General features: G+C 38.0%; 12 protein-coding genes across 15 annotated transcripts; 3 read left to right on the forward strand and 9 right to left on the reverse strand.

Annotated features, from left to right (window-relative positions):
- Positions 1 to 7,630: 7,630 nt before the first annotated feature.
- On the reverse strand, positions 7,631 to 10,165 carry LOC137183639 (tripartite motif-containing protein 16-like). The gene has a single exon (XM_067590832.1). It carries the CDS (start codon positions 9,995 to 9,997, stop codon positions 8,336 to 8,338), a length of 1,662 nt encoding a protein of 553 aa, XP_067446933.1. The 5' UTR covers positions 9,998 to 10,165; the 3' UTR covers positions 7,631 to 8,335.
- A 3,890-nt stretch (positions 10,166 to 14,055) lies between these two features.
- Positions 14,056 to 31,538, reverse strand: LOC137183645 (mixed lineage kinase domain-like protein). The gene is made up of 11 exons (XM_067590839.1): positions 31,423 to 31,538; positions 27,722 to 28,172; positions 26,449 to 26,547; positions 23,620 to 23,797; positions 21,712 to 21,812; positions 20,627 to 20,762; positions 18,417 to 18,501; positions 18,179 to 18,321; positions 16,050 to 16,099; positions 15,195 to 15,335; positions 14,056 to 14,301 (listed from the first exon to the last, which is right to left on the reverse strand). The coding sequence occupies exons 2-11, from the start codon at positions 28,164 to 28,166 to the stop codon at positions 14,252 to 14,254; spliced, it is 1,428 nt and encodes a 475-aa protein (XP_067446940.1). The 5' UTR covers positions 28,167 to 28,172; positions 31,423 to 31,538; the 3' UTR covers positions 14,056 to 14,251.
- A 10,058-nt stretch (positions 31,539 to 41,596) lies between these two features.
- LOC137183654 (E3 ubiquitin-protein ligase TRIM39-like) lies at positions 41,597 to 44,232 on the reverse strand. Its single transcript, XM_067590846.1, has 2 exons — positions 44,176 to 44,232; positions 41,597 to 43,950 (listed from the first exon to the last, which is right to left on the reverse strand). The coding sequence occupies exon 2, from the start codon at positions 43,939 to 43,941 to the stop codon at positions 42,346 to 42,348; it is 1,596 nt and encodes a 531-aa protein (XP_067446947.1). The 5' UTR covers positions 43,942 to 43,950; positions 44,176 to 44,232; the 3' UTR covers positions 41,597 to 42,345.
- A 2,169-nt stretch (positions 44,233 to 46,401) lies between these two features.
- Positions 46,402 to 49,338, reverse strand: LOC137183655 (E3 ubiquitin-protein ligase TRIM39-like). The gene has a single exon (XM_067590848.1). The coding sequence runs from the start codon at positions 49,332 to 49,334 to the stop codon at positions 47,670 to 47,672; it is 1,665 nt and encodes a 554-aa protein (XP_067446949.1). The 5' UTR covers positions 49,335 to 49,338; the 3' UTR covers positions 46,402 to 47,669.
- A 3,011-nt stretch (positions 49,339 to 52,349) lies between these two features.
- LOC137183855 (E3 ubiquitin-protein ligase TRIM39-like) lies at positions 52,350 to 55,867 on the reverse strand. The gene is made up of 2 exons (XM_067591137.1): positions 55,650 to 55,867; positions 52,350 to 54,248 (listed from the first exon to the last, which is right to left on the reverse strand). Exon 2 carries the CDS (start codon positions 54,237 to 54,239, stop codon positions 52,572 to 52,574), a length of 1,668 nt encoding a protein of 555 aa, XP_067447238.1. The 5' UTR covers positions 54,240 to 54,248; positions 55,650 to 55,867; the 3' UTR covers positions 52,350 to 52,571.
- Positions 55,868 to 57,223: 1,356 nt separating this feature from the next.
- LOC137183656 (E3 ubiquitin-protein ligase TRIM39-like) lies at positions 57,224 to 60,661 on the reverse strand. The gene is made up of 2 exons (XM_067590849.1): positions 60,563 to 60,661; positions 57,224 to 60,097 (listed from the first exon to the last, which is right to left on the reverse strand). Exon 2 carries the CDS (start codon positions 60,086 to 60,088, stop codon positions 58,430 to 58,432), a length of 1,659 nt encoding a protein of 552 aa, XP_067446950.1. The 5' UTR covers positions 60,089 to 60,097; positions 60,563 to 60,661; the 3' UTR covers positions 57,224 to 58,429.
- Positions 60,662 to 61,671: 1,010 nt separating this feature from the next.
- Positions 61,672 to 66,472, reverse strand: LOC137183856 (E3 ubiquitin-protein ligase TRIM39-like). Of its 2 annotated transcripts, XR_010928558.1 has the most exons (3): positions 66,378 to 66,472; positions 62,877 to 65,050; positions 61,672 to 62,391 (listed from the first exon to the last, which is right to left on the reverse strand). XR_010928558.1 is itself a non-coding variant. In XM_067591138.1 (2 exons), exon 2 carries the CDS (start codon positions 65,039 to 65,041, stop codon positions 63,431 to 63,433), a length of 1,611 nt encoding a protein of 536 aa, XP_067447239.1. In that variant the 5' UTR covers positions 65,042 to 65,050; positions 66,378 to 66,472; the 3' UTR covers positions 62,421 to 63,430. The 2 variants fall into 2 exon arrangements, 1 of the variants encoding a protein (XP_067447239.1); XM_067591138.1 differs by lacking the exon at positions 61,672 to 62,391 and having other exon boundaries at positions 62,421 to 65,050.
- A 5,503-nt stretch (positions 66,473 to 71,975) lies between these two features.
- On the forward strand, positions 71,976 to 74,352 carry LOC137183657 (uncharacterized). Its single transcript, XM_067590850.1, has 4 exons — positions 71,976 to 72,295; positions 72,616 to 72,765; positions 72,896 to 72,988; positions 73,279 to 74,352. The coding sequence occupies exons 1-4, from the start codon at positions 72,152 to 72,154 to the stop codon at positions 73,582 to 73,584; spliced, it is 693 nt and encodes a 230-aa protein (XP_067446951.1). The 5' UTR covers positions 71,976 to 72,151; the 3' UTR covers positions 73,585 to 74,352.
- Positions 74,353 to 75,167: 815 nt separating this feature from the next.
- LOC137183784 (ribonuclease inhibitor-like) lies at positions 75,168 to 80,978 on the reverse strand. The gene is made up of 3 exons (XM_067591086.1): positions 80,759 to 80,978; positions 77,022 to 77,180; positions 75,168 to 75,174 (listed from the first exon to the last, which is right to left on the reverse strand). The coding sequence occupies exons 1-3, from the start codon at positions 80,971 to 80,973 to the stop codon at positions 75,168 to 75,170; spliced, it is 381 nt and encodes a 126-aa protein (XP_067447187.1). The 5' UTR covers positions 80,974 to 80,978.
- Positions 80,979 to 81,731: 753 nt separating this feature from the next.
- Positions 81,732 to 96,205, forward strand: LOC137183658 (peroxisomal succinyl-coenzyme A thioesterase-like). 2 transcript variants are annotated; one of them, XM_067590851.1, is made up of 11 exons: positions 81,732 to 81,935; positions 83,439 to 83,640; positions 85,129 to 85,228; positions 85,322 to 85,512; positions 88,114 to 88,283; positions 90,109 to 90,228; positions 91,022 to 91,104; positions 92,566 to 92,659; positions 92,861 to 92,941; positions 94,640 to 94,781; positions 94,884 to 96,205. In XM_067590851.1, exons 2-11 carry the CDS (start codon positions 83,445 to 83,447, stop codon positions 95,018 to 95,020), a joined length of 1,314 nt encoding a protein of 437 aa, XP_067446952.1. In that variant the 5' UTR covers positions 81,732 to 81,935; positions 83,439 to 83,444; the 3' UTR covers positions 95,021 to 96,205. The 2 variants fall into 2 exon arrangements, with proteins under 2 accessions (XP_067446952.1, XP_067446953.1); XM_067590852.1 differs by having other exon boundaries at positions 81,732 to 81,900.
- A 1,243-nt stretch (positions 96,206 to 97,448) lies between these two features.
- On the reverse strand, positions 97,449 to 100,895 carry LOC137183660 (acyl-coenzyme A thioesterase 5-like). The gene is made up of 4 exons (XM_067590854.1): positions 100,809 to 100,895; positions 98,526 to 98,625; positions 98,165 to 98,432; positions 97,449 to 97,958 (listed from the first exon to the last, which is right to left on the reverse strand). The coding sequence occupies exons 2-3, from the start codon at positions 98,576 to 98,578 to the stop codon at positions 98,201 to 98,203; spliced, it is 285 nt and encodes a 94-aa protein (XP_067446955.1). The 5' UTR covers positions 98,579 to 98,625; positions 100,809 to 100,895; the 3' UTR covers positions 97,449 to 97,958; positions 98,165 to 98,200.
- Positions 100,546 to 115,161, forward strand: LOC137183659 (peroxisomal succinyl-coenzyme A thioesterase-like). Of its 2 annotated transcripts, XR_010928513.1 has the most exons (12): positions 100,546 to 101,031; positions 103,022 to 103,223; positions 105,205 to 105,304; positions 105,398 to 105,588; positions 106,365 to 106,534; positions 109,312 to 109,431; positions 109,684 to 109,766; positions 110,447 to 110,540; positions 111,356 to 111,436; positions 112,281 to 112,422; positions 112,532 to 112,721; positions 113,334 to 115,161. XR_010928513.1 is itself a non-coding variant. In XM_067590853.1 (11 exons), exons 2-11 carry the CDS (start codon positions 103,028 to 103,030, stop codon positions 112,666 to 112,668), a joined length of 1,314 nt encoding a protein of 437 aa, XP_067446954.1. In that variant the 5' UTR covers positions 100,547 to 101,031; positions 103,022 to 103,027; the 3' UTR covers positions 112,669 to 115,161. The 2 variants fall into 2 exon arrangements, 1 of the variants encoding a protein (XP_067446954.1); XM_067590853.1 differs by having other exon boundaries at positions 100,547 to 101,031; positions 112,532 to 115,161.
- Positions 115,162 to 115,929: the final 768 nt, after the last annotated feature.

Raw genomic sequence — 115,929 nt, forward strand, 5'->3', positions numbered from 1 at the left:
GTCATGTGGGTCAAAAGTCTTTACTTTTCTAAAAATAGACTTGATGAAAATTAGGAAATTAATTTGTTTTACACACAAACTCATCAAGGATTTTCAATTTACTAATTGAAATTCAAGTGAATGGGCCCAAAACTTGCATGATTTTGATGACACAGGTGTGAGCGAGACAGACATGTCTCACCCTGCAGAAAATTCTCATCCTCACACCGTTGAGATTTGATGTTTCACCATGACAGAGGAAGTTGCTATAACTTTATTGTAAATGCTCCAGCCTGCACCAAACTTTATATGTTTGATAAGAGTCCCGGCCTGAACACGTCTACATGACAATATTCCATCAGTGATGCAAACTGGCTGAATAGCGCCCCCTACGAAATTTCAGCAAAGCAGCCCCAGCAGCAGGCAAAATAGTGGAAGTTTTTACAGCATGTTTGTCTTGTTTTAAGGAATAAAAGAATCACTGACCACATAACTTGTTACCGTGGATTATTTTGTAGTGAAAAAGGCATGGAGGTGATAGACCTGGTGACAGACATGGTGGCCACATTGACAGGCAGACATATGGGAGCCACAGCGCTGACACGGACTGGAGAAATGATGCAAAGGACAGGCATGGGAGTGACGGGGCTACAGAGAGGCCTGGAGGTCATGAAGCAGCAGACAGGCATGGGAGTTACGGGGCTACAGAGAGATGCAGAGGGTATCATGCAGGTGACAGGCGTGGGAGTTATGGGGCTACAGACAGATGCAGAGGGTATCATGCAGGTGACAGGCGTGGGACTTACGGGGCTACAGACAGATGCAGAGGGTGTCATGCAGGTGACAGGTGTGGAAGGTATAGGGCTACAGGGAGGTGCAGAGGGCAACATGCAGGGGGCAGGCACAGGGTCTGTGGGGCCACTGCAGTACTCTTCACCCCGTCTCCTCCCTGAAACATTGTCATACAATTCGTACAAAATGTTCCCGTGCTCGATCTGCAGAGCGCCAGACAGGAGCTGGAAGGTATCAGTCAGTCTTTCATTCACCTTGCAGAATTTGTCTTCATGAGACATGGACTTCAGGAAACTCTTAAAACGAGTAGTTTGGGAATATTTCCTCATCAGTTCCCTGGCTGATTCCAGAGTGATGCAGAGTTGCTTCAGAGCGTTGGTTACAGTGTCAGACATTTGACCCGGCCGCCTTTGTTTGATGGTCAGAACCAGTTCCTCCAGGTCTTTGACTCTCTGCGCAAGTCGTTGGCAGCGCTCCTTATTGGTCTTCGTCTTCTCAACCAAGTCGAGGATAGTTTTACAAAGGCCCAATATCGGTTCTATTGTATCCATGATTAGCTGTAGAGACAGACAGATAGTTAGCTTGAAATGAAATCAAATGAAGTCACAGTCAAGTGAACCAGATTGAGTTCAACTGAAACTGAAATGAAGAAAACCTTGACCTACACATATCTAACTGAATTGTGCTGAAGTGAATTTATCAGAAACCAAGTGAATTCAGAATGAACAAAATCTTGTGAACTGAAACTGAAGAGGTGCATTTGATCTCTGGAGGATATTTCCCATTAAAACATCTTTTCAAATCTCACCAGAGAGCCCAAAAATGCTGAGCCAGGTCATCCACGCTCGTCGCCATTTTGGTGGGAATTTCAATTTTAATGGCCTTTTTAATCCAGCCTACAAACTTGGCTTCAGAACTCACCACTAACTTCAGTTGACATTGGTTTTTCTTGCCATAATCATTCCTCCTGTTCATACTGACCATTAGAAGATCCCTTCATAATGCACTTACAATGGAAGTGATGGGAGACAAAATCCACAGTCCTCTTTCTGTGTGAAAATGTATTTAAAAGTTTATCTGAAGCTAATATGAAGCTTTAGCGTCCAAATGAGTCAAATCAAGTAGATATCTTTCAACATCACTGTTGTGAGTTCTCTCATGCCGTCTAAATGGCGGACTCTGGTGGACAGAATATTCACTACATTAGACCCCAATCATTCCCCTGCTCCTCCTCCAGAGCGTCACACTTGCTCTGCCAAGTTTTAGTGTGACACTAAAAAAGGACCTGGCTGAGACAGAACAGACCTGGGAGGCCAAGAATAAACAGTTGGAGGAGGAGAACAAGAAACTCCAGGAACTATCTTTGAAAAAGAAGAAGAAGAAGATATTCAGACGTTTCTGGTTGCGGAGGAGGAGGGCAAACACCGAAACAGGTCTGGATAGCTGAACAGACAGAGGAGGAAAAAGCAAAGAGGGAAAAGAAAGAAAAGAAGACGGAGAATAAACAGATGGAAAAGGAGGAGAAGGCCGAGAAGAAAAAAGGTTTTTGGATTTGGATACAAAAGAGGAAGTGTGACAGCGACAGCGAGGTGTAGGAAGCTGCTGGCTGTTCAGCACAGTAGCAACCTCTTCCTCCCCCTTCACCTCCCCACCTTCCCTCCATCTCCCCTTCTCTACCCTCCCCTCCTTTCCTCCAACTCTCTTACCCCCACCCTCCCTCCTTCCTCCTGTCTCCTCCTCCACCCCCACCCTCTCTCCTGCCCCCCTCTATCTTTCCTCACCTCCTTCCTCCCCTCTTCAGGGCGGCACACTGGCTCAGTGATCAGCACTGCAGCCTCACAGAAACACCTTCACCTGCCTGGCTGCTTGTTTCTGTGTGGAGTTTGCATTTTCTCCTCGTGTCTGCGTGGGTTTTCTCCCGGCACTCTGGTTTCCTCTCACAACACAAATACATGCAGGTTAGACTGATTGGAAACTCTAAATTACCCCTGAATTGTACATAAATATACCTCATTAAAAGTCAAATAAAAAAATTCAAATAAAAAAATTAAAAAGTGTCTCTCTGAGTAAAGACATATCAGTACAACTGTATGACTTAATACTGTAAATGTTAGAAAGTAGAAGGTGTCTTAACAAATGTTTCTAAGTAATGATTTAAAGAATTAAATATTTTCTGTGCTTCTCTTTAATCGAGCTAATGGTTCCTGACGGCATTTTAACTGTGGAGAAATGACTGTTTCAGTAATGTTTCAGTAATGTTTCAGTAATGTTTCAGTAATGTTTCAGTAATGTTTCAGACATAAACGTGTATTGATATCATTCAGTGTGACTTCTTCTGCCCTCACTATGGGTGTAGGAGCACAGCTCTGCAGCGAGTTAAACACACTTCCAATAAAGGTTGAATACAGCAGGTTGTGTCAGAAATCCACTTGATATGACTAACTCAGACTGCTGAAGCCTCACATAAGCTTAAGATAAACTTTTAAATGCATTTTCACACAAAATGACTGTGTGGACTTACCATGAAAGTTGAGACAATTTGTTCTGCTGTCCCCTAAGGGCCAAAAAAATGAATGCAGTTTTATGTTGACTTGTATTCATTGCAGCGAATAAGAATCAAATTAAACCAGCTATTCAGTACAAGTTTAATTACCTCACAACTTTAAGGCAGCAAGGTTACATTTTTATGGTAAAGAACGTCATGTAATTTGCCAATGTAACTTAACCGTAATGTAGTTGCTACACATGAATAGTAAAGGAACAGATACCTTCCCCCTAAAAATTTTTTGGTGCAATGACATTTAAACGATTCATTTAGGATTTTGTCCTATAGCTCTTTAACTATTCAGCTGTCTGTTCCTGCAGTTATCTGCTGGTATAATGTTTTTTTAAATGTTAAATCATGGTGTAACCGGAGACCTTACTAAACCTGTCAAACCGCAGCTTTGCAGCTCTGCAGCTCTGCAAGATTTTTCCAGCTGATAGCTGTAGGAACAGACAGCCAGAGAGCTGAAGAGCTGCATGGTGAGAAGCGAGGAGGATTTATATTCATTATAAGGATTTATAAGTGAGGAGCATATATATGAAAATGAGTGCAGGTCCTGGTGGGAGGTGGCCATTATCATTCTACCATTTCTGTAAATTTCATACGTAGAGAACTCCCAAACTGTCGACATCAGCATTGGCACCGCCTTTTCTGGGCTGATTTTAAACAGCCGATAACAGGTTGAACCATTTTCAACCCATGAAATACAGATTTTTATAAATTTGGTTTCAATGTCAATATTATTAACACCAGCATTGATGTGATTCATCATAGTACAGTCATATAACTTAGTTTACAGCTCAAACATGTTTTAGTGTGCAGTACCTCTTTAATTTATTAAGTCCATGTCATTTTAATTGATGTGATTGTCAGTTGATGCATCTATATATGCAGTTGCTTCCACAGTTCATCCTCAGTTTAGTCTCACTGGTGAATTATCTTCCTGGATTAAAACCATTTAATTTAGTAAATCTCTATTGTTTTAATTGATACGTTTGTCAATTTATACATATATATGCGGTTCTTGAGAAATAATAAGATATCGGCCTGTTCCAAACAGGCACGTTTTGAACGGGCACTGCAGTATCAGTAAGTCAGCCAATTGGACATGCTCACTGCACTTTCTTCACAGCTGAGATTCTTTGACTACAGGATTTATCTGAATCTGATATCAGTGTGTGTGTGTGAAGTCCGTCGCCACCTTTACAGTGAAAGAATGCTGAGTGTCACAGAGACAACCACCTTCGTGAGGGTGTGTGAGGTTAGAATGTTATCTGCATGAATTCCCAGAAGTCTCATAGTCATGAACACTTTCCGCATGCTTAGGTTCATGAAAGTGGAGTTTGAAATGCTCCAGGGCATCAATTACTGCCACTGTAATTTTATTCAGTGCTTACAAACTTTACATTCAAAGCTTAGTAAAGGAAACTCTTTTCTTACCACCATGTTTTATCCCACGTAGAGTTATTTTAGTTAAAGCCGACACAGTCTTCCTACACTGTTGTGTTAAGCTGTGTTGACAGATAAATACACTTTTGTGCACAACAAACACTTGCCACCGTCATCTGCCTGTAACATCTGGTACACATTACTTCATCTGGTACATATGTATAATATCTGTCTACCTGCTTATAAAATGTGTAAAGGTGTCTGTAAAAGAGTCTTTTACATATATTTTCACTATCCAGTGAAAACCATGTATCTCCAAAGATGGACATTTTAAAATTTTGTGATTAAATGTTTGGTAACACTTTATTGTAAGTCCCCTTTTTTTTAGCAATTATAAACAGTATATAAACATTTAATAAATGGGTTATAACACACCATAATGCAGTTGTACATAGATATAAGAACCTTTTTAAGTGTTTATTAATGTGCAGTATTTGTCAACCTTTATAACTTCTCTTATGAAAACATTTTTTAAATATTATCATAACTGTGTTTTACCATATTGTCATTTATTATCTGTTTATACACCAGAATCCAGTTATGGGTGACCACATAAAAATACATTTATTAACTATTATATCTGTTTACAACTACATTATAATAGTGTGTTAAAAACCATTTATATTGATTGTTTATTTACTGTTTATCAATGTTTTACATGTTCCTTTATGTGTTGAGAAAACTGTCCTCCTTCTAAGCAAAACAAGCCATTTAAAAATGCATTGGTTTATCTGAAAAATCCACTGTCACAAAGCTGAAAGCAGCCTTTTCTCAGCCCATAAATAGTGGACATTTTGGAGATGCATCATTTTCACAGAACTGTAATGAAACATGTAAGATCTCATAAAGAAGCAAAGTTTTGAAATGAGTTCAGTTAGTCAGAAACAATCAAAAAACTTAAAAGATTATTCACCTGTGACTGGATGTTGACTGGAAGCAGCCTTTCTGGATCCGAGTGTGCCACCTGAAGAAATGAAAGTAAATTTGTGCCATCACACTCTCATGCACCTTTCTTATTCTTCTCAGGTATTTATCTGAGACATCTGAAGCATCTGACGTCATGCCAATGCATTGCGATAGACAGAACAATAACAATAATCATCCATTTGTTCAACCTGCTCACCCTGTTCAGGGGGTTCAGACAATACAAATATTTGTTTGACTGCTTTAGTTACTTTTCAGATTACAGTTTTACATAAAACACATTTGATCAGATTATAAGATACAACACATTATTAAATATTAAATCAGTTGTTTCCAACCTTTTAGTCTTGTGAGCTCTTGTATAAAATCAGTGTGTAGTTGTGGCTCCTTGTCACATTTCACATGTCTATGAGTTGTTAACAGCTCCACCAAATAGTGATTTTTCCCTCTAAACTTCTCACATGCTTTCATTTCAATAAATGCTCAAAAAATCCAATATTTCACCAAAAATCAAAGATTAGAGAAAAAGTCCAAAAAATAAAAACAGATTTGTGTATCACAACTTTGTTTTTTCCTCTTTCCTCTCCCATTAATCATACACACGCAATACTTGTTAGTAGATCAGTTCATTGTTGTTTTGACTCGAAACATGAGATTTGATGACAATAAGAAAAACATCGACAATCTCCAGCTGTATTCTATATAGCTGATCTCAGACGGCCAGGGCTTGAATCCAGAACCTTCTCGCTGTGAGGCAACTGTGCTAACCACTGAGCCACCATGTCGCCCTAAATCAAACATTTTATAAAGATTTTGTTGAAAAGAAGAAAGTTATTTTCCCTGTTACATTTTGTCTAAGTGAGAAAGACTAACTGAGACTGACTACTGTATTGGTGTGTTTATTATTTGTGTATATTTGTCAGTGGTGGAAGAAGTACATCATTAGATTATTAATAGTGAAGCATCAGTGTTAGAGCAGCATGTTACTGTGGTAGCTGCTGGAGGTGGAGCTAGTTTACACTACTTTATATACAGTTAGCTAGTTTAGTCCAGTGGTTCCCAACCTAGGGGTCGGGCCCCTCCAAAAGGTCACCAGATAAATCTGAGGGGTCATGAGATGATTAATGGGAGAGGAAAGAAGAAAAAACAAAGTTCTGATACACAATTATGCAATCTTAAGTAGCATCAAATGGAAATACTCAAGTAAAGTACAAGAACTTTAAAATTGTACATAAGTATAGCATTTGACTAAATGTATTTAGTTACTTTCCAAGAATTATATTTGTGTCTTTACATATTTTAGCATTTAAACATCACCACTCATGTTGTATCAGTCACCTCTTTTAATCACAGAGAGAATCAGTAATCAAAATAAACATAAAGGCTAAAAGATTAAAAGAAAGTAACAACAACAACAACAAAAATACAGACTTGTTTCAGTTTGCTTGTTGTTATAACCAGTAACCACTAGATGGAGCACATTTCAGTTTGAGATGGAGTTACAACAGCCAGTGTTAAATCTCCTGAGTAACAAGCAGTGATGGAAAGTAACTAAGTACATTTACTGAAGTACTGTACTTAAGTACAATTTTGAGGTACTTATACCTTACTTGAGTATTTCCATGTGATGCTACTTTATACTTCCACTCCACTATATTTCTGAGGGAAATATTTTACTTTCTACTCCACTACATTTATTTGACAACTTTAATTACTTTTCAGATCAATATTTTACATATAAAACATTTGATCAGTTTGTTATGTATATATTGCTATTGATTAGCCTATTCAACAGTATAATGTGTTGAAAGCATTAAAATGTTTTAGTGAAGAAAGCTGAAAGTACAGAGACTGACTGACAAACGTTTGTCTGCTCTGAACATGAACTCTGTACTTTGTGGTGTTTCAGGAGGAAAATTGCCTCAAATAAACTCTCATTTTAGTTTCACATTTTCTCCAGAAGCTTTGAATGAGACCCTGAGATGAAGACAGAAGAAAACACTTTGTTCAATGTTGAAATAATAACTTTATTGATTATGTAAAGCTTCAGATTGTTCACACATCCGATTAGTAAAGTCTGTTAAATGACTCTTGTTCAATGATTTCATGTACGGATTCACTTCATCCACACAATCAGTTAGTTTAACCCACAATGTACAAGAACATAATAAATGATCTGCTCATTGATTATTATCATGATAATTACAGTTTATGAATCTACAAAGTGATGAGAACAAAATATCTATGATGAGGGAAGTTCTGCTGTTTTCTCTGTTTAAGACACTGAAGTGGAAGAGAAACAACAGCACACAAATACATCAATACAAACATGAAACTAACATTTAGAACAAAGAGAAGTTCACATTTTCATCTGAAGAAACATCAGTGAAGGTTAAAAACATCATCATGAGCAGTGATAGCCTCCATGGATAAAAAAACACAGCAAAAAGTGATATTTAAAGAAACTCAAAACATTAAAAGAACAACAAATGAAAAGAAAATAAGTGTTGACAATCCCAGTTTGATTAACAGCTGATCTCTGTGCAGTTCAGAAACACCACAGCAACGAGCTCTCAGAAACAATGGAGACAAAAACATGAAGAATTACAACAGAATCTGACACATGAAGTCTGAAATGACTTCTGTCTATTTGAGTTTACACAACTCAGCTGTGGCTTCATAATAAAGCCAAAATCCAGCATAGAGAGGCTGAGTGAATGTGGTCTGGACTCTGTGGAGGAGAGTCATGGTTTCAGAGATGCTGTAGAAGGACAGAATACCTGCTCTGTGATCCAGGTACACTCCTACTCTGGAGGAACCAGGACCTGAGACGGGAGTTCTGATGTTGTTGAACCAAAATGTATAACTGTTAGTGTTACAATCTAACATCCAAGATTTGTCATTAAATCCAAATCCACATTCATTCGAGTTTCCTGCTCTGCTGATATTCTTGTACGCGACTGCTACACGAACTCCTCCCCCTCTCCACTCCACCTCCCAGTAACAACGTCCAGTCAGACTCTCTCTACTCAGGACCTGACACCATCCAGTGAATCTGTCTGGGTGGCAAGAAGACTGTGGTTGACTCATGTATGTTGCTTTTCTGTTCCCCTCAGATAATAACACATATGTGTATGCTGTGTTTGGATCCAGTGTGATTTCACATGAATATTTTAAGAATTCAGCTCTGGTCTTGGGCTCTGCTTCTGACAGTAAAGCTTCAGTCACTGCCTGTGAGATGTTTGTCCTTTTCTCCCTCAGGATGTCCTGTAGTTTAACTCTGAGCTCTGACACAGCTGCTGTCACATCCTCAAAGTATCTCAGAGGACGGATATTGATGCTGGATGAGTCTGTAGATGCACTGAGTTGTGACAGTGAGGGGTAGTTGTGTAGAAACTGGTTGTGATCCTCTGTGTGTGAGAGCTGCTTCAGTTCAGCATCTTTCCTCTTCAGCTCAGTGATCTCCTGCTTCAGCTTCTCCTGAAGCTCTTTGACTCGACTCACTTCAGTTTCCTGCTGGGATCTGATCTGCTGCTTCACATCAGAACTTCTTTTCTGGATGAGACGGATCAGCTCAGTGAAGATCTTCTCACTGTCCTTCACTGCTTTATTAGCAGAGTGATTGACGACCTTCATCTGCTGTTGAAGCATCTTCACATCTTTCTCTCTGTCCTGGATTCTCTGCTGGATGTTTTGTCGACTCACCTCGAGCTCTCTCTGCCTCTCAGTCCTTTCTGCTGCAGCAGAGACTGTGTTGTGGCCTTTATGTTCATCCACAGAGCAGAGATAACAAATACTCTGCTGATCAGTACGGCAGAACATCTTCATCACCTCATTATGACGAGAGCAGATGTTCTCCTGGAGCTTCTCTGAGGGGTCGACCAGCTTGTGTTTTTTAAATGTAGTTGATTTAAAGTGAGGCTGCAGATGTTTCTCACAGTAAGAGGCCAGACACACCAGACAGGACGTGAGGGCTTTCAGCTTCCTCCCAGTGCAGACATCACAGGCCACATCTTCAGGTCCAGCATAGCAGTGATCAGCAGGAGCAGCTTGGAGTCCAGTCTTCTTCAGCTGCTCCACTAAAGCTGCTAACATGGTGTTTTTCACCAGGACAGGCCTCGGTGCGAAGGTTTGTCTGCACTGAGGGCAGCTGTAGATCTTCCTCTGATTCTCTTCATTCCAGTGTTTTTTAATACAGCTCATGCAGTAGCTGTGTCCACAGGGAATAGCCACTGGATCCTTCAGTAGATCCAGACAGATGGAACAAGAGAAGGTTTCTCGGTCGAGCTGATCTCCTTTCTGTGCCATTTCAGCTCTCAGTGGCAACGACTGTCTGAGTTTCACTTCCTGAGAAGTGAAACACGTTTGACACCTCTTGTGCTACATTACATGTTGGTTACGCCCATCTTCAAACTGTAGATCTGAAGGGGAGGGAACAAGGAAATATGAGCACAGAGTGGAGCTTTTTGTGTTTGAAAGCAGGAAGAAGAGGGAGGGTTTATCAAGCGCTGATTCATTCAAAGTAGAGGAGCAGTTTTAAAAGGATACTGGCTGCTTTTCATTTGGCTGATGTGGCTCCTTGCTTCCTTCACTCATGTCTCACCTCCTCCCAGCGAGGATGGAGGAATTTAATTCACCTAAAGGGACGTCCTCACTCACTACAGCCTTATTCTGAGGAGACGACAATGACGCACAGCATCTCCACTGTCAAATATGTAGAAGTCAGCTATCAGTATGTAGAAATGATTAAGTAACAGTTTAAACCCTAAAGTTTAAACTTAAAATTCATGTACAATTAATTAACAGTTTCAACTGTTACTCAATATTTTCTACATATTGATAGTTGGAAGGAAAACACCTGATCACTGCTCCAATGTTTTATCATTTGATTATAGATCTACAGCATCGTCTGGCTGTCACAGAATAAGACACAAATAGGCAATTTAAACCTGTTAATTACTGTAATTACTGAGGTGTTCTCAGGAACTGAAATGACTCCCCAGGTTTTAAAATTACTGAGTTCTCCTGATATTCAGTTTAATCAAACTTTCTAGTGATTACAAAAATATACTAGATGAACAATCCCACAGAACATGAATGCGTCAGATTATTTGGTTTTGTTGTTCACAGTCCTACTGCTCCTACCAGTCCCAACAGATTGGTGCCCCGTGTGAGGCTAATGTGATATCAGCCTTTTTTTGCGCAATTATCAATAATTAATAAATAATCATTTTTGAATTATTAATACTTTTTTTCCGAAGATTTCAATTTTTGAAATTTTGACTTCTTTAGTGCTCTGCCAAGCATATACAGTGTGGTTGTGTATCGTATTCAGTGTGCACTGGTGGTTGTGTTAGCAGAGAGTTGTTAGCATTTTGCATGCTAGTTGTTTAGCCCCCAACACAGTAACCAGCTATTACTCACCAGAGGTGCTGAAGCCATCTCATTAACATCCTAATAGGATAGGCTGTAGAGTAATTAGCACACACACTCCTTTCACTGCTCACGTCTTTACAAATGTCCGCAATTTATTTTGTCCAGCATGATTTTGTTGGAGCGATATATGACATATAGATCAAATCAGATTTCAGATTTTACTCAACCTTAACAGTCTAGTTCATGAAGATTGTTTTAAAGGATCTGACTACTTCTTCCACCTCTGGTAAGACTGTATATGACAGCGTCATACTGCTCTTGTATGAACGAAGATATACAAGGTAGTGAAGACTTGTGCTATAGAATACAACTTACCTTGTTTTTCTGGAAAGTACACTAAAATACTGTAGTACTAGTAGCTCCAAAGTGACACCACAATACCAGCTCATCCTGCAGGTGTTTGGACTCCTTAATATACAATCATTAAAAAAACATTTTAAGTTATGATGCTGTTCAAAGAACACACTATAATTGTAAGAAGATCCATAAGAAGGTTGATTTTGGGAAACAGGTCCCTATAGTTTAAAGACATGCTTATCCAAGAGTCACCGTAAACTGAGATAACAACTTATGGCTTTTAGTGACTTGTTGTCATTTATTGTCTATAAGGGCTGAAACTAATGATAATTTTCATTATTGATTAATCTGCTAATAATTATCCTATTTAATCAGTTAGTTGTTTAGTTTATAAAATGTCAGAAAATGGTGAAAAACGGTGATCACTGTTTCCCAAAGCTCAAGGTGACGTCTTCAAATGTCTTGTTTTGTACTGACCAACAGTCCACAGCCTAAAGATATTCAGTTTACTTTCACAGAGGACTAAAGTAACCAGTTGAGAGCTGGAATCAGAAAATTTGGATATTTTTTTATTACTCAAAACTATTAATTGATTATAAAATATTGTTGGTGACTAATCGATAAATCAACTAATCATTGCAGCTCAAAATCATACCTAAGTACAGTACTTGAGTAAATGCACTATCCAACACTGGCTTTAGATTACAGCCCACAACGTAGAGAGTAATTACTCCGTAGTTACAGTATTATCTATCTACCAACGATGTACCAGTACAGTACGTATAAATACATATATGTAGGTACTGGGGAACAAGATGTGAAGTTATGGAATATGGGGCAACAATTTACGAACTTATAAAGAACTTATACTGTATACTGTTATTTTTAACTACTGGGTACCTATTTTATTATTACAGTATGTATGAGCTACTGAGCAATAATCTGGAAATTAGGGACAAATTTAGAGAGAATTAACTCTTTAGTTATTTGTTTAACTACTAGGTACCTATTCTGTTATTACAGGGTATAGTATGATCATAAAACTGAGCAAAAATCTGGATGTTTCAGGGAAGATGAAGTGTTGACTTCTGCAGCACTTAATAAATGTAATGTGATTTTATTTTAAAATGACCTTATGAACAATCACTGTGTTCCTTTTTCATTTTGGGATAAGCTACTTAAATAGCCAAGGGGTACATCTGTGCATTTGCTTCGCAACAAAAGTCCAGGGGACAATGTGTTGTCATGGATGCTGTCAGCTTCTGGAGACTGTAGTTCACCTCACCAGCAAACTTCATCACTTGGCGCTCGTTTATGGCCTGGTGGCTTCACCCGCCATCGCTGGTCAGAACTCACCCATCAAAGATGTCACTCACTTGTTGACAATTCTGAAGTCATTAAAATGTTGAAAGTCTTCTCCCTGGTATTTTAATATGGCATTACGGCTCCTCAAGGTGAAAGATTACCCTTTTTCAGCTCTGTGCAAGGTCTCCTTTCATCCCAGGAAATAACTATACAGCTATACTTAATATAAATATAGCTAAAGATAAAACATGAGGTATGAATCAGAACGCATATATACGGTTCATATAGTCTTCTGATTGCAAACTGTGTAGTTAATTTAGTTTGTTCTTGTTTTGAGGCAAGTAAAATTGAAATAAATTGTTCTCACATTGTCTTCTGTAGTTACAGAATGAGTTAAGTTGATTGTTCCCCCTTTGTTATGTGTAGTTACAGGGTAAGTACAGAGCATGCTGGCTGTAATCTAAAGCACTGTTAGTTCCACCCTTGTTATATGTGATATTTGTGTGTATTTTAGCATTTAAACATCACCACTCATGTTGCATCAGTCACCTCTTTTAATCACAGAAAGAATCAGTAATCAAAATAAAACACAGACTTGTTTCAGTTTGCTTGTTGCTACAACCAGCCACCACTAGATAGAGCCCTTTTCAGTTTGAGATGGAGTTACAAGAGTCTACAGAGCCAGTGTTAAATCTCCTGAGTAACAAGTTTGTACATGACAGCGACATACTGCTCTTGTATGAAATGAAGATATACAAGGTAGTGAAGACTTGTTGTGCTATAGAATACAACTTACCTAGTTATTCTGGAAAGTACACTAAAATACTGTAGTACTACCAGCCCGAAAATGACACCACAATACCAGTTCATCCTGCAAGTGTTTGGAGTCCTTAATATACAATCATTAAAAAAAACATTTTAAGTTATGATGCTCTTTAAACAACACACTATAATTGTAAGAAGATCCATAAGAAGGTTGATTTTGGGAAACAGGTTGCTGTAGTTTGAAGGCGTGCTTATCCAAGAGTCACCGTAAACTGAGGTAATTACTTATGACTTTTAGTGACTTGTCGTTATTGATTAATCTGCTAATAATTGTCTCATTTAATCAGTTACTTGTTTGGTTTATAAAATGTCAGAAAATGGTGAAGAATGGTGATCACTGTTTCCCAAAGCTCAAGGTGACGTCTTCAAACTTCATGTTTTGTCCTGACCAACAGTCCACAGCCCAAAGATATTCAGTTACTGTCATAGAGGACTAAAGAAACTAGAAAATATTCACATTTGAGAAGCTGGAACCAGAGAATTTAGATATTTTTTCTCAAAAAATTACTCAAAACTACTCATCGATTATAAAATATTGTTGGTGACTAATTGATAAATCAGCTAATCATTGCAGCTCTAAATTATATCACAGTTTTGTTAGTTACAGGCCAGTTTTTAGGCTTGACAACATTCTTCTGAGAACGATCACAAGCAGAATCCCTGAGGACAGCTGACGAGGAGGAAGAGGGATGAAATGTTTCATTCTTCCTCCATCTGTGCCACCACGCTGCGCAGTTTATCCACCAGCACTGTAGAAGAGAAAGATAGACATAGTATTAGTATTATTATTATAGATGCTTGCTAACAGTGTAAACAATCTTTTAGAACGGGGTATTACAGTGGTGGAGAGTAACTACATACATTTACTTAAGTATTGTATTTAAGTACAATTTTGAGGTACTTGTAATTTACTTGAGAATACTCTATTTGATGCTACTTTATACTTCCACTCCACCACATTTCAGAGTGAAATATTGTACTTTCTACTCCACTACATTTATTTGACAGCTTTAGTTACTTTTCAGATTAAAATTTTACATAAAATAACATATTATGAGCTCATAAATTACACTACATTGTTAAAGATCTAATCAAAGATTAGAGAAAAAGTCCAAAAACTGAAAACAGATTTGTGTATCAGAACTTTGTTTTTTCTTCTTTCCTCTCCCATTAATCATCTCACGACCCCTCAGATTTATCTGGTGACCCTTTGGAGGGGCCCGACCCCTAGGTTGGGAACCACTGGACTAAACTAGCTAACTGTATATAAAGTAGTGTAAACTAGCTCCACCTCCAGCAGCTACAACAGTAACATGCTGCTCTAACACTGATGCTTCACTATTAATAATCTAATGATGTCATATATAATAATATATCAGTCAGAGGGACCAAACCACTACTTTTACTGCAATACTTTAACTACATCTAGCTTGTAATGGAGTATTTGTACATTTCTGTACTTTTACTGAAATAAAGGATCTGAATACTTCTTCCATCACTGATTATAATCCAATAAAATAATGTCTCTATATACAGTATCAAATCATGCACTGAAACCTGTCCACTCATTGTAAGTCATTCTAGCAGCTACAGCACCTTTAACGTGACCGTGTGTATGATGATGACAGTGATTGTAATTTACCTCCAGCTGATGGTCTATGGAAGCTATCATAGGTCCGACAGTCATTGATCAGACATCCCAGTGGTTCAGGACAGTCGTCCGGGAGCGGCTCTTGATATTTCTCATTGCATACTTTCTGATAGATTTCTTTACTTGAACAACCTGGAAGAAATACAGTATAACATAATAGTAACATACAGCACAATGCAGCATACAGCAGTTTATTCAGGAGCGATAAATCTAAAATTATTAGAAATGAACATATCTAAAGATCTGATTGTGTGTAATATTTAAATTCTTTAAAAAGCTCAAATTTACTTTTACAAGTGTTGCAGCTGTGCAGGAGGGATTAGGGCTGCAACTAACAATTATTTTCATTATCAATTAATCTGCAGAATATTATTCTCATTTAATCCATTTATAGTTTTGTCTATAAAATGTCACAAAGTAGTGATAAAAATGCCCTTTACAAATTCCCACAGCCCAAATTGATGAAGGAAGATAAAGACAAAGAAAACCATCAAATCCTCACATCTGAGAAGCTGTTTTGCAAAATAACAATGATTCGATTATTAAAATAGCTCATTGTTGCAGCTCTAGGAGGGATTATAACAAATTTCATGCCTAAAATTGTTTGTTTCTACATTCATTAATGACCTATTAATAACTATAAATCGCTGTCAAACAGGACACCAAGATATCTTGCAAAGAGGTTTTAACAGGGAACTGGTCGATGGAAGATTAACTACTGTAGGCTTGACATGCAGCTGTTAAAAGTTGAATGTTTCCTCTTTTCACAGAGAGCAGTGGCTGTGGTCAGCATTAAGTTGTGTTGGTTTGGGGTTGGATGTTGATGTCCGCTCTGCACATACACACCTTCAAAAGGTCTCTGACGGGTCACAACTTCCCACAGGACGATCCCAAAGCTGAAAGACAACATTTACAAGATAGTGAGAAATGATTTATTGCTTGATTTGAGAATCTTCACTCAATCATTGGTCCATCTCATCCATAGACAGAGAACCAGAGAGCAGTGGGAAGTCATCAGCTGATATCTGCAGATTGAGCAAAGCAGTGGCCTTTTTCAGTGTTTTATGACTTTAACATTATCAGATCAAATCAAATTCCCTCTTTGTGTTTCCTTGGACAGTGTTTCCCTGTTGAGCTGCAGGTGGAAGTATAGTAACAAAAAGAGGGACTCTGGCACTAAAAAGACTGTAATGTTGAAAGATATCTACTTGATTTGACTCATTTGGACGCTGAAGCTTCATATTAGCTTCAGATAAACTTTGAAATACATTTTTGCACAGAGGGAGGACTGTGGATTTTGTTGCCCATCACTTCCATTGTAAGTGCATTATGAAGGGATCTTCTAATGGTCAGTATGAACAGGAGGAATGATTACAGCAAGAAAAACATGTTTCAATGTTCATTTGGGCTCCTGACTGTTGTTTTAAGACAGACTTGGAAAAATTGTGAACCTGCCCTTTAAGTGTTTTGACTTTAAATTTCTTTTTCTTTTAACTTTGTCATTAGATTTTTTGTACTCTGAACACATATCCTGATAAAATCAGCAACGTCTGGAGCAATCTTTTGTACAAACTTTTTCTTGTCCTTCAAAAGAAATTTTGCATCTTGAAGTAGAGAGTTTTTTTTTATTTTTTTTTTTATCATTTCTATGACATGAGCTAAACACAAAGTACATCTGAACCTGATAGGAATGTCATTACTTTTGCAGGTATTATGTAAGTATTGGAGAAAATTAAATTCTGACCAGATGATGGCACTAATTGAAAAGTCAGAGGATCACCAAAGTCATTAGAATTAATCATCCAGGGACCATGAATATCTGCAGTAAATGTCATGGCAATGGATCACACAGTTGTCAAGATATTTCACTTTGAACCACAAAATGTCAACCTCCTGGTGGCGCTAGTGGAAAGTCAGGAGATCACAAAAGTCAGCAGGATTCATCCTCTGGGAACCATGAATATCTGCTCATTAGAAAATGAGAAAGTCATGAGCCTTTATTAATCTCTACTAAAGGAAGGAATCACTGTCTGTATGTCTGTTTGTCCTTCGTGTATATCTTGAACTGTTCATCTGATCGACTCTAGATTTTACGGGTGTATGGCTGGGAGCCAAAGGGGGTACCGTGTCAAATTTGATGCAATTTGGACACACGATAGTCAAGGAGTCAGGGAGAGACCAGAGACGAGGCGTGACATAAGTCAGAGAAAAGTGCTCAGAGAAAAGTGCTCTAAAAAGAGAAAAGTATACAGTGAAAACAGAGCCTTCAAGGAGGCGTTCAGGTACATTGTTGTGCGTAGGTCACCTGTATTTTGGAAGCGCTCAGAGCCCGATACACAATGACTGTAGTTACACATGTAAAACGGCGCAAACACTTTCCATGGGCAGTTCAAAACCAGTTTGTCTCATATGTTCCGAAACCATGAAGTGCCACTACAGACAAAGCACAAATCTTTGGAGAAACATACCCACTAAAATCTGAATGTGATCGATCCACTTTATTTTAGGCTGCTTGAAATGAGAAAAGAAAATTTATATACTATTAGAGTACTTGTTATTTATATCATCTGTGTATAATATACTGTTAGTTTCTTTCATGTCGTATGTGTATATACTCATTCACACCTCACATCAACTATATTAAATTTTCTATGTATTGAAGTCATGGCTGGAGGCAAAGCAATCGGTCCGAAAAGGCACATTTTGAACAGGCACTGCACTAGTGACTTATTAATTTATATAACTGGAGACTTGCTGGTTTATTACAACATTTATGAATGAATTACCAACATTGATGATGAATTCTGACCAGATGGAAATGATAAAAGGATTCTTCACATCCTGGCTAACCTAAATTTGCACTTATTAACGGCTTACATCTGATCTATAAAGCATTAGTAAAGCACTCATAAATCTGTCAGCAACAACTTAACATAGTTTAACATCTCTGCGGATGTAATTCCTGGTTGTCTGACCTGTACATCTCACACTCCTTGCTGTAGATGTGGTTGATGTTGTTGAGCATCTGAGGAGAGGAGTAGCACAGCGACCTGATGTGTTTGTCCTTCGTCATCTTTCTTAGTGACGTCTCAGTTTTCGCCAGCTCAAAACCTCCCAACTGTACCAAAAACCACAAACAACAACATCAAGACTTCATTTGTTTTCACCAACCAATGGGCCAGAAGCAATCCCAGCATGCACTGGCTGCAGTACCTTGACTCTGTAGCCTTCAGCCACCAGGAACTTGCTGCTGTTGATGCATCCATGAACCTTACATTTCTCTTCTGTCTGGTGCAGTCTAAGACACAACAGTGATAATCATTAGAACTTTTTATTATAAACAAGAAATCATGAACATTGAATTTAATTTGAAGCTGGAGTAATCAATATTTCTTTTTACTAACACTGAAACAGAAACGACTGCTTGTCTGAACCACAGAGCATCTTTCAACTACTAGTTTTGTTTTTACAGCACCTTTACTGTATGGTTCCAGCAACAGCAGCTGTTTTCTGTTAAAAAACCCACCTGCCCACCTGACCAAACTGCAGACAGACAAAGTTAGAAACTAACTGGTGAATAAAGTGGAACATCTAGAAGCTAAAGAGCCAGATATTTTTATCAGGATTTGGTGGAGATCAAACAAAAGCTAAAAGGAGAGTGAATATTGGACTTATGGTGGCTTCAGGAGCTGATAGTTTGCAGGAGGTAGTGTGGAGAATGAAGAGCAGCACATAAATGTACAAAGACAGCGAACGGGGAAACTGTGGACAATCACAATATTCATTTCACCATCCTCTGATATTTTCTGCCATGTTTTTATGCAGTTCCTGGTGGGACTGGACAAAGATAATTTGTCCTCCATTTATCTCTGCAGTAAAATCGTCGCTGTCATAACCTCAGTTTCCTGTCAGTGCCATCAGAGTCCCATTGGCCACAAGTTATGGACGTCAGGTTATTTGGGGTCAAAGTTTGATTCAGTAGAACTTTGTCTGCGAAACCTGGAGGAAAATCTACATGGTGCTGCCTGAGAGAGAGCAGCCTCCGTGTTTATTAGAAATAATGTCCTTTCTCTGTGCAATGTCACCAAGTGGCAGCTACTGCAGCTTGAGGCTGAAGTAACTTAAAGTACCACCGACAGCCACTAGCTGCTCCAACTGACTCCCATTCAAAAAGCCTCAACTTCTCTCTACAAATACTAAGTCAATCATTGATTTCAACAAGTCATTATGGTCTCAATCTCTAAATTCAGGCCCTCTAATAAGTGTGCTGGTGGTCATTTTGTAAATAATTGATCCCCTAATAAGATTTGTAGCTTTGATGTCTGCTGTGCGGGGGTTGATTGACAACTCACTACATCCATCTTTATATACTGTCACACTTACACATTTGGTGTGAAAGCCATGTTACATTCATCACATGGATACAAATAAAAGTTCATTGGGATGATCATGTTGTTGTTTGGTCTTGCAAGCTGCAAAATTTATAAGGTAACCATATGATAGTTGTTCTGCCCCCTAGTGGCCAAATGTATTATATTATTAAATTATATGTATTATATTATAATAAATTAGTTTAATATGACACTTACAGTTTTCAGTGCTGTTTGTCTATTTGTCTTGTTAGTTAGTGTAACATCTCAAAAACTTGTGAACAGTGATATTTGGTAGAAATATAGGAACAAACTATATGTTTTTGGATAGCACCACTATGTGGCTATTTGTAAATCAATCAATCATGAATGTTTTGGCTCATAACTCCTGAGTCATAGGTGGATTTATGTTGTGGTCATGTGATCTGTTTACCGCATTTTGGAAATCTCTTCTGTGCATGAAGTATAATATATATCTCTACATCCTAGACTTTGTTTAATTAGGTACTAGTAGACATGACAGGTGGAGTTCACATAACAAAATATATATTGATCTTGCACTATTGGAAGTTAGGAAATGCATTGCTATTGCCAACTCCTTCACAGCAGATGAAGACTGCTCTTTCAAGTTATTTGATGCTTGATAAAGCTTATTATAACATTATTATTATATCATAATTCATTATTATAACATTAAAAAGAAACCCAGAAATCTTACAAAATTTGGTATTTTCATGAATTTTGACTTTTGGACAAATTTAGAAACTATTCAAATTTAAAAAGCAAAACAAAACCAGATGAAATTATTTGAACCTTGATATATAGACCTTTATAGCAATATGTATTATTATTTGTGTATGCATTTGCATATTTGTATGATTTTCTAAAAACATAACCTCCTGCCTCTGAAAATGTTACAGATAAGATGGTGTTTTTTAATCTCGCCTGCACAAATAAGCGTTTATCTCTCCTTCTTTCTGTGTTTTATCATTTTTTGCACATAATTGAAATTTGTCAATAAATTAGACAAAGAATTATTAGTTGTAATCTGACCGGTAGAGTCCTTGTGCTGCGTCCAGACACATTCGAGCTTTCCTGGTCCAGGACAGTTTGCAGTTTGAGTCCAGAACCTGTCGCAGACTTCCCTTCTCACAGTACTCGGTGATGATGAGGAACTGAGGGCTGGGTCCTTCAGGTAGCCACAAATACATGTCATATTATTGTAATTTATCATTTTAATACAATAATACATTACTGCTTTTATTGTACAACATTAATTAGGACCACCAGGTTGGAGAGAGGTGTCAGGGGCGGTTTCACAAACTGCTCTGTAGTGTTTGGATAGAGGTTTTCTGCTGGAGTGAAGGTAGCTGAGCAGTTTGACACAATTACTCAGTCAGCCATGGTTTTTAGTTTAAAACAAGGCTTAATTTACCCAGAATTCAAGTTAACTTAACTGTTCAGGTCAACTTTGACCCATTTTTACATTTGAGAGCAATAAAAACACCCCAAACACCTTTCTTTTAGCATTACATTTTATGACTTTTCCTAAAGTGACCCAAAATATACAAAAATATCTCAACTTTTTTCATTTTTGTGCAGCTGAAATGCATTTCAGTACATAGAGAGTGGTTCTTATTTATTAAAAAAATCAAAAGCATTCTCTTACATTATATAACATACATTGAAATCATAAAGGCTGTTATTTTCTCCTGTTTTATATAACATAGGACCATAATATAGTGTGATTGTAATGTTTTCGCTCCATAATGAAATACACTCTCTGCCCTCTGCAACTTAACTGAGGATTAATAGTCTTAATAGTATTAATTATGAATGAAAACTAGATTTGTTTTTCAGAAAATGGGAATAGAAACTAATTATGAGGGGACACTGTTAGAATATGAACAGTATTTAAGGGTTAAGATAGTCAAGAACGCAACAGATGAATTTAGACGTCTATCTGAAGACTGACTATAAGTTAGATCCAAGCCATAGTCAAAGTCTTATTTCTGTAAAATTGCCACCCAAATCATTTATGTCCAGTAATGTGACAGTGACAAAGATACAACAGGTTGAGTAACATCACAGCCAGCTTGTGATGCATCTGATATTCTGTGATGCTGTGGTCTACTCACCATCTTCATCCTGGACACAGATGCCAAACATTCGCAGGATGTTGGGTGACTCAAAGCGCCTCATGGTTTCAACTTCCTTCTTGAAAAATGTCTGCACCTCCCTAAACATGGAGAAAATGTTTTTGTTGATATGTGGCAAATACAGTGAGTCACATCCTTGAATAAAAAAGTCTGAGCTCAAAGTGATGACGGTGTGTAACAATTGGTTGGAAGGAATGAATGTCTATTTGACTCGTTGTCATTTTACATCTCTTACTCAGCTAATATTCAAATACCACATTTGTACACTTTTAATTTCCTCATGGTCAAATGCTATAGATTATAGATTTAAGCAAATTGGGTTCACAATGTATCTCAAAATCAGAGCTGCATCTTAGATGGAGTAAGTTTTTTGAGTTACAGTATCTGGGACACATGAGTGGCCACATCTACATTAAGCCAAATAAATTCAAGAGTTTCAGCTCGTTCTGCTCCTACTGTGTTAGGTATTGCCGTGTTTCTTCTTCCTCTTCCAATGAAATGCTGCGCCACTGCCACCATCTGTTTTGTCATCAATATGACAGAGCTTCTACAAAGCTCCATTTTTCCCATACACACTACAATGCCAGGCCGGCGATTTCACATTTACACACTCCGGAGGCCATTTTGGAAAAGCTCCGTTTTCAGAGAAGAAAAACTGTGGATGGAGGGCCAAAACAGAGAAAAGTCGATACATTTACGAATTAAGATGGCTTAGTGTGGACATGTCTATTTCCAAGATGGCCTCAAGAGTGTGTGAATTTGAAAACACCGGCTTGACGTTGTAGTGTTCACAGGGAAAAATTGTACAGTATTTGAGTAAACAATAACAACAATGGTGGACGGCTTCATGCGAGTGTTGGTCTCTTTATTGTCTGCTTTGACAGCTTGTTTAGAGTTAAACATAGCTATCTACCACATTTCTCTGCTCAAACTGTTGTAATCTGCTCGCAATAAACTAAATGTCAGGAAGCCACCAGAGAAACAGAAATAGTATACTGTTTCTTCTTCACTGGTTTTCTGTGGCTGACTTCCCTGTCTATCCTCTGCACATGCTCAGTAGGAGAAGAACTACCAGTTTTGGCATTTTAATGTCGATGGAAGTATTTGCAGAAACAAACTGAAAACAAACTGAAACTCCTGCTTTGGACGTAGGTCGTTCATGCTTGAAAACAGCATTTTAGAATTTAGCGGCTTAATGTAGACGCAGTCTAACCGTAAACAGGGTAAATAGTCCAGTAATTGTTTTAATTCTGCATTTGATTGTGTTATTCAATAGAGAAGTTTGTCTTTTAATGGATTTTTGGAACACCGATAGGTACAACCCTGCCAGTGGTTAAAGAAGTGCTGAGATCTTTTAATTAGAAATACCACAATGAAAAAATACTCCATTACAAGTAAAAGTCCTGCATTTAAAATGAAGTAAAAGTACAGAAGTATTGGCAGCAAAATGTACTTGAAGTATTAAAAGTAAAATTGTTCAACCCCATTTAGAGTGTTATATTTATCATATATAACGGTATACATCATTGGAATATTAATATTCACTGACGTATACATGTTAATTGCATTTTAATGCAGCTACTGTTATTGCCTCTATAACAACACATCATGTAATTTACTTATAAAATATTGATCTGGAAAGCAACTTCAACTGTGAGATAAATGTAGTGGAGTAAATAGAAAGAAAGAAACGCCCAAATAAAGTACAAGTCTCTCAAAATTGTACAGTATTTGAGTAAATGTACTTGGTTACATTCCACCACTGACACATTGCAGAAGAAGAGATAGTTGGAGCTTTCAGCTCTAAAGGAGGCAGAGTTGTCAGCTGAAATACTGGTGTAAATTAAATAGAATTAAAAATAAAGCCACACTGGTATTATTCTCTACCTTGGGGAGGTGTTCACAGGGTCGTTGTATCGCTTGATGGCCACTGTGAATCCACGGTACTGTCCTCTGTAAACCTCTGAGTTTGATGTTTTCATGAAGGGTTGTTTGGGGTACTCGTACTTCAGCTCGTCCATTTTGATCATACGGATGACCTCATCATTGGGGCTGGGCTTATTCACTGTAAAAAAACATAAAGTTATAAGAAAGGCTGGATTATCAAGCAGGCAAAGTGGGCAACTGCCCCAAAAGCCCCACATTGTCTCTGTATCATATGGCTCAGGAGGTAGAGCGGGTTGTCCACTAATCGGAAGATTGGAGGTTCGATTCCCGGCTCCCCCAGTCCACATGCCGATGTGTCCTTGGGCAAGATACTAAACCCCAAATTGCTCCTGATGGCTGTGAATGTGTGTGAATGGTTAGTTTCCTCTGATGGGCAGGTTGGGATCTTGCATGGTAGCCCCTGTACCCATTCAGCGTATAAATATGGGTGAATGGGTGAATGTGATTTGTAGTGTAAAAGCGCTTTGAGTGGTTGGAAGACTAGAAAGGTGCTATACAAGTACAGTCCATTAACCATAATCAGAGTAAATGCAAATTTGTTAGAAATTTGCACCACTGGATAGCTGTAACATCAGCTATTACAGGTCCTCCGTCTTCCATCTTGTGGTCTGGAAGAGGGATTCTGTCTCAAAATCTAGTTTTAAGACTTTAATAGTTTTATTTTATATTGCCACACATCCACAAATATGCCGATGACACAATCATTTATGTATCAGCTAAAACCCCTTCTGTTGCAGCAGAGATATTAACAAATTAAATGGAGGGTATTTCCCAATGGCTCAAAAACAATCATCTAACGCTGAATCTTAAAAAGACTGTGTCAATGTGTTTCTCCATGAGAAGGAAAGCAAAAGACAAGATTATAATCAAAATAGATCAAGAGGAAATAAAGGAAGTCAGTGACTTTAAAATTTCAGGTGTTATTTTGGATTCCCAACTCAAATTTGATAAACATGTTAAAAAGCTAAGACAGTCAAGAAAATCTGAACTGTTTTAGAATGATAAGATATTACATACCCCGTAAGGCAGCTCAACTGTTTATGCATGCCATGATATTTCCACATTTATCTTATTGTGTTACTGTATGGAGCCAGGCCTCACAGTCAACTGTTAAACCCGTTAAATCATTATACAAACAAGCACTGAAAATAATGGATCAAAAACAAATGAAATGACACCACTGTATAATTCTACAAAAGTACAAGTTGCTTAGTTATGACAGTTTTATCAAGTTTTCTTTTATCAAACTGATTTTTAAATGTTTGAATAATCTTGACCCAGCTATACTTTGTCCAAATGTGACAAAAATATACACCAATAGAATAATCACAAGGGGATGAGCAATGGTAACTGCAGGGTAGCACAGTGCAAAACTGCTTTCAGTCATCTTTTTCAGTGAAAGGGATACATCTTTGGATTGCCCTACCAACAGAAATGAAAATACAAACTGATCTGAAAACATTTAATGAAAAGGTGAAACACTGGCTGAAACAAAACCAAACCTGCAATCCATGTGTACATGCACATGGACATGTACACATAGATAGACGAACAGATACATACAGATAAACATACATGCACTGATACAGATTATGCATGTATGTACACGGACACATACACCGCTAAATATTATGCACATAAATACATCATTGCCATGAATTAGGGAACATACACATGTGCACACATATGCAACACATGTAAACTGATTGTTATGTGATGTAAATACTGTTGTTACTGAGAATGTCACTATTTATTATGAGCTTTATTTAATTAATGTATTTCTGGTAGTGATATGTTATGACTATTTTAAGTGGAAAACCCTAACCAGGGACAGGGGTCACAAATTAGCCTTGGCTACAAATCCTATATGCAATACATCTGTTTCATGTTATTTAAACTTATTTATTTAAACCTGTTACAATGTTTTTTTGCATCGTCCCTGACAAATAAACTAAAAAAAAAAAAAAAAAAAAAATCAAACTGACTCACTTTGTCTGCAATCAGCAGCTGAAGCTTGAGGAGGGAAAGAAATTCATTCATTCATTCATTCACTCATTCATCATAATTTATTTACAGATAAATAATAATAATTAGAAATACTAATACTACTCTGACTAATGCTACAGCTTCTATTCCACTTTTGCTGCTTCTACAACTAATTTCATGGCTTCTATTATCTCTAATATGAGAGAAAATCAATTTAAGAATTTATGTATTTTTATTACTAAATTCAATAAAATTATTTGATGTTTCCTTATTTCTTAAAAAATGGTAATGTATTGGTTCTATTCCTATTATTCATTCATAAAAAAAGAAGGGGAAAAAAAGAAATGATGTTAAATCTGCTGTTGCAGTTAAAGGCTCAAGTACTCTGAAAGAGTCTGATGTGCGTTTTGAAGTATATCTATTGTTTCAAATGGCTGAATACGCACCAAAAGCATTATGAAATGTGTCAGACTGCCTTGACGCCCCTACTGCAACCTTGTTTCAGTTTTGGAGCATCAAATGAGGAACCAGAGACATGTATTTGAGAAGTTGACATTTCTAGTAAAGAACGAGAAAAAGTAGTGAAATCCTGCTACTATAGTTTGTTTCATGATTGATTGATGTATCCTCCAAAACTGCCTGTTTCAGACAGAGGCTGAACTGAGGGGCTGCATAAAGAGCCGGTATAAGATAAATAAGGAGTTTTTAACTGAGCCCCAGAATATAAATACAGACCTGGAAATTTGCAGAATATGACCCCTTTAAGAGATTTAATGTACTCACACATCTCCATGAATTTTTCCACATTGACTTTGACCATGTTGAACTCTTTCAGCATGGCGTCTGTTTTCTCCCTCTGCTCCTTCATGTGGTCCAGGAGCACTGAGGAACAGACAAACACTGATTATACAAAGACAACCAGACTTTGAATCCAGTCCAACCTCTCTACTCTGCTTTCCCACAAGATCTTACAAAGGAACATCAATTTAGTAAACACTGAACTCATATCTTTATCTTAGTCAGGTTTGGTTACAGTCAGACACAGACTATGATTTGTTAAATGCTTTTTAGAGTAACGATTCATTAATGGATTAGTAGATTAACAAAAAATTAATTACCAACTATTTGCATAATCAATTTATCGTTCTGAGTCATTAAAAAAAAAAAGCAATATATCTCTGATTCCAGCTTTTCTGGTTTCTTTAGTGACAGTCCACTGAATATCCTCGGGTTGTGGACAAAACAAGACATTTGAGGTTGCATGTGATCGACATTTTTCACCATTTTCTAACATTTGATAGACCAAATGACTAATCAATTGATTGAGAAAATAAATGACAGATTAATCAATAATGAAAATAATTCATTACATTAGTTGCAGTCCTAATTTGAAATGCTCAGTTTTTAAAGGACGGGTTCACAGTTTTTCAAGTCTGCCTTTAAACAACAGTCAGGAGCTCAAATGAACAGTGAAACATGTTTTTCTTGCTGTAATCATTCCTCCTGTTCATAATGACCATTAGAAGATCCCTTCATAATGACCTTACAATGGAAGTGATGGGGGACAAAATTCACAGTCCTCCTTCTGTGCAAAAAATGTATTTAAAAGTTTATCTGAAGCTAATATGAAGCTTCAACGTCCAAATGAGTCAAATCAAGTAGATATCTTTCAATGTTACAGTCTTTTTAGTGCCAAAGTCCCTCTTTTTGTTACTATACTTCCACCTGCAGCTCAACAGGGAAACACTGTCTGAGGAAACACAAAGAGGGAATTTGATGCTAAAAAGACTGTAAATGTGTCAGATATCCACTTGATATGACTAACTCAGACTGCTGAAGCTGAATAGAAGCTTTACATCAACTTTTAAATGACTGTGTGTACACACTGGATTTCAGCCTCCATCACTCACAGACTGTTGTTTTAAGACACACTTGAAAAATTGTGAACCTGTCCTTTAAGATCAAAACTAAAAAAATCTAATTTAGGCTCATATGGACCATCTGACTTTTGCTCAACCTACTCTACAAAGGCAAAGCCAAAACCAGTTTCCCTCACATTTCTTCAGCTCTGCATCGTCCGTCCTCCCGTCCACCTCGTCTTCTTTCTCTCTGGAGGCCAATTCAAACACCTGGTGCAGCATGTTCCCCTGCTCCACCTGCAGAGCTCCAGACAGAACCTGGAAGGCGTCGTTGAGGCGTTCGTTCACAGTGCTGAACTCGTCTCCATGGCTGCTGGAGTTCAGGATGCGCTCCATCCAGTTGGCCAAGGTGTATTTCTTGATGAGCTCCTGTGCTGATTCCAGAGTGATGGCGAGTTCCTTTAGAGCCTTTTCTACAACATAGATATGGACCATCTCTCTCTTTTTGATGGACCTCACCAGCTCGTCCAGGGCTTTGACTCGCTGGGCGACACGGCGGCAGCGCTTCTTATTGGCCTTAACATTGTCAACCAGGGTGTAGATCTGTGATGCAATGGACAGGATGGGATCTATGAAGTCCATGACCAGCTGGAGAGACAGAGAGGACACAAAGAAATTATAAAACAAAGCTGAATGCAAAATAATTCGAGTTTAAACGAGCCCCAGTCAACTCAAATAATCTGAACCAAACTGAATTAAATTGAACTAAGTTAAATTGGCATTTTTTTGTCTGAGAGATTGTTCAAGTTTAATATTAAGACTGACAGCAGGGGGAAACAGCTGCCTGGCTCTGTCCCAAGTGGAAAAATATGCCTCTAAAAGTGTTGGTACCTGCAGGTGTATTTTGTTGGTTTGCGTAATCAAACCATGAAGATGGTTTTCATTTTATTTGCTTTCATCCAGTTGCATGAGAGCAGGATTTGAATGTATCGTTAACAAGCACAGAGTAGGAAAACATATGGAAATCAGCATTCAAATCCTCTAAATGTGTAAGACATAAGATAATTCAGAATAAAACTCTGTGCAGAGCTTATGTTACTCCCATTATACTTTCAAATCAAGGACAATTATCCAAATTATGTCTGATGCCCCAATGTCGGCATGGTTGTGGGATCAGAGGTTCTTTGTTACAACTTTTGTAGAAATGTCCAGAAGTGAAAACTTTTTGGTCCGAGTTTCATTTATGTATCAAATCTTATGTGCCAATTACCGGTTCATCCTGTCGTATGTCTGCTGGGCCAGAAAATGTAATTCCTAGGAATTGTCTTTAACGTTTGGATGTCTCTCAACCACAAACATAAGTTTGATGAACTGGAAAGAGCACAAACCATCTTGCTGTGTAATGAGTCATTGGTTTGTTATATATGGAGAGAAAGACTGTAATAAAGACCTGGGCAGCCACTGTGACATGATCAGGAACTTCATCGAAACACACAATATAACTTAACCTTTGTGGTATTATCCCATCAATATCTCTGAATGGTGATGACAACATTTAATAAATATACTGAAAAACAATTAATGCCTCATCTCTGAGGTCTGCGGCTATAGAGTTAAAGGCTATAGAGACTCATTTCCTGAGACTTTCTCTCACACAGTCCCAGTTACTCTGGATTATCCACAAACCTGTTCAATAGAAAGTTGTATAACAACCCTTTTAAACAACATAACAGGCTCACTATAATTATCAGCAACTGGCTCTGTATTGAACCGGGCTGACATGAATTTAATCAAAGTGACTTTAAGGGCACTCAGGTGAACTGAGCAGATAAAAAATGAGGTGAAATGTTGAGTGGAGTAAAATTTCCCACGGGACTACTCTCCAAATCCAATCAGGGAGGCCTGTAACGCTGAGCTCGGCTCTCAGGTGAGCGAGGAGACAGTCCATCAATAATTCATGATGACGGTGTAAAGTATCACAGCTCGTCACCCCGAGGATGTCAGTCTCAAATCCAACCTAACTGCTTCCTTAAAAACAGTAAAAACAGTTTTGCTGTTTGATCCACACAAACAAAATCCCTCTGCAGCAGGAAGTGAAACTTTTTCAGATGAGTCGGACTTTATAAGCAGATAAAAACTACACAAATTGTTCATAATTTGATTTTGTATTTGAGTTCATTCTTAATATGTTGAATATGAAAAGTTTTGCAGATTTGTTACTGCCAAGAACAAAACTTAATTGAAATAAACATACTTGGATAATAAAGCTGATACTAAAATGCTTTAAAAGAATTAGAAAACCCCTAGCATCATTTTACACCCTATTAGTATTAATATTAGTCTTATTCCACAGTATAGTAAATACAGGTATGAGTGAAATACATACTGGAAAATTGGGCTGTATTTGTACATTTTTGTTATTTTTTATTTATGTTGATGTTACTGTTCCTTTGTTTTCCACTTACTGACTGAATGTCAGTCTGTAGTACAACTTGACCCAAGGTCTCTTTATAAAATGTCTGTATAAATGACGAGCTTCTAAATTGTCCTGAAGTTCAAACGCAAAATGCAGATGATGCAGTTGTGTACGTTCATGGAGCTACAAAACAGGAAGTGGCTGTTATATTATTAGATCCTTGAATGGCTGATGGCCTCCTTATTTTACGCGAAAAGCAGGCCAGTGGTTTTCCACTGCAGCTTAACAGGGAAACGCTGTCTGAGGAAAGAGGACATTTGATGCTAAAAAGACTGTAAATGTGTCAGATATCCACTTGATATGACTAACTCAGACTGCTGAAGCCTCATATAAGCTTCACAGAGACTTTTAAAGGACTGTGTGGACACACTGTGGATTTTGGCCTCCATCACTTACACTGAAAGCACATTTGAAGGGGAACTTTTAATATCCAGTATGAACAGGAGGAATGATTACAGTGAGGAAAACCTCTTTCACTGTTGCTATGGACACCTGACTGTTGTTTTAAGACACACTTGAAAAAATGGTGAACCTGTCCTTTAACAGTGAAGTTTTGATTTGTTTTGATTAATGAACATTTCCCCCTGATAAATAGTAATAAATATCCTGGAGCAAACTGCTCAATAAAAATGTTTGAAATAAAATGCAGTATTCTACAAAACCCAAATCTATAATAACTTTTCAGCATTTCTACTTAAAGCCACAGTATGTAAGATTGATTTCAGACTTATAGAAAATCTTTATTTCCTCATCAGTGACATCTTTTAAATCACTTCTCTATACTTATCTTAAAAATAAAGCCTCTTGTTTTTTGTTTTACTTTAGTTCTAATATGTTTTATCTCTATCTGTCTCTTATCTTTACTAATATCTGTATCTGTATCTCATTCTCTGTACTTTTAGTGGCCTGATTTTATTTCATTAGAGTGTTTTATTCTGATTTCCCCATGTAAAACACATTATATCTGTTTTGCTGCATCAATAAAGTTTAGCATTATTATATATTGGGAGGAGAAATACTTGTCTTTGTTTAATCTGCACAGTTTGTTCCTTTGTCTGTGTCCATTCACTCATACGAGCAGGTACCAAGCATGACTGAGGTAATTATTTCTCCCTCTTTGCCCAGGAGGAAATAACTCGCCTTTGTCTGTGTGTCAGTTTTCACCAGGTTTATCTGGTGACAGATCAAACTTCTGTGGACTGTGTGAACACTGTGTGAAATGTTTCTCTTCCACTAAACCGCAAATCGGTTGTAAGATGAAACTTGTTGTAACATGTAGAGAAATGACTCCCTGCACTACTGATCTACATGCTGACTCTGCAGCACACTAACCTGCTCACAGAATCAACAAGAGGACTCAAGAAGAGCCGTAAGCTGAGGAGTTTAGTTTAGAGATGATGGAAAAACAAAAAGATTATTTACCTGAAAGTGGAAGTCAGTGAAAGCTGTCCGTCTCGACCCAGGTATACAGGTTTTATGCGCGCTAGGACAAAATGAAACTGGCCTCTTTTGCTTTCAGCTCCTCCCTCAGCTCATAACTTCCTGTTTCTCTCTGACAGTTACAGTCCTTCCCCCTCTCTGTGGGTATTATTCACTCTCCTCTGCTCTGACACATAACATGACTGATTAATCTTATCCTTGAAATAGAAGCATAATTCACTGCAAGATGACGGAGGTGAGCAGCAAATGACATCTGGAGGCTTCCTGGGTAACTGTTTTATTGCTGCTGTGTCAGACTGGCTGATTTATGGTGAATGACTCATGGCCAACATGTAGACAACACACTGGAATGATGTAATCTTGGTTGCAAGACTCAGATGTAAAGCCAACACACTGATAATGTAGCCTCTCCCTGACTTTGCTCTCTGATATTTCCATAAGCTCATTCTTTAAAGATCCCCTCCAGATATGTTTTAAGACATAAAAAATACTCTGCTTTATAATAAAATGTGTCTGATTTGTTTTTTTCATTAAAAAAAAAAATGTAATTAGCTTGTTATAAATTTTAAAGGACAAGTGTGTAAAACATGGGGGGATCTACTGGCAGGAATATTGGAAGAAATGGAATATAATATTCATGAGTATATTTTAATTAGTGTTTAATCACCTTAGAATAAGAATCACTGTATTTTCATTACTTTACTTTTGCACCACCATCTTTCTACAGTAGCCCAGAGTGGACAAACCAAACACTGGCTCTAGAGAGGGCCTTTCACGTTTTTCAGTGCCCCCCTATTCATAATTCAGGTCCCATATCATTAAAAAAGCATGTCATTGGATGCCAAACAACAGATTTGATTTAACTGGACAGTTGTAAAATCATTATCATTAGTTTCCCATGCGAGGAGCCAAAAAGCCATGTGAATAGAAATTATATTTATGAGTGTTGAACAAATGCAACAGTGAGAAACAGCAGCCAATCAGAAAGCAATTGTTCCAATGGAAAACAAGAGCAGCGTACTGAGGAAAAAGTCTGAGGCTACTGGAAAAAAGCAGAAGGATATGCATCTATTGCTAAGATATTCAATAGAATAGTGGCAGCATTTTTCTTGTTCTGCACCATTTTGCTGATATGATATGATTGATGTTGTTTTATGATGTTATCCAGTTGATTAAATAACTGGACCTGCAGCGCTGTGGCAGAGAGCTCGAATAAAATCACCCTGTTCAAAGGCCCACAGGGGTTCGGGGGGGTCCTCCCTCAAGGAAATTTTATGTTATTTGGCTAAAAATTGTGCATTTTCACACAATTCTGGACTATTATCATTTCAATTTGTATAAAAAAAACATCCTGTGCCATTAAAAATAATAATCACAAAGCATTGGTAAAACAGGCTTATAGTGAATGGATTTAAACTGATTTTCTCATCCTCCCATAGTCAGGCTGTAGCCACCAGCCAGCTGCAGGGACGCTATGGTTAGAATTTTATCTTTATCTCATCCACAAACAACTTATTTGTCCCATTTTGCACATATCACAGAGATACAACAGACTGCAGTAATGCCATCTCAGCACTTTTTATTTCCTTGTTAGAATAAAAGACACACATCAGACTTTATGATCCAGCTGATAAAGATTCATACTGTCTGTTAATATTTGACTTTTGTTCCAGGTTTTTTATTCCAGAGTTCAGAGCTGCTGTTCTGTGATCAGATTTCCTTAAAGAACACTTCAGGTTAAAGATGAATACAGAGAGTTGAGACTGTTTGTGAATCAGCAGACTTTAAAAACCTGCTGCTGTCAGTTACATGTTTGTTTTGTTCTTCTTCCAGTTGGATTCCTGGTTGAAGCTGCTGATTAATTTCACCTTCACTTATCAGCTTGATTCAGATTATTTTCAGCAAAGGAAACGTAACCAACAGTTTCATCACGTTTGTGTCTGCAGAACTTCATCAGAGAGGACCTGAGCCAGGTGACCTCCATCACCATGGATACCTGGGAAGAGGACAAACTACACAGACACACAGAGCAAGAGAGACAAGAAACCAAACACACAAGGAAGAGAGAAAGATAAGGACCTCTTTCACACAGGAGAAAGAGAGACATGAGGTGAGGCTGAATCTCCTGTAGGACGAAGAACCAGATGCGAAACCTCTGGAAATGGCACCGACAGCCAGGGAAGCAGAGCGGCCAAGGAAGGCCGATGGTCCAAGGGTAAAAAGGAGAAAAAAAGGGAATGAGAGGGAGAAAAGAGAGAGCTCCAACGCTCACGTTGATAATCTCATGATGTCTATAGTCCTTGATAAGGTAAGAGTCTGCACGCATATCCAAGCTGAAGCAGGCAAGTGCTGAGCTGAACATAAGCAACAAGTCAAAAAACAAAGAAATAGCTCACACACCGCAGGGCTCCAATGTCCACTGGGATTTCTTGAACCAAAGTGACATTTCGAGCACACCTGCTCTTCATCAGACTCAAGTGACAATTGCAAGACACCATCTTAGATATATACATGAATACAGGTCACATAATGTGGTCATGTGACCATAAACTCTGATGTGACCCAAATACATCCCAGGGATAACTATATATACATACAAAAATACACACAAAAACCCTTTAAAATTTTCTTAAGTCCTAAAACTAGATATATAGAACCCAACAAATGGGACAGAAACACTAAACTTATTCATTTATTTGTTGAGGAAAATTATCCAATCTTACAAATTTTTGTAAAGCAAAAGTATATGAACCTTTGCTTTCAATAACAGGTGTGACCCCCTTTTGCAGCAATAACTTCAACCAAACATTTCTGGTAATTATTTATCAGCTTAAAGGAAGTTTAGCCCATTCCTGATTACAGAACAGTCTCAGGAATGTTGGTGGGCTTCTTTGCATGAACTGCCTGCTTCAGGTCCTTCCACAGCATTTCTATAAGATTAAAGTCAGGACTTTGACTCGGCCATTTTCAAACATTAACTTTCTTCTGCTCTAACTATACTTTGGTAGAGCAACTTGTGTGTTTAAGGTCTTGCTGCATGACCCACTTTCTGTTGAGCTTGAGTTCACAGACGGATATCTTGACATTTTCCTGTAGAATTTGCTGGTACAACTCAGAACTCATAGCTCCATCAATGATTGTGAGCTGTCCTGATCCAGAAGGAGCAAGGCAGGCCCAAACCACAATACAACCACCATGTTTCACAGGTGGGTTACGTTTCTTATGTTGGAATGTAGTGGTTGCTCATCGCCAAACATAACGCTTCTCATTCAAGCCAGAAAGTTTGATTTTGGTCTCATCCGTTCACAGAACATTTTTCCAACAGTCTTCTGGCTTATCAAAGTGGTCTTGAGCAAACCGTAGATGGGCAGCAATGTTCTTTTTGGAGAGAAGTGGCTTTCTCCTTGCAACTCTGCCACCATTGATGTTCAGTGTTCTCCTGATGGTTGACTTATGAACATTGACATTAGCCTCTGAAAGAGAGGCCTTTAGTTTCCTAGACATTACCGTGGGGTTCCTTGTGGTCTCCTGGACTCTTATACACCTGCTCTTGTTGTGATCTTTGTTGTTCGACCACTCCTGGGGAGAGTAACAATGGTGTTGAATGTCTTCCATTTGTACACGATCTGCCTTACAACCAACTGGTGGAGTCCAAACTCTTTAGAAATGGTTTTGTAACCCTTTCCAGCCTGGTGAGCATCAACAACTCTTCTTCTAAGGTCCTCAGAAATCTCCTTTGTTCAAGCCATGACACACTTCCACAAACCTATGTTGTGAAGCTCAGACTTCGATGGTGAGGACCCAGATTTCTCTTCTTTAAATAAGGCAGGGCCTCCCAGACTCACACTTGATTGTCATCCCATTGATTGAAACACTCTAATTTCGCCTTCAAATGAACTGATAATGCTAGAGGTTCACATACTTTGGCCACACACAAATATGCAACATTGGATCATGTATAACATTTTAGTCTTATTCGTTTAATTGATTTCTCTTTATCTAGTTTTCAGACTTGCATGAAAATCTGATCATGTTTTAGGTCATATTTATGCAGAAATAGAGCAAATTCTAAAGGGTTCACAAACTTTTCAAGCAGCATTGTATACATCGTCCTTGTAGTGTAAATAGTCCTGTGTACCTAAAGTTCAGGATTCGGTGATGTGTGATAACACATAGTAAATAGTCCCATATACAAAAAGTTCAGGAATCAATTGTATCTGACAACACTCATCTGACATATCTGACATATCTTACAATTGGGGTGGAGGTAAGATATCTCAGTAAAATCAGGACTTATCGTGACGGCTAGAGGCTACATGTACTAACAAAGATACTTAATGTGTTTGCTGTGTGTTTGGTTATATATGATTTGTTTTCAGGATCATTTTAGAAAGCGTAGCATATTAAGTTGTTAATCTAGACATATAGGATGTATAAAACTGCAGAATGCACACTGTGTACATAATCCTTAGCGAAGTAGCTAAATAGGTCTGCTGATGATGGTAATGACATATTTTGACGCTGCTGGAATGCCCAGACAGGATGTCTAACTGATGGCCGGTAACATCCTAGATGTCAGCACAACTTTAATTTTGGAAGCATTTCTTAACCATCACAGGATGTCTTCATGGGATGTTCAAACAACTATCATACAACATCTGAATGTTTGCTGGGAACTGTCCTCCCAAAAAATCAACAGCATCAACTGTGACCAAAAACAACATATGTTTATGTTCAAGTGACTGCGCCCTCTAGTGGCTGCAGTATCGTGACATTATTATAGAGCTACAAAGTCCACAGAGGGAGGAGGTTGGAGTTGGGACATGCCACTTTGTATGGGAGTCCACTGTATGTTTTTCATTTCCTACTGAAGTCAACACTGGTTTCTTTTAACCATGACCTTGATCACTCCTTAACCTTAACAGTGTCACTCACAGCATTTCTCTCAATATCTCTGCTCTGTGAGCACTCAGGTTTGCCTACACACTCTCTCAGCTTGTCAGAGTGGGAGGTCACATGACTCATGTTGCTTTGAATTGTTCCAAAAGGGTGATACAGATGCACTGTTTTCCACAGGGAACATCATGATTTACCACCAAACAATGAGACTTGTACAGCCTTGCAAATAAGTTTTGTGTAAATCATTGATGAACAGATGCTTACTACACTAAAACATGACACTAAACATTTGCACTGTGAACTTTACCTATATTCAGTGTCCATTTGCACACTGTGCTTTGAGTGTTGTACAGTCCCCACTTCGTTTTTACAGTGGCTAGGTAATTATGTCTAATCTGCTTGTTATCAGCATACTATAAAAAACAAAACAAAACAGTAAAAAGTCTGGCAGCAAAAGTTGCCAAACCCTTACCGTCAAATAACAGTAAAAAACCTTTAGTTATTCTACAGAGATTTATTTTAAAAATACGGATATTTACTTTGGACATTGTCTGCATTTTTACAGTCCAACCATTATAAAATAAAAATAAAATCTCATTATAAAACATTGCTAGAATGTTAAACAAATGTATAAATCTGCACAAAAAATGAAAAAGATTGCAGAACTACCTTAAAATTACCTAGTTTAAATGAAGACTCTTGTTTTCATACAGTAATCTTTGGTAAATTCATAGGATTATCCAATCCATCCACAAGAACTCCCCATCAAAGTACAGATTTCTGGATGTAAACCAGAAAAATTGTGTAAAATTACATTCAAATTACCCTCCTTTAACACCCATTAATGGTATCTTGAGAGCTTTAAGCTTTTATTTTATGTGATTATCCAATCTATTTACAGTAAATCCCTGGTAAATGTTGGTTTTATACTGTACAAAAAAATAAGATCATGTGATAATAGTTTACAAATACATAATTTTAATAATCATTACTTTATATAAACATTATTTGTCAGTAATTACAAGCAACTCTCCAATATATTTACAGTCTTTTCCCATAATTTTATGGGGTTTACTTTATATAAACATTATTTGATATTATATTTAAAAGCAACTATCAAATATATCTACATACATTTCCCCATTAATGTACGAGGTTAACTTTATATAAACATTATTTAACAGTAATTACAAGCAGCTCTCCAATATATTTTCAGGTTTTCCCATAAATGTATGGAGTATACATTATATAAACATTTTTGACAGTAATTAAAATCAGCTCTCCAATATATTTACAGGCTTTTCCCATTATTGTTTAAGGTTTGCTTTATATAAACATTATGTGACAGTAATTGCAAGCAACTCCCCAATATATCTACAGACATTTCACATTAATATATGGAGTTCTGAATGTACAAAAACCAGAAGTTCTATGTAAAAGTTCCTTTATATCAACTTTGACACTGAATAAATATACATTTTTCTACTGACATTTTACAATAGTGTGCAATCCATTCAATACAGATCCCCATTTGAGATGTATGAGATTTCAAGATGTTTAATAACCAGAATATATCATAAGATTACCTTTTACTGCTTGCTTTACAAAGTAATTCTGTAGACATTGCCCAAGCCTAGTATACAGGTGCATTTTCTGTTTCAGATATGAAAGTTTACTATAGAATAAAGCTTATTTGGGTATTAAGCAAAACATTTTTATATATATAATTCTCAAACACTGGCTTGGGCAACGATGGTTGTTTAAAAAGTTTAAAAAAAATAAAACCATCATAATTATATTATTTTTTGGAAATTACATTAGTCGAACTGTTACACTTTTTTGTGCTTGATGTTTGTGTGATGTATAATTATTTGTGTAATAATAATTACTTTTTCATTTTCAGTCTAGAACAAATTGTTCATGAAAATGAGATGCACTCTGGCCCTTCGTAGTCTTCCGGTGTATCAGCGCGAGGGGTCTCTGAGTTCTTCAAGACCAGTAGTGTAACTTCTCAGTACACTCACAGAAATGTGAGTGCACTGTGTTGACATAACATATTGTATGAGAAACGAACTTGAACGCCTCCTGTAGCATTCTCAAAATTTAAGTAGATTCAAGGTTAGGTTTGGACTTTTTCAAGTCTATCTCAATACAATATTCAAATGTCAAATGTATATCGACAAAGTTATTAGTGGGCGGAAATTATTCGTCCCATCTCCATAATAGCCGTAAAGCAGTCCCTTCCTATCAGGTAGGATGAATCTCTAACTGGTCTGCAGAATTACATTGAGTGTGTTTTGCCAGTTATCAAGTGGCTCCACATGATCACAGCTGATGGAGGCTACTGTCCAGTGAGAGCTTGATTCTAACTGATGCTACCTGGATGAGATGTCCCAAACTGATTTACTGCACAATAGTTGATGCTTCATATGATGTTCATTGTCTGTGTAGATTAGTCACTGCACAAATGCCTATCTATAGATGCCTGTTTTTTGTCTAGCTGTCAACATATCCACATTTCTAGTTATTTTTTGAGACATTGAGTGTACAAACCTATTAATGAGGAGGTTCACTCAGTGTGACACCTGCTGGTCATTTTTTGTAACAACTTTTGGCATGCTTCCTGTTGGTTCTATGCCATTGATCTCTGTAATTATTGAGAGCTCATAGTACCCTATTAACCCACTAGAAAACTGCACTCCCAGAATGCAGGCTTACTGGTGGTTCCTACAGTCTCCAAAAGTAGAATGGGAGGCAGAGCCTTCAGCTATCAGGCTCCTCTCTTGTACAACCATCTTCTAGATTCAGCCCGGGGGGCAGACACCCTCTCCACCCTTTCTAAGAGTAGGCTTAAAACTTTCCTTTTTGATAAAGCTTATAGTTAGTGCTTAACTTAGTTAGGCTGCTATAGGCCTAGACTGCCGGGGGACTTCCATTGATGCACTGAGCTCCTCTCTCCCCCTCCTCCTCTTCGTTTTCTAAACATGGAGATAGTCAGTTAAAGTAAGCAACAAGTACCTGAATTTTATACTTAAAGAACAGCTATGGTTTATTTCGACTTGGGCTTTATTTTCTCTGGCCATATATCTTTGGCCAATGTTTATGATCTTAAAGTAACATTGTACTGACCAAAGTAACTGCTCAGATCTTGAATGCAGTGACATCACAAAAACTTGCAGCCAGACACTTGAATTTTGTACTTAAAGAACAACGAGAGGAATAGATGGTGGTCCCTTAATGTCCACAATAACTATCGCTGTCATTTTAACAAAAAGATTTGATGCAAGACTATGAAACTTTGGTAATGCTTTATTTTAAAGGTTTTCTTAATTTTGCACAAATTCCTGGAAATGATGTAATTTGCAGGTATTTAATGGGTATTTCCAAGGACATTTTAAAGAGAGGGGTGCAATTTGGTACAAATTATAAGAAAAAACTGAGAAAAGTGTTAAGTTGGTAAGTACACTCTCATTATATTTGGGTTCCTAGTCTTTGTATGCATTATAAAATTCACAAAAAATAGATTCTTAACAATTCTTTAACTGACAGAAAATGCTTAATTTGTATTGATATTGGAATGTAGGGTAAAGTCCTAAAGTGCACAGGTGCTCTTAAGGCTCAGTGATATGTGTTGGAAAGCCTGACAGTGACATCTATTGGACTAACTTGGAAGTTGCACAAAAAGAGTGTCTGCTTTCTCTGTCAGTCACTGCAGCACCACGAGAGGAATAGATGGTTAATGAACAGCTTTCCATGTAGTTTATTGTGTGTTCATGAGAACAATACTGAAATTTCTTCGTTTGATGTACATTTCCTGTTTACAACTCCTATTACTTACATTGCTTGTAGTTAATTGGCATGATGCAGCAGCTAATTAGCTGAACCAGTTTAGGAGCCTCATGTTGCAACCAGTTTGTATCACTCAGTAGCTGCATAACTGACATTTTTCTAACATTATTTAGTTCTGTTTTCCTAAAATGTGCATGTTTTGAACTTTGTGATCATTAGTAAATATTATACAGTACGTTTATTGCTGTATGTAGTTGATGGTTTAATGTAAACCCCAGTTTGTTCCTCTCATGTGTTGCCATTACATTCAAGTCACAGAACTAGGCATCTGATCTCCAATAAAATAAATACCCAGTGATTCAGTCCAAACTATGTGTAATACAGAAATTTCAACAGTGTTTTGTGTTACATCAAAGCGACATATGAAATAGATGAAAGTAAAAAAAACACATGAATCGGAATCTGAAGAAAACAAGGAATAAACAGTACAACAAAACATTACATTACACTGAATCTTTTTGTAGAAAATCAAATTATTCCTCTACTCAGTGAGATTAGCAAGGAAATGATCTGAGGAGTTTTTACCATCATACATACAGTAAGACTTGGACTGAAGAATTGGTAGAGGTTGTAGTTTCTCTCTTGCCACAGATGAGGAAGTTGCAGCAGCAATGAAGAGGAAAAAAGCAGAACATATTAAATATAACCAGATTAATATAATTATAATACCACAGCCAATTAAGTCAGTAATATATTTGTGTCATCATATTTAAAATCTATTCCTAAAAATCTGAATTTAAAGCATTAAGCTCATGCAAAATATGCAAATGTATATTTAATATGAAATGTATGTCCAGAGTGAAAATATTTAGATACATAAAGTTTATAAGAAATTAAGAATTAAACAATGTAAAATGAACAAACAAAAAAAATTCAGTGTGAAAACTGCATTCAGGTCTCACAGTAAATCAGACTTACCATGTTAAATATATTACATTTAGAAAAGGTGTGGATGAAGATTCTTTGCAAAGGTTGATGTGAAGAAATAAGAACAAGATAAACTGTAAGATTAAATGAAAAAAGAAAACAAAACATTGTTTCCTTTAGAAATTGGCTAGTTGTTGAACCAAACAGTAACAGGATATATCAGGAAAACAATATATTGAATATAAGAACAAATAACAATGTAGAACAATCAGTGATTACTGATTCTGTTGTTGTTGAGGGTCTGGGAGGCACTAAATCTATTATTATATAATGGTGTCATCTACTGAAACACAATTCAACTTTACACTGTATCGCATTACATTACAGTTCACACTGACATCAGATTAGTTATTTGAGGTCTTCGGCTCATTGAACATCTGAAATCAGCGTCTGGTGTTTGTAATCATAAAACTTGGTTGTCAGATAATTAGAAACATCAGCTGTTCACATACATAAAATCAACTGACCTACAGTCATCCAAGACTTTTAACACATGCTTTTATTTCAAAAACTTTACTACAGTACGAGAAAAAGCACAAAATTCTGTCTTCAGTAATTTGTAACCTGAATCCAACATTATTTATACAAACAACAATCAGACAAAAAAATAAATAAATAAATTTACCACCCAAATATGTAATGACCACTGCAAAAGCTTCTCCTTTTATTACATTTTCATAATATTTTGATTGTTTTGAAGACAATGACACTTTATACACATGATTAAACTACACTAGATAGGATCAGTCACAGATAATTTAACCACTGTGAGGAGCAATGGGACATATAACAGGAAAATATCATATTAAAAAATTTAAAAAAACATTTGGAATTGAAAAGGAAGTCAAGTAAAGTCCATTTTTTATACAACCCAATATCACAAATCACAATGGCCTCAGGGGACTTTACAATCTATACAGCAAACAACCTCCTCTGTCATGAGATCCTTGAATGGCATAAGAAAAACACCCCAAAAAAACCCTTTAATGGGGAAAAGTGGAAGAAACCTCATGAAGAGCAACAGAGGGGGGAACCTTCTCCCAGGATGGACGGACATACAATAGATGTTGTGCATACAGAACAGACCAAGATAGCAAAATTACACAACGGAAAACAGGACGACAAAAATTATAAATAGACTGAAATAAGAAGAATGTGATGTGGTACTGCCAAACAGAAGAAAAAGTAGAAAGAGTACCGCATTTTTTTCAAAAACTTAGATGTTTCTCCTCACTGTAATACACACATGTTATCAGGGAGGTGCATTGTAACACCATCATGCGGACAAGGACTGAAGAATGGATAAATCTCCTCAATGAAGGAGCAGCCAGTAAAGGAGTAGATAAGAGCTGCAACATCAATGTCATAAAAGGACACCAGACCCTCATCAAAATCCACAAACACCCCCACCTTCTCAGGCTTCGGCTTCAGGGAGAGACGGACCGACGGGTCAGCAGGAGCAAAGTACTCACCAGATGACTTAGAACATACAGTCCAGTAACCATTTCTGGGACACAGTGTGATTTCTCTGCTCATGTTGGTCAACTTTCTGGCCACTCCTAAAGTCCATGTAGACCACCTGTTAACCTGAACCTGGAAGTAAAACCTCCCTGAGGTGAAACCCCGCTTTGATAAGACACATCTACAGTCATTACCTCGCTTTACCTGTTGTCTGTCATTAGACTGGGCGGGTCTGGGATGTACAACATCAGGATCGAGTGTCACATGCACTGTATACTGCTGGACCCTCTTCAGCTCCGCCTCAAACAGCCTCTTCATCTGTTTAGTGATCGTCTGCTCCAGTTCAGCCACAGCTCTCACCACAGTCCCCTCGTATGATGTTGGGTGGACGCTTATGTCTGTCCAGTCCATGGTTGGTGGAGCAGCTTTCAGACAGGGGAATCTTTGAAGAAGATGGAGGTGGTCTTCAGAGCATGAGAGCTGATCCAGCTCAGAGCTTCTCATCATCAGCTCAGAGATTTCCTGTTCCAGCGCTTTGATGAAGTCTTCAGCCTGTCTCTCTTTTGTTCTCTGCTTCTCTTTGATCGTCTCGATGAGTTTGATCTGGCTTCTCTCAACAGACTCCTTCAGAGCGGTGAAGAACATAACACCATCTACTATCTCTCTGTCTGCATCTTCCTTACTGAGCTCCACTGACTGTATGATCTCCCAAATTTTCAGTTGTCTCTTCTGGATCATCTCCTGAATTTCAGCCTCTATTTTCCCCAGCTCTGCCTTCTTCCCTTCATACTCTTCTTCCAGAGGAACAACATCATGTGTCTTGTGGCCCAAAGCAGTGCAGAGGGTGCAGACACACATCTGATCGGTCTTACAGAACAACTCCAGCAGTTGATCGTGCTTCGTACACATCCTGCCTTCCAGGTCCTCCACAGGGTCGATCAGCTGATGTCTCTTCAGGCTTGAAGATGTCAGATGAGGCTCCAGGTGAGTCTCACAGTAGGAGGCCAGACACACCAGGCAGGACTTCAGGGCCTTCAGTTTGGTGCCAGTACAGACGTCACAGGGAACTTCTCCTGGTTTGGCAGCTTGTTGCTCTGAGCTGCTGCTGCTGGCTTTTTGTTGAGCTGACTGTCTGAACTGAGCAGCCACCTCAGAGATGAAAGTGTTGACCTGAAGCTCAGGTCTTGTGTTGAAACCCTTTTTACAGTTTGGACACTGACACTGGACATTAATATTCCAGTATTCAGTGATGCAGTTTTTGCAGAAGTTGTGTCCACATGGTGTACTGACTGGATCAGTGAACACATCCAGACAGATGGAGCAAAGAAACTGATCTTCAGTCAGCAGACAGCTGGCAGCAGACATATCTGCAGACTGAGAACAAAAGTATGAAAATATATGTAGAAAAAACCAAAACTGTAGTTTCAGTATTGTTGATTATTTGCTTGCTCGATATTTTGGATCCGATAGGTCCACTTAACAAGTTACAATATAATATCAATAGATATCATATTAGTAAGTCTTCTTGTCTGAGTAGAGCTGAAGGTTGTTGTGAATATTAACCTTTAAAACACAGTAAATATTATCAGCTGTACTCACCAGTGTTCGACAGAGACTCTGCTGTGTTGTTAACAAAAACACATTGAGTGACAGAGACAACTGTCTCAACTGGAGATCAGCTGTTGCTCTGCTGTAGTGTGACATCACACCACTTGTCCTTTTACAGTGTTGCTCCACCTCTTAATGCAGCTCTGTGAGTGAGGTTTTGTTCCCTCGTTCAGGTTTAGAAATTATCATTGTGACATACTTTTAATAAAAAAGGTGAATTTAATCTGGATAAATTACCAAATACATGTATGTGGTTATTAAATATTTGTTTTTGTTTTGTTCTTCCTTGTATACAATGAGAGTCTATAGAGGATATACAACTGCAAAATATGGTTGAATGCCAGAATTAAGATCCGAGGATTTCCTGGGTTTTGTTGCCAAAATCTGCTCCTCTTGATAAGACATTCAATCAATGGAAAAAGGCGGATATACACAGTATAGGAGACCTATACAGTACATTGACCATACCTTTGCCAATTTTGCACAATTAAAAAGAAAATATAATCTCTCAAGTAATATTTTTTAAAATATCTACAATTAAGAGATTATGTACAAAAACCTTTGAGACTGAAACCAGTTCAGTTATAGATAATTGTCTTTAAACAACACCTGCTCATGAAGGCTGCTCATGTTAATAGAGGATTCTCCTTCTTCAGATAGCTTTAGATGGAAATGGGAAGAACTTAATCTTTAACACTGTATATATGGTTTAATTCAATATTACACGGACTCCACTATTTCAAAATAAATGTACACAAAATCTATCCAGATGTTTCTCCCATATGTAATATGTAATATGCCATTTCCCTGAAGCAACCTTAAGCCATATTTTTTCCATTTTCTCGTAGTCAAACCTTTTGGTCTAGCATCACTTATCACTTATCATTCTTGTATTATCTGAATCAACTGTGAACTTACTTCAACTCAGAAACTCTTTCTTTCCTATGACCTCATTACAGCAAAAAGAAAAAAAAAAAAACAGTTTTGAATTTGGCACCCAAACATTTAAATAGGTGCAAATTCTTCTTATTTACAAGTACTTTACATTGTTTTCTGATGATTAACAGTCTTGAAGGCAGGTTTTGCAGTTATTAAGATAAATTAGACTACAAAAATTGATGTGTTGTAGCAGAAAGTAGTAAAGTGACACATCAAATAAAATATTAACAATAAAGAAGCAAACAGAAGGTGCATTAATCAGAATCTGAAAAAAACAAGAACATAAACACAATAAATTACTACAAAATATGTATTTTTGTTTGCATTAAAGGTGCAGTGTGTAGAATAGAAAAGCCTTTTGAAACCTATAAATGAGATGTTTTAGTTTGAGTTAAGGAACAAAATGTTTGTGCTAATATTGGTTAGAAAAGTGACGAAAACAGTGATGAAAATCATGAAGAGGACTGTTCTTGTTGACCTAAACTGGAATATTATTATTCATTTTCCAACGTAAGATTTTCTAAATGTTGTCTGTCTAGTAATAATTAACTAAGTTGGGAAGAGCAAATTCTTTAGCAAAGTTTGGGATTTGCCATACATGTAAATATTTTAGTTAAGGTTTCTTATTTCTTATAGTATTATGTTTTCACTCCTTAGACATTATTAGTCAACATGCTCACAGCAGTAAGTAGCAATAGAATATATCAAAGAAAAAATATTATATAATTAAAGCTGCAAGCAGCGTTGGTCGGGACCTCGCACTATGGCCCATCGAGATCAGATCATTTTGCTTTTTAAAAATGAGGGATATTTCTTACAAGTGTGGTGTGCTTTTATTTTGAAAGTTTGATTGACATGTGTACTGTCAGCTGTGTGAGGATGAGAATTTTCTGCAGGGTGAGACATGTCTGTCTTGTTCACACCTGTGTCATCAAAATTATGCAAATTTTGGGCCCATTCACTTGAATTTCAGTTAGTCAATTGAAAACTCTTGATGGGTTTGTGTGTAAAACAAATTAATTTCCTAATTTTCATCAAGTCTATTTTTAAAAAAGGAAAGACTTTTAACCCACATGACCTGGTCAAAGTTTGATTGAAATGAGTACTGTCAGGTGTGTAGAGACAATAAGTAACTGCAGCTGGACACAGAAAAATACTCATATATTTGAATGGAGAGTGTGAGCAAACCCACACCTTTTTGAACATTTACTGCTTCCACATAGTTTTAGATACAGACTTCATTTGAACTTTAAATGAGTCACGAGACTTTGACCTACAAATCTTGAATTCACATGTTTTCTCTATCTTTTACTGTTTTTGAAATATTAGAGTGTGAGTTTTAAAGTCTTTTCTTGCTCCTCCTGTGATTTTATAATGAGTGTGTATTGCAGAATGTTTCACAGCACTGAGGGAGTGACATCACCAGGAGCAGTTGGATAGGAGGATTTTAGAGAACACCTCTTGTGAAATATCCTCATAAATCCCATTACTTTGGCCAAATCTTACATTAAAAATAATATTTTAGTAGGAAATTTCATGGCGAATCCATTGATACAGGTTTGAGAGTGGTCAGACTTATAGTTTAGCCATCAGAAGCCCCTGTTTGACACAAAGGTCATGCCTCCCCATTGTTTTACATTGTAAGGGAGATGTGGCACTGCAACTTTCAGGGCTTATCAAATCCAAACCGTTCGAGTTATTACAAAGTTTTTAACACCTTTTTTTCAGCTTAGTGTCATAAGTCATCCATTTAAGTTTGAAGCCGATAGGGGCCAAAATTGGGGCAAAGTCTTATTTTGAAAGGCTAATGTCGGACTTCCTGTTGGATTTAGGTCAGGGGTGTCAGCATATGATTTGTAGGTCTCAAAATAATTGAGTTTTGGCTTGATCTCTCTATGACATTCCTACGGGCTGTGACAGCCATTTTAGTTACATAAGTGACACTAGAGAGTACATTTTGGCAGTTTGGGGTTTAATTGTTACAATTTATGAAATTTTTCACCAGACCTGATGTGTGTGCCAAATTTGGTGAGTTTTTGAGCATGTTTAGGGGGTCAAATTAAGGGTTGAAGTGGCGTAATAATAAAGAAAGAAGAAGAGGAAGAAGAAAGAAACAAACACACAAAATACAATAGGGTCTTCGCCCCTTTGGGGCTCAGGCCCTAATAATAAAGACAGAAAGAAAGAAAGAAAGAAAGAAACACACGAAAAACAATGCAGTTTTACAGTAGCCTTTTGGGCTCAGTCCCTAAAAAAGAAAAATGAAATACACATTGCACTGTACAATAGCCTTGGGCGGTATCACCAAGTGACCAATTCTGGGTTAAAAACAAGCTTTATCCCTATAGTGTCTCCCAGGCTTTGGCTGCTGCAAATGTTTTATGATTTTTTTTTCTACAAATACTGTGATATACTGTATACCAGGAAAAATGTTGGAAAGGTATTAAGGTATGAAAAAATAGATACCACCCAAACCGACTGTACAATACTAGTGAACATTGTTACTTATCATTATTATATTAAAGGACACTTTGCAGAAAATCCAATTATTTTCCTAATAAGTCAGACTCAGGCCAGATGATCAGAGGGGCGGAGTTTGCACCATCACGGTTAAAACCAGGACCAAAGTACGGGTAGAGTTTCTCAGTGAAGGAGCAGCCAGTAAAGGAGTAGATAAGAGCTGCAGTATCAACGTCATAAAAGGAGACCAGACCCTCCTCATAATCCACAAACACCCCCACCTTCTCATGCTTTGACTTCAGAGAGAGACAGACTGAAGGGTCAGCCAGAGCTTCATACACATTTTCATTCCTCAAACATATTGTCCAGTAACCATTCTGAGGAGTCAATGAGAATTGCCCCTTCCTATTGACTGACTCTCTGGCTACTCCTAAATCCCAGTCAGTCTTTCCTTTAACCTGAACCTCGTAGTAAAATCTTCCGGAAGAAAAACTCTGCTCTCCTAAGACACAAGGACAAGTATCAAATCTCTCTGGATTGTCTGGGAGATTCTTCTCCTCATAATAACAATCACAATAATCATCATCCCTATCGTTCACTTGTTTTCTATCACCAGACAGGAACAGGTTGGGATGTGCTGTATCAGGATCAAGTGTCACATCTGCTCCATACTGCTGGACCCTCTTCAGCTCTACCTCAAACAGTTTCTTCGTCTCTTTACTCATCATCTCCTCCAGTTGAGCCACAGCTCTCACCACAGTCCCCTCATATGATGGTGGACGGACGCTGACCTCTGTCCAGTCCTTGGGTGGAGCAACATTCAGGGATGAGAAGCTTTGAATGAGCTGGAGGTGGTCTTCAGAGTGTAAGAGCTGCTCCACCTCAGATCTTTTCTTCTTCAGTTCAGAGATTTCCTGTTTCAGATTTTTGATGAAGTCTTCAGCCTGTTTCTCTGTTTTTCTTTGCTTCTGTTTGATCGTCTTGATGAATTCAGCCTGGACTCTCTCAACAGACTCCTTCAGAGCAGTGAAGACTTGAACACCGTGTGCTATCACTATGTCTGCATCTCTTTGTCTGGGCTTCTCTGAACGTTTGATCTCCTGAATATTCAGTTGTCTTTTCTGGATCATCTGCTTAATTTCAGCCTCTGTCTTCCCCAGCTCTGCCTTCTTTCCTTCATATTCTTCTTTTAGAGGAACAACATCATGTGTCTTGTGGTCTGAAATGGCGCAAAGCATGCAGACACACATCTGATCGGCCTTACAGAACAGCTCCAGCAGTTTATCGTGCTTCGTACACATCCTGCCTTCCAAGTTCTCCACAGGTTTGATCAACTGATGTCTCTTCAGACCTGACATTGTCAGATGAGGCTCCAGGTGAGTCTCACAGTAGGAGGCCAGACACACCAGACAGGACTTCAGGGCCTTCAGTTTGGTTCCAGTGCAGACGTCACAGGGAACTTCTCCTGGTTTGGCTCCTTGTTGCTCTGAGCTTCTGGCCTTCTGTTGAGCTGACTGTCTGAACTGAGCAGCCATCTCAGAGATGAAAGTGTTGACCTGCAGCTCAGGTCTTCTATAGAAAACCTTTTTACAGTTTGGACACTGACACTGGACATTAATATTCGAGTGTTCAGTAATGCAGTTTTTACAAAAGTTGTGTCCACATGGTGTACTGACTGGATTAGTGAACACTTCCAGACAGATGGAGCAAAGAAACTGATCTTCAGTCAGCAGACAGCTGGCAGCAGACATATCTGCAGACTGAGAACAAATACAAAGTGTGATGAAGAGAAACTGTAGTTGCAAAGTTCTTGATTATTCATCCACATGTATTAAGTTTGTTTTCTGGAATATTAAGAGGTACTTTATCAACTATATAGTTATTTTGCACTTAAATGAATGCTCCATTAGACAAGTATCAACATGAAATGAAAGGAGTTGATCATCCTGTCTGATTAGAGCTGAAGTTTTGCGTTAATGTTGTTTGTTGAAACATGTACACACTGAAAACAAAACTGAAAATGTAAGAGAGCAAAAGTAATTAACCTTTTGATTCATTTGATGTTATTTCAATCTATGATCAGTGAACTATTAGGAGAGTCATCTTGAATTCTGTATTGCACCAAACTCAAAGTTACAACATCAAATGAAAGCAGTGGAACGTCCAGACTGCATAGAGATGAAGTTCTGTGGTTGTTGAAACACGATAAATATTATCAGCTGTACTCACTGTCTGTTGTTAAGAAAGTTCTGGTGAATTCAATTTAATTCTTCTTTAGAGAGAAACACAGACACTTCTCTTGCTTGCAGTTCTATTGTTGTTGTGACAAATTTCAGTTTCATTTAAGGAATGTGACGTAACTTCTTCTCTTTCAGTGTTGCTCCGCCTCTGAAGCTGTATAAGTGAGGTTTTATTGCCTCACTGGAAATACCCTGACATATTTTCAGTACAAAGAGAGTTTTAACTTTTTGGTTGTTATTATTTTTTCTGAAAGGGGAGTCTAAAGCAGCCCATATAAAACACTATTGCAAATAAATAAACAAAACAAAAGAGGTCAGTAAAAGATAATCAAGAACATACATCATCTTTTGACCAATGGATTATAACAGTCCCTTTACAGTCTCTCTACAATCACTTAAACTATCCAGAGTTCAGCCCACTGTTCAGCCTGTAGGTGCTCTTTTCTGCTGCTTTCCAAACTGTTTACCATCTTGTCTTTATGTGACAGATTTGTCACTGATCACATTACAAAGGAAAAAGGAAAAGGAAATTGGATGAAAAACTTATCCAACTGGGCCACAAGTTTATTCTCTGTTATTAGAAGGTTTCACAAATAGTTGAGTAAAATATTTCATCCAAAAACCTCATAAGTAAGATTAAAATTGGTTTATATGCAAAAACATGCTTTATATGAGGTTATTAGGTTATAACACTGATTTTACAGTCCTTTACAGACCCTCAAAAATCCCACTGGCAGTCTTAAATTCAGCTCAGTGTTTGATTTTAAGTTTTTAACCTTTTCACATGTTAACAACCTGTATTTTGTCTCATTTCTTTGGGTCAAGATAAGTCCAACAAATATAGTCTGGTTATTGTGAAGTGTCTGTTCACAATGTAAAATGACTAATGTTAATGTTGTAACTGGTTCAGGTGGCCCCAGATCTGACTACACTCAAGTTGATTCAATTTTATTTATATAGCGCCATATCATAACAAAGTTATCTTAGGGAACTTTTCACATAGAGCAGGTCTAGACTATACTTTTTAATTTACAGATACCCAACAATTCCCCCATGAGCAGCACCTGGTGACAGCGGCAAGGAAAATTTCCCCTTTAACACGAAAAAACCTCAAGCAGAATCAGACTTGACTTGTTGTGTTGGGTTGGGTACATCTTTATGATGTTGAGAGGGTTAAATGCATTGATATTGAATTAAAACTTTGTATCACCAGGTTTGGGACCTTCATGTTGTCACATCAGATGAAGGATTACATGAAGCTCCTCAAGAGAATTTTATTAAGATTCTGTAAAAATGCACTTAGTTACGTAAAACAAGGCTGTTTTTTAGTGTCTAGAAAATGACATTTCAAAGTACAAGATTATGCAAGAACAGTGATATGAGTTCATCTCCTGTTCAATGTAAAAGGTGGATCTGCACAGTAACTCCAAACATTAGACAAATGTAGTGGAGTAAAAAATACAATATTTCCTCCTGAGATGTAGAGAGGAAAATTGAAAAGTCTCAGAAAAGAGAAATCCTGAAATTAAGCATGAAGATGTGATTATAATACTTTTGTACGTAAGTAAATGTACTGTGTTTTTAGTATGATATATATAGTATATCGTTATGGCATGAATCTGTCCCTTAAACTAATTCAATCCTACCGATCACTCTGCACTTCATTGCTGCTCTCCAAAGTTTTGAGCATATTTTAAATAAAATAATTCTCACCTATCTCATTAGAAAGGAGGGAAAAGAAGAGGTTCAAAGTAACACTGATACTGAGATGGCATCTCATTCTTCAACCAGTCGTATTGGTTGCAAGTCAGTCAATGTGGTTGTGTTGGTCACTCTGGCACGAACAGCACGCCCAAGCTGATCCCACAAGTGTTCAATGGGGTTGAGGTCAGGACTGCTGGCAGGCCATTCCATCCTCTCCACTCCCAAATTCTGGAGGTAGTCTCTGATAAACCCCACAAACCGACAAATGCTGGTTGAAGAATGGGATGCCATCCAACAGCAGTGTGTGACCAGGCTGGTGACCAGCATGAGGAGGAGGTGCCAGGCTGTTGTGGCTGTGTATGGTTCTTCCACACGCTACTGAGGCTCCTGTTTGTTAAATGAATAAATTGTTAAATTGCCAATATGTCTTGTTTCTTCAAACTTCAATCATCCAATCCACCAAACACCAAACAAGAGTCAATGGCAAAATAAGCTGGTTAGCATTGGCAGAGAAGATTTGGCATATTTTTCATGGGCGCAACCCACATACTCAGCTCTGTTGCTCATCCCACAAATGCATGTTCTTTACAAATGCACAATTTAAAAGGGAAATAAACAGGCTTTCCAATTGTATAAGATTTATTGTCAAGAAGCATTGTTACTACAAAGAAATAATCTACCAAACACAAATTTCCTTACTTTTTGTGCTAAGTTTATTATGTTTTCACTCTTTGGAAGACATTATTACATTAGTCAACATGTTCACAGCAGTAAGTAGCAATAGAATATATCAAGGAAAAATATTATATAATAAAGAAAAAAGAAATACACATGTATAGTGTCTCCCAGGCTTTGGCTGCTGCAAATGTTTTATGATTTTTTTTCTACAAATACTGTGATATACTGTATACCAGGAAAAATGTTGGGAAGGTATCAAGGTATGAAAAAATAGATACCACCCAGACCGACTGTACAATACCAGTGAACATTATTACTTATCATTATTATATTAAATGACACTTTGCAGAAAATCAAATTATTTTCCTAATTAAAGTCAGGCTCAGGCCAGATGATCAATGGGGAGGAGTTTAAACCGCCATAGTCATAATCAGGACAGAAGTACGGGTAGAGTTTCTCAGTGAGGGAGCAGCCAGTAAAGGAGTAGATAAGAGCTGCAGTGTCAACGTCATGAAAGGAGACCAGACCCTCCTCATAATCCACAAACACCCCCACCTTCTCAGGCTTTGACTTCAGAGAGAGACAGACTGAAGAGTCAGTCAGAGCTTCATACACATTTTCATTACTCAAAGATATTGTCCAGTAACCATCCTGAGGAGTCAGTGTGAGGTTCCCCTTCCTGTTGACTGACTCTCTGGCTACTCCTAAAACCCAAGCAGTTTTCCATTTAACCTGAACCTCGTAGTAAAATCTTCCAGAAGAAAAACTTTGTTTTCCTAAGACACAACCACAAGTATCAAATCTCTCTGGATTGTCTCGGAGATTCTTCTCCTCATAATAACAATTGTAATATTCTTCATCCCTATCACTGACTTGTTTTCCATCATCAGACAGGATTAGGCCGGGAAATGCTGTATCAGGATCAAGTGTCACATCTGTTGCATACTGCTGGACCCTCATCAGCTCAGCTTCAAACAAGTTCTTTGTCTCTTTACTGATCATCTCCTCCAGTTGAGCCACAGCTCTAACCACAGTCCCCTCATATGATGGTGGACGGACACTGACCTCTGTCCAGTCCTTGGTGGGTGGAGCAACATTCAGGGATGAGAAGCTTTGAATGAGCTGGAGGTGGTCTTCAGAGTGTAAGAGCTGCTCTACCTCAGATCTTCTCTTCTTCAGCTCAGAGATTTCCTGGTTCAGATCTTTAATGAAATCTTCAGCCTTTTTCTCTGTCGTTCTTTGCTTCTCTTTGATTGTCTTGATGAATTCAGCCTGGACTCTCTCAACAGACTCCTTCAGAGCAGTGAAGACCTGAACACCATGTGCTATTGCTATGTCTGCATCTCTTTGTCTGGGCTTCTCTGAGCGTTTAATCTCCTGAATATTCAGTTGTCTCTTCTGGATCATCTGCTTAATTTCAGCCTCTGTCTTCCCCAGCTCTGCCTTCTTTCCTTCATATTCTTCTTTCAGAGGAACAACATCATGTGTCTTGTGGTCTGAAATGGCGCAAAGCATGCAGACACACATCTGATCGGTTTTACAGAACAGCTCCAGCAGTTTATCGTGCTTCGTACACATCCTGCCTTCCAGGTTCTCCACAGGGTCGATCAGCTGATGTCTCTTCAGACCTGACATTGTCAGATGAGGTGCCAGGTGAGTCTCACAGTAGGAGGCCAGACATACCAGACAGGACTTCAGGGCCTTCAGTTTGGTTCCAGTGCAGACATCACAGGGAACTTCTCCTGGTTTGGCAGCTTGTTGGTCTGAGCTGCTGCTGCTGGCTTCCTGTTGAGCTTCCTGTCTGAACTGAGCAGCCATCTCAGAGATGAAAGTGTTGACCTGCAGCTCAGGTCTTCTATAGAAAACCTTTTTACAGTTTGGACAGTCGCACTGCACTTTACTATTCCAGTGCTCAGTAATGCAGTTTTTGCAGAAGTTGTGTCCACATGGTGTACTGACTGGATTAGTGAACACATCCAGACAGATGGAGCAAAGAAACTGATCTTCAGTCAGTAGACAGCTGGCAGCAGACATATCTGCAGACTGAGAACAAAAATCAAAGTACAACATAAATTACAACACATCTTTTAAACCAACTATGTAGTTTAAACGCACAATATGTAATTTCTGCCGCTAGGGTGTCTCTCAATCAAAACAATAACAAAAGATGGAGTGTGATGATGGTGTGAAGTAGTAAGTTATCATGGGAGTTGTTGTCTTCATTGTTAAACACACAGCTTCTCCAGGATAGGATTACTCCAGTGTTTATTATTCAGGATGTTTTTACCGGTAGCCGAATTATCCGCAGAGGTCTCCTCCTCTCCAAAATAGACGGACCCGGTGATTAGAATAGGTAAAAACATTGAATAAAGCAGTTTCACGTTAAAAATTAATGTGTCTCTGACACTGTTCAGCAGGCACAGGACGTCCAGTAGGGGCTGCTGCCAACATTTGCTCAGTTTGTTTCTCTGATAACTTAAGATCCAGACGTTCAGCAGGATTTTACCGAGACCAAATTATCCGCAGAGGTCTCGTTCTCTCCAGAACAAATAGACATGGTGAATAAAACTGTTTCACGTAAAAAATCAGTGTTTCTCTGATGCTGTTCGGCTGGCAATGGACTTCCGGGAGGGGCTGGTAGCAGAGCTTCTGCTGACGTTTGCTCAGTTTGTTTCTCTGATAACTTATCATCCAGACATCTGTTGACTAAAATCCTTCATCCGGTTAAAAGATATAGTTAAAAATGACCAAGATCTAAAAAGTTTATCATAAAATGTGGCTTAAAACTGAATAAAAGTCAACAGCTTCTCTCGAACGACCACAACGCTGACGTATTATCTTGTATGCATATACTCTTTGGTAGATGCAATTGTAGTGGACAAACACAATGCCAACACATGCATCTTGTGCGTGCATACTCTTTGGTAGAGGAGGTATGATGCCATTGACAGGCGACCAAATGAAACGGATCATTACCTTGATTAAAATTACAGATTTCTCTGGATTTGAAAATTGTTGGAAACATTTGGGATAATGTAAGTACACAACTAAACAAATATATGACATAGGTCTAGTTGTTTTTAGACATTTTAATGCAGAATAGTTATATATTATAGCTTTAACATATATTAAATATAATGTAAATTGGAATAATTAGCTTGTTACATAATAAAAAGGCCATGCCACAAAGATCTGAACTGTGTGTAGTAACTAACCTAATGGCCAACACTGTGCTCTCTGTGGTCTTGAGGAAGAAATATGGCTTATTAGCATGTTTTGAATGGCCACACACAACTTCTGTTATATCATATTGTTACAAACACAATACCAACACATTATTTTTGACAACTAAAAACAGTGGAACTTCCTGTCTAAGAAGTCTTGAGTTAGTATCAATTATTGAAACACTGTAAAAATCAACTGTAAACTATCGGCTGTACTCACCAGTGTTTGAAAGAATCTGCTGTGTTGTTGAGAGAAACCTGTTTAACTCTGTTTAATTCTTTGGAGTAAAGTGAAAGACTTATCCTGTTTGCATCTGAGGAAATGTGATGTTGAAAGCTTTATCTCTCAGTGTTGCTCCGACTGTCAGTGTAGCTCTGTGGGTGAGGTTTGACTGCCTCTATGAAAATATATTTGCATAGCTTTGGTACAAGAGAAGTTCGTACTTTGTACAATGTTACATTATGTTTGATCAATAAACAACAACACTCCCTTTATAGCTCTTTTACAGCCCCACTGTCCAAAGTTCAGATCACTCTTTTGCCTGCACTTTTCTGCTGCCATCTGTCTTTCCTTTATGTGACAGATTTCTTGCTGATCACACTTCAAGGGAAAAAAAGCAAAAGAAAAACTATGATGGGAAACTTTTATCACAGGGACATAAACATGCTTCTTTGTGAATCTGAGGTTTCAAAAGTAGTAAAATACTTCTAACATCTTCTTAAGTTAGATTTGCTTTTTTCTAAAGAATGCGCTAAAATCCACCAGTACACCAACAAGCAATCATTCATTCATCATTTTATTTTATGTTCTTGCATGATTTAGACATTTAGGGTTTATTTTCCTCCTCCTGCATTCACATAATTTGTTTCAGTATCAGACTGGTTGTTATTTATGAAGATCATGTCCTCATATGGCCTCAGACTGAAGTTTTTAATAAACTCCACCAGAGGGCGTCATCAGCTGTCACTTATTCCTACAAACTCTGGTTTAGTGCTCATATCACCTGCTGAAGCTTTACATTACATTACATAACCTTATAGACTGTGGATAATTTGACATTAGCTCAGTCTGTCTTCCATTTTGGTCGCATCGCTTTTCCCAAACTCCTGCATTTTGCAGGTGTTTTGGTTTTCATAACTGAGAAATGTTCACCACCACTGGAGAGCAATGTTTATTTTTATTACGTTCTTACTTTCTATTTTCCTCTGAAATATTGAGTAGATTTGTCCTCGGGTGTCAAACTTGGTGTTTCTTACATAAGCCTCCTGATTGGGCCACAGCAGCAGATTTATGGGTTTCTCTGTGATTCTCCCTTTTTGAAAGTGGTTGAAGTACAATACGTTTTAAGTAAAAATCCTCTTAAGTGAAGGTAAAGTAGATGATTTAACAATAAAATCAACTACAAAAATACACACAAAAAGCTAATTAATTACATTAGATATAGTGTTTGCATCAAACTACACTTCATTGTACTCCTTCATTAATGTAATCTGCTTCAGTTCTTCATCAAGAGCTTGTTCACAGGGTTAGTTTTCATTTCAGCAGCTGAAACACGTCAGACTTTACACGGCATTACTTTACCTGCAGCTCTTTCCAAGTCTGAGAACAGCTGATGGTGTTTTTAATCACATGACTTGGTCGTCATTAGAAACACCATTAACTGTTTTTTCACATTATCTATCCAGTGGAGACTAAATAATTTAATCAGAAACAAAGACAACATCCATTTGCTTTTGTTTATATCAAATTTCAAAAATATAACAAACGCAGATCACAGATTTTTCCTTTTCAATAATTAATATAACACTTTTTATACACACAATGATCAGACCGTACAAAGTTTTGAATATGGCAGCAAGACATTTAAGGATGTTCACATTCTTCTTATTTATGAGTACATAGTTTTCTGATTATTTAACAGGCAGGTATTAAGATAAAGAAGATTATATTAGATAATATCAATCAGTGTAGTAAAATTGGTGTGTTGTAGCAATGTGACACACCAAAGAAAACATTTACAGAAAAAAGTGCAAAAAAAAAATTTATAAGAATCTGAAAAAACAAAGTGTCACGCCCCACCCTTAGTCGGCCCTGTGGGGAGAACAGCAATCCACCATTTTCCCAATTTAAAACTCTTTTAACAAATAAACACCTCTTAAAACAATTAAGCTCTTCCTCCCTGGGACACTTGCACCTCATTGTGGACTGACTGTAGATGACCTGGGCGGAGCAACAGACAGGAGGGGAAAGAGAAAAAACACACAGGCAACACATACAGCCGTAATACAAAGTATGTGTACATTACCAATCAATATACATGTATTTCATTAAATGCTGGTAAATGGTTATTGGTCCTTAACAGCCTTTTGAAATCCACAAATGAGACGGCGTTAGGGTAAAACAAAGTCTACACTGGAAATTACCAATTGATATACATGTATTTCATTAAATACTGGTAAATGTATTTATAGAAAAGCCTTTTGAAACCTATAAATGAGATGTTTTAGTTTGAGTTAAGGAACAAAATGTTTGTGCTAACATTGGTAAGAAAAGTGATGAAAACAGTGATGAAAATCATAAAGAGGACTGTTCTTGTTGACCTAAACTGGAATAATATCATTCATTTTCCAGTGTAAGTTGGAGAGAGAGAGGGAGATAGTAGCTGGCAGTTTTGGATTTGCCATACATGTAAATATTTTAGTTAAGGTTTCTTATTTCTCATAATTTTCTGTTTTCACTCTTTGGAAGACATTATTACATTAGTCACAGCAGTAAGTAGTAAAACAATATATCAAAGAAAAATATTATATAATAAAGAAAAAAGAAATACATTTTTTTTCTACAAATACTGTGATATACTGTATACCAGGAAAAATGTTGGGAAGGTATTAAGGTATGAAAAAATGGATACCGCCCAAACCCACTGTAGAATACCAGTGAACATTATTACGTATCATTATTATATTAAAGGACACTTTGCAGAAAATCAAATTATTTTCCTAATCAAAGTCAGGCTCAGGCCAGATGATCAGAGGGCTGGAGTTTCTACCATTAAAGTTAAAACCAGGACCAAAGTACGGGTAGAGTTTCTCATTGAAGGAGCAGCCAGTAAAGGAGTAGATAAGAGCTCCAGTATCAGCGTCATAAAAAGAGACCACACCCTCCTCATAATCCACAAACACCCCCACCTTCTCAGGCTTTGACTTCAGAGAGAGACAGACTGAAGGGTCAGCCAAAGCTCCACAAACATTTTCATTACTCAAACATATTGTCCAGTAACCATTCTGAGGAGTGAGTGTGAGGTTCCCCTTCCTGTTGACTGACTCTCTGGCTACTCCTAAATCCCAGCTAGTTTTCCATTTAACCTGAACCTCGTAATAAAATCTTCCTGAAGAAAAACTCTGCTCTCCTAAGACACAACCACAAGTATCAAATCTCTCTGGATTGTCTGGGAGACTATTCTCCTCATAATAATCATAATAATCATCATCCCTATCATTCACTTGTTTTCTATCACCAGACAGGAACAGGCCGTGAAATGCTGTATCAGGATCAAGTGTCACATCTGTTGCATACTGCTGGACCCTCATCAGCTCAGCTTCAAACAAGTTCTTTGTCTCTTTACTGATCATCTCCTCCAGTTGAGCCACAGCTCTCACCACAGTCCCCTCATATGATGGTGGACGGACACTGACCTCTGTCCAGTCCTTGGTGGGTGAAGCAACTTTCAGGGACGAGAAGCTTTGAAGGAGCTGGAGGTGGTCTTCAGAGTGTAAAAGCTGCTCCACCTCAGATCTTCTCTTTTTCAGCTCAGAGATTTCCTGTTCCAGATCTTTGATGAAGTCTTCAGCCTGTTTCTCTGTCGTTCTTTGCTTCCCTTTGATTGTCTTGATGAATTCAGCCTGGCTTCTCTCAACACACTCCTTCAGAGCAGTGAAGACCTGAACACCATGTGCTATCACTATGTCTACATCTCTTTGCCTGAGCTTCTCTGAGCGTTTGATCTCCTGAATATTCAGTTGTCTCTTCTGGATCATCTGCTTAATTTCAGCCTCTGTCTTCCCCAGCTCTGCCTTCTTTCCTTCATATTCTTCTTTCAGAGGAACAACATCATGTGTCTTGTGGTCTGAAATGGCGCAAAGCATGCAGACACACATCTGGTCGGCCTTACAGAACAGCTCCAGCAGTTTATCGTGCTTCGTACACATCCTGCCTTCCAAGTTCTCCACAGGTTTGATCAACTGATGTCTCTTCAGACCTGACATTGTCAGATGAGGCTCCAGGTGAGTCTCACAGTAGGAGGCCAGACACACCAGACAGGACTTCAGGGCCTTCAGTTTGGTTCCAGTGCAGACGTCACAGGGAACTTCTCCTGGTTTGGCTCCTTGTTGCTCTGAGCTTCTGGCCTTCTGTTGAGCTGACTGTCTGAACTGAGCAGCCATCTCAGAGATGAAAGTGTTGACCTGCAGCTCAGGTCTTCTATAGAAAACCTTTTTACAGTTTGGACACTGACACTGGACATTAATATTCGAGTGTTCAGTAATGCAGTTTTTACAAAAGTTGTGTCCACATGGTGTACTGACTGGATTAGTGAACACTTCCAGACAGATGGAGCAAAGAAACTGATCTTCAGTCAGCAGACAGCTGGCAGCAGACATATCTGCAGACTGAGAACAAATACAAAGTGTGATGAAGAATAACTGTAGTTACAAAGTTCTTGATTATTCATCCAGATGTACTTAGTTTGTTTTCTGGAATATTAAGAAGTACATTATCAACTATATATTTTTTTTTCACTTTAATGAATGCTCCATTTGACAAATGTCAACATAAAATGAAAGGAGTTGATTATCCTGTCTGATTAGAGCTGAAGTTTTATGTTAGTTGTTTGTTGAAACATGTACACACTGAAAACAAAACTGAAAATGTAAGAAAGCAAAAGTTATTCTTTTAATTCATTTGATGTTATTTCAATCTATGATCAATGAACTATTGAGAGAGTCATCTTGAATTTTGTTGTTATATTGCACCAAACTGAAAGCTATTGAACAACAAATGAAAGCAGTGAAACATCCTGTCTGCTTAGAGTTGAAGTTTTGTGATTGCTGATAAATATTATCAGCTGTACTCACTGTCTGTTGTTAAGAAAGTTCTGAATAATTCAATTTAATTCTTCCTCAGAGAGAAACACAGACACGTATCTTGCTTGCAGCTCTGCTGTTGTTGTGACAAACTTTCAGTTTCATTTAAGGAATGTGACGTAACTTCTTCTCTTTCAGTGTTGCTCCGCCTCTGAAGCTGTATGGGTGAGGTTTTGTTGACTCGTTGGGAAACACCCTGACATACTTTCAGTACAAGGAGAGTTTTAACTTTTTGCTTGTTCTTCTTCTTATTTTTTTATGAAATGGGAGTCTATAGCAGCCCATAGAAAAACACTATTGCAAATAAACAAACAAAACAAAACAAAAGAGGTCAGCTTAAGATAATCAAGAACATACATCATCTTTTGACCAATAGACTATAACACTCCCTTTACAGTCTCTCTATAATTCCTCAAACTGTCCAAAGTTCAGCTCACTGTAGCTGCTCTTTTCTGCTGCTTTCCAAACTGTTTACCATCTTGTCTTTATGTGACAGATTTCTCACTGATCACATTACGAGGGAAAAAAGAAAGAAAAACTGGGATGGAAAACTTATCTAACTGGGCCACAAGTTTATTCTGTTATTAGGAGGTTTCACAAATAGTAAAGTAAAATATTTTATCCAAAATCCTCATAAGTAAGATTAAAATTGCTTATTCTAAAATCTACGAATACATCAATCAACAGTTGAGTGGTTAATATGCAAAAACATACTTTATATCATGTTATTAGGTTATAACACTGATTTTACAGTCCTTTACAGACCCACAACAATCCCACCGGCAGTCTTAAATTCAGCTCAGTGTTTGATTTTAAGTTTTTAACCTTTTCACATATCAAAAACCTCTATTTTGTCTCACTTCTTTGGGTCAAGATAACTCCAACAAATATAGTCTGGTTATTGTGAAGTGTGTGTTCACAATGTAAAATGACTGATGCTAATGTTGTAACTGGCTCAGGTGGCCCCAGATCCGACTACATCTTTATGATGTTGAGAGGGTTAAATGCATTGATGTTGATTAAAAACGTTGTATCTCCAGTTTTAGGGACTGTCATGTTGTCACATCAGTAAGATGATTTGCAAGAAGATTTGCAAAGACCCTGAAAATAGCTGAAGTTGAAAGTAAGCTAAATTGTGAAGAAATACAATGATTCTTTCTTGTGTAAGAGCCGCTGAGCTCATTGTTTGAAGAGGAAAGTACAGAGTTGCTATGCTAAAGAGCTAGTTGTGTGTATGAAGCAGGCAAGTGCCACTGCTTGTGTAGAGATAACCCTTTGGGGGTCTTCAGATTATTCATATCTAGGTTAGCAGTGAGTGTATATCAGTGGGTGGAGCCAAAGCATCCCTCTTTCCACCTCCCAACTTCCAGGATACCTCTTCCTGCTATTTACAGAAGCAAAATAAGCTACAGCACCCTATATGGGTTTGATTAACTGAATTTGGCATATGAACTGCCTCTTAAAACATTTACAGGCTGGTGTGTGAGTCAAATGAGAACCCTAACAGTATGAACCAGAACAAATGATTTGAAGGATAATGCTATGAATTTGATACTCTCGCTGTTGTACTGAAATTGTTGTCTGTCTATCCACACCAATTATGAAATGAATGTCAGACTAACTTAAAATACCTGAACTTAATAACCAAAATCCACTGTACTTAAACTATAATATACTATTTGAAATTTACCATTATTTCTCACTATACATACCATTAATGAATTAATTTGAGATTAAAATTCACACTTGGATGACAAAAAAAATCATTAAAATTGATAAATAAATAAAATAAGATTAATCTTTCTCTTTCCTCACACATCCTAGTACTACGCTAAGTGGACATTGAAAGTAATTATCCAGAACCACTGTGGGGCTTGCCAGTTTTAGCCTCATTTGATTCTCTCCTCAGTCTCCCTGCTTCTGGATACCTGTATTTCTCAATCCGCATTGCTGCAGCTTTGGATTGTGAAACAGGGTATCACAGGACTTTACGGCTGAAATTGTAGTTGCAGAGTTGGCGTCTTTGGCAACTGTCACAGTGGGGGAACATTTGATAGCTGAATTAACTCCATTAAATAATAAGTAATCTAGACTGTTGCTTGCATAGAATTCATCCTATTCCTAACACTAATAGGATAAAATAAAGATAAACTTGTGAAATTTTAATTCAAGACTTTCGAACATTTTAGAAAAAACAAATGAAAAATATATAAGCAAGAGGCAACAAATTAAAGACGTAGAGGCAAGAAGACAAAACAAAACATTCAAACAAGAGCGAATCAATCAGATTGAAAACAAACAAAACGTTACAAGTACCATATCCGTTCAGCATATTATATGTATAAAAAAAGGGAAATTTAATAAATCAATAATAATAATAATAGTAATAAATAATAAAACTTTTATTTTCTGAATGTTGTATGTCTAGTAATATCTAACTAAGTTGGGAAGTGCAAATTTTTTAGCACTTTTGGATGTGCCATACATGTAAATATTTTAGTTAAGGTTTCTTATTTCTTATAATATTATGTTTTCACTCTTTGTAAGACATTATTACATTAGTCAACATGCTCACAGCAGTGAGTAGCAATAGAATATATCAAAGAAAAATGTTATATCATAAAGAAAAAAGAAATGCACATTTTTTTTCTATAAATATTGTGATATGCAAGGAAAAATATTGGGAAGGTATTAATGTATGAAAAAATAGATACTGCCCAAACCAACTGTACAATACCAGTGAACATTATTACTTATCATTATATTTAAAATGACACTTTACAGAAAATCAAATTATTTTCCTAATCAAAGTCAGGCTCAGGCCAGATGATCAGAGGGGCGGGGTTTAAACAATCACAGTTAAAACCAGGATGGAAGAATGGGTAGAGTTTTCTCAGTGAAGGAGCAGCCAGTAAAGGAGTGGATAAGAGCTGCAGTATCAACATCATAAAAGGAGACCAGACCCTCCTCACAATCCACAAACACCCCCACCTTCTCAGGCTTTGACTTCAGAGAGAGACGGACTAGAGGATCAGCCAGAGCTCCATACACATTTTCATTCCTCAAACATATTGTCCAGTAACCATCCTGAGGAGTCAGTGAGATTTGCCCCTTCCTGTTGACTGACTCTCTGGCTACTCCTAAATACCAGTCAGTCTTTCCTTTAACCTGAACCTCGTAGTAAAATCTTCCGGAAGAAAAGCTCTGCTCTCCTAAGACACAACAACAAGCATCAAATTGCTTTGAATTGTCTGGGAGACTAACCTCCTCGTAATAATCATAATAATCATCATCCTTGTCTCTCACCCATTTTATATCATCAGACAGGAACAGGCAGGGATGTGGTATATCAGGATCAAGTGTCACATCCACTGCATACTGCTGGACCCTCTTCAGCTCAGCCTCAAACAAGTTCTTCGTCTTTTTACTGAACATCTCTTCCAGTTGAGCCGCAGCTCTCACCAGTGTCCCCTCATATGATGGTGGACAGACGCTGACCTCTGTCCAGTCTTTGATGGGTGGAGCAATGTTCAGGGACGAGAAGTTTCGAAGGAGCTGGAGGTGGTCCTCAGAGTGTAAGAGCTGCTCAATCTCAGATCTTCTCTTCTTCAGTTCAGAGATTTCCTGTTTCAGAGCTTCAATTAAGTTTTCAGCCTGTTTCTCTGTCGTTCTTTGCTTCTCTTTGATCGTCTTGATGAATTCAGCCTGGACTCTCTCAACGAATTCCTTCAGAGCAGTGAAGACCTGAACACCGTGTGCTATCTCTCTGTCTACATCTCTTTGCCTGAGCTTCACTGAGCGTTTGAGCTCCTGAATATTCAGTTGTCTCTTCTGGATCATCTGCTTAATTTCAGCCTCTGTTTTCCCCAGCTCTGCCTTCTTTCCTTCATTTTCTTCTTTCAGAGGAACAACATCATGTGTCTTGTGGTCTGAAATGGCACAAAGCATGCAGACACACACCTGATCGGTTTTACAGAACAACTCCAGCAGTTTATCGTGCTTTGTACACATCCTGCCTTCCAGGTTCTCCACAGGGTTGATCAGCTGATGTCTCTTCAGGCCTGACAATGTCAGATGAGGCTCCAGGTGAGTCTCACAGTAGGAGGCCAGACACACCAGACAGAACTTCAGGGCCTTCAGTTTGGTTCCAGTGCAGACGTCACAGGAAACTTCTCCTGGTTTGGCAGCTTGTTGGTCTGAGCTGCTGCTGCTGGCTTCCTGTTGAGCTGACTGTCTGAACTGAGCAGCCATCTCAGAGATGAAAGTGTTGACCTGCAGCTCAGGTCTTCTATCGAAAACCTTTTTACAGTTTGGACAGTCACAGTGCACTTTACTATTCCAGTGCTCAGTAATGCAGTTTTTGCAGAAGTTGTGTCCACATGGTGTACTGACTGGATTAGTGAACACATCCAGACAGATGGAGCAAAGAAACTGATCTTCAGCCAGCAGACAGCAGCTGGCAGCAGACATATCTGCAGACTGAGAACAAATACAAAGTGTGAGACAGCAGTCTAATTACATGTCTTTTGATTATTTGTTTAATAAAATTAAACCATGATTAGTAGAATATTAGAAGAGTAAACTCAAAATATATTGTCAAATGGCATCCAATTGAGGGCCAAATTTAAGAGGAATTTTGAGGTGAAGATGGAGTGATCTAATAACACAGATCAAAGAGAGACACACAGCCAAAAACACACTTAAATATTTGAAAGAAAAACTGTTGCAGCCTGTAGTCACTTCACACTTCAGTGATGGTCAAGTTCCAATTCAAGTTTAATGAAAACAAACCAAAACTTCTCATCTACTATCTGTTTGCATTAAAGTATTCAGATATTGTGTTGCCCAGTTGCTCCATTATTTGCTCCACAACATGATGTATTTCCCATTGAAAGCCATCAGTTGTCAATGAGTCACGCACTAAATTCCAAACACGACAAACTGATCACCAAAGCATTGATTACAGAGTCTGACACACAGTAACAGAGTGAACTGTCATTAAAACAAGTGTTTTAAAGTGGGAGGGTTTCCTTATTATAATAATGAACATTTTCCATTCATCACCTCTGCGATTTGTGCAGTTTAAGGCACAAAAACAACTTCACATTAATCTTCTCATAAGCTGCCAGATGCCACAGTTGCTCTCTACTGGCAAGACCTCAGGGCATCATGGGAAACACCTCGCTGTCCCCTGATCAAAGAGCTGATTGGCTCAGGTGTGTCAACAACATTATGTTTTACAGAAACTCCGAGTTTTTTGTTTTGTTGTAAAGATTCAGATTTTCTTAGTCTAATATTGTATTTCGAAAAATTTTATTCCGTACAATACATGTTGTGTGGTTGATCAGCCAGAGAGGCTGAGTAATTCAGTAGCCTACAAATATTACATTTGTCTTACTGTATGAATTTTAATGCACCAGTGTGTAGGATTTAGTGGCATCTAGAGGTCAGATTTCAGATTGCAACCAACTGAATACTTCTCTTCCATTTTGTTGGTCTGGAGTCTGATTTTCCAACATAAATTAAAACACATCTTTTCAACCAACTATGTAGAACTGAACTGTGTGCAGTAACTAACCTAATGCCTAAAACTGTGCTCTCTGTGGTTTGGAAGAAGAAATAGGGCATATTAGCATGTTTTGAATGGCCACATACAACTTTTGTTATATCATATCGTTAAAAACACAATACCAACACATTCTTTTTGGCAACTGAAAACAGTGAAACTTCCTGTCTAAAAAGTCATGTTTAACATTGATTATTGAAACACTATAAAAATCAACTGTAGCCTATCGGCTGTACTCACCGGTATTTGCCAGAGCTGAGAGAAACCTGATTAACTTGGTTTAATTCTTTAGAGTAGAATGAAAGATTTGTGCCGTGTGCATTTGAGGAAATGTGATGTTGAAACCTTTATCCCTTAGTGTTGCTCCACCTCTCAGTGCAGCTCTGTGGGTGAGGTTTTATTGCCTTCTTGGAAAAATATTGGCATAGCTTTGGTACAAGATAAGTTCTTACTTTGTGTTTATTCTTCTTCTTCTTCTACAATGGAAGTGTGCAACTGCCAAAAGATCATACAAGCACAAATAGACAACAAAACAAAAGAGGTCAGTGCAAGAGGAGAAACAACATACATTATATTTGATCAATAGACAACAACACTCCCTTTACAGTCCCTTTAAAGTCCCACTGTCCAAAGTTCAGATCAGACTTTTGCCTGTAGTTGCACTTTTCTGCTGCCATCTTTCCTTAATGTGACAGATTTCTTGCTGATCACAAAGGAAATAAAGATGGAAAACTTTTGTCACAGGGGCATAAACATGCTTCTTTGTGATTTTGAGGTTTCGAAAGTAGTAAAATACTTCTTCTTACAACTTCTTAGGTGAAATCAAAATAGATTTTTTTAAGAATGTGTGAAAAATCCACCAGCACACCAAAAAGCTATCATTCATTCATCATTTTATTTTATGTTCCTGCATGATTTAGACATTTAGAGTTTATTTTCCTCCTCCTGCATTCACATAATTTGTTTCAGTATCAGACTTGTTGTTATTTATGAAGATCATGTCCCCATATGGCCTCAGACTGAAGTTTTTAATATACTCCACCAGAGGGCGTCATCAGCTGTCACTTATTCCCTACAAACTCTGGTTTAGTGCTCATATCACCTGCTGAAGCTTTACATTACATTACATAACCTTATAGACTGTGGATAATTTGACATTAGCTCAGTCTGTCTTCCATTTTGGTCGCATCTCTTTTCCCAAACTCCTGCATTTTGCAGTTGTTTTGTTTTTCATAACTGAGAAATGTTCACCACCACTGGAGAGCAATGTCTGTGTGTGTTTTAATCACATGATTGGTTGTCATTAGAAACACCATCAACTGTTTTTTCAAAGTATCTATCCAGTGGAGGCTAAATAATTTAATCAGCCCCAAAGACAACGTCCATTTGCTTTTGTTTATATCAAATTTCAAACATATAACAAACGCAGATCACAGATTTTTCCTTTTCATAAACAGGTCTTCAATAATTAATATAACACTTTTTATACACACGATGATCAGACCATACAAAGGTTTGAATTTGGCACCAGGACATTTAAGGATGTTCACATACTTCTTATTTATGAGTACATAGTTTTTCTGATTATTTAACAGTCTTGAAGGCAGGTATTAAGATAAAGAAGACTACATTACATAATATCAATCAGTGTGGTAAAATTTGTGTGTTGTAGCAGAAAGAAGCAATAATACACATCAAAGAAAACATTTACAGAAAAAAGTGCAAAAAAAATGTTATAAGAATCTGAAAAAACAAAGTGTCACGCCCCACCCTTAGTTGACCCTATGGGGCAAACAGCAATCCACCATTTTCCCAATTTAAAACTCTTTTAACAAACAAACACCTTTTAAAACATTTAAGCTCTTCCTCCCTGGGCCACGTGCACCTAATTGTGGACTTATTGTAGATGACCTGGGCAGAGCAACAGACAGGAGGGGAAAGAGAAAAAACACACAGGCAACACATACAGCCGTAATACAAAGTATACACTGTACATTACCAATCAATATACATGTATTCCATTAAATGCTGGAAGTGGTTATTGGTACTTAACAGCCTTTTGAAACCCATAAATGAGACAGCGTTAAGGTACAAAATGTTTGTGCTAACATTGGTAAGAAAAGTGATGAAAACAGTGATGGACTGTTCTTGTTGACATAAACCGGAATATTATCATTCATTTTCCAATGTAGTAATGTCATAATTATCATCCCTATCACTCACTTGTTTTCTATCACCAGATAGGAACAGGCCGTGAAATGCTGTATCAGGATCAAGTGTCACATCTACTGCATACTGCTGGACCCTCTTCAGCTCAGCTTCAAACAAGTTCCTCATCCACATCTGATCATTAGAATTAAAATAATTTATTTAGAGAAGTTGAATTAGCTTTCCCCTTAGCATTCCCTGGTGCAATACTAACGTATCCTTGAGTCACACACTTCGAGCCACTTTTGCTGAATAATTTTCTTTATTTTTTTATATTCATTCACAGAATTTATTTATTTAACTTTCTTTTTATTTATTATTTTCTTTATATTATCTTATGCTTTATCATCTATCCTCAAGACGTTTAGCTATGATAAATGTCTTCATTAGTTTTTGGTTGTTTCTTTGAGCTGCAGTAAACAGAGATCACTGTTTGGGACAAGAACTTGCGATTATGAGACTGATTAATTGATTAAATTGAACAAGGGTTAGTGCTCCCTCCTGGCACTAACAAATCCTAACCAAAAAGGATGTGGTGCCCCCAATAATGAGGTAATTCAATCATAAAGTATTAATACGCCTACATCTATGGTGCCCCGTGTGAGAGTAAACCAACCAACTGTCCCCTGCTGTTCAAAAGTAAACAAACAACGTTAGCTTTAATGATAGCTACTTAACAGTGCTAGAAAGTCATCAGTAGTCCAGGAAATCATTTGAAGCCCACACTGTAAATCTAAACATTGGCTTTAATAAAAGGTATTGAGTGTACTAAACTCAGTTTTTATTAACATGTTGCTAACACTCATTTTGAATAAGTTACCTGTACTTTGTAGTTGAAAAACCTTCCAAACTCAGTATGCTCGAGTTGTATTGATTTAGAAAAAACAAGTCCTGGCAACTTAGGCCTTTTCATGAGTTAATGTACTTAGTTACATGTAACTATGTGCATTTACTCTTATACTTAAACACCCTACATATTAGAAGTGTTGGCACTTAAAGTATTTTTTCTTGTTAAGTTACTTCCTATTTCTACCTCCTTACACTTACACAGGAAAATGCTCCTCTATTTTTTTTTATTTTTTTTTTTTTACTTAATTTCTTTTCTTGCTTTTACATGACATTATTGGTACAACTTTATTGAACGACCAGGGCTGGCAGTGCCACAAAGTGCTACAGCCCCCCCCCTAACGGTTCAACGGCTGCACATGCGCACTGCACAGATCATCAACCACCTGCCTCTTGGCGCGGTATGCCTATGTCGTTGGACTTGGACACGGCTGCAACGGCCATTATTTCAATTTTGGGATTTATCGTTCTGCTGCTGCTTGGAACATTGATATGGTGAGTCCATGCTTGACTAAAAGGGGAACTATGCAAGTGTGTTCGATTTTCTGCTGTTTCGCTAACAGTTCTCCCGGCCAATGCATTTGTTTTCGATGAAACCGACCAGAAAACAATCGATAGAGCGATGGATAACATTATCTATCATGTACGATGTTAGGACGTGTGTCTCTGTGTAGTCTTATCCGTCATTTGGGGTTAGCATTAGCTAGCGTTAGCAATCGCTAGCGTTAGCATTTATAGTTTGTGCTACCAAATAATTACAGACCTCTAAATCAACCCAAAAAATATATTGATGGCTTATATCCAACAACAGTATAGTGGTGCTTAGTGCTCAAAACACATTTATAACTTACATTTGTGTGATGTGGTGATTTTCAGTTTGAAAAGTAGTCCCCCCCCCCCCCCCCCACGTAGCCAAGATGGCGGCCATTAAGGGTGAGAAGTGTCCATAGTTCCACACTCAACTTTTTGACTGTTTTGAGTGAAACCTTTTGGTTACTCACAGTGTATTTTTACATACTTCTCAGTGTGAACGCACTTACTTTCTCAAAATGTTAAGTGTAAGTACAGAAGTATGTGATTTGAGACACAGTACAAGTCTAGGGCTGGGGGTGGGGGGAAGGGGGGTTATTTTCTTAGAAGTTAAGTTAGCTTGGAGATGCAAGGACACGTTACTCGCAAAACACGACTGTCAAACGTAGAATAAAGTTGTAAAATCCCAAAACGTCAGTGAAATTAGGTGCTTTTGTTGTTGTCGCTAACGTAGGCTTTTTTTTAGGTGAAACCATGAGGGTGCATGCCTGGTGGGTCATGTTCACTTAAGCAATATTACTCGAGTGGGTGTTCTTTAGCGCCATTTGAGCACGACAGTGATGCGGTCGGGACCGAGGCGCTTGCGCCCAGGTCCGCAAGCATCACGGTCTGAACTCTGTCTATCCGACTTTGTAACGTTACACACAGGCAGGGAGAGAGCCCTCTCGGCTAAGACAGTTTCCAGCAAAAATGTAGATTTAGTTGTTCATATGTGACTTTGGCAGCTGACAGGAACACCTACATGAGGTTGATGTAGTTTGTGATTAATTCGTATGGCGCGTAATACATAACCTTTCAAAAAAATAATAATCCAGGTGTGTGTGTGTGTGTTTAGATTGAAACTGAAATTAAATCCATTAGTACCTAGTTAACATCAAGACTGACAAACAGTAATGTTTTAAGGATAATAGGATCACTGTTAGACTCATAAGCTACATATCTGTCAGCCTTAGAACTGTCTTTGTGACTAATGTGTTTGTCATAGTTTTCACTTGTATTTGACCAACAGCATTGTAAAGCCTGGTCATATAGGAGATGGCTAAAATACTGTGAATGCTTGAATATTAAGTATTAACAGTTGAATTGTTTTATTCTTTTTAACTATGTCTAACACAGGCTCAAACTAATGAGGAGTCCACACAGTGCACAATCTCAGCAGTAGACGGTATTTTCTCATGATTCTCCTTGTGCAGTAATTAATATATCATTACAACTACATGTTCTAATCATTTTCTTATTTTCTATCATTTCAGATTTATCAAGCAGACCAAACCCCTGCCTGGCCTTCATTCCGCTGAAGTGGACACATCTAGAGTATCCTCCAAGGTGAGGATTCTCATTGTCTCTGTGTGTGTGTGTTTATCTCTCAGGCTACAACTACATATTCTAATCATTTTCTTATTTTCTTTCATTTCAGATTTGTCAATCAGGACCCTTCAAAACCAGATTAAACCTTCAAATGCAGTGGACATGTAAGTGCTGCACATTTTGTGCAGAAAAGAGAGGCCATTTACTTAAACATTACCGCTTAAAACATGGGTCCCATACACGGATTGCACAACTTCCTTGCCCACATAAGGAATGCATATGCACGTTTAAGTCTTTTAATGCACTTAAGGTGCATTTATCTACCTGGCACACTCAAAAAGATCCAGGCAAAAGGAGTGAAACAGCATTCCACTGTCCGCTGTGTGACTTTGTTGAGCCTGGCACTGATTCAAACTTTTTCACCCATTTACGTGGGCATTTGAGACTGAAACAAAAGGTTAGTTGTCCATATCAAGGATGTAACTTCCAGAGCAGCAATTATTCCACATTTAATGCACATAAATCCAAAGAGCATCCAGTACATAGTACAATGCCATTCAAAACTGAAATTCTTTCAGGGAAGTTACCTGAAGAACCTCCCCCCAGTTTAAATATTCAAGCCTTAAATTTAAAATGGGAAATTATCGTACGAAGCCAGAAGGGCTGGATGTGAGGATGTCATAGTTAATGGGGGCAAAAGAAGCAAAAACAACCCAGAAGGTGAATCATCAAGAAAAAACATCAAACGGCCGAAGAGGGGGGAAGCAAACTATCTCCCCAATTTACCCGACAGACAGAATGAAGAAGGCCTTGAAAGTGCCAGACTCGTTCTCGTGGAAGAAATGAAGAAAAAACAACACAATGGCTTGCTCATGGCAAACTTGATGGACCAGACATTCTCACTACGCCGGCAAGAGATCGTGAAAAAGGAGCCTGCTGTACAGGACATAGTGGAACGGTGGCCAGCCCTGTTTACAGAGGGAGAGGTAAGTTATTTTTGTCATGAATGGTCACTGGGAGTTTTTACTCTTGACTGCATATTTGAAAGCAGGTTTGATAAGATAAACAAAATAAAAATTGAACTTGAGAAAGAATAAATTCACTGCAGATTCACAAAGATATAAGTCTTTGTAAATGTTTATGCGTTAACATGTTCTTTTCAAGTAAAGAACTCTTGCTCTTACAGTGAGAATTTATTGATGTCATTCAGTTTTATATGAAATAGTATGGTGTGTGATTTTACCATACTTAACTGGTATTCTCACTGCCCCCCCACTACCCCATTGCCCTACTTTTTTTTTCTTAGGTCTTTGCAGAGTTTAGCAGAATTGCCACCAAACATCTTGAAAGCAGTTTCTTTGAGTCTCTTGACAAGCACACTCCACGGATCATTGAACTCCTGCAGTCAAAAAAGGGAGCTGCTGGACTGAAGATTCAAGAGTTAATGGCCAACTTGGTAAGAAATTAATTTAATAATTTAAGTTTTAAGTTCTTACTCTCATCTACATACACTTACAGACCAACATTTTCATTCTTTGTCTGACTTTTTTTATTCTAATTGATGTTTTCTGTCTCTGTTTTATAAGTCATCGGATGTAACTGCAAGACGCTCCGTGGTCCTCAAAGGCCTTCCCATCGTCTTTGGTGATGACCCAAACAAGTTCTATAAGACATGTTTTGTAAGTACTTGCACAAAATGCAGTATATTCACTTGTAATACCGACATCAAAGATATATGTCCCTCACATTTCTGCCTGTATTCATTAATGTAGGCCTTCCTTTACTGTCTTATCTTTCACTTCATTTCAAATTTAGAGGGTGTTATTGTAGCTATTGATTGTTATTCTATTGTTCATTTTTTGTCTCTCCATCGCAGATCTTAGTGTATAGTTTATAATGATCATAGTGTCTAACTATCCAAATACTTCCTGACTACACATTGTTTTGCTGATTGTTTGTTTCTTTGCAGGAGACAACGAAAGATGAGGCCATAGACAATGTCACAGTCGGTGTATTGACCATCCTAAGTGAAGACGATCCTGAGCAGCCCGTGTCCACAGCCATCGTCCTTGAGGGAGGTATTGTGATGGACAAAATTCGGGACTTGCCACAGGCATTTTGCCTCATATTTGGCCTCACATATGCCTTGAACCTCGATTACCCAAAATGTGTTGGAAACACATTCAAATTCATTCAAAGTGTAATGCTTGGTTTGGGAAACAAAGCCCTCCCCCCAAAACTGTTAACAGTTAAAAACATGTTGTTTGACGAATGAGGAGTCAGATGTGAGGTAGCACTCAAGAACTGCTTATGACAGAGACATGAGAAGAGATGCCTTAACTAAACAGTATTTTGAACATTTTAAGAGCTGCCTAGATGCAGTTTATTTGTTGAGTTGATTTTCAAATCTGTTCAGTGCTTTTATGCTGGTGGTATATATAGTGCCCTCTTGTGAATTCAGGTGTTAAAATGTTGTGTAAAAAGAAATATATGTTGGATAATGTGGCATACCGTTAATGTTCTTATGACAGAGAAGAGGCGTTTGATGCTTTTATAAACAGCATTTTGAACTGTTTAAGAGTCAAGTGAAAATATAATCATCATTTCATTGTTCAATTGATACTCAGACCTGTTGAGTGCTTTTACAATAATGCCTTCTTGTGAATTCTGATGTTAAAATGTTGATTAAAAAGAAATGTGATATGTTGGATGATCTAGCCAGCAAATACCTGTAATCCAGCATAAATTGTGCGTGTTAAGATTCACAGTAAGTCTGCATACTGTTAATGTTTTTATGACAGGAAGAGAGGTTTGCTTTTAGCATTTTGAAATGTTCAAGAGTGACGTGAAAACATTTTCATTTCATTTCAATTTTTTTTTACAATAGTGCCTTGTGAATTCAGGTATTAACGTGTTAAAAGAAATGTGATATGTTGGATATTTGGATACTGTGACCAGCACATAATCCATCAAAAATTGTGAGCACAAAATCTGCATACTGTTAATTCTGTACACGTTTTAAATAAATTGAATGCAGATGACATTCTTTTTCGCAGTATTTTTTTCTTTCAAATTAAGAGATGATAACAAAGTTATTTTAAGTACTGAAGACTCAGAATTGACGAGTTAATTTCAATACAATAAAGTTACAATAAATTACTTATTTTAAGTCCAATGCAGTCATAACCAGCAAGTTAATTCAAGAGCTGTGAACTCAAAATAATCATGTTTAGTTTAGTTTAGTAAACTTATTATAAACAAGTTCTCACAAGTACTGCACACTTATATTTAGTAAGTTACATATACTTAACTTAATCAAGTTTACTTAACTCAGTTAGTTTAAGGCAATGAGTTTGCATATTTTTTTTGAGTAACGCCAACTAATTACATTTTACAGTGCAGTTGATATTTGCTTGTTTTAATGTGTGATAGTGAAGGAAAAAATAGTTCCAGTTGTGATTTGCAATCTTTGTTTTAACAGACCTTAGCCATTAGCGATAGCATTAGTCGTTAGCCCACAAGCATGAATTTATTAGCTATTATAGCTGAACTGGTTGTTTCACATGTTGGCTGCTGGTTATAATGATAACATGATAGAATTTGGCTGTCATAATGCTTGTCAAATATGTGTTTGTTCAAACTTGTCAACTGAGCTCTGTGTAAATTGTTAAACTGAAGTTTGGTGTTGGTGGCACCCAGGTATTGTGCTGCACTACCGTGCGCTATTGAAAGGACTCTGTAATAATGATAATAACTTTATTTGTATAGCACCTTTCATACAAAAGAATTTAAATAAATAAAGAAAAGAAAAGAAAAAATGCAGCTCAAAGTGCCTTACAACAAGAGAAATAACGTGCATCAACAGCTGCAAATCAAGAAAGACATACAATTAACAAAAACATGTAAAGGTACATCAGAAGGAAAATAAAACATTTTGATAATGTTAATTAACATAAGATAAAATAGTGAAAACACAGAATGTATAAAATGAAGTAAATTCAACATTTTTGAAAGAAGTGCAGCAGTGCATACGCATGAAGCAAACTGAGACAAAAGCTAGTTAAAGGCTAAGGTGAAGATATATAAGATATATAGGATATATATATATATGAGATATAAGCCCCTACAGGCTTAAAATAATCCCCTTTTGCTGCTGCGAGTTTCCAGAGCTTAGAGTGACTCCAATTGTGAACAAGTGCAAATTGTTAAAGTATTAATGGCACCTGAATTACTGAACATGGATGTGAGATTCCAGCATCTATGAACTTATTGCATGCATATATTTAAAAGGCCTTAAGGCTAGCCCGACTGTCGCGATGTTCCGGAGAGCGTCACTGTCTCAGACCCCTGCGTCTGTTTTGTTAGCTTAGCTGCCTAACAAAGAGACAGCTGCTTGTCAGCAGTGAAGGGTTTAATATCTCTGTTGAATGCGAAGCCGGTTGCCATACAACGGTCTGAAACCAAAACATGAGTGGAATCTGTTGCGAAAAGAGGGCAAAAAGACCCTTAAAACAGCTGAAGTTGAAAGTAAGCTAAATTGTGAAGAAATACAATGATTCTTTCTTGTGTAAGAGCCGCTGAGCTCATTGTTAAAAGAAGAAAGTACAGAGTTGCTATGCTAAAGAGCTAGTTGTGTGTATGAAGTAGGCAAGTGCCACTGCCTGTGTAGAGATAACCCTTTGGGGGTCTTCAGAGTATTGATGTCTGTCTAGGTTAGCAGTGAGTGTATATCAGTGGGTGGAGCCAAAGCATCCCTCTTTCCAACTTCCAACTTCCAGGACACCTCTTCTTGCTATTTACAGAAGCAAAATAAGCTACAGCACCCTATATGGGTTTGATTAACTGAATTTGGCATATGAACTGCTTTTTAAAACATTTACAGGCTGGTGTGTGAGTCAAATGAGAACCCTAACAGTATGAACCAGAACAAATGATTTGGAGGATAATGCTATGAATTTGATACTCTAGCTGTTGCACTGAAATTGTTGTCTGTCTATCCACACCAATTATGAAATGAATGTCAGACTAACTTAAAATACCTGAACTTAATGACTAAAATCCACTGCACTTAAACTATAATATACTATTCGAAATTTACCATTATTTCTCACTATACATACCATTAATGAATTAATTTGAGATTAAAATTCACACTTGGATGACAAAAAAAATCATTAAAATTGATAAATAAATAAAATAAGATTACTCTTTCTCTTTCCTCACACATCCTAGTACTATGCTAAGTAAACATTGAAAGTAATTATCCAGAACCACTGTGGGGCTTGCCAGTTTTAGCCTCATTTGATTCTCTCCTCAGTCTCCCTGCTTCTGGATACCTGTATTTCTCAATCCGCATTGCTGCAGCTTTGGATTGTGAAACAGGGTATCACAGGACTTTACGGCTGAAATTGTAGTTGCAGAGTTGGCTTCTTTGGCAACTGTAACAGTGGATGGATCTTCTGTATACAGAAGTGACTCTTTACCAAAGCTTATAAACATTAATTGACTTCAACAACTAACAGTTCACATTTTCTACAGTTTCTGTAAGAATCAGTCATCTTTTATAACTACAGACTTAAGTTTGTACAGTAAAAAATGAAAATACGGAGAAAAAAAAATAACTTCATGGATGTAAGTTATGTATGTACATAAATTAGGTTCAGTTGTTAAACATTAAGATCAATAATAGTAACAGACAGTCAGTGAACTGACCACATAGTCTCCAGTATACAGTCTGGACTCTCCAGTCCAACAGACAGATGCTTCACTGCTGAGTCGGACAGACTGTTCAAGCTCAGCTCCAGCTGATTAGACTTCAGAGCTGAAGCCACAACTTCACAGTGAGTCTCTGAGAGTCCACATTGAACAAGTCTATAATGAAGATAACATACATACAATATACACTTTAATAATAAATATAGATTCTAGGCATTTTGATCACTAAACAAACTAAGATGTGACTAATAGGTCAGTTATCTCTGTTGGCAGAGCTAGTCGGCCATTAACCCCAAGGTTGGTGGTTTGAAACTCGAGTTCCTTCTGTCCACATGTCAAAATGTCTTTGAGCAACACACTCAATCCAAAATTGTACGTGTATGTAAAAAAAATGTAAGTCACTTTGGACACAAGCGTCTGAAAATGAACGTAATGTAAACGTGTCATATTGTGATTTACCCTTCAAATCAAAGTTGAGTTATTCAGTAACTCTCCTCACACTCTCTGCTGCTGTACTGCAGACTTTTTAATGGGATTCTCTGTTTTGGTGTCATCTTGCAGACAAAGGGAAAGAAAATGGAGTTGCATTTATGCTTCCATAAAGTCCATAGTGATTGCCTCTTATTTGTCTTAAATGTCTCCTCGCTTTGCTCACTTGAGTCGTATCCTTGTATCTTAGTCCCTCTCACCCAAGATACAAGGGAGAGATGCATGAAAAGATGTGAGGGAAGAAGAATCACGGAAACATGTTTTTGGACATCCTTTCCTTTCAGACGTCATCTGAAGTGACATCAGCTGTCAGTCCACAGGTGTTAACAGCTCTTCAGTGTCTTTTAATATGCTGGAGTTTAAATATAATGTACTCTCTAAAAATGAATAATGGCGCACAGTTATCAATGCCAGCACAGTGATGTAGTGATGTCCTCCAACATGACAAAAGACAACATGAAATATCTCTGCATGTTTCTCCTAAAATATATTTGTTATTTGCATCTGTATTAACTGATATTCTGTTTGTAAATTCATTATTTAATAATTCATGTTATGATGAGAATGTCTCGTAATTTGTAGGAATAATTTAAACTTGTAGTTTATATGTTTTAAGGAAAGAGGAAATATGTAAATATATCTGACATCAATGTTTACTTCCTACCTTGTCACAGTCTGGCTCTATGTATCTTTCTCTCAGCTCTGAGTGAGTCTGGCTCTACTAAGTTCACGTCTCACTCACACCAACTTTCTTCCTCACTGCTTTATGCAGTTATGGAGTGGCTTGTTTAGTGTTAGCTTAGTTACCCTCCATCTAGACATCGCTCTGTTAGGTTGTATTTATCCATCGTCATTTATGCATTACACTTCTGTTATCCAGTCCTTTTGCTCATGTAATTTTACTCATTCATACGATGAGTTGCCAGTTTTACTGATACCATGACACCTGCTAACCATCTACCTCATATCTCCAACTTCTTCAGCTGTGTCTGTGAAACACATCCAACAGTGATCAATCCATTTCTTTTCACATCAACTAAGTTGACATCGCCAAGTTTGTCCTTAATCCAACTCGCGACTTCATGTTTGTTCAACAGAACACCAAATCTGTCCTTGTTCCCAATCAGTTTTATTCCACCTAAATGGATTTCTCTTTCTTTCTCTCTTTCATCACTGTAACATCAAATTTCTTCCTCTTCCTTCTTCATACAATGAGTTGCCAGTTTTTATGAGTACCTTATTTCACCACAGTAGTGATGTCTGTATATAGTTTGTGTTCAACATTAGATGCACTATGCCACTCACATCTGCCCTGCTATCACTGCAATCACCTCATTCCTCTCACCTGAGCTTCCCACCCATCTCCCTACACATGAACTATCAAGAGACAGTTTCATCTTTCTCACTGGTGTTATATAGGAGCATGTGTTTAGTTTAAGGAATTGTAATAATGAAAATGTAATCTGAGAGACTACTGCATTTTATTTTATAGGAACATCATCTGTCTCATTGTGTTTTTTGGGTTTTTAGTTTTCTGTTTGCTCTGTGTTCCCTTCCTGTGTTCATGTACTCCTCCCCAGCCTGCTTTTCCTTCCTCACTTTCCCTCCACAACTGCCCTGCATCAGCCTCATTAGTCCTGCTCTGCTCCCTGTGTCTTCACCAGCCAATCAGCTCCTTTCCTGTTCTCTTGCTCCACCTGCACCTCATCCCCTCTTCAGTTTAGTTTTATTTAAGTCCTGGTTTTCAGTTCAGTCTTGTTGGATCCTTTGTTCTGTTCAGTTTTGTTCTGCCTGCACTCAGACCAGGATGAAGATTTATACTTCAAGTTCTTGTTGCCTGCAGTCTCCTGTGTTTGGATCCACCTGCTCTGCTCTTCACAACATACCTGATGCACAAGGATTTTCAGCCTCATAGAAACTGATATTTAATTAAAATGTGTTTTCTGCTGACAGACAGCATACGCACCTTCCCTCCCTGATTATATCATCCATGTCACAGGGTAAATTAGGAGAAGAAATATGAAATTAAAAATCTGTATAGTGAATGATGAAAGTTGTTTTATTCTTCTTTATTAATCAGGCCTACAGTGCAAATTTTACTCCAAAATTTTAAACAGTCTGGAAATCAGAAAACAAATTAAATCTAAACTTGAGAGTGACACCTGAGTTGGTTCTGTTATTTGTCTCGATGTAAAACTGAGATGTAAGTGATGTAATATCAGATCAGTCCGATTAGCTGCTGATCGTATCAGAGCGTCTCCACAAAGTTAAAATGAAATTGTCTTGCTCATTAAACCTGAGCAGCTTCAAACTGAGTCTCTTCAATTATCACCGTGCACTCACAGCAATTAAGTGTTATCAGCAGGAAGAGCTTTTCAGACTTTTATGCCCTGGGTTTCGCCTCTCAGGCTACATACAAGCTGGTAGCTGCAGCAGATCACAGATATTACATGTATGTGTCTGTATGTAAAAATGAACAGATACATTTTAGAAAAGTACATCAGGTACTGTCCACTGGAAAATACTGTTGTCTGTTGTGATGAAATAATGACTCTTTAAACATTTTCAACAAAAACTTGAAACCTGAAGATATTTTGCTGGATTTGTATTAAACCCAAAGGAAGAAAATTAGAAGGTGAAAAATAAACTGTAAAATCATTATGAATAAACAGAATAACTGTTTACCACCAACAAACACACCAACAATAATATTAAGTTTTTCTTGCTCTCATAGCATTTGTAACATGTGAAGAACATTTGAAGTGAAGCACTATAAGTCAGAGTCGTCGTGTGCACATCCACAAACCCTCAGTGGAATAGGTGCTGGATACAAAATCTATTAAACTGTGATACAAGAGGAACTCACACACTGGAATTACAGATCCATTTAAATTTACTGGTAACATTTCAACCGACTACAGTCTTCCTCAGACAAATACCGACAGCAGGGAAATGAAGGATATTCATATCAAAATGACCAGTGACATAATCAATTTGTCAAGATATCCTCATCACTATGAAAATAAAAACATTAATGTGAATAGAAATATGTTTTCCTTGTGATAAGGATATCTTGACATGTGAATGTGCTTGCAGGTACTCCTTGTAATGAAGCACTACTCATGTATAACTTTGGCAACAAGCAGGTGTAACACATGTTTAAAAGTTTGATAGTATGCATTTGTGTATCTTTACTGCAATACTAATGGCAGCTTTATAATGTTGATAATCACATCTAGACTTACTGAGCCTTTCTGCAGTTCCTCACAGCTGGGATCAGTCTCCGTTGTCCCTCCCGTGATGTGTTGTACTTCTTCAGGTTTAACTCATCCAGAACCTCCTCTAACATCTGCAGCATGTAGGCCAGAGCTGAGCAGTGGATCTCAGAGAGTTTCTTCTCTGATCTGTTCTCTGACTGCAGGAACTCTTGGATCTCCTGATGAACTGAGCAGTCGTTCATCTCCATCAGACAGTGGAAGGATAGAATTATCCAATTTATTAAGGATAAATTGGATAATTCTATGAATTTACAAAAGAATACTGTATGAAACAAGCCATTATTTAAATTAGGTAATTTTAAAGTATTTCTGCAATGTTTTTCATTGTTTTGTGCACATTTATACATTTATTTAGCATTCTAGCAATATTTTATGTTTTTTGTTTTTATTTTACAACAGTTGGACTGTAAAAATGCAGATAATGTCTACAGTAAATATCTGTTTTTTTTTTTTTTTAATTCTTTGTAGAATAACTAAAGTTTTTTTTTTTACTGTTATTTGACGGTAAGTGTTTGTTTTTTTAACTTTTTAAACTTTTTTTACATTAAATTTAAAGTAAAAAAACAGAAAGTTGCCTTAATTTTACATTCAGTAATAGGATGTGTATTATTTGTATTTTTACATAGAATTCAATGTAATGTAATATTCAAGACCATTAAGTAATTGAAAAATCCTGTTAAAAAACTATAAAATTCCATTATATTAATTTACAGATTACAGCCTTTATTTTATGGTGAATATTTTTAATGAAAAATCATTTACTGAGTTTTTATGGCATTTACACTTGATGTAGAGAAAACAAAAAAAACTGTAAAATAATACAGTAAATTTCTGTGAAATAACTTTTTTTTTTTTTTACAGTGTGGGCCATGCGGTAAGAATGAAGACTTGGATCTGCGCGTGCCCTAGGGCCCCTAGCTTTTAAACACCTCAGTCTGAATCTGCAGTTTCTGTGGCTCTGTTGTGTACATACAGACTGATGTCAGCTGTGGGAGGAGTCTCACACTGTGAGGCTGAACATCATATGAAAAGGTTACATAAAGCTCAGGAGTTTTGTGTTTTATTCACATGAATCCAGCTGACAGACACCAAACCTGAAGACAACAGCAGTGAGTTCTGCATCTGCTCTCAGTCTGCTTGTACAGTAAGTGGTTAAACACGTCACTGAAAGAATAAATATGCAATTTAAGGGAAAAAGGGGCATGAAATTAATTGATTAATTATATTTGGGGTTTTGTGCAGAGATTGAGAAGATTAATATAGTTAAAAGGTGTTTTTAGGTACAGTATGTTTGTCCTCCAATATGCACACATACCAGAGATTCCTCTGTGATTATGTTGGAGACACAGTTAACCTGTGTTGATTTTGGCATCTAATTTTGATTTAGTCTTAGTCTTTCGATAATGTACATTACTTTTTGTCAACATTGAGTCATTTGATTGATTTTACTCAACAAAAACTAAAGCTGATATAGTTTTCATCAGTGACATTCTCATTTTTGTCACACAAACTTTAAATTAGTCTTATAAGTATTTTGAGGCTACAGCTATGGCCATCTTCTGTACAGTTAATATGGTTACAGGTGGAAAAGGCACATTTTACTTGTTCACACACACAGTGTCCCACTTTCACACTACATACTATTACTATTCAGTATATACTAATCTTAATAGTATTTGGCATTTATAACAAGAAAGTGAAACTACTTCATTTCATACTAAGCAGGAAAGGATGCAATATGTGCAACTTCAGAGTGCTGCCGCCAGTTAAACCTAACAGAAAGACAGAAAAGTGTCTTCAAACATTCAATAGTTATTTTTTGTTTTCTGGGAACTGTTTCACTACCATCTATTAATTCCGTCTCACTGTGAGCAGCTCCTCAGTTCATTGATGTATTAACAATGTAAGTAAGCGAGTATATGTAGTGTTTCCAAGCTCAGTGTGAACATGAGCTACAGCTAATGTTAATGTCACTGACACATTGTATTTATATATAATTGTAACATATTGTCCAAATAAAGTCTCTTAAGTTTTGAAAATCTCATTCTGTTTTCAGAAGTTTGACTGGCATTCAAGATAATTCACGGTGCTGCTTTTCCACCATTTAAGAGCTTTTTTCAGCTCCGCTCTGAGCAGATGAGCAGAACCTCTCGATCTGCTCTAAACTCAGACTTACACATCCCCCTGCAGCGGACTGCCTCTGCACAATCTGTTTTTTTTATTTACAGCCATCAAATATTGGAATATGCTTCCATCTGAGCTTAAAACTTTCAGACTTTCATTCTTTTTCCCGTGATGCAAAAAATGGATATTAAGCAACCAGTCATGTCAACATTCATTTTACAGTGGTTCAGATTTTAAACTGTAATAATTTGTAATTCTATAGTTGTACTGGATGAATGTGCTGGTATTTATATTGTATGTAGAATTGTTAGGGTAATAGAGACTATGCAATGGTGTTACATGTAAATGAACATATTATCTGGTAATTGTTCTGTGTACCTGCCCAGGAACCGCAGATGGAAATTAGCTTATAGCTAAATCTGGCATAAATCTTTTCTTCTCATTTGAGATTTTTTTTTTTTGTGTGCATGACCCTTGTTTAATAACGACTAATAAAGATTATTAAAGACTTGTTTGTGCCCAGCTCAGAATGGACAGGGAACAGTGTTGTGTGAAGCTGTCGGTCCAGCCGTCCAGAGGACTTGTCGATGAGAAGTTCACCGTCCTGGTCCAGCATGTCCCTCCTGGTTCCCAACTCACGGTCCACGCTCTGCACCAGTGTGAAGACGGACACACGTGGGAGGCGTTCGCTCACTACATCGGCAACGCCACCGGGACAGTGAACGGTACATGGTCCAAAATCTAGACCTGGAAAATACAGGATTTTTAATTTTTTATATTTAGACCTTTGTACAATAGGTTTGAGGAAATTCAAAAGGCAATTTAAAATGTCCTGGTTTTCTAACATTTGGCAATTGTTTAGTCTCTTTATTTTATAGTAATATGGTATTATCCTTTAAGATGTTATTTAAAATAATGTTCAGCTGTAGACTGAGATGGTCTAGTGCAGTGGTTCCCGACCTTTCCTTAAAGGTCCAGTGTGTAGGATTTAGTGCCATTTAGGGTGGGATTGCAGATCGCAACCAACTGAATACCCCCACCTTTCCCTACCAAATGTGTAGGTGAACCTGTAGTTGCAACAAAACTTGCGAAAAGCCCTGTCTATAGCCAATGTTTGATTTGTCTGTTCTGAGCTACTGTAGAAACATGGTGCAACATGGCAGCCCCATGAAAGAGGGCCCGTTCTCTATGTAGGTATAAAGGGCTCATTCTAAGGTAATAAAAACACAATTATTTTTATTTTCAGATGATCATACACTAATTAAAACATACTTATGAATATTATATTCCATTTCTGCCAGGTCTGTTCTGCTAGATGCCACTAAATTCTACATACTGGTCCTTTAAAGGACCCTTACTGAGTAAACTGATGACTCCCGATGAAGTGACATATGTTATTGATATTTCATATTATATTCAAAGCATAACAATAGCAGTACAGAACAACTGTACATTAACCCAAGTAGTGTACGCAATAATTGCAGGATGTTTGTGTAAAACTAGGAATTTGGATGAATTTTGAGCAGATTATTTCCTGTAAATATTTCAGTTCATCAGAAAAGAGTTTTCCATGTATTTTTAGAACTTTTTATAAAAGAGTTTTACTTGTGTTTTTGGTAACTTTTTATACAATTTTCTGTCTGTATTATTTTATTATTTTCTTCTTCTCCCTGACACTTGGCCATGGTTGTATTAGCTCTTCAGTTGTTTAAACTGTTTACTTTTCTAATGCAGGACGAGGCTGTTTAGCAGAGAGTGAAGGTTTTGTGAATATATCTTGTCTTCATGTCTTTACCTTAAGAGTTTTTGAAGTTTATACATTAATTAACAATCTAAACTTTAAAAATAACAATTACATTCAGTTGTTTCTTCACAAAAATTAATGAAATGCTGAGAAATACTGTACATTAAAAAAGAAACATTGTCTTACACCCCTTAAAATCAAGACGGCCTTGTGACCCCCTGTAAAACTTTGGGGCCCCCTTGTGAGGGTTGGGACCCCCAGATTGGGAACCAGTGGTCTAGTGGACAGTCAGTTTTATATCATACTGAGCACCAACCCAAATCATCACGCTCATTCACAACAAAAACTGGGAGTTTGGAGAAAGATGTTCATTTTTGAAATGTTTAACCTTGACACAAGCAATACAGATTAAAACTGATCATTTAAGTTCAAATTTAGAAGAATCTAATAGTTGTTTGTACCCTCATAGTTTCAGAGGATCTCAGTCTGGGTGGGACATATTCTGGGGTTGAACCGATGGGTCTGCTCTGGAGCCTCAGACCAGTTCCAGGCAGCAAACCTGGGCTCAGGTAGGCCAACTGGACCAGAGCTGTTCAGATGATCCCAATAAATACAGAATCAATTATCAGTATCAGAGCTGACTCTTTCCCATCATCCCTCAGGATGAGGAAGATGAACGTCCAGACTCCCATGGAGATCAGGATCTCGGTGTACCAAGGTCACCCAACTGAAGGCTTCATAACTCAGGTGCCGCTGGCCAGGGAGTTGGTGGAGCGCTGGTACATGGCGCCCGGCGTCCGCAGGGTCCCGATCACAGAGGGTGGACTCACTGCGACCCTCTTCCTGCCCTCAGGTAGGACCAGAGTAGAGTCTGAAGGGAGGTTTCAGGTCTGACAGTCTGAGCACCACAGATCAATGACATCAGTTCACTGCTGCAGCAGAAGTGAGATGAGATGTTAGGAAGGGCTAGCAGGAGGCGTGGAGGTATAGTCTGAAAATGTGATTATGATACTTTTGTCATCCTGTTTGTTCATGCTGTATTTCTGTAAATTTGCTCTCTTGGTCATTTCTGTACACACAACATCTATTACTCCTCTGTTACTCTTTCTGAGCTTTCTTCCATTTTTTCCCTCTTTTTTTAGGGAGTTGTTCTTTATTTGAATGGAGGGTCTAAGGACAGAGGATGTCGTATTGCAAATCTGTTACCTTTGATATTGGGCAATACGAATAAAAACACTTTATAATACAGCCCGTGAACACATGAGTAACAATTGAGGATTTAGAGTGCAACTTCCCGATATTTACCATGTAATTTCCTGGAACTTATGGTGTAACTTCCTCGTATGAATCAGTACATATGTATATGGATGAAGTACAAATGTTTTTGCCAATTGCTCATGGCGGTTATGAAAATCATTTTTTTATGCATGTGTGTTTGGCAGACAGGCAGGCTTCACCCACACTCCAGGGAATTATTATGCTTATGTCTTCTGCTTCATTGTATGAATTTGAATAAGAACAAGTCGAAAAATGGGTCTGTACTTTTGAAAATTTGCTCCCAGTAGCCATGTTGGTTCAACACTGCAGCAGCTCATAATGGGCAAACTTATCTCTCTCAAATGCACAGCTATGGGGGGCTTGTATTGTCATCCGAGGATGGAACAAATAATACAGCAATGTAGTAACAAACATAGTATATCTATCATTGCACAATAATATGGTATGCAGGTAAGGATTTTATTCTTTAATTAAACAGAAACCACAAGGTATGTACTGCATACATACCTTGTAGTTACATACATAAGCATAATAATTCCCTGGAGCATGGGTGAAGCTTGCTTGCCTACCAAACATACATGTATAAACAATGATTTTCATAACTGTCATTACCTATAATTACCAGCTGCCAGTTCCTGTTGGCGAGACCAGCACCTGCTAAAATTCACTAGCTTGTAGGAACTAGTTTTTGGTTTAAAGTTCTTTACAAAGGAAGTGCCATGCCTGGCTTGTCAAATGTCTTTAAAAATGTACTTTAAAACACACATTCTCTAACATATTTATTTGCAGCAAGATGCATGTTTTGTCTACAATATACCACCTAATGCTATTTAGAAAAAAACTGTTGAATTCTTTGAAAATCTCTATTTTGTGTTTCAGTCATTTCGCCATCAAACATCTGAAGTAGAACAAGCAAAATTAATCTTGTACAGAAATCATTTTCCAGGATTTTTAGGGACATATTCAGTAACTTACAGTATGTACATGTTGATTGTTACTCACAGTGGGTCATCTTAAAATGATTCAAACTGGACAAATTGACTGACTGATGGCCTGTCAGCTGGATCCATTGGAGGAGTAGAAACTGGAGAGCCAGGTGTGGTGGTAGGCACTGCTCTAAATCTGGAGGATCTTATAATGCAAGACAATCTGTAAGCGGTTGATGCCATCTGCTCTTAAAAAGTGACTTTAGATAAGATGTCTGTTCAACACCAGCACCTTTGGAGATGGCTTCATAATGTTGCTCAATCGTTAGAAACAGGTGTTACAGACATGACAGATTTTATTTATGAGCAATGAACAGGGCACTACAGCAAGTGTGAAATGTAGCTATTGCTATAGGTTTAACTAAAAGGCATAACTTACCAGCATTATCATCTTCTTGGGTGACATGACCCCATTTTGCAGCAGGGGTAGAGGTGGTTGATGGACCTGCAATGAAATAAAAAAAATGAATTAAACACTTGCTTATTTTTTAAAATGCAGAGGGCTATTATTTTACGCTCCCTTTATACACACCAATCATGCACTTTAATAGTGCTCTTGGAAAGGAGATGTGAAGAGTAAGTTATTAATGTTAGCCTTTTAGAGGCAGAGGCCAAACTGGGCCTATTTCTGCCTAAACTTGTATTGTTCTGTTAAATGCTTTATAACACCAGATGTGAACATCACAGCTCCATAGATAATGTTAGATAGATAATGGATAGATGATGACTTAAATGATAATGATAGATTATGGCTTAATTTAAAGAAGACACTTGAACCATTAAATTTATTAACTTTAATCATTGACTTTTATCATTTCCATGAGTAACACTTTATAATAGGTCCAGCCATGCAGGTTTTGACCTTGTCTTGTTTTGTCAGACATCGTAACAGTCTCTGACCCTGTGATGAGTGACGATGCACACACTGACACTGACACACATCACAGCGGTTCAGGATCAGGCAACCCTTGAGCGAGCCTGACCCCTCACCTCTCAGCCAGCTACACAAAACCGGTCTACCAGCTGATCACCAGTTAAATCAGCTTGAACAAGCTGGCCCACCAAGTAAATCCAGCAAGACCAGCAAATGACCAGCTAAGGTTTGAAGCTGGTTCTATCTGGATTTTACAGCAGGGAAACCTCCATCATCATGTACAGTAAACTGTTTTTGGTGTTTGACTCATCTGAAGGACCTGGACCTTTCCCCGGCCTTCTGGACCTGTGGGGGGGTGAAGGGCATTTGTTGGAGTACCGTGCGGCGCTGCTGGCCTCTCATGGCTTTGCCTCCCTGACCCTCGACTACCTGACTCCTAAAATCGCCTCGGAAACTGGAAAGATGGTGGACAACCAGTACTTTGAGGTAAACCTGATAAATGTCCCAAATGACATATTCTAATATACAAAACATTAATTCAATGTTCCGTCCAAAAAATACACCAAAATAAGATTTTGTAAAAAGCTCAATAACAAGCTTACAGACGCACAGCTCTGACATATTATCACCTTATAGAGTTTTTGCAGCTAAGATGTTAGCAGACAGCAGACACAGAGCAACATGAACATTGTCCCATTGGAGTCATGTTTTTGTCCATGTGATAAATGTGAGTCTGTAAGTTTCTGCCGAAGCAGAGTGTTCATTTTTATTTCCTTCCCCGATCCTTTGAGGTGTATGAAGCTTAAACATTAAAACATTGCAACAGTCTCTGATCCATCATTTGTGTTTTAAGATTCAAGAAAGTCAAGATTCAAGAAAAATGTACAGAATCTGAAAGAGAAAACTACATCGAACAACTACATTAAACTTAAAGAACGGTTCATGGTTTTCCAGTGTTTCTTCAAACAGTCAGGTGTCCATATGAACAGTGAAAGAGGTTTTCCTCGCTGTAATCATGAACAGGAGGAATGATTACAGCAAGAAAAACGTATTTTAGAGTTCATTTCAGCTCTGTTTTGCTGTTTTGCGAAACCGTCCTTCAGGGAGTTTCTGAAATTCACTCAGACAGGTCTGTCAGGACTGTGTTTTGGCATTTAGTACCTACTTCGTTTGTTGCCCTGAGCTAATGACTAACTAATGCTCTCATATTGACTTTGACTTTGTTCAAACAGTTTGATTTCAATATTCATAGCAGCACACAGAGTTCTTCCTCTGACTGATGGTACTTGGTAAGATAAGAGATGAGTTATGAGTCAGGTTAGCTTACATTATTAGAGACAGAAATCTTTTACGCCCTGGAGGAAAACTTCTCACAGCCTGCACATGAAAATGTCTCACAGATACATGCAACATGCAAACAACATACATTTTAACATGGACAGATGTGCGCCCACATTTATCCTCTCACAGTTACATGAAATCCTGAGGATCCTGGGGAAAATGCCTTACAAGACATTAAAAAGTCTTATAGCATAGCTACTGAAGAAGTCGGGATTCTGATTGGTTTGAGGGTGTGGATCAACTCTTAGTAACCATACAGTTTAACTGGACAGCTATGATGTAATGTTTGGTCTGGACTTATTTTATTACATTATCCATCACCTCTGTTATATTTCAGATTCAATCTACTTGATTTGACTCATTTGGACGCTGTAGCTTCATATTAGCTTCAGATAAACTTTTAAATACATTTTTGCACAGAAGGAGGACTGTGGATTTTTTCCCCCATCACTTCCATTGTAAGTGCATTATGAAGGGATCTTCTAATGGTCAGTATGAACAGGAGGAATGATTACAGCAAGAAAAACATGTTTCAATGTTCATGTGGGCTCCTGACTGTTGTTTTAAGACACACTTGAAATATTAATCCGTCCTCTAAAGCAAGGAAATGTTATTGCAAAACTTTAGTCACCTGACACTCACCTGAGGAAAGCTGAGAGTCAAAGTTCACATCCAGATTATAGCAGCCTGCTTCACATCAAACGACCGGCTGCCAAGACATGATGAGAGCTGGTTTATGGAAATGTGGGGCCAATAAAAACTGTTTTGTGAAATCTAACATGAATGTCTGATAAACAGACTAAACTACAAACCAGCTGTGACCATCTGAAATGCAGAAACATGTCCAGTGTTTTACCCTCTAATATAGTGCAGGCAAGCTTGATTGGAATGTTAATATAAATACTAATGGTGTGAAGTATGAGAATCCATGCAATCAAAACTTATAATTTGTTGTGTTTTCTTGCTGCAGACAGCTTTCCGAGTCCTGCAGCAGCATCCTCAGGTCCTCGGCAGCAGGATCGGCATGATGGGCCTTTCCCTCGGCGCCAGTTTCACACTCAAAATGGCCGCTTACTCCGAGGTTATAAAGGTAAAATTCATGATCTTCATGCAGCTCCACTTGTTCAAAGATCCCCTCCTAGACAGAGAAACTGTGCTTTGACTCGTAATTTGTCAAAGAAACCAGAAAATATTCACATTAACAGCTGGCATTTTCATGTCAAAGTTGAACTCCATTTAAATGAAGTAATCTCAGCCTGAAATGTAATTGTTATAATTTTGATGTGTCCCTTTGTGGTGTTTCTGCTCAGTTTTATGCCTGCTCCTGAAGCTCTTAGCTAAGTCAAGTCAAGTCAGTTTATCTATAGAGCACATTTGAAAACAACAAAACTTGACCAAAGTGCTTTAGAGAGAAATACAACCAAATAAAAACGCATACGAATCAAGGGGAAAATTAATAATAAAATAAATAAATATAGGATCTAAAGCCTAAGAAGACAACAGCAGTGCAAAGAGAACATATAATAAATAGAGGGGCTAAAGATCAATAAATAAAAAGTGTGAGCAGTCATGTCTTCATGGTGATTTTAACTGGGAGCACTGAATGACGAACAGTGATTGGTCAGCAGATCTGAGGGGATGAAAGCTGAAGAATGAAATGAAAAGCTGAAGCCAGTCCATGCAGTGCTTTAAAAACAAATAAAAGATTCCTAAAATCTATTCTGTATTTGACTGGTAACCAGTGAAGAGAGGAGTCACGCTGCTGCATTACAAATAATTGTATTTTACACATTGCTGTTTGTCATTTTGTGTAGTTTTTCTGTTCTCTGTAAACACTTGTATATGTAATGTGTGTGTGTGTGTGTGTGTGTGTGGTCTCTCAGCTCAGCAGTGTGGTGTGCATTAATGGGACTCATGTGCAGCCAGTCGATGGATCTGTGGAAGAAATGCTGGAATACTGTAGAAGGTAAGTTGATCTGTTGTCAGTTACTTTGTCATTTATGTTCAACAGTTCAACAACTACAGATATCATTCCTGCTCCCCAGAGAATGAACTTTAAATTTGAATGACCCCATGATGTTTCCTCTAGCGCAGTAGTACTCATACACAAGTCTTTGAGGTCCACTGCATCAAAAGTCCACATCCCTATTGCCAGAATAAAACGCTGGCATTGTACGTTGCTGCAAACTGCAGATATGTTAAAAGTCTACGTTTCAATGTTGGCCTTTATCAGTTCAATAATTATGTTTTATGATGTAACAATGCTGTGGTTAAGGTCTGGTAGGGTTTAGGCACAAAAACCACTTGGTTAGGGATCATGGTTTGAGTTAAAATACAAAAAAACGGCTGCAAATGTCCCAACGTCTCGCTAAAATACCCACTTTTGTTGGTTGAAAGGGGAAGCAGGCAGTAGTCTCCAGTTGGTCTCGAACACTGCTCTCTGCTGTTTTGATGGTTTTCCAACATTCTTCCGTCTGTTTTCCTAACCATCCACCAACCCTTCCTCCTCCAAATACAGTCAGCTCATATAGATGTCATCTGAACTATGTCACTTTAGAAATGTTGATATAATACGTATTGTTGAAATGTTGATACGCTACATATTAAACGTATTGAAACGTAGAGATTCAACGTATCCGTCGTTTGCAGAAACATACAATGCCAACATTTTATTCTGGCAACAAGGCTGAAGTCCATCAAGACTGCATTACATGATGATATTTTAATACAAAAACTCCAGACATATGTGCATGAACAGAGGTGACACCTTCATTGTGTAACCGAGTCCTTAAACCTGGACGCAAACAGGCCGATTTTCACACCCACTTCATGCAGTGATTGTTGAGCTGTGCAGAGGTGAGTCAGGGTTTGAACTTCTCTCTCTGCTCTTCTTCATTCTTAGCACAACTACTTCTGTCACTTTTTATGTGAGAGTGAAACACTAGTAATGTCTTCCAGGAGAGACTGTCTGACAATATGCTCCGTTATTCCCCCCATGATGGTCGGCTTTTCACTCCATCTTTAAGTGTGGCCGTTCAGAACAGCATTTGATTTCCGGTGTGATCGTACAACATGTTGTAAGACGCAGTTCTGATCGACCGTAAATCAACACTTACTTTTTCAGCAGGAGCTCCTACATCTGACAACGATCTTATTAACTATGGCGACTTGCGGGAAGCTGTGATGTATCACTCAAAGGCAGTCCGGGTCAGGTTGCAGTGAAAATTTTTTAATTTTAAATAAAATTTAATTAAATCACACCACACTCAGGACAAACTATATATTTTTTAGCTCCACTGGAAATGCTGTAAGGACACAAACAGATTAGTTTGTCTGAGTCGCCAATAATTCAAGTATGTGTTGAGTCAGAACTGAGTCAGTTGAACTTTTTTGAGTCTCTTTTTGGGTTTGTTTTCTGTCCAATCAGAAACGCTGAGAAGACTCGCTTCAACGAGAAGAACCAGGTGATCTGGCGAGATCTGCCGCTGCCCATCCCCACTGACCCTGAACTCAAAGTGGACGTGAGTTCAATCAGACAGAATGTCTCTTTTTATTGTTTTACAATCAGTATCCTCTCTTTTTGATGACAGTTTATTTGATAGTGCAACACATCACAACGTATCCAAATTAGTTTTCTTTTTTGGGGAGGAGGTTTCTTACAACTTGTGCTGGTGTGCTTGTATTATTATGCATATTTTTTTCTTTTTAATATCTCTGAGCAGGTGGGACGACTGCAGTGTCCTGTGATGTTGGTCGTAGCGGAGGACGATCAGAACTGGCCGGCGTCCGAGTCTGCTCAGGACGTGAGTTTACTTTCATGACAACATCCTGAGTAACAAATCTGGTGCAGAGGATTAAAGTCAGATTAGGAAGCAGGACGACAGAAGTTGGATGAAACAGATTTTACAAGGATATATGGAATTCCAAAATGGCTAATATTAGGTAAATAATAAGACATTATAAAATAAATAATTGTGTGTATGTAAATGAACCAATAAATTGTGAAGTTATTCAATAGCTTTTAAAACTCAGCTAATTCATTTTTATTTTCATAGTAGTGAACAAAACGAGTTTAAATAAACCAAAGCTGTAATTATAAAAATAAACCTTTTCAAAAAAACAACCGAAAATAAATTTGCAACAAATTAATGAACATGATCTTAAACTGGTGGTCTGGGGCCACGGGAGGGTTCAGGAGCAGCAGGGGCCAGTATGCGCGTTATGTATCGTGCGCTTTCACTTTACACACGAGCAGATCCGTTTCCTTAGCAGAGAAGATGCGCCATCATAATAACAATCCGCCAAGGTGCAAGCGCATCTGGCTCTTAAAGGGAATGGGAGATGACACTCTGATTGGTTTATTGCATGTTACGCTGAAAACACACCCATGGTTAATTAGAAGACTATGGACAACCCCTTTGAACCATGCGCCTGGCGCAGCAACCGTTTTTCCACCCGTAAAATAGCAAAAGTGCATTTGGACACACCCTAAACGCACTTGCGCCATGCGCTTCAGACCGTGCACTTTAGATCGTTAAAACAGGGCCCATGTTGTTTTCTACTAGCATTAAGTGTTTGTTGTAATGCTTGCATGTCATTTTTCAAGAACGTGTGAAAAATAAAAGTATTGACACAGTCAATGCTAAGTTTAATGTAAAGCAATTTTTTGGTTCCAAGACCTTTGTCAGACATTAAACTCACAATATGAAACAACAGTGTGTTTAAACTGGAGCCACAGGCTGCAACAACTGCAACTGCCACAATCGTAAAACTAATTACATGTCTTTATTTATTATTCAGCGGCAAAAGTAATGTCTCCACATTAAAGTGTCAGTTTTGACTCTTCACAGAACAATCTACTCCCATTCCACAAAAAACAAATGTGTCCATCTACTATGATTGTGTCGTGTTGGTGTCGTTTGAATTGAACTCTCCAGTTGATTTCTCAGAGAAGTTGGTTGGTTAAATTACCTCAGCTTCAACTAGTTCTCCAGTTATTACACTATCATGAGCATTTCACCATCAGTCATTCATAATTTATAATTCGCCATTCAGAACATATTACACTCATTCTGGTTGATTATTCATTTATCTGTTTGCACTGATACCTCATTTATTCCCTTGTTCATCATTTTAGTTCAATAAATATGCATTTATCAGTATGTCGTTGTCTGTGGCTTCAATGTAAAGCAGAGAATTAGATCCCTGCATCATAACACACTACTTCAGACATGAGATTGATAAAAAGTGGTTCTGTGTGTCATCTCAGGGGGGTGGTGCTCCTGTCACGAGGTTTATAAATAAATGTAGATGTTCCTGCATCTCAAAGGATGTTTTCCAGATTAAAGACCGGTTTGGATGTAATTCTATAATTCCAAACATGTCATTTAGAATCTCACAGTAACTGAGGTGTTGAAATTGAGTGTGTTCTGTTCATTTACAAATCATATCCAAGCCATGTCACAAATATGAGATAATGTTTTGAACTTCCTGTTTTCCAGATGAAGGAGATGATGGAGCAGGCGGGGAACAGCCACCTGCTGACCATCCTTTCATACCCGAATGCCGGTCACCTGATTGAACCTCCGTACACGCCGCACTGCAGAGCCAGCTCCTTCAAGACAGTCGACCAAGGTCAGACGTGTAAGTTCAGCTGTGGACAATAACAGAAACTCTGAATGATTCAAGGTTAATGTGCCAAATTCAGGACTTGAGTTTTGTGCTGTTTCTGTTTCCTTTTGTCAGTCATGGCTCTGTGGGGCGGAGACACGGTGCCTCATGCTCGCGCTCAGGAAGACACCTGGAGGAAGATGCTGGCCTTCCTGCAAGAGAATCTCTACGGCAGCACAAAGCCTGCTGCAACCTCATTATCACACCTGTGACAAGGCGACGACTACTGATTATAGAGTTGCAAAGTTATTTCAGGCTCCAGAAAGTTAATATCCCATTCACATTTTTCATAGACAACGTTGCATGACTCACAATTTGAACACTTCTACAGCTTTGATTGACATAAAACTCTCCTGGCGTTATATATAACATCATATCTGAGTTATCGTAATTATGAGTTTCCAACTTTTAGATAGTGTTCACGTTGGAATTATGACTGGAAGCTTTTCAGAAAGCTCCAATATATCCGACGTGGCTCTTAATAATGCAGAAGTGCCTGAAAACAAAACCAACATGGACATCAGCAAAAGACCTAAATGCAATGCAATTAAACCCAAATTTAATAGATATGGTGTTATAGAGTCAGCCGATTTCAATTATTTCTTAAATGCCTGAATTGACTGCAGCATTAGAAATGCTTTAGGATAAGGGAAGATAATTTCAAAGTTTTGTTGTTTACAGGGGAGCTCAGGTCTCTTTTAAGGGAGGTAAACCAAACACTGGTTTTATAATGATAAAAAAAACATAGAAATGCAGAAAATCACATTTGACTCACATTGCATTCATTTTTGGTCGAATAATTACTCATGCCAGAGATCTGTTCAGGAAGCTGTCATTAGTCTGTCAGTGTGCCATCAATATATGTCATAAGTTAAACATGTTCCATCAGTTTTTAGTGGATTTTCTCCCTTCAACACACGCACAGCTTTGAAAAATCACATTTTTGAGTGTCTGCTAAACGCCATCTGTACTATATAACTGAATCAAGTCAACTGTAATCAAAACATTGTCAAAGGGAGTGATGTTAAATGAAGAAACCTGACACAGTTCTTATTGATACAGAGAAGGTGAGGTGTGCTATCATCTGTGAATTCATATCATACAATGCTGGTTTATCAAAGATCATTTATTGATCACTGATGTTGTACTTTGATGTTTTTCTGGAGTCAGAATGTCTGTATCACATAAATACGGTCATAAATAATAAAAACATCAACAGTTCTTGTGGTAAAGATACTGGAGTCAACATGTAAAAGTTTCTGTAACAAGAAACCAAGTGGTGCCAGTGACATTAAACAACTAAAGTAATTTAAGCATAAAATTACACAAGAGGTCAGCGCAGCTAAACCTTTCCTTCAAACAAGATATGGAGTCTATTTTTCTGCCGGCGCAAGTCTTTTTTTTTTTGCGTCTGTGAGCCGACGTTTGGACGAGAGGCGCAGCTGAGGCTGTTTATGCAGATGAGGCGGTGCAATGCAATGTTGGTGTTCATTTGGCATGAAATTGCAATAAAAGCTGTTCAGACTCTCATCGCAGACGCGAAGGTTGTTCAGGTTCAATGTTCTTGGCGAACATTGAACCTGAACAACCTTCAGTTGGCAGAGGCGCAGCACACAGACGTCTCCAAAATCACAAAACATCTTTCATTTATATTTAGTTTTTTCACCTTTCAGTTCGCTGCATGTTTTTTTCAGCTACTGCAGATTGACCTGAGAGTCAAAACACAGATTTTAAGGAGGATTCTCACCATTAATATCATCCACATGAGCCTAATATGATGACCTGGAGTTCAGAAATACAATCAGTTGGATGAGTGAGTTTCCCACAATAACTTGTAGAATCTCGGATCTTTTCCATGTTTATTAAACAGCTGTAGTCATCACACATCAGCAGGAATGATATGCGTGTTTCATATACAGTCTCTGATTCGAGAGAGGCATCATTTTACGTGCGGTTGGCACAGCAGAGGAAACTTTATTAATTATTTATTATTTATTATTAGGATCTGCGGTGATTCCAAGTTTAACAACAAAATCGTTTGAAGTATCGCAGCTGTCCTCAGGATGCGTCCTGAGCTCCATCAAGTCTGTCTGGACATTTTTATTCAATAAAAGTTCGAACTGAGTTTAGAGAATCAAATATTTTTTTCTGTCATGTCACGAGGATAATTCCAGTGAGTTTTCAGTTTTGCTTCTTGCAGTCAAATATCAGAATATCTGCAGTAGTCAGTTCTGCGCACGGACGTGTGTCCATATAATCAGTATGTAAAATATCCTCTGACAGCTTCTTAAACAGAGTAAACCTGCAACAACATCCTTTATGCTGTGAACAAAGAGAACATTTTAAAACTGGTTGAAACAAAATCTTGTTCACTTTACGCACAGCCAGGATACCTTCATCCATCATTTAAATATTTGGATGAAACAGAACTTCTGCGCTTTTCAATCACTAACCAGCAAATTTCCAAACCCAATTTTGTATTTGTTTGTTTAGGAATATTGTTCGATGTTGTGTCTGCCTGGGTTGCACCAATGCTGATGGTCAAGAAAATTGCAAAACATTGTTGGTCACACTTGGGCCATGTGTAACAGAGGTGGTTAGGGCAGGTATGAGTAGACTCAGAGGGTTGATTTCCAGCTTTTTTATTAACTCCTGGAGATGACAAAGTAACACATAATTTGCCTTCTGTATATGATGCACATCTGCTCCCTCAGCGCCTCAGCACTGCGAAACGGCAATGTGAGGGACTTCACTTGACTGATATTTCCCAAAGTAAAATATATAAATACATTAATTGGGTATTACCACACCTACACATATCAACACCATATTAAACTTCTATCCAAGAGTCATTAAAATTGACAGGAAACTTCTTTTTCCCATTTCTTTATCCTAAATTTTAACAACAAAGTCTGAACTTTCATGACTTTCCTCTTCAAAACTTAAATTTGAACCAATAAAAACATACAAAAGGACAAACAGTGCCACCTGGTGGGTAAAAATAGGCAAGTACATGGGGGTGGTTGATTAAACAAAGGCAACGAAAATTATAACATTTAAGAAAAATAAGACACATTCCTGGAGGAGACAATGTAACACATAATTTGTCTTCAGTATATGCTGCACATCTGCTCCCTCAGTGCCTCAGTACTGCAAAATAAAAGAATTCACACTCACACTGGATGCTAAAATCTCTGAGCTACATTGACCATATGGTGTCAAGAAAGTTAAATAAAAACATCTACAAAACTCATATTAGCGGTTAAATGCATTAAATGTTACAACATAAACGGTTAAATTTCCAACAAAAACAATAAAATAGCACAGCAGCATTTTTCTGCACAATTTACACTTACTGGCTCTGATGTCACTGGTCTGTGTTGCTCAGACTGTCAGACCTGAAACCTCCCTTCAGACTCTCCTCTAGTCCTACCTGAGGGCAGGAAGAGGGTTGCAGTGAGTCCACCCTCTGTGATCGGGACCCTGAGGATGCCGGGCGCCACGTACCAGCGCTCCACAAACATGCTGGCCAGCAGCACCTGAGTTATGAAGCCTTCAGTTGAGTGACCCTGGTACACCGAGATCCTGATCTCCATGGGAGTCTGGACGTTCATCTTCCTCATCCTGAGGGATGATGGGAAAGAGTCAGCTCTGATACTGATAATTGATTCTGTATTTATTGGGATCATCTGAACATCTCTGGTCCAGTTGGCCTACCTGAGCCCAGGTTTGCTGCCTGGAACTGGTCTGAGGCTCCAGAGCAGACCCATCGGTTCAACCCCAGAATATGTCCCACCCAGACTGAGATCCTCTGAAACTATGAGGGTACAAACAACTATTAGATTCTTCTAAATTTGAACTTAAATGATCAGTTTTAATCTGTATTGCTTGTGTCAAGGTTAAACATTTCAAAAATGAACATCTTTCTCCAAACTCCCAGTTTTTGTTGTGAATGAATTTGATGATTTGGGTTGGTGCTCAGTATGATATAAAACTGACTGTCCACTAGACCACTGGTTCCCAATCTGGGGGTCCCAACCCTCACAAGGGGGCACCAAAGTTTTACAGGGGGTCACGAGGCCGTCTTGATTTTAAGGGGTGTAAGACAATGTTTCTTTTTTAATGTACAGTATTTCTCAGCATTTCATTAATTTTTGTGAAGAAACAACTGAATGTAATTGTTATTTTTAAAGTTTAGATTGTTAATTAATGTATAAACTTCAAAAACTCTTAAGGTAAAGACATGAAGACAAGACATATTCACAAAACCTTCACTCTCTGCTAAACAGCCTCGTCCTGCATTAGAAAAGTAAACAGTTTAAACAACTGAAGAGCTAATACAACCATGGCCAAGTGTCAGGGAGAAGAAGAAAATAATGAAATAATACAGACAGAAAATTGTATAAAAAGTTACTAAAAACACAAGTAAAACTCTTTTATAAAAAAGTTCTAAAAATACATGGAAAAAAAAAAGAAAATCTGAATCCAAAAGTTACTTGAATGAGTATGGACATGAATATAAATGAGAAAAGGACTCAACATGTTTTTTGCAGAGGGAACATAAAGAGGAATCATCAGGTCCAACATTGTGAAACTTTTTTAAAAAGTAAATACATAAAACCAATGAAACACACTTATGAATATGAAACTCAGATAATTGATGATGTAAGCTTGTTTCTCATTCTTTCTGTTGTAACTTAAAAACCCAAACAGAACATGTTTATACAGTAAAGTAAAAATCAGCCATAAATGTCACATTAATAAACTTAGAAACCTCTTCCCACGGTATTTTATCAACAAAGCCAAAATAATAAATGAAGCACAGTTTCAGGATGTGCAGAGCAATACACACAATATACATTAATATGTATAATATGAAATGTTTTGCATGATAGAAAAGGACACCTCCTTCATCTTATTAGTAGTGAGATATTAACCTTCTGCCATGAATATCAAAATTATTCCAGTATTTAGTGGCACATAGAATAGAAATAATCTCTTGTTGAAATAAGGAACATATAGAAGTGGAACAACTGTAACACTTTTTGTTTTGCTAAATTACTCTGAGACTGTGTTACTACAGGCAAAATATATCAAATATAGTATGTCTGCTCTTGTTCTAACATGCAAATTAAATCATTAAGTAAACAGACACCACATAATTATATAAAAATTAAATTGTTACTATTGTGCGGGTCAGTTAACAGTGTGCATAAATGCAGTAGGAACATGTTTGAATGTGAGCATAAAACCACTTCATATTATTTCTGCATGCATAATTCCTCCTGACACACCTCACAGAAAGGAAGGGCATGGGAAACTCCACCTGCAACATTTTAAAAGTTCATCTAAAAGCGGTTTTGTATGCAAAATCTTCATATGTAAAGAAATGAATGTGAATAAAAAGTACAAATAAATCCTCTGAAAGAAGTGGAGTAGAACAAAAAAAAGGAATTTAAAGACATCAAAATATAATGTAAATATAATATTCAGTTTCCACTAGTGGATTGTAGATAGGTTTATAACATATAACATTTAAAATGGTCATTTCTTGCTGGTTATAATATGTATTTTATTAAAATCTGAAGTTTAACTTGACTTTTGCCATCGCTAAAATGTATTCTTCACAGACCTATTACCACTTGGGACAATGTAGGGAAAATGTATAATAGTTTTAAAGTAAATTAAACATTTCCCACTGATTTATGGATCTGTAAGCAGAGACAATCCCTTCACTGGGCGAAATGTTATGTTGAAACTGTAACACAGGAGCCGCCATGTTGGATCTGACAGGCAGTGCTCTTCAGTGGCTCCGCCGTTCCGACCGTTGAGCCGTAATGGCGCCAGTGGCGTAGCGGCATCTGTTACACCTTTACCGCAAACGCCGGCCCCGTTTTGTTGTTCAGAAGCTGAACTGACTGGTGTACAGCAGCCAGGAAGAACACGTTAACAGACCGTCAGCAGTTATTCTACAGACATGGATAGTTTTAAGTTTTTGACCTGGTGAGGAGGACAGACCGCTGAGGGCGGAGACTGTCGTTCAAAGTTGAACTTCAGACTGTCTCTGGACTAATATCCTCAGTCTGTCGCTGTCGAAGAGTTTGTTTCTTTCTGTCGAAAAGTTTGTCTCACACAGACTCTTTCTGTCATTGCTTTGCTTCGAGAAATCAAACCGACAGCAGACCTACAGACAGCAGCTCTGAGCCGTCAGGCTGCTCGGACAGTAAGTGCTTCTTACACGTCAGTCAGGACACGCTGAATATGCAGAGAGAGAGAGGTCAGTGCTGGAAAGTTACTCAAGTACTGTACTGCACATAAGTACAGTTTTGAGGTAGTAACTTGTACTTTGCTTGAGTATTCCCATTTGATGCTATTGTGTATTATTATAAAAAACATATAATATACTATATAATATGATGCATTACTATTAATCTACCCAAAGTATCTAAAAATTGGCTCCACAACGTTAAAATGCTCCTATATGTATTTGTTAGTGATATGAACAAACAATATAATATAATAATAAAGCTGCAAGCAGCGTTGGTCGGGACCTCGCACTCTGGCCCGTCAGGATCAGATCATTTTGCTTTTTAAAAATGAGTCATATTTCTTACAAGTGTGGTGTGCTTTTATTTTGAAAGTCTGATTTGACAGGATGAGAATTTTCTGCAGGGTGAGACATATCTGCCCTGCTCACACCTGTGTCATCAAAATGATGCAAGCATGTAAACATACTTACAGATGTCACTTCAGACCCGTTAGATGCTGGTTTGATAGTTACCCTTCAAAATCTCTGTTAGCGACACGCTGTCTGCCCATGACTTGTACTTACAGCAGTTTGTTTACTTTGTCTTAAATGAGACATTACATTTTGCAATTAATCCGCAGTGACATCTGTAATGTTTTTAATAGTTTCTGGGCAACAGCGGAGGAATAAGATATATCAGGCTTTGATACACACACAATACTTATTGGTAGATCAGTTCATTGTTGGTTTGGATCCAAACATGAAATTTGTTGACAAGAAGAAAAATACAGAAAATCACCAGAATGATCCTTTAACGTTCTGAAACACACAATCCACTTTATGCAGTGATTTTCCAGAGGTGTGAAAACAGGAAGGATTTGGACTACTCAGAACCATTATCAGAAACATTTTGACTTTTTAAGTGTCGTCCTACATGATTAATTTAAAACAGACTGAAACCTTTAGGCAACTAAAACTGCTTAGGTTTAGGTAACCCTGTTGGCAGTTTCCAGGGTCAAAGTCACATAATCATTCATCTCAACCTCCTTCCTAAGTGCTTTTGCGGCGCAAGTGTGGTGTATTTTCATTAAAAGTCATTGGTGTGCTTAAAGACAATATTAAGCTATGCAGATTGATTTTATAAGTTTATAAGCAATAAGGGCTAGTGTGATACAATTTGTATTGGTGTAGTTATAATCTCATGAACCATATTTAATCACAATGTACGTATAGAGGCACGGTAGAAGAATCATAATCATACACTGGAGAAATTTGAGTGTGTTTGTATTACATGTCACTTTGCTTGGGTCTGCATTAAAGTCTTCACCTTTTAAAAAAATACTCTCTGGAGGAGATCAAGAAATAAGGGTGTAAAATGACTAGAATAACTTATAAAAAAATAAAAGGCCAGAAGACAACTTGGCAATAATGGTGTAAAATGATTCCCAATAAAAATTTGATATAATCAGGTAGAATTGAATATGCCAGTACATATCCTCAAACACCTCAAAACCTGTTTTGAAGAGTTTTGACCAACAACGAGTGACGGAGATAAAAGTAACATAATAACTGGTCAAAAATTAGGGAGGGTGGATGATAAGGTGTGACCTAAGCCGACCCAAGGACATAAAAACAATGCCCCAAAGAAAAAACCTTCGGAGCGATTTGGTTCGTTGTAAAAGTGCTGATTGCTCCCCTTTTTTGCCGGCATTAAAGAACACTTTGCTGCTTGGACCTCTGACTCCCTTTTTATTTTCAAAAGAGAGTTTTTTGCTCTGTTACATTTTTCTGCAACAATTTGATACAACACAAGGACAACATCACATATATTTAGGCCTGTGAATGAACAACTAATGCTGTCTGTGAAGTGTCTGTCTTCCCTCTAGTGTAATGTGTACAGTCAGATAGTTTTGGTTTGTCCAGCTTTTGAGATATCTGTCTCTGGTTATTTTATCTGTCTGCTCAGCTCACAATGGACAGGAAACAGTGTTGTGTGAAGCTGTCGGTCCAGCCGGCCAGAGGACTTGTGGATGAGAAGTTCACCGTCCTGGTCCAGAATGCCCCTCCTGGTTCCCAGCTCACGGTTCACGCTCTGCACCAGTGTGAAGACGGATATACGTGGGAGGCATTCGCTCACTACATCGCCAACGCCACTGGGACAGTGAACGGTACATGGTCCAAAATCTAGACCTGGAAAATACATTTAGAAATGTTTGTATTGTATTTGTGAACCGCAGGAAACTAATTAAAGATCCCCTCCGGTAGAGATGTGCTTGTATATTAGTTTCTTCAGTATATTACCGTCATTACCGTGATTATTGTTGTTTTCAGAGGACACCATGAACACAGAGCAGCTCTCCTGCCTTCATCAACAGTTTGGTTTTGTTTAGCTACAAGTGGTCTGTAAGAGCCCAGTATAACTTTTATTATGTTCTGTGTGCGTTTACTAATTTCTCTACCTTTTTAAAAATTAAATTTAACTGTTAACACGCAGCAGATAACAATTACTACAAAGTTTTTGCACTTCAGAAATCAATTGACCAATTTCATTTGGAAAAATTCATGAATTTCCAAAATATGAATGTGTGCATAGAATCTGACACAGACACTGAGCTGCATCTGAAGTCAGTTGTCTTTGAATTTTGAACAGCTGAGTCTAACAAAATTTCAATATTCTGCAAAGACTACTGTGCAGTGAATAAAATCCAAGACGATCATGGTGTGAAGTCATTTAACTATAGGTTAGCACTAATAGTAAGATTTCAGGAAATGTGATTATCATGATTATACTGTTTACTGTGATGTTTTTACCTATAATCACAGTGTGACAGTTTGTTACCGGTACATCTCTACCCATATCAACACACTCTACTCGGAAGAATAATGTGTGTCTGATATGGTTTTTCCACAAAAAAAGTATAATTACCACTTTAATATCCTCCTTCTCTCTCATTAGAAATTCCAGAATCTATGAACCTGCAAATATATATTTAATTTCAGAGGTTTAACTACTGGACATAAGATGTCTCATACCTCACTGTAAAGTCTGTTCTCAGACTACATCTACATTAAGCCGGCTAAAGTCTAAAAAGCTGTTTTTGAGCTGAAACAACACAAGTTCACAGCAGGAGTCTCTTGTTACTGCAAATACCTCCGTCCACATCAAAACACCAAAAGAGGTAATTGTCCTCCTACTGGGCATGTGCGGAAGACAGACGAGCAATTCAGAAAACCAGCGAAGAAGAAACTGTTTCTGTTTCTGCAGTGGCTTCCTGACATTTACTTTATTGCAGCAGATTACGACAGTTTGAGCAGAGAAAGGTGGTAGATAGATACGTTAAACTCTAAACAAGCTATCCACATAGACCATAAAGAGAACAACAACTGCATGAAGCTGTCCGCCATTGTTGTTATTGTTTCTTCTTCTTTGTCTTCCAATGAAACGCTGTGCTACTGTCTGTTCTGTCAGCGTTATGACAGCGTTTCTACAAAGCTCTGTTTTCCTTGTACACACTACAACGCCAAGCCGGCATTTTCACATTTACACACTCTGGAGGACGATTTAGAAAAGCTCAGAGGAGAAAAACGCCATTTTAGTCTGGACGGAGGAACAAAACGCAGAGAAAAAGATGCATTCACGAATTTAGCCGGTTTAGTGTGGACATGATCTTAGTGTTTGTGCATCACACTTGTGTAAGTTGAATACTGGACCACGATTGGCTCCAGCCTAGTTATGAAGTCACAAATCCTGCTCATAGCATCTCCCCTTAAAATCAAATTTTCAATGAGCACAGAGAAATTTTCCACTTTCAGCAGATTTTTATTTTTTTTAAATTTAAACCTGTATTTAAATAGGTTCTCTCATTGAGATCAAGATCTCTTTTTCAAGAGAGACCTGTACACAAGAATAAACAAATACAGTTTAAGTGGGACAGATGCACAGATAATTCACAGACATGTTAGACATTAAGTTCACATTAAACAATGAACGTGAGAACCAACTCTGCACAGAGAAGAGAACAACAAGACTGTTGCAACAAGAAGAAGATGATGTTCTTGAGTCGGGGGGAACTTTAAATATTTTCTGTTCTTGTACGGAAAGAAGAAAATCAAAATAAGAAATGCATTTTCATGCCTTTTGCTTTACAGTTTCAGAGGATCTCAGTCTGGGTGGGACATATTCTGGGGTTGAACCGATGGGTCTGCTCTGGAGCCTCAGACCAGTTCCAGGCAGCAAACCTGGGCTCAGGTAGGCCAACTGGACCAGAGCTCTTCAGATGATCCCAATAAATACAGAATCAATTATCAGTATCAGAGCTGACTCTTTCCCATCATCCCTCAGGATGAGGAAGATGAACGTCCAGACTCCCTTGGAGATCAGGATCTCGGTGTACCAGGGTCACTCAACTGAAGCCTTCATAACTCAGGTGCCACTGACCAGCGTGTTTGTGGAGCGCTGGTACATGGCGCCCGGCGTCCGCAGGGTCCCGATCACAGAGGGTGGACTCACTGCGACCCTCTTCCTGCCCTCAGGTAGGACCAGAGGAGAGTCTGGAGGGAGGTTTCAGATCTGACGGTCTGAGCAACACAGACCAGTGACATCAGAGCAAGTTAAGCGCTGCAGCAGAAGTGAGATGAGAAGTTAGGAAGGGCTAGCAGGAGGCGTGGAGGTGTAGTCTGAAAATGTGGTTATGTTACTTTTGTCATCCTGTGTGTTCATGCTGTATTTCTATAACTTTGCTCTCTTGGTCATTTGAGCAGCTGGGGCTCAGGAGGTAAAGCAGGTCATCCACTAATCGAATGATTGGCGGTTTGATCCCTGGCTCCTCCAGTCTGCATGTCGCAGTCCATGTCCTTGGGCAAGATACTCAACCCAAATTGCCCCTGAAGGCTGTGCCATTGGTGTGTGTGTGTGTGTGTGTGTGTGTGTGAATGAGTATTAGATTAGAACTCCTGGTGAGCAGGTTGGCATCTTGCATGGCAGCCTCTGCCATCAGTGTATGAATGTGTGTGTGCATGGGTGAATGTTGACATGCAGTGTAAAGCGCTTTGAGTGGTCGGGAGACTAGAAAGGCGCTATAGCTGTAGCTATAGTAGCATTCTAGTGGCAGAGTTCAGAAAGCCCTGTATGTACTTTATGCATATTTGGGAACGAAAACAGCACAATTAAGGCACTTTACCTGTGACTGGATGGTACTGTAGGAGTGAGACATGTAGACAGGAAATACTAAAAAGGTTTCCATTAAATATAATCCCACAGTTGCAGAAACTGTCATCGTCAGTAAACGGACTGTTTTTGGTGTCTGAAGGACCTGGACCTTTCCCTGGCCTCCTGGACCTGTGGGGGGGTGGAGGGAAGTTGGTGGAGTACCGCGCAGCGCTGCTAGCCTCCCATGGCTTTGCCTCCCTGGCCCTCGACTACCTGACACGCAAAATCACCTTGGAAACTGGAAAGATGGTGGACAACCAGTACTTTGAGGTAAACCTGATGAGCGTCCTACATGACAAATTCTAAAATACAAAACATGAAATCAGTGATCAGTCAGAACACCCCAAAATAATATAAGATTTTGTAAAAACTTGAATATTATGGGCACTATGGAGAAGCAGAACTCCATAACAAGCTGACAGACACACAGCTCTGACATATAGATTAGTTGTGGCTCACGTTAGCAGACAGCAGACAGAGAGCAACATAATCAACAGATGAACTATTAATAATAAAAAATTGTTAGTTGCAGCTCTAACAGTGAGAGGTTGGAGGTATTTCTGTATCCACCAACAACCGAACAATACGAGAAATAGCTTCTTAGTGAGAGAAGCTATTTTATACTGTAACTCGTTGAAGTACAAGTGTGCATCAAGCCTTAATCTAAAAAATAGATTAAGGCTTGATGCCTTTCACATGTACCAATCACCAATCATGAACTGCAACCTGCATACTGGTAATAATCATCTACTCTGGGTGTCAGACAGTCACATTCTGTCAGGAACATTGTTGAGTTTTGGAGGTTAAAAGTCTCAGCAGGAGACACTGAGCTGTGTGTCTGTTATCTGTTTGTGTGTTTATGTGTCAATAAACTAAAAAAGAAAACGGGTTCAACTCCAGAGAGTCAAAGGTCAGTTTTTGTTGGTGTAATCTCATGTAAAATAATTTTCTATACCAATATTATAACTACTACACAGTGGTGGAAAGTAACTGAGTACATTTACTCAAGTACATTTTTCGAGGTACTTGTACTTTACTTGAGTATTTCCATGTGATGCTACTTTCTACATTTCAGAGGGAAATATTGTACTTTCTACTCCACTACATTTATTTGACAGCTTTAGTTACTTTTCAGATGAAGATTTGACACAATGGATAATATAACAAGCTTTTAAAATACAACACATTGTTAAAGATGAAACCAGTGGTTTCCAACCTTTTTGTCTTTTGACGTCTTACAAAAAGCAGTGTGTAGTCGGGGTCACATTTCACATGTCTATGAGTTGTTAACAGCTCCACCAAATAGTGATTTTTCCCTCTAAACTTCTCACATGCTTTCATTTCAATAAATGTTCAAATGATCCAATATTTCAGCAAAAATCAAAGATTAGAGAAAAAGTCCAAAAACTGAAAACAGATTTGTGTATCAGAACTTTGTTTTTTCTTCTTTCCTCTCCCATTAATCATCTCACCACCCCTCAGATTTATCTGCTGACCCTTTGGAGGGGCCCGACCCCTAGGTTGGGAACCACTGGACTAAACTAGCTAACTGTATATAAAGTAGTGTAAACTAGCTCCACCTCCAGCAGCTACAACAGTAACATGCTGCTCTAACACTGATGCTTCACTATTAATAATCTAATGATGTCATATATAATAATATATCAGTCAGAGGGACCAAACCACTACTTTTACTGCAATACTTTAACTACATCAAGCTCATAATACTTATGTACTTTTACTGCAATACTTTAACTACATCAAGCTCATAATACTTATGTACTTTTACTGCAATACTTTAACTACATCAAGCTCATAATACTTATGTACTTTTACTGCAATACTTTAACTACATCAAGCTCATAATACTTATGTACTTTTACTATAGTAGGGTTTTTCATGCATTCATCTTCCACCACTTCTACTACATTTGTATTAAAATAATATCAGAGTATTACAGAAAAGTGTAGCACAGGGCCTAGCCATCTAGAGCTTTGATTTTAATCAATAAAAATCTTAAAACAAATGATTAATCTCAATGGTGTAATATAATCAGAACTGTTTTGCTCAGCAGGAAGCAGGAGAGGTTAGTTTTTATTTATTTTATTTTTGCCTGATCTCTAAATGCAAAGTCACTGTTGTCCTGCTGCAATGAATTCAATGTCAAGTCAATTTTGTCTATACAACCAAAAATCACAAATTAGAAACTTTCCTCAGAGGAGACGACACTCTCGACGCAGATGAAGAAACACGCCACAAATAAAACCCTTTAACTGGAAGAAACATAAGAAGGATCCCTCTCACAGTTGTGTAAATGAATTTTCAAGATTTGAATAAGACAAAGTTAAAACCTAACTAACAGTTTATTAAAGTCAGGAAATGCTATTACACAACTTTAATCACCTGACACTCACCTGAGGAAAGCTGAGAGTCAAAGATCACACCCAGATTACAGCAACCTGCTTTGACATGATGAGAGCTGACTGCTGGAAATGTGTGGCCACTTTAAAAAGCTCTCAGATTTGACTTTGTTTAGCTGTCAGAAGTTTTATAAAATCTAACATTGGCTGCTTCGTACGGTGTATCTCCAGCCTTATTACTCCGTTAATCCATCATGTCCTTTATGTTCTCTTGATGCTGGTTACTTCACTGTTGCTCGATTTAACAAAAAACGTTTTGATGGTCAAGCCTTTGCCCTTTGAGCTCTCCTTCTTTGTAATAAACTACTGATGCACATTTTGGAGGGAAACTCTGTGGAGACTTTCTGTTCCAGACTGAAAACCTCTTTTCTCTGTGAGCTCTGGTCTCTCATTTTACTGGCAGGGAAATCAAATCACTAACAGTTTTTTCGTCTTTGACAAGTAGTTTCCCCAACTCTGTTCTGGTTATATGATCTCTATTTTTTAAATGCTTAACCTCAATCATTATTACCTGTGTGTGTACTTTTACATGTGAAGTCATGTTTTTTGTAACTTGTAAAGTGAATGGACACTCTTTGCTGTGCACTTTAAATAAACTGTGGTTGAAGTTATGTTTTCTTGGTGTAGACGGCCTATAGAGTCCTGCAGCAGCATCCTCAGGTCCTCAGCAGCAGGATCGCCATGTTGGGCCTTTCCTTCGGCACCTGTATCGCACTCAAAATGGCTGCTTATTCCCAAGTTGTAAAGGTAGGACAACTGCTGTTTTAACTTTCCACATCACACTGAATACTGGGCCATGATTGGCTCCAAACTTACTGTGATGTCACAAATCATGCTCATAGGTTCGCCCTTAAACTGAGATTCAAGGTGTAAAGAAATAATAATGACTTTTTTTTTTTTTTTACACATTGCTACTCGTCATTTTGTGTAGTTTTTCTGTTATGTGTGAACTCTGTATATGTAAAGAGTGTGTGTGTGTGTGTGTGTGTGGTCTGCCAGCTCAGGTGTGTGGTGTGTATTAGTGGGAGTCATGTGCAGCCAGTCGATGGATCTGTGAAAGAAATACTGGAATACTTTCAAAGGTAAGTTGAACTGTTTTTAGTTACTTTATTATTCATGTTCAGCAACTCAACAAATGCAAGTCAGATTGTCATTAAATGTCCCGATATCATTCCTGCTCCCCAGAGGATTAATGGTGCATTTCATTTGAACCGGGAAGTCGGAATTTCCGAGTTCCCAGTCGGAAATGGAACTGGAATGCCCCCTGAAGTTGGTGGTACACTGAAATCAGTCATACATACATATTTGTCCAACTTCTATCTCTGGACATGTTGCTACGGTGTTTGTACGCACAAAATACAGCGCAATGGGTTGTTAGCAACTGGTATTGCTAACAACGGCTAACCTGGCTAGAACTGGTTTTCTGACTTCTCGTACTGGAACACGGTCACCTCAGGCGTGACGTCATTCCTAGCTCTGACTTCCGAGGTAAACGGAACACAGCATAACGTTAGACTTTAATGACCTCATGATGTTTCTTCTGGCGCCACCAGCAGGACAAACTTTATACTGTATTTTTAGCTCCACTGGCTGTAAAGATGTGTGAAAAGAAAGTGAATTCATGCAAAGACAGTGGAGAGAAAGATAAGGACACAAACAGACTGGTTTTGTCTGAGTTGCCACAGTAATTCAAGCATGAGTTGAGTCAGAACTGAGTCAGCTGAAGTTGAAGTCTTTTTTGGTTTGTTTTCTGTCCAATCAGAAACGCTGAGAAGACTCGCATCAACGAGGAGAACCAGGTGATCTGGCGTGATCTGCTTCTGCCCATCCCCACCGACCCTGCACTCAAAGTGGACGTGAGTTCAATCAGACAGAACGTCTCTCTTATTATTATTTTACAATCAGTTTTTCAGTTTTTGGTTTTGGTTTCACAAGGAAGTATCTTTTCTTTCTTTTGGCAGTTTTGCCTTTATTTGATAGTGAAACACATCTCAGCATATCCAAAACAGTTTTTATTTTTTTGTTATTCCTTGGACATTGGGCTTTTTGGACGAAGAAATATATGCATTTATTAACAGTTGTGATCCTTTACTCATGTATCTACAAGAAAGTATTTTCTAACATTTTTTATACTTTTTAATTTACATGGATGTTGCTGTAAAGATTTTTCAGCCAGAGACACATCAAGGAATGACCATTTATAGCAAATGGTTATATGTTAGTATGATAGTTAGATTTGGCAGAAAAAGCTGTTTGAAGCAGCTCTCAAAGAATCAGAGCATTAATGTCATTTTCTGACATTCAATGTCAGTATGATAAAGTTGTGAATTTTATGATTAATTGGCATTTTGTGTCATTTTCCAGTCCTTTTCTAATTGTTTTAACCTGGATGGCCATGTGCAGGTGTAAAGTGTTTTGTGTGAGACTTTCAAGTTGGTTTCTTACAACATAACAAGTTAAAAACTGTTTCACGTAACCTGTGAAATTTGTTTTTTGGATTTATTAAGACTAAACAGCAGACGAGAGAAGATTGGAAGTGCTGCTTTCAGCTTCCGTAGATTTACATTCGCTCGTCCCAAGAACTTGAATCACAACAGTTTTCCTTCAAAATGAATATTCAGAAAAAAAGTCGATAAAAGTTCAAATGCTGCTTCTGTTTGTCTCTGAGCAGGTGGGACGACTGCAGTGTCCTGTGATGTTGGTCGTAGCGGAGGACGATCAGAACTGGCCGGCGCCCGAGTCTGCTCAGGACGTGAGTTTACTTTCATGACAACATCATGTCAGAGTAACGAGCCTGGTGCACAGGATTAAAGTCAGATTAGGAAGCAGGGCAACAGAAGTTGGACGAAACTTTACTGATTCCTGATAGGAAACAGATTTTACAAGGATATATATGGAATTCCAAAATGGCCAATATTAGATGAATAATAAGACACTATAAAATAAATAATTGTGTATCTAAATGAACCAATAAATTGTGTACTGCACTCGCTACTGCTGCTGATCTGCTAAATGTGCTGCTAACGCTACGTTTTCTGTCTAGACACGAGGTAAGACTGTCCATTCTTGATTAAAAGCTCTGTTTTCGCTGTCTACTTTTCTTTTTTTAAGAGTACTTTTCTTTGACTTGTGTCGCGCCTCGTCTGTTGTTTGTCCCTGATATGCTGGAGTCAGTCGGCAGAGCCCTGAAGCTCCGCCCTGCCCCCACACAGAGTGGAGCAGCTCATTGATCGCTGGTTTATCCAAATTTTATTAATATTAAATGTATTGCATGTCCAAATTGCACCAAATTTGACACTGAACTCCCTTTGTTCCCCAGCCATACACCTGCCAAGTGTGTAGTCGACAGGAAGGACAGTTCACGAGATATGTGAAGGACATACATACAGACAGAGATTCCTTCCTTTAGCAGAGAGATTCCAAACATGCCATTTAAAATCTCACAGTAATTGAGGTGTTGAAATTGAGTGTGTTCTGTAAAGATTCAGTTTGGGGACGACAGCATCAACAACAGCATTAAAAAAACATTCATTCACAAACAATATCTAAGCCATGTCGCAAAAATTAAATAATGTTTTGAACTTCCTGTTTTCCAGATGAAGGAGATGATGGAGCAGGCGGGGAACAGCCACCTGCTGACCATCCTTTCATACCCGAATGCCGGTCACCTGATTGAACCTCCGTACACGCCGCACTTCAGAGCCAGCTCCTTCAAGACAGTCGGCCAAGGTCAAATGGGTAAGTTCAGCTGTGGACAATAACAGAAACTTTCTGAATGATTCAAGGTTAATGTGCCAAAATCAGGACTTGAGTTTTGTGCTGTTTCTGTTTCCTGTTGTCTTTGCAGTCATGGCTCTGTGGGGCGGAGACACGGTGCCTCATGCTCGCGCTCAGGAAGACGCCTGGAGGAAGATGCTGGCCTTCCTGCAAGAGAATCTCTACGGCAGCACAAAGCCTGCTGCAACCTCATTATCACACCTGTGACAAGGCGACGACTACTGATTATAGAGTTGCAAAGTTATTTCAAGCTCCGGAAAGTAAATATCCCATTCACATTTTTCATAGACAACGTTGCATGACTCACAATTTGAACACTTCTACAGCTTTGATTGACATAAAACTCTCCTGGCTGAATCACTAGAACAAAAAACTCCCAAGATCCATTTTGACAATCACAGAGTTTAACATTCTGTTTTATGAGCCACCGATGCTGCGTTATATATAACATCATATCTGAGTTATTGTAATTATGAGTTTAGTACTTTTAGATAGTGTTCACGTTGGAATTATGACTGGAAGCTTTTCAGAAAGCTCCAATATATCCGACGTGGCTCTTAATAATGCAGAAGTGCCTGAAAACAAAACCAACATGGACATCAGCAAAAGACCTACATGCAATGTAATTAAACCCAAATTTAATAGATATGGTGTTATATACAGTATTTCAATCCTCACATGACCGACTCTGTATTGATGACACCGTCATAATGATATGAAGCTCTGTTAACATGCAGATCATTCCCATCTCTACTATCCATCCAATAGGAGGTGAATAATGGTGTTCACACCTAATGCAAAGTGAATTTTCACCTTGCATTACTTGAGCAGGTTTGACCGCAGGATCATTTGCGTTTTTTCGCCCTAAACAGCCAGCGAGCAGCGGCAGGCACCGACCAGTCCCCACCTGGACAACAGGAGCCAACGTGGTGATGTTACTGAAGCTCAGCCTGCCTGCTGTCATGACGGCTCAGTCCTCCTGCTAACAACAGTCATACCGACACTTATCTGTTAACACTGAGAGATACATTATCAACTCGTCTCTGTTCGTTTCGCTGTGCACTTCCCAGACGACAACTACAGACCTTAAGGCGCTATGAACCCAAAATAAACTTAGATTTTGCTGTTATTTAATTGCAATAAATGAATCAAAAGGATGCCAAAATAACTACATCATGATGCTGATTTGTAAAAAGCCTGAATTCCTGCTCTGTCATTTCTGTCCGCAAACAACTTTTAAAATGCTTCTTTTCTGAATGGAGTTCAGATCAATCAGAGCTGTACTTTGCGAACACTGTAGCTGCTCCATCAACACTCAAAATAATGTCATCTAAAGGCATAAATACGGCAGTGACGTTATTGTTTATACACACAGATATCTACATACAGTCTAACTTTAAAATTATATAAACTCACCGACATGTAAGATGTTAATTATTGATGACAGCAGCTGAGGGAGGTGTGTGACTCCGTTGTTAGCTCCAATTAAATTAGGCTGAGAAGCGAAAGTGAAGATAATCAATTTTTAATCCAAAAAGTCAACTTGCCGCACAAAAAAAGTTGGTGTGAACACACTTTAAGGCATAACTTTGGGTGGAAGTTAAAGAAATCTGCTGAGAAAATTGACAAAAATCAGTTGACTTTTGGTAAATGTCTGTAAATTTTGGGTAAATTCAGTAACTGTGGCGCAATGTTTTATTCCCAACTGCAAAAGCGTTTTGAATTTGATACTGCTCTGATTCTCAACTCTGACTGGCTCCTTATCAATGACACAGAGACTGTGTTTCTATATTTAGTAACACTGAGGATGTTGTTTACAGCACATTTTGAAATGGAAATACAGAATGTGGGGGAAACACTCCTGGAACCAGGCGCCACTCCTCTCCAACCAGTAACAAAAAGAGAAATACAACAATATAACTCACCACTTGGTGAAATTAATGTGAGGCTTTTTCTCCACAACTCATCTGTCATACAGCAGAGTAACTGTGTGTCTTGTTGTGGCTGAGCAGCAGTGTGTGTCCGTTCTCGTCTGATAACATCTTTGCAGACCGGTGGCCAACATCAGTACAAGTTCACAGCCCGGTTGCTACGGATCATTGATCTATCTGACATCAAATCCACACACAATTTACACATAGACACACAAAACACTACACAAAAGCAGCACAGTCACAGAAAACACCCTGCACATGATCAGACCAATATGTCATTTGAATTATTGACAGAAGATAGTCAGCTGATTTCAATTATTTCTTAAATGCCTGAATTGACTGCAGCATTAGAAATGCTTTAGGATAAGGGAAGATAATTTCAAAGTTGTGTTGTTTACAGGGGAGCTCGGGTCTCTTTTAAAGGAGGTAAACCAAACACTGGTTTTATAATGATAAAAAAAAAACATAGAAAAGCAGAAAATCACATTTGACTCACACTTGGTCGAATTATTACTCAAAATAGATTTCTGTTCAAGAAGCTGTCATCAGTCTGTCAGTGTGCCATCAATATATGTCATTACTGGAATATGTGCCCAAAAAAAAAATCACATTTTTGAGTGTAAAGTGAAAACATGTAAAAGTTTCTGTAACAAGAAACCAAGAGGTTAAGTAAAATGATATGTTTGTGTCCTGTTGTTCAACATGTTACCTAAACATTTTCAATAAAGATCAAACTGTGATCTTTGTGTGTTAGCTACAGGAAGAATATGTGTGTAAATGTGCTTTTGTGTACACAGACTGGTTACAAGGGTCACTGAATTCATGGTTTAGTCTCAAACACTCCTTGTGTTTAAGACTAAACCATGCATTTTCTGTTTGTGTTGCAGAGATAAAAGCTACACCATTTAATAGCAGACACATGTCACTAGTTTGCATCACATTTTGAATGCAGTGGTTTAAAAGAGCTCCAAGCTACAGACAGAAATGCCAAAAATGTTACTATCATCCCCGGTCTTCTCTACAGCATGTTTGTGTGCAGCTTAAACTTAACATGAGTCAACAGTTAAGTATTTATTCATCAACATTGTAACACTTGTGACAGTGATCAAACATTGACATGAACAGTGTTTCTAGTCTCTAGAATATCACAGAACACTCAGGTTACTCTGTACATATGAAGCCTATTTAAACTTTGAACCATTGACTCAACTTGCCCCAACATCACCGGCACATTTTACCCCACAACCTCCAAAACTGTTTCACACAGTGGCTCAGATCCAGGTCCAAGATGGATTGAGTAATGTGAACTATACTTTCTTAATTTGTGGTCACATGACAATGATTACTTTTGTTTATGGTTACCTAGATATGGGGGATGATTCATTTTACCCATTGGCTCGACTTAACCCATTTTCCCTCACTAATCTTCATAGTATTTGGCAGTTTTAACAAGAAAGTGAAACTACTTCCTCATTTTATACTAAGCAGAAAAGGATGTAATATGTGCAACTTCAGAATGCTGCCGCCAGTGAAA

The sequence above is a fragment of the Thunnus thynnus genome, chromosome 5 (assembly GCF_963924715.1).
Source record: "Thunnus thynnus chromosome 5, fThuThy2.1, whole genome shotgun sequence".
NCBI lineage: Eukaryota > Metazoa > Chordata > Actinopteri > Scombriformes > Scombridae > Thunnus > Thunnus thynnus.

Excerpts from the sequence above, each read along its gene's own strand:
- LOC137183645 (XM_067590839.1), bottom strand. The coding sequence starts at position 28,166 with ATGGACTTCATAGATCCCATCCTGTCCATTGCATCACAGATCTACACC. Across the intron at positions 23,798-26,448 it reads GGAAAAATTCATGGAGATGT|TGAATAAGCCCAGCCCCAAT; the intron begins GTGAGTACATTA and ends GTTTTTTTACAG. Across the intron at positions 14,302-15,194 it reads CCATAGACCATCAGCTGGAG|TGCTGGTGGATAAACTGCGC; the intron begins GTAAATTACAAT and ends TCTCTTCTACAG.
- LOC137183659 (XM_067590853.1), top strand. The coding sequence starts at position 103,028 with ATGGACAGGAAACAGTGTTGTGTGAAGCTGTCGGTCCAGCCGGCCAGA. Across the intron at positions 105,589-106,364 it reads GACCCTCTTCCTGCCCTCAG|GACCTGGACCTTTCCCTGGC; the intron begins GTAGGACCAGAG and ends TGGTGTCTGAAG. Across the intron at positions 112,423-112,531 it reads AGTCGGCCAAGGTCAAATGG|TCATGGCTCTGTGGGGCGGA; the intron begins GTAAGTTCAGCT and ends TTGTCTTTGCAG.
- LOC137183660 (XM_067590854.1), bottom strand. The coding sequence starts at position 98,578 with ATGGGTCTGCTCTGGAGCCTCAGACCAGTTCCAGGCAGCAAACCTGGG. Across the intron at positions 98,433-98,525 it reads GGCAGCAAACCTGGGCTCAG|GATGAGGAAGATGAACGTCC; the intron begins GTAGGCCAACTG and ends ATCATCCCTCAG.
- LOC137183656 (XM_067590849.1), bottom strand. The coding sequence starts at position 60,088 with ATGTCTGCTGCCAGCTGTCTGCTGACTGAAGATCAGTTTCTTTGCTCC.
- LOC137183784 (XM_067591086.1), bottom strand. The coding sequence starts at position 80,973 with ATGAACGACTGCTCAGTTCATCAGGAGATCCAAGAGTTCCTGCAGTCA. Across the intron at positions 77,181-80,758 it reads AGGAACTGCAGAAAGGCTCA|ACTTGTTCAATGTGGACTCT; the intron begins GTAAGTCTAGAT and ends TCTTCATTATAG.
- LOC137183639 (XM_067590832.1), bottom strand. The coding sequence starts at position 9,997 with ATGGCACAGAAAGGAGATCAGCTCGACCGAGAAACCTTCTCTTGTTCC.
- LOC137183856 (XM_067591138.1), bottom strand. The coding sequence starts at position 65,041 with ATGTCTGCTGCCAGCTGCTGTCTGCTGGCTGAAGATCAGTTTCTTTGC.
- LOC137183657 (XM_067590850.1), top strand. The coding sequence starts at position 72,152 with ATGAAGAAAAAACAACACAATGGCTTGCTCATGGCAAACTTGATGGAC. Across the intron at positions 72,766-72,895 it reads AAGAGTTAATGGCCAACTTG|TCATCGGATGTAACTGCAAG; the intron begins GTAAGAAATTAA and ends CTGTTTTATAAG. Across the intron at positions 72,989-73,278 it reads AGTTCTATAAGACATGTTTT|GAGACAACGAAAGATGAGGC; the intron begins GTAAGTACTTGC and ends GTTTCTTTGCAG.
- LOC137183654 (XM_067590846.1), bottom strand. The coding sequence starts at position 43,941 with ATGTCTGCTGCCAGCTGTCTGCTGACTGAAGATCAGTTTCTTTGCTCC.
- LOC137183658 (XM_067590851.1), top strand. The coding sequence starts at position 83,445 with ATGGACAGGGAACAGTGTTGTGTGAAGCTGTCGGTCCAGCCGTCCAGA. Across the intron at positions 85,229-85,321 it reads GGCAGCAAACCTGGGCTCAG|GATGAGGAAGATGAACGTCC; the intron begins GTAGGCCAACTG and ends ATCATCCCTCAG. Across the intron at positions 90,229-91,021 it reads CTTACTCCGAGGTTATAAAG|CTCAGCAGTGTGGTGTGCAT; the intron begins GTAAAATTCATG and ends GTGGTCTCTCAG.
- LOC137183655 (XM_067590848.1), bottom strand. The coding sequence starts at position 49,334 with ATGTCTGCTGCCAGCTGTCTGCTGACTGAAGATCAGTTTCTTTGCTCC.
- LOC137183855 (XM_067591137.1), bottom strand. The coding sequence starts at position 54,239 with ATGTCTGCTGCCAGCTGTCTACTGACTGAAGATCAGTTTCTTTGCTCC.